Below are 143,463 nucleotides of genomic sequence, written 5' to 3' on the forward strand. Positions count from 1 at the left end.
CAGTATGGGTTGGGCAGAGAAGGGGGAGGGGTTTAGCATTTGTTGATCTCTTCCTGCCATGCTACATGAACTTGCTTCAACAGATGAACGAATAATTATCAAGACTTGCCTGTTTTTCATTCAGACGGTCTAAAGAAATGGAAAAAATATGAGGCTGAATGGCTCTGAAATCCAAAAGAGCAGTCTCTGACCATTTCAAGTAGAGCATTAAGAGCAAACTGGCAATAGCAGCAGATTTTGAGAACAATCAGGACACCGTTATCTCTCTTTAGGCCACAGTGTACAACTCAAACTTACATGTCTTCCTTTGTAGCAGGGCGTTCCTGGTATTTAATAGCACAGAGATGAGCAGGTGAATGTAGCAGGTGATGTTTGGTCCTGCATTCATTTTGCCTGAGTGTATTGGGGGATAACATTGGCTTCCAGATTTGTTGAGTGAAGAGCTGTTTCAGCTTTAGGAGGTGTCTATAAGCAAGGACTGGTCTACTATACAAGACAATGAAAATATGTATTAACAAAACAACAGTGATGCTTGAAATAATTAAATGGAGAGGACCAGGACTGTGGAAGCTGTACTGAGATCCTTGAAAAAACAGAGGAGGAATATGAATTGGATGGTGATGATGAATCCCAATTTCCAAGTGCAATTTATTTGTTTTGCTTCCAGGAAGGATCATTCCTATTGATTTCCATTTCCATTTCTTTTACCCTTTGCCATAGTTGAGCACATCAATCTAAATGACCATCCTTCTAGACATCTATAGTGCGAGACTATTTTTGTGAAGTGACCCATGGAGCACAGAAAGTCCACAGGCAAAAGATCAGAAGAAGGATCGGAAGGGGCAGAAGAAGAACCCAATGAAACTCAGGCAAGAATGTTTTCAGCAATGGGTTATCAGTTGACATGTTGTTGGTGTTATCACCAAGACATTGAGCTAATGGCTGGTTATTTGTAATGTGAAATGATAGTGACCACAGTGGCCAGTTCTAACCACAAGCTATAAACTGAGATTGGGCCTAGTTGCGAGTGGATAATTGGTTGGATGAATGGAGTGTGCAAGTTTTTGAATGGTTGAGGTTATGTTTGAGACGTGAGTGGGAACTGAGAGTGTGTGGACCATTCTGGTGTTGTAAGGATGTACTTGAAAAACTCTGACGCTGCAATCCATGGAGATGGTACCTCCATTCCAGTGACTTGTGCAAGAAGGAGATATAACAGGAGGATGCGGTTTGGGGTTTGGGCATCAGAGTAGAATGGGTTACGTATGTTTATATACACTTCCAACATTGCTTGCTGTGAAATTTGAGCAAATGCCAGAATTCTTTTCTGCAGTTGAACAAGTAAAAGAAGATGTTAGTGTAGAATTATCACTACAAATCAATCTGACGGATTTTTTTTTCTAAACTGAAGCTTTAGTATTATAGAAAACTTTGAAAGGTCCAAAATTGTCAAAGCTTGAGCTTTAATAGTGATTTGAGCCTGCTCTCAGGCCTGACACGTAGTTGACAGGGATGGTGGTGAAGTTGGTGGACAATGATCTAAACCAGGAGAAGTGGTGGAGTAGGAGTGACCCAAGGAAAAGCCAGGTTTTAAAATGTGGGGGAAGAGGCAAGAAGGTGGACTTGGGCCTGACGAGAATGTCGTTCGCTGGCGATAGGTGTGAGAAAGAAAGCACCGAAAGCCCTCCATTGCATTGAAGGAAAGTAACCTCCATATGGCTTCTGCAGGACTGACAAAGCGGGAATCAAAGAACCATAGGTGTGCACACTTGGTGTGCCAGGTGTGCCCAGGAACACCCTAATGTCCTCGGGTACGCCTGCAATTTCCTGCACATTGGAGGAGGAAGCAAATGTGCTTTCCAGTAGGGGTGTGCACGGACCCCCCGCTCCGCTTCACTTGCAGATCTGCCATTTTCCGGATCGGGCCGCTCCGCCCCGCCCCCGCTCCGCCCACTTCCGCTCCGCTCCGCCCGGAGCTCCGGATCCGGAGCTCCGTTTCCCCCCCCCCCCATAGGCTTGCATTGAAAGCTAAAAAATTATACAACTTTTTTTCTGTTCAAGTTAGAAACCTCATGTTTGGCACCATGACACCTCATGGGGATATACACACGCATGCCAAGTTTCAAAGCAATCCCATCATCCCCTGATTTTTGGTGAATTTTTGAAAATCGGGCACCCCACACACAACATCCCTGCGAGGTGGGCAGGGGAGGAGGGAGGGAAGGCAGGCAGGCATGCAGCTGGCATTTCTGGGGGCATAAGGAAGTGAGCCAAGGATAAGCCAGTAATGCATATAAAATGGAATAAATCAATCAATAAACAAAGGAGGGGTGGAATTAAAAGCAGCAGTGTTGCTCAATAAACAGCAAGAAGAATTTTTTAAAAAAGGCTATATTTGTCTTTTACCAGCAATAGGGGGACGTGCCCGGGGGAGGGGGAAGTAGCTGCCAGTTCAAGACAGCCACCAACAGCTCTGAGAAGAAGTAAAACGCTCACTTCAACTCATAACAGGCATTGCTCCACCACTGAGAAGTAAACGCTCACTTCAACTCATAATAGGCATCGCTCCACCACTGAGAAGTAAACGCTCACTTCGACTCATGATAGGCCTTGCTCCACCGTTTTACTCTCTTTGGAAGGCTCTAATGGCCTTCCAGTGCAGGAGAGAGTGGGGGCACGTCCACGATGAGATGCCCTAGGGGAGCTCATCCCCTTGCACCACATCTATTCAGTTGTTCACCAAGGTTAGGGTGGGGAGCAGTGCTGTGTTTCTATCTCTTATTCTTGGCTTAGTATATGATTTCAGGTTGTGTTTGTGCATTTGGTAGGGCTACTGTTTTAAAAAACACTGGGAAAAGCCCGTTCAGATGAAGAAAGAGAAGTTTCCCAGAATCCCAAGTTACCTGTTTTGCCTATCCCCTCCTCTAACTTTGGGTTCATGTGCTCATGACCGGGAGCTGACTCTGCCCCTCAGCCCTTTGAAAAAGGTATTTTTCCCGACGATTTTTAAAAAACTTCTAGCGCGCGACCCGGACAACGCAGAAAGTTGAGAGTAGTCTCAAAATGACCCCCATCCACGACTCTCTGTGCACAAGAATTTTCAGAACGATAGCTTAAAAACCAACCCAGTTATGTCCGAGTCTTTCCCTCAATGCAATCCTATGGGCGAAAAGCCGAAAACGCCGTTTGAGCCGCGCGGTTGACCCGATTTTCACAAAAATATAGCACGCGACCCAGACAACGCAGAGAGGTGAGAGTGGTCTCAAAATGACCCCCATCCACGACTCTCTGAGCACAAGAATTTCTAGAACGATAGCTTCAAAAAGAACGTAGTTATGCGCGATTATTTGCCGCAATGCAATCCTATGGTGAAATGTTTTCAAGATGGTGACCGGAGCACTCCGCCTGAACTAGGAGCTCCGAAAAATGGCCGCTTCTCTTCGCCTTGCTTCTAGGGGGTCCGCGGTCCGCTCCTACTCCGCCTCTGGGTAAGGCGGAGCAGGCCAATCCGCTACTGCTTCTACGCTCCTAATCGGAGCGGATCACACCCCTACTTTCCAGACCCTCCTGAAAGTTTGGAACTCGCCCGGGCTCGCTAATGGGGGAGGCCATTACCATGCCAGGGGGAATTACACATTTTCTGGAGGTCCCTTTAATGCCCTGATTGGTGTGTGATCCCCCCCCCCACCATGCCAATGGCAACCGCCTTTGGTGTGGTTGGGTAGAATTACACACTTTCTTGAGGACCTGGAAAGAGTGATTTCTCACACCCCTTTTTGGGGGGGAGAGAAAGAGTGTTTTTCCCTCCTCTGCTCTTATCTGGCCCTTTAAGGGTGCACACCCTAATGAAATGTGCTGTACATTCCTATGCCAAGAACAGTATGTTTTGTGCTCTGACTACTAGCACTCGGTGACATAGGCTTTACAATAGTATATATAACTATAAATTAGCATATGCAGATTAGGCCTTATATCATCAGGCACTATCACCCTAATCTGTAAGGGCTACTCTCTTTGGTTTCAGGGAGAATTTGAAGAGGTGGCTGAGAGGTCTTCCATTTCAAGCCAGACTATGTCTGATGATGAGCAGAGTGCATGGCAGACAGAATCAGAGGAGGAAGATGAAGATGCTGAGGCTGGACCATCAGGTAAGGGGGTGATTGGTATGCCTTCTTGTGCCTAGGTTCTGGGTTGCCCAGAGCCTCCCTTATGGGCTGGATTCAGCTCTAGTGCTTTCTCTCCCTTCAGGAAGCTCTGGGATAGTTAGTTTAAGATTATTTATTTCCCAGCCTTTGATCTCCAGACCATAAGAGGCCTCTCTGACCACTCATAAATGTTTTGCTCCACTCCTTTTGAGTTGGACCCTTCCTATGCATCATCATCATCATCATCATCATCATCATCATTTTTATTTATTTATTCCCCGCCTATCCCTCCGGATCGAGGCAGGGTACAACATAAATGCAAATGCCATGTAGCACATATAATAAAAATATTAATAAGCAATACATTATTAAAAGCAGCACATTATTAAAAGGCATCTTCAAATTCAACTGGATAGGCCTGCCAGAAGAGATCAGACTTTATAGCATTCTTAAAATCCAAAAGACTGTTAAATTGACGAATCTCTCCCGGCACGTCATTCCATAATCTAGGAGCAGTGGAGGAAAAGGTCCTCTGAATACTAGTTGTCAGCCTTGTTTTTGTTGACTAGAGTAAAGAGGACCTGAGTGTGCGGGGTGGATTGTATGGGTGAAGGCGATCCCGCATGTAGCCTGGACCCAAACCATGTAGGGCTTTAAAGGTGATAACCAACACTTTATACTTTGCCTGGAAAATAATTGGCAGCCAGTGAAGAGTTTTTAAAACTGGCGTAATGTTGTCACCCCTAGCTGTACCAGTGACCATGCCATTTACAGTCCAGTTGGGCACAAACAGGACAGGGAGGGACTAGGCTGGGGCTTACAGTACATAGTTGTGCAATAAGTGGCTGAGTCCTGGGTAGAGTAATCTGTATAGGCAACAAATAGATGACCAGAGATGACTGGGAGAAAAATGGTCCAGAATATACAGAAACTTCGAGATCAAATGAATACTTTGCATTTCCCATGCAGACAGCAGGAAACAACCAAAGCAAATTGAGGGGGGAAAGACTGTCAGAAGGAAACCCACCCAGCAAAGGAAGCAGAAGAAGAACCTGTTCCTTGTGGGGAAGTACACAAGGCATCCAGTGAACACCATCAGACCTGCACATTGGAGGAAGAAGATTTTATTCCACATGAAGATGCAGGGTCATTCTCTGAAGATTGATCCCCAAGAGAGATCAGGTAAAGCTACCCAAGTTGACTTCTGTTGACTTTTTCTTAACATATAATGGAGCAACTAAAATTCTCTCTTTCTTAATTTAAAAAACTGCCAAGTTGATCTGTACTGCTGTGGTTTACTTTCTTCTCCATCAAAAGAAGATGGGTGATGGGGAGAAATACAGGGCAAAAGGAGAAAAGCTTGTGAGATCATATTAGTCATCAGTAAGGAAACTAGATGACAGAAGGAAACGGATGTTCCCATTCCTTGTATAGAGGTTGTTCAGAGCTTCAGATTTAGCCACAATGTGCTGTAATCCAATCTACTTAAGACTCTGGACCTGATGATAGATTCAGAAAGCCAAATTGTTCAGAATTTAAATTTTTCCTATTGATTTGTGTTGGAAATAAGAAAGTATTTTTATCATCATTATTTATTACCTTTCTATTCCACCCCATAGTCAAAGCTATCTGGATGGTTTACAAAGGAGATAACTTCTTCAGTTTTTATGATATGAAATTTGGGGACCTTGGCAACCATCTGCCCTTTCTCTCCTTTGCAGTTTTGTACTAGCCACAGGAAAAAAAAGTCTGTCCCCCCAAGGAAATCTATCAAAGTGAAGAGCTATAATTTTTTTTGTGTTTCCACAAAATTTGTGGACCTCAGCAACCACTTGATATTCTCCACACTTTTGTATTAGCCACAAGTGATGTTTGTTTTGGGGTTTTTATAAGAAAATGTGTCAAGCAAAGAGCTATATATTTTTTTGTGCTTCCACAGAAATGCATGAAATTTGGGGATATATCAGCCCCTGTGACTGAATCTCCCAAATTTCAGTCAGTTAAGTCAAGTGGCTTTTGTGCTAGCCATATATAAATTATCCTTTCTTCAAAACTAAAACAAAGGGTAAAAAATCTGTCATGCCTCATAGGTAATTAGAGATCTTAATCAGAAGATATTTTCACCACTATTCAGCTTCAATTGATGCATTTTGGCAGCAATTCCCCCCCCACCCATTTGTAAATGAAGGAAAAGATTAATCATTTAATAAATGCATATAACCTGGCCTGATCATATTCTTCTTATGATCATTTGATGTACACCAAGCCATATTAGAGAGCCAGTGTGGTGTAGTGGCTAAGGGGTTGGGCTGGGAGTCAGGAGATTCAGGTTCTAGTCCCCACCCCACCATGGAAACCCAGTGGGTGACTTTGGGCCAGTCACAGACTCTCAACCCAACCTACCCCAGAATGAAGTCCCACCATATGTGGTGTAGTGGTTAGAGTGTCAGACTGGGAGTAAGGAGATCTGGGCTCTACTCCCCACTTGGCCATGGAAATCCACTAGGTGACTTTGGGCCACTCACAGACTCTCAGTCCAACCCACCTCACAGGGTTGTTGTTGTGAGGATAACATGGGGAGGAGAAGGATTATGTATGATGCTCTGCGTTCCTTGGAGGAAAAAAGGCTGGATATAAATGTAATAAAAAAATAAACACTCGACAAGTAAAAACGAGCATCAGGCTTTTGCCACAGGTACAAGTTTCCCTTTTTTAAAAAAATAAAATAAAATAAAATAAAATTAAGGGCCCTCTTACAGGGAGCTAAGTCAACAGCACTACCAGTCAGCTACCATTCAGCTGGGCACTGTCAAGGCTGGCGCAGTCCTGCTAGCAATGGAGGAACTATGCATCACAGCATGGGTGGTAGAGGATGGAGGAGGAGGAGGGCAGCAACAGCAAGGAGGGCACCATGTGGGCCTGGGGTGGGCAGGCTGGCTGGCAGAGAGGCAGCTATTATGGTATCAGCCCATGGCATTGAAGTCACCAAGCCCAACTTCATTAACCACTCCTCCTGCCAGGATGCTGCTGATCCCACCACTGACCTAGCCTATGCCCACCTCTTCCTCTACCAAGAGCAACACCGTGGGTGGTGTTACCTGTAAGATGCTCCATATGTGTACTGTGTAGTGCTTTGTCCCACAGTATATACTGGACTGTGTCTGTACTCTGTTGGCCACACACTCTTTGCTTGTGCACAGTGATGCGTGTGCTGCCCTCACAAAGCTCAACCGCAAGACCAAAACAAAGCAGATACAGAAACAAAGGCCAGATCTACGCCACACAGGATATGATGCTTTGAAAATGGTTTGGAAACCGTATCTGGAGCATGACCTCTGCACCAGTGGTTATTACTACTGTTATAAACTGTTTTAAAGCAGTAGTGTAGATCCTGCCAAAGAGGGGGGGAAGCTTACATAAACAACTATAGGACTGGTGTTCTGGGAATTGACACTGACACTATTTATCAAAAGTCTAACAGAAGAGTTTTTTTAAAAAAAAATATTAATTAGAATATAGATGAAGTATTGAAATATTGGAAGCGAAGGAATATTAATTCAGAAGTGCGGGGGCAGGGGTGCCAAAGTACAAGCATTAAACCAAGCAAGGAATCTTGAAGAAGAATTTAAGGGAAGAACAAAACAATACATTTGAGAAGGGTTGGGTAGATACTCACGAAGAACAAGTCAAGCTGCATGAGCACAATCCAATAATATAGAACTCTCCTCCTCCTTCCAACTCTTGCTCACACTGGGAAACAAAAGCAGAATCTCCTGTTACAGACAACCCCTCCTCCACCACTGTGATTGGAGACTGCTGGGTTAAACATTCAGCCCTATGGGCCCCTAGAGATGTCTCTGGCCAAGACTCAGTTCCCCCTTCCCAACTCCTCCTCTTGCTCTGCCTAATCTTAAACAAACCATCATTACATTTCCCAAACAGGCCGCCTGGCCTTCAGATTCAGATTTCCTAGACAGGCTGTCAGACCTTGAGTGATTCAGATTGGTTTGACACATTTAAGAATGCTTTGCACGAATCCAGATCTCTTTCAGATCCAGACCGCTTCGGTTTTGAGATTCGGATTCAGAACTGGAGCAGTACGCAGCCCTAATGTTTTCTCTTATTTTTTTCCCATCAGATGCTGTGCAGGAGACTGTTGACAAAGGAGAAGAACCTAGCACATCAGAAGGAGGACCAAGGGAGGAAGAGGTGGAAGAGGTTTTGAGCAATCAGGATAGATCCAGAAGGAAGAAGGGAAATTATACGAAAGAGAAGGACAAACCCATTTCATCTCAGAGTGGAGTCCACCTTGAGCAAGAAGAACAAACAGGAGAGAGACACCTTGATGCTCATTTGAGAATCCACACAGAGGAGAAAACCAGTCAAAGCTCAGAGACAGTGAAAAGTGACTGTCTGAGCAAACCAAATGTGAAGGATCCAATGCTCGGCACAGAGGGGAAAAGTCACACATGTTTGGAGTGTGGAAAGAGCTTCACACAGAGCTCACAACTTACAAGACATCATCAACAAATTCACTCTGGGGAGGAACTTTATATCTGTCCAGAATGTGGAAAGAGCTTCCAAAAACAAGAAAATCTCATAGCACATCAAAAATGCCATACGAGGGGGAAACCCTTTAAATGTTCAAGCTGTGAAAAATGCTTCAGGAATAGATCAACCCTTACCATTCATGAAAGAATTCACACAGGGGAGAAACCCTTTAAATGCTCAAGCTGTGGAAAATGCTTCAGGGATAAATCAACCCTTACTCAACATGAACGAACTCACACAGGAGAAAAACCCTTTAAATGCTCAAGCTGTGAAAAATGCTTCAGGGATAGGTCAGCCCTTGCCAGTCATGAAAGAATTCACACAGGGGAGAAACCCTTTAAATGCTCAAGCTGTGAAAAATGCTACAGTGATAGATCAGCCCTCGCCAAACATGAAAAAATGCACGCAGGAGAGAAACCCTTTAAATGCTCAAACTGTGAAAAATGCTTTAGTGAGAGATCAGACCTTACCAAACATGAAAGAATTCACACAGGACAGAAACCCTTTAAATGCTCCAACTGTGAAAAATGCTTCACTGATAAATCAGCCCTTACCAAACATGAAAGAATTCACAAAAGAGAGAAAACCTATAAGTGTAATGAATGTGGAAAGAGCTTCACTGTTAGCTCCGACCTCAAGTTACATCAACAAATTCACTCAGGAGTGAAACCATTTACATGTGAAGTATGTGAAAAGAAGTTCAACGAGAGAGCAGCCCTCATCAAACATCAAAAGTGCCATTCACGGGAGAAACCCTATCAATGCAACGAATGTGGAAAATGTTATGCTAACATCTCATCTCTTACTGTACATGGTAGAATTCACAAAGGAGAGAAACGTTATCAATGTTCTGTGTGCAGTGAAACATTCCGTTACAAGTATCAGCTTGTTACACATCAAAGAACTCATACACAGGAGGAGACTCATACACAGGAGACTTCCTAGAAATGTTCAGTGTGTGAGGAAATGTTCAGATGCCAACCAAACCTTGAAATACTTTTTAATGATGTCCATAAACTAGAGTTACCTTACAAATCTCCTCATTGTATGGCATGTTTTGATGATGGATTGAGCCTTCATGGAGTCTGCAGACAGTAGAAACAGAAGCTCCATCACAGCCTAGAATCATGGTCAAACATTCAGTCTCTGCCCACGCTTCACATTAAAGGAGCTACATCTTCTCCCATTTGAGCCTCACCATATCAGGAGGCTTTCAGTTGGGCTCCCTGCAGGGCCTTTTGAGGGGATTTGATATTTGGGACCCTTTACCTCTGCTTCTATGTTTCATTCGCTGTATTAATCATCCATTTTCATGCGATGTTTTTATTGCTTAACTGTACTTTATCATTTTATGAAATTACTATAACCAGATGTGTCACATGAATGCTCAGTGGATCGAGATGATTTCAGAGTTCTGAATTTACTGGAGAGCAAAGAATGTGCACATGGGGGATTCCTTACATATGCTTATTACGTGGGGAAACAGTCACTTGTATAGCCAACCTTACGATACATCTCAGTGTCCATACAGGGGAAAGACCACAAAAAGTAAATACACCATAAGTGATTATTTGGATCACAAATCAAGCCTCCATGAATTTGAGAGTAGACGTAGCAGGGAAATCTCTTCACTGTTCAGAATGCGGTAAGAAGGGATGTCTCAGGTGCCTGACTGGTTCTGAGGGTCCAATGGACACCTCCCGCATCCCCCCATGGACCTGCACGGGTGGCCGCAGTATGTTTCAAGGCCCACAAGTCAAGCACCTGCGTGGCCAGATGACCACAGACGAGTTTGCCTATCCTTAGTAGGATTCAGTTATGGCCCATATATTACTTCTCATCAAAGGATCCACATTTTAGTGGCTTCAATATGTGGCATTCCCTGCCTCGCATTCTGTGGCTGTATTCGATATTTTAACGGGATGTTATTAATTACTTAATTATGCTAAGCTGTCTATGTGCTTCACTGATGTTATTCCTTGCTTGTTTTATCTAGATGGTTTTAAGGGCATAGTTGTACTGTACGATTTTATGAAAACATCTTTTGGGAGAAACTGGAGAAATAGAGCTTTCCCCCTCTGCCAGAGGGAAGCAACTTTGCCTTCTTTTTTGACAAGAGGGCATTTCCAAGGCAGGAGCCCTATCAAGAAAAGCTCAGGTTGGATTGAGGGCTCTTCTGACTCTTTGGCCAAGTTATTAAGGTTGGAAAGGTCAATGTGTGGAATCCTGAATCCACCCGCAGGAGATAGTAAGATGTGAAATGTTCTGTTGAAATGGGAAACTGGTACAGTCGCTGTGGATGATATTTAGATGGTTTCTGTATCTTTTAATGTGTTTGAATACTAATAAAGTTGTGTGTGCATTTTCTCTGTTTCATAGTCTTGATTCTATTTTGCCTCCTTAAACAAGAATGGTCCCGGGTTGCATTTTTAGGCTGACATTTTGTACAGAGTTCCGAGCTCCTTAACCTGAAGGAACATGGTGGGATTTCATTCTGGGGAAAGAACAGTTGGGCTGCATCTTCAATGCATTGAAGCCAAGGGTCATTTAGGACTTTTCCAACTTGGAATGAGTGATGTCACAGACTGGCAGTGCCCTGTCTGCGCAAGGAAGGGGAAACAGGGAAAATAATGTCCCCTCACTCCTTTTAGCTCTTTCCATTTGTTGGAAGACTTTGGCAATTGCAAGGAGAAGGGTCCATGGTGGGACTTCATTCTGGGGAAAGAACAGTTGAATAAGTGTTTTTGAATAGGGAAGGGGTTTTACATCTGAACAGAATGAACACAGATACTCACTCTTCAAACCTGTAAGAGGTGTAAGGTAAATATAATAACCAGGTTAAAAGCAAACAGCTACACTGAGCACTGATGCTATCCAAGTTTCTTCCCAGTAAGATCTTTTTCCAAGGAGCCCAAAGTAGGTTATATGAGTGCCCTGCTCCAGTTTGTCCTCACAACAACCCTGTGAGGTGGGTCAGGCTGAGAGTCAGTGACTTGGCCAAAGCCACCCAGCAAGCTTCACGGCCAACTAAGCACTTGAACGTGGATCTTCTCCTTTTCAGCTACTACTCTAACTGTTACACCACAATGATTCCTCGGGTGTGATTGTAAATTGAACCTCGATGTCAATGGATCATACATCTCTGAAGACAAGCAATTGGGAGAAACCATTGTTGGTGGTGATCATAGGAGTAGATGCGGGGAGGACTTCATGCTTTCTATTTGGGCTCTGGAGAGGCACAGGATTAGCCACTGTAGGTAGTGAGATGTTGATCTATTTCTTCATGTCTTCATTTATTGCTTGTCGAGACCACCTTTCTAAAGTAACAATGACATGAAACTACCATTGGGCAGGGGGTTGGACTCGATGGCCTTATAGGCCCCTTCCAACTCTACTATTCCATGATACTATGTTTAATACCATAAGAAATTGGGGAAAGACATTACAAAAGCATGTGTCAAACCCTCCTTCCTGAATGCAGAGAGAGTGGCATGAGCGATGCAAAGGGAGTTTGTTTCAGGGATTGGGACCGATGTAGGAGAAATCCCTTGTGCTACGTGGACCTTGGTCTGATCCAGATTGATGTTCTCAATCTTCTTACAGTATAAGAGAAAAATAAATGAATGCTGAGCAAGAACGTCAATGGAATTCAAAAGAATGGAAATAAAACCCTCAGCTATTGTAGATCATACATTGTCCTCCAATGTGGGGTTGTTGTTTTTCTTGCACTGAACTCCATTTCCCAGTAGCCCTTGCAAATCCCACGTGCATGTCCCACAGCTGGCCCCATTTAACTTGAGCCTGGTGCTCAGCTTGGAGTGAGGAGCAGAAGGGAAGGACTAAATCCCCACCTCTGAAGGCCAAGCAAGCAGTGCAGGGAGCTTGCTGCTCTCTGCATTCACTTTCCAGAGGAGGAAGGTTGTGTTTTCTTGATGTTCTACGGTCAGTGATGCCTCCAGGTTTTTGAGGAGCTTTACAGAAGAACACCCTTCCCCTGTGAGTCTGTGTTCTTATTGCCAATGTCACCAGCAGCTCTTTCTCCCCCTCCTCTCTTTCTCCTATTTGTTGTGAATCTACGTTCTTATTGTCTACATACTTATCTCTGAGTATATGTTCTTATTGCCAGTGTTACCTGCAGTTGTTTCTCCTCCTCATCACAATCTCTTGCTTGGTTGGCAGGCAGGACATCAGTGGGCGAGAAGGCTGTGGTGTCTTCTGCTCCTCCTTCTCAAAAGGCAGGTGAACAAGGAGGTTGCCACGGTGAGGAGCAGGAGAAGGCCCAGGGGTCTCTTGCCAGTGGGAACCTGGTCTTGGTGGGCCCTTGGCTGGTGCTGGACCATGTCTCCCCTTGACACCACCCCTGTCTAAGGTCTTGCTTTGTGGAAATGGCTGCTTGCAGTCCTCCAAACAGAAAGGAAATAGTATCCAAGGTGTATGTTGGGGCTTCGAAATGAACTGGTGTGATGTTTTAATGGATATTGTTGTGTTTATGCTTTTGATGGTTTAAAATGTTTATATTTGTTTTTAATATTCACTTTTTTAACCTTTGTATACTGCCCAAAGTGCTTCAGTTATGGGGTGGTATATAAATGTAATTAATAGAATAAATCAATAAAATAAAATCTGTCAGAGTAAAAAGAAGGAAGATGTGCCACCCTAAAGATTTGAACTTGCTTCTAGGTTCAGTATGGGTGGGGCGGGGCAGGGGGAGAGGGATTAGAGTATCTTCACATGCTATATGAACATGCTGCAACAGATACAGGAATTGTTACCAGCACTTGGCAGCTTTTAATTCGCACAGTCTTATCAATAGAAAAATAAGGCTAAATGGACATGAAATCCAATAGGACAGTCTGTGACAATTTCAAATAGAGCATATCAGAATTAAGAGAAAACTGACAATTGCAGTACATTTTGAGAACAATCAAGAGACTATTATCTCCCTTTAAGCCACACTGCTAAAATAAAACTTACTGATCCGGAATTTCATTCTAGGGTTTCTGTTTGACATTTATTTATTTATTTATTTATTTATTTATTTATTTATTGCAATTGTATTCTGCCTTTCTTCCTCCAAGGAACCCAAGGTGGCATACATAATCCACCCCCTCTCCATTTTATCACCACACCAACAACCCTGCACGGTACATTGGACTGAGAGTCTGTGACTGGCCCAAAGTCACCCTGTGAGCTTCCTTGGCCAAGTGGGGACTAGAACCCAGAACTTTCAATTCTCAGTCCAACATTGTAAACACTACACCACACTGGATCTCTAATTTGGCTTTCTGGTCAGTAGAAGGCTTTCTGGAAAATGTAGAATGATTTCTAAATGTTGCCAATTCTGAGGCAACGTTTGTGTCCATGTCTTAATTCGTAGCAGGACGTTTCTCGCATTAGAGAGAAGAAATTATGTTAGAAGATGAGCAGGTGAATGCAGCTGATGATGCTTCATCCTGCAGTCATTTTGCTGGAGTGGATTTTGGGACAATAAGAGCTTCTAGCTCTGTTGCAGGATCTCGTCTCTATATTTATGTCTCTCTTCCATGGCCTGCCCTTTTGGGTAAGGCACTGTTTGTGATTAAGGAGTTGTCTATAAGCAAGGACAGACCTACTATCCAAGTCATTATTAGAATATGAAAATATATTTTGACAAAACAAAAGGTGATGATGGAAAAAATAAAATGGAGAGGAGCAGGACTGCTCTGAGTTCCTTGAAAGAGGGACAAAGGAGGAATATAAATGGTAGAATGTTATGATCATATTGATGATGAATCACGATTCACATAAATGTTTATTTGCTTCAAGGTAGGGATCATTCTTATTCCTGCTCATTCCGATTTCTGTCGCTTTTTCTCTAGGCAGTTGGTGAGCAGAGCAAGCTGAATGACTGATCTTCTAGTCAACTATAACCTAAGACTGTTTTTGAGAAGTGACCCATGGAGCACCACCAAGAGTCCACAGGCCCAAGGTCAGAGGAGACAGGAGAACTACCCCATATCCCTCAGGTGAAAATGATTTCATTAATGGGATAGCAGTTAAAATTCTGTTTGTCTTACCATTATTATTATTATTATTATTATTATTATTATTATTATTATTATTTATTTATTTATATAGCACCATTAATGTACATGGTGCTATACAGATAACACAGTAAATAGCAAGACCCTGCCGCATAGGCTTACAATCTAATAAGTTGTAGTAAACAATAAAGAGGGAAGGAGAATGCAAACAGGCACAGGGAAGTGTAAACAGGCACCGGGTAGGGTGAAGCTAACAGTATAGAGTCAGAACAAACTCAATATTTGAAGGCTATAGGGAAAAGAAAAGTTTTTAGCTGAGTTTTAAAAGCAGTGATTGAGTTTGTAGTTCTCAAGTGTTCTGGAAGAGCGTTCCAGGCGTAAGGGGCAGCAGAAGAAAAAGGACGAAGCCGAGTAAGGGAAGTGGAGGTCCTTGGGCAGGCGAGAAGCATGGCATCAGAGGAGCGGAGAGCACGAGCGGGGCAAGGCTGGTTATTTGTAATGTGAAATGATAGCGACCAGTGTGGCGGATTATAAGCACAAGCTATAATCGGTGATTGTGCTGGTTTGGCTGTGGGTGATTGGTTGGATGAATGAATGGAGCGTGTGAGTTTCTGAATGGCTGAGGGTGTGTTTGCATTGTGAGTGGGTGCTGAGAGGGTGAGGGAAGTTCTAGTGACATAAGGATGTTCTTGGAACGCTCTGACACTGCAATCCATGGAGGAGATACCTCTGTTCCAGTGACTTGAGGCAGAAGGAGATATGGCAGGAGTAGGGGGGTTGGGATCAGAGTAGAATAGCTTTCAATAAAGCATACAATCAAGGACAGGATTAGGCCTTACATCATCTGGCAGACTCACTCTAACCTGAAAGTGTTCTTCTCTCTGGTTTCAGGGAGAAGTTGTAGAGGGGGCTGAGAGTTCTTCTGTGTCAAGCCAGACTGTGCCTGATGTTGAGCGGAGGTCATGGAGTCCAGAAACAAAGCAGAAAGATGAAGATGCTAAGGCTGGACCATCAGGTAAAGGGGTGCATGCGTGATATGGATATGCCTTTTTGTGCCTGGGTTCTGGGTTTCCCTGAAGCTCCCTTCTGGGCTGGATTCACCTCTAGTTCCTTTTCTCCCATCAGGAACCTCAGGGGTCATTAGCTTCAGAGTATTTCTTTCCCAGCCTTTGATCTACAGACTGTAAAAGGTCTCTGACCATTCCATTTACGGCCCAAAGGGGCACAAACACTACAGAAAGAGACTAGGCTGAGGTTATAGGCCTTGGTCATGCAATAAGTGGCTGAGTTCAGGGGAGGGGAATCTCAACAGACAAGGATTAGAGGACTAGAGGTGATGGGGAGAAATATGGGCCAGAATAAACAGAAATCATGGAACCACATGAGTCCTTTGCAATGATGGAGAACCATTCCCATGAAGAGGATAGGAAACGACCCCAGCAAGTTGGGAAAAAGCAGAACATCAGAAGGAAACCCACCCAGCAGAGGAAGAACCCACTCCTTGGGAGTAAGTATGTAAGGCATCCAGGGAACACCTTCAGACGTACTCAGTGGAGGAAGAAGATTTTATCCCGCAGGAAGATGCAGCATCATTCTCTGAAGATAGATCCCCAAGAGCGATCAGGTAAAGCTACCCAATTTGACTTCTATTGACTTTTTCTTAATACACAATATGGCATCTAAAGTCATCACTAGCTTTCTTAATGTAAATACAGCCAAGTTAATCTGTGCTGCTATGATTTACTTCTCCGGAAGAACAAAAGGTGGTTGATGGGGAGAAATAGAATGTGAAAGAAGAAAAATTGCTTGGAACACAGAAGTCGTCAGTAAGGGAACTAGATGAGAGAAGGAATTGGATGATCCTTGTGGGGAAGGCAATGGGCATCTCAATCAACTCCCTACTCAAAGTAGGTATTGATCCAAATAAGAATTGAGAAATGAACAATGTGTATGAAAAGAGAGCTGGAAGAAGAACTCCACCATGAATAAGAGAACAAGCAGGAACTGTACCCAGTGGACATTGTGCGTGAGCCCATTCTTTTCGGATTGGTCAGACAAAGCCTTTGTTATGCATGCTGGTAATGAATGAGACGTGTATATTGGATCTATACCTCAAGGCTTCTGAATTTCCTCTTGGCTTGTCTATTCTCTCATTTGCTATACAAGTTCATTGGAATCGGGATTCAAAGATTTTGCTTCATCCTTCTGGCAGATGAACAGACTCAGTAAGCATGGCTGGGTAGCTGCACTGGTAAACTTGAGATGGAGACTGGAAAAATTCCTCCTCAAAATACTATTTTTTCTACTTATAGGATCTTTCCTGTGAAATTCACAAAATGACTGCTGAATTTTCCGCAGGCAGGTTTAAAACAAAGCTCAATTGTGAATGCAGCTTATTGCCATCAGGAAAGAAAAGAAGCAAGAGCAAATTTACAAACGGCTATCCCTTCAATCCTAATCTGTATTCAACTGATTCCCACCTGATAAGACCAGCTTTGGTCTCCAGATTCAGAAATCAGAATTGTTTAGATTTTTACATTTTCCCTTAGATCTGCATTGGAAAACAGAATTGTCCATAACTTTTCTTTCTTTTTTTTAGTTTTTATAGTAAATACATGAAATTTGGAGACCAATCAGCCCCTATGACTGATTCAACCTGCCAAATTTCAGACATTAAGGTACAGTGGCTTTTTTGTGCTAGCCACAGGTAAAATTTGCTTTTGTCAAGGAAATTTGTCAAAGCAAAGAGCTATTTTTTGTGCTTCCACCAAAGTGCATGGAATTTAATGACCTAGCAGCCTCTATGGCTGTGACAAAATCTGCCAAATTGAGATAGTTAGGTCCAGTGGCCTTTGTGCTAGCCATGCCTAAAGTTTCCTTTCCTCAAAAGCTAAAGCAAAATGTAAAAAGAAACCTGTCAAGCCACATAGGAGAACTGTTGACTATAAACTATTTAAAGCTATTTTGGCAGTGGGATTAAACATGGTTATTGGAACTATAATCCATCCAGACCAGTATGGCTTCATGCCAAAGAGGTATATAGCAGATCCTGTCAGACGATTATTTAGCATTATTAACCATTGTAAATTACATAAATCCCCTTTAGCTATTGTCGCTTCAGACCTCTATGAAGACCAAAAAAATACAGTTGACAGGGGTCGGGTTCTTCTCAGGAAGATCAAGTCAAGCTGCACTAGCACAATATAGTAATATAGAACTCTCCTCCTCCTCCCAACTCTCGCTCACACTGGGAGACAAAAGCAGAATCTCCTGTTACAGACAACCCCTCCCCCACCACTGTGATTAAAGACTGCTGGGTTAAATGTTCAGCCCTATGGGCCCCTAGAGATGTCTTTGGCCAATGCTCAGTTCTCTGCTCCCAACTCAGCTCTCCTCTCCCCCTTCCTAATCTTAATCTTAAACAAATAATTAAATTTCCCAAACTGGTTGTCTGGCTTTCTGATTCAGATTTCCTGACAGGCTGTCTGGCCTTCAGCAATTTGGATTGATCTGAACTGCTTCAGAGTGCTTTGGACGGATCCAGATCCTATTCAGATCCAGACTGCTTTGGTCTGAACCAGCCCACTTTGGTTCTGGGATTCAGAACTGGAACTGGAGCAGTTCACCGCTCTAATTGTTTTCTCTTATTTTTCCCCCCATTAGATGTGGTGCAGGAGACTGACAACGAAGGCGAACAACTTAGCAGATCACAAGGTGGAGTGAGGGACAAAGAGGTGAAAGAGGACTTGAGCAATCAGGATAGACCCAGAAGGAAGAAGGGAAACCTTATAAAAGAGAAGGGCAAATCCATTTCATCTCGGAGCGGGTTCCGCCTTGAACAAGAAGAACAAACAGGAAGGAGACACCAAAAGCACCTTGATGCTCATTTGAGAATCCACACAGCGGAGAAACACAATCAAAGCTCAGAGTCTGTGAAAAGCGGCTGTCTGAGCAAACCAACTTTAAAAGGTCCCGTGCTCGCCACAGGCGGAGAAAGTCATACATGTTTGGAGCATGGAATGAGCTCCACACAGAGCTCACAACTTACAAAACATGAACAACAAATTCATTCTGGGGAGGAACTGTATATCTGTTCAGAATGTGGAAAGAGCTTCCAATATCAAGATCTCATAGCCCATCAAAGATGGCATATGAGGGGGAAACCCTTTAAGATCTCATTGATCCTTACCAAACATGGAAGAGTTAACACAGGGGGAAATCTTTATAAATGTGCAGAATGTGGAAAGAGCTTCAAGCATAATTCTCATCTTAAGGAACATCAACGAATTCACACAGGGGAGAAACCATATACATGTAAAGAATGTGGAAAGAGCTTTTCTCAGACGTCATGCCTTACTACTCATGAAAGAATTCACACAGGAGAAAAACCCTTTCAATGCTTGACATGTGGGAAATGTTTCACTGATAGATCAACCCTTTACAAACATAAAAGAATTCACACAGGGGAGAAACCCTATAAATGTTCACACTGTGAAAAATGCTTCAGGAATAGCTCTACCCTTTCCCAACATAAAAGGATTCACACAGGGGAGAAACCATATACATGTGTAGAATGTGGAAAGAAGTTCAACCAGAAACCAGCAGTTACTGTTCATGCAAGAATTCACACAGGAGAGAAGCCTTATCAATGTTCTGTGTGCAGTGAAACATTCCGTTACAAAAGGCAGCTTGTTAGACATCAAAGAATTCATACACGGGAGACTCCCTAGAAATGTTCAGCATGTGAGGAAATGTTCGCATGCCAAGCAAACCTTGCAATACTTTAGAATGATGTCCATAAACTGGAGAGACCGTACAAATCTCCTCATTGCATGGTGTGTTCTGATTATGGAGTGAGCCTTCATGGAGACTGAAAGAAGTGGAAACAGAGACCCCATCACAGCCTGGAATCATGGTCAAATGTTTAGTCTCCACCCACGCTTCATATTATAGGAGCCACATCTTCTCCCATTTGATCCTCACCATATAAGAAGGTTTAAGCAAGGCATTTGCAGGGACTTCTGAGGAGATGTGATATTTGGGAAACCTCACCTCTGCTTCTGTGTTTCTTTAGCTGTATTCTACATTTTCATGAGATGTTTTTATTGCTGAACTGTATTTTATCATTTTAGGAAAGTACCATAACCAGATATGTCATATGAATGCTCAGTGGGTAGACATGATTTCAGACTTCCGAATTTACTGGAGAGGGAAGAACGTGAATGTGTGGGATTCCTTAAATATGCTTAATACATGGGGAAATATTCACTTGTATAGCCAACCTGATGATACATCTCAGTTTCCAGACAGGGGAGTACAGATAGCAGGGAAATTACTTCACTGTTCGGAATGTGGTAAGACTGGATGTTTCAGGCACCTGACTAGATCTGAGGGTCCAATGGACTCCTCCTACGTCCCCCCATGGACCTGGATTGATGGCTACAGTGTGTTTGCGGGGCCCCAGGTCGAACATCTGTGTGGCCAGATGAGCACCCGGACCCAGACAAGTTCGCCCATCCCTAGTAGGATTCAGTTTCGGCCCATATATTATTTCTCATCAAAGGATCCACATTTTATTGGATGCGATATGTGGGATTCCCTGCCTTGCTTTCTGTAGCTGCATTAGATGTTTTAGTGGGAGGGTTTGAAGTCCTCAATGATGTTAGTCCTTGTATGTTTTATCTGGATGGTTTTAAGAGTGTAATTGTAATGTACAGTTTTATGAAAAAAATTCCTTTGGGAGAAACTGGAGAAATAGAACTTTCTGCTTCTGACAGAGAAATGACAAACAGATTTCCTTTTTGACAAGAGGCTATTTCCAAGGCAGGAGCTGTACCAAGAAAAGCTCAGGTTGGGTTGGGAGTTCTTCTGATTACTTGGTCAAGTTACAAAGGTTAGAAAGGTCAATGTGGGGAATCCAGAATCCACCCAGAGGAGTTAGTAAGAAGTGAAATGTTTTAAAGGCTATTGAAATGGAAAACTGAGATGGTCGCTGTGGCTGTTTGTTTTTTAGATTACTCATGTATCTTTTAATATGTTTGAATACTATTAAAGTTCTCTGTGTTTTTTCCCTGTTTCATAGTCTTGATTCCATTTTGCCTCCTTAAACAAGAATGGTCCCAGGTTGGACATTTAGGCTGCCATTTTGTACAGGGTTCCGAGCCCCTTAATCACAGGGACCATGGTGGGAGTTCATTCTGTGGAAAGAACTGTTGGAGTGCATCTTCAATGCATTGAAGCCAAGCGTCATTTAGCAACTTTCAAACTTGGAATGTGTGATGTCATGGACTGGCAATGCCCTGTCTGCGCATGGAAGGGGAACCAGGCAAAATATTATTCCCTCACTCCTTTTGGCTCTTCCATTTGTTGGAAGACATTGGAAAACCCAAAACAGAAGGTCCAATGAAGCATTCACTTTCCACTCCTCTGACTGCATCCAAGTGCACCTGCCTGCAGTTCCTCCACACATCCAACTTGGGCAGGAGGGAGTGGGGCTGCATTTCTCCTGCAATCTTCATTTCTCCGGCTGCTTCCATGAAACCACATCTTTATTTCCATGAAACTGAATCCTTATTTTTATTTCTTTTTTTTTAAAAAAACCCTCTGGGTCTCCTGCAATGATTTTCAGGTAGTTGGAGTGGGTGGGTTAACATTAGATGTAGATATCTAAAGAAGAAAAACTATAAATCAAACAGGAAAATGGAAAAGTTTAGTGGGTTTGATAGGGAAGGGGGTTTAAATCTGAACTCACCCTTCAAAACTGGAAGAGCTGTTAGGTACATATAATAACCAGACAGCTACACTGCCTACGCAGAGCCCTAATTCTATCCTAGTTTCTACCCAGGAACATCTTTTTCCAAGCAGCCCAAAGTAGCATATATGATCAGCCGCCTCCATTCTATCCTCACAACAACCCTGTGAGGTGGGTCAGGCTGAGAGTCAATGACTCAGCGAAAGACATCCAGTGAGCTTCACGGCCAACTAAGTACTTGAGTCTTCTCCTTTTCAGCTACTACTCTAACCATTACACCACAATGGTTCCTGAGGTGTGTCTGAAAATAGAACCTCCATGTTCAGGGATCTTATATCTCTAAGCACAAGGAACTGGGAGCAACCAATGGTGGTGATGGCATTGGTGGTGGTTTGGAGAGGCACAGGATTAGCCGATGTGGGGTGCTGGCCTATTTCTTCATCCCTTTGTTTATTGCATGTCCAGACCATCTTTATAAAGCAACAACAACAACATGATTAGCCACATTAAATGCCGTAAGATATCGGGAAAGGGTGTGTGTCAAGACCTCCTTCCTAAATGCAGAGAGAGTGGTGGGAGCAGTGCAAAGGGAGTTTGTTGCAGAGATTGGGAGGGATGCAGGAGGAAGCCGTTGTGCTACTCAGACCTCAGGCTGATCCAAATTGATGTTCTCAATCTTCTTACAGAATGTGAGAAAAATCAGTGAATGTTGTGCAACAAAGTTAATAGATATCAAAAGAGTGGAAATAAAACCCTCAGCTATTGTAGATCACACTTTGTCCCCCACTGTGGCGGTTTTCCCTGCACTGAACTCCATTTCCCAGTAGGCCTTGCAAATCCCATACCAATGTCCCACAGCTGGCTCCATTTATCTCAGCCAGGTGCTCAGCTTGGAGTGAGAAGATGAATGAGAAGCAGGAGGGAAGGAATAAGTCCTCCCTCTGAAGGCCAAGCTAGCAGTGTGTGGAGCTTCCCTGCTCTCTGCATTCACTTTTCTGAGAACGAGGGGTGCTTTCTTGATGTTCTACAGTCAGTGATGCCTTTAGGTTTTGGAGGAGCAGAAGAACCCTCCCTCTGTAAGTCTACGTTCTTATTAACAGTGTTACCTGCAGCTCTTTCTCATCCTCCTCATTACAACCACTTGCTTGGTTAGCAGGCAGAAAGTCAGTGGGTGAGAAGGCCGTGGCATCTCCTGCTCCTCCTTCTCAAGAGGCAGGTGAACAAGGAGGTTGCCAAGGTGAGGAGGAGGAGGAGGTCCAGGGGGGCTCTTGCCAGTGGGCACCTGGTCTTGGTGGGCCCTTGGCTGGTGCTGGACCATGTTTCCCCTTGACACCACCCCTGTCTAAGGTCATGCTTTGTGGAAGTCCTCCAAACAGAAAGGAAAGTGCATCCAAGGTGTATGTGGGGGCTTTGAAATGGTGTGTTGTTTTAAATGAATATTGTTGTTTTTATGCTTTGGATGGTTTAAAATTTTATTTATTTATTTATTACGTGTCCAATTGTTTTATTGTTTCGCAAACATACATAACATAAAAGCATTACATAACATTTCATCCAAGGGGAAAGAGGGGGGGGGGAGAAAAAGGGAATGGAAAGGGAAAAAAATCACACACAAAGGTTAAGATATATTTTTGGCTCTCTACATATCAAAATGTGAATTATTTCTTCTCCTTGTTTGATACATTTAACAATAATAATATTCTTTTCTTTCTTTTAAGTTAACTATATCTCATCCACTGAATCCACAGACAAATGCATCATTCTTCCCTGTTTCCTGCACAAATCCTATCAGAGGTTTCTATTCAGCTATAAATGTGGCTGTTGAATTCTCTCTCATTATCGCTGTAAGTTTTGCCATCTCTGCCAAGTCCTATATCTTCAATCGACATTCTCCCATTGTTGGCGTTGCTTCATTTTTCCACTTCTGTGCGTACAGTAGTCTCGCTGCCATTGTCAAATATAAAAACAAAGTTCCAATGTAAACTTTGCTTCCTTGTAGGGATCATTCTTATTCCTGCGCATTCCAATTTCCATTGCCTTTTCTCTAGTTATTAGGAGAGCAGAGCAAACTAAATGACAGTTCTTCTACTCAACTATAACGTAAGTCTGTTTTTAAGAAGTGAAAACCCTATTTCACTCCTAAATATTGACTATAAACTAATTTCCCCACTAAGAGGCACAGAGACAAAGTTGTTCACGCAGCTTTATTTCTGAGTTCATTCAGTTGAATGGGTGGGTTTCTCAGTGCTCATACTTTCTGAGAACCACACTAAGAAAAGGCAACTTACCAGTTTATATATTCTGAGCATACAAAGAACATTCTTATCAAACTGATAGCAGACATCCCAAGCAGGAAATAGAACTGGCTCAGGCTTATTTCAGACAGAACAATGGACTCTTACCATAAGCAACAGACTTCCTCCTAAGATACAATAGGATAAACATCTGGTGGTTAAATAGTGACATCTAGCAAGCGAAACAGGATAGAGAAACCAGGCTGCAATTGTCTCAAAGAGAGGAAGCAAACAGAGGTCAGCCTAAAGTTTTCTGCTGATCACATCAATCTTTTAGCCAGCATTGCAGTTTTACAAATCAAAATTGTATTTTAGCTATCACTATCGCCCTATTTCACTCCTAAAGGTTGACTATAAACGATTTAAAGCTATTTTGGCAGCAGGATTAAACATGATAATTGGAACTATAATCCATTCAGACCACTGTGGCTTTATGCCAAAGAGGTATATAGCAGATCCTGTCAGACAATTATTTCAAGTTATTAACCATTGTAATATACATAAATCCCCTTTAGCTATTGTCGCTTTAGACCTCTATGAAGAAAAAAAAAATGGAATTGAGAAGGGCTGAGATCTTCTCAGAAAGATCAAGTCAAGCTGAACTAGCAAATACAATAATATAGGACTCGCCTTCTCTTTCCAACTCTAGCTCACACTGGTAAATGAAAGCAGAATGTCCTGTTATAGACAACCCCTCCTCCACCACTGTGATTGCAGACTGCTGGGTTAAACATTCAGCCCCATGGGCCCCTAGAGTTGTCTCTGGCCAAGGCTCAGTTCTCCGCTCCCAACTCAGCTCTCCCCTCCTCCTTCCTAATCTTAATCTCAAACAAATCGTTACATTTCCCAGACAGGTTGTCTGGCCTTCAGATTCAGAATATCTGACAGGCTGTCTGGTCTTCAGCAATTTGGATAGATTTGACCTGCTTCAGAGTGCTTTGGACTGATTTGGGTTCAATTGAGATCCAGACTGCTTTAGTCTGAACCAGCCCACTTTGGTGCTGGGATTCAGAACAGGAACTGGAGCAGTACACATCTCTAATTGTTTTCTCTTATTTTTTCCATTAGATGTGGTGCAGGAGACTGACAACAAAGGAGAACAACTTAGCAGATCACAAGGTGGAGTGAGGGACAAAGAGGTGAAAGAGGACTTGAGCAATCAGGATAGACCCAGAAGGAAGAAGGGAAACCTTACAAAAGAGAAGGGCAAATCCATTTAATCTCAGAGCGGGTGCCGCTTGAACAAGAAGAACAAACAGGAAGGAGACACCAAAAGCACCTTGATGCTCATTTGCGAATCCATACAGCGGAGGAACACAGTCAAAGCTCAGAGTCTGTGAAAAGCGGCTGTCTGAGCAAACCAACTTTAAAAGGTCCCATGCTCGCCACAGGCGGAGAAAGTCATACATGTTTGGAGCATGGAATGAGCTCCACACAGAGCTCACAACTTACAAAACATGAACAACAAATTGATTCTGGGGAGGAACTGTATATCTGTTCAGAATGTGGAAAGAGCTTCCAACATCAAGATCTCATAGCCCATCAAAGATGGCATCTCAGGGTGAAACCCTTTAAATGCTCATTGGCCCTTGCCAAACATGGAAGAGTTCACACAGGGGAAGATCCTTATAAATGTGCAGAATGTGGAAAGAGCTTCAGGTGTAAATCTCATCTAAAGGAACATCAACGAATTCACACAGGGGAGAAGCCATATAAATGTGCAGAATGTGGAAAGAGCTTCAGGTGTAAATCTCATCTAAAGGAACATCAACGAATTCACACAGGGGAGAAACCATATAAATGTGCAGAATGTGGAAAGAGCTTCAGGTGTAAATCTCATCTAAAGGAACATCAACGAATTCACACAGGGGAGAAACCATATACATGTAAAGAATGTGGAAAGAGCTTTTCTCAGAAGCCATCCCTTACTACGCATGAAAGAATTCACACAGGAGAAAAACCCTTTCACTGCTTGACATGTGGGAAATGCTTCATTGATAGATCATCCTTTTCCCAACATAAAAGGATTCACACAGGGGAGAAACCCTATAAATGTTCACAGTGTGAAAAATGCTACAGGAATAGCTCAGACCTTTCCAAACATAAAAGGATTCACACAGGGGAGAAACCCTATAAATGTTCACACTGTGAAAAATGCTACAGGAATAGCTCAGACCTTTCCAAACATAAAAGAATTCACACAGGTTAGAAACCTTATAAACGTAATGAATGTGGAAAGAGGTTCACTGATAGCTCTAAGCTTATTTTACATCAATGAATTCACACAGGAGAGAAACCCTTTCAATGGTCAACATGTAGAAAACGCTTCACTGATCGCTCAGCCCTTTCCCAACATAAAAGGATTCACACAGGGGAGAAACCTTATAAATGTTTACGCTGTGAAAAATGCTTCAGGAATAGCTCAGATGTTTCCAAACATAAAAGAATTCACACAGGAGAGAAACCCTATAAGTGTAATGAATGTGGAAAGAATTATACTGATAGCTCTAAGTTTAAGTTACATCAACAAGTTCACACAGGGGAGAAACCACATACATGTGAAGAATGTGGAAAGAAGTTCAACCGGAGAGCATCACTTACTGTTCATGAAAGAATTCATGATCTCCATAATAATGAACTCCATAAACTGGAATGACTATACAAATATCATTGTATGGCATGTTTTGATGATGGATTGAGCCTTCATGGAGACTGAAAGCAGTAGAAACAGAAAGGCCATCACAGCCTGGAATCGTGGTCAAACGTTCAGTCTCTGCCCACGCTTCATATCATAGGAGCCACGTCTTCTCCCGTTTGAGCCTCACCATATAAGAAGGTTTAAGGGGAGCATTTGCAGGGCCATCTGAGGGGATGTGATATTTGGGACACCTCACCTCTGCTTCTGTATGTCATTACCTGTATTAATTCTATGTTTTAATGAGATGTTTTTATTGCTGAACTGTATTTTATCATTTTAGGAAAGTACCATAACCAGATATGTCATATGAATGCTCAGTGGATCAAGATGATTTCTGAGTTCTGAATTTACTGGAGAGCAAAGAATGTGCATGTGGGGGATTCCCTACATATGCTTATAATGTGAGGAAATATTCACTTGTATAGCCAACCTTATGATACATTTAATTGTCCATACCGGGAAAAGACCACACAAGTGTACACATCATAGGGATTGTTTCGATCACAAATCAAGCCTCCATGTGTTTCAGTGTACAGATAGCAGGGAAATTTCTTCACTGGTCAGAATGTGGTAAGAAGGAATGTTTCAGGCACCCGACTGGATCTGAGGGTCCAATGGACTCCTTCTGTGTCCCCCCATGGACCTAGATGGATGGCTACAGTGTGTTTGCGGGGTCCCGGGTCGAATACCTGTGTGGCCAGATGAGCACCCGGACCCAGACAAGTTCGCCCATCCCTAGTAGGATTCAGTTTCGGCCCATATATTATTTCTCATCTAAGTATCCACATTTTATTGGATGTGATATGTGGGATTCCCTACCTCATGTTCTGTGGCTGCATTAGATGTTTTCGTGGGAGGGTTTGAAGTCCTTAATGATGCAATGCTGTCTATCTGATTCCCTGATGTTATTCCTTGTATGTTTTATCTGGATAGTTTTAAGAGTGTAATTGTAAAGTACAGTTTTATGGAAAAAAATTCCTTTGGGAGAAAGTGGAGAAATAGAACTTTCCACTTCTGACAGAGAAATGACAAACATATTTCCTTTTTGTCAAGAGGGTATTTCCAAGCCAGGAGATGTAGCAAGAAATGCTCAGGTTTTAAAGGCTATTGAAATGGAAAACTGATACAGTTGCTGTGGCTGATTTTTAGATTTGTCACTTTTAATGTGTTTGAGTACTAATAAAGTTCTGTGTGTATTTTCTCTTTTCATCTTGATTCCATTTTGCCTTCTTAAACAAGAATGGTCCTGTGTTGAATCTTCAGGCTGACATTTTGTACAGAGTTCTGAGCCCCTTAAGCAGAGGGACTGTGTTGGGACTTTGCTCTGGGGAAAGAACGGTTGGAGTGCATCTTCAATGCATTGAAGCCAATGTTCATTTAGCACCTTTCAAACTTGGAATGAGTGATGTCAATGACTGGCAATGCCCTGTCTGTGCATTTAAGGGGAAACAGGCAAAAAAATGTCCCCTCACTCCTTTTGGCTCTACTATTTTTTGGAAGACATTGGAAGTCACAAGAAAGAAGGTCTGTTGAAGCGTTCACTTTCCACTCCTCTGACTGCACCCAATTGCTCCTGCCTGCAGTTCCTCTGGACATCCAATTGGGGCAGGATGGAGAGGGGCTGCATTTGTCCTGCAATCTTCATTTCCCTGATTGCCTTCTTATTCAAAAAAAACAACACCCCTCTGTATCAGTGATTTTTAGGTAGTCGGGGTGGGTGGGTTAGCATTGGACATAGGTATCTAAACAAGAAAAGAACTATAAATGTTCAAACAGAAAAATTGAAAAGTTTAGTGGACACTTATTTTTAATAGGGAAGGGGTTTTAAATCTGAACTCACCCTTCAAAACTGGAAGAGCTGTTAGGTAAATATAATCAGGTTAAATGCAGACTGCTACACTGCCTACTATTTTTCTTGGATAGAATCTGAGCCCCGATTCTATCCAAGTTTCTTCCCAGTAAGATCTTTTTCCAAGGAGCCCAAAGAGCATATATGATCACCCTCCTCCATTTGATCCTCACAACAACCCTGTGAGGTGGGTCAGGCTGAGAGTCAGTGACTCAGCCAAAGTCATGTACTGAGCTTCATGGTCAAGTAAGTACTTGAACCTGGATCTTCTCCTTTTCTGCTACTACTCTAACCATTACACCACAATGGTTCCCAAGGTGTGATTGCAAATAGAACCTCCATGTTCAGGGATCATATATCTCTAAGCACAAGGAACTGGGAGCAACCAACAGTGGGGATGGCATTGGTGGTGGTTTTGAGAGGCACAGGATTAGCCACTGTGGGAAGTGGGGTGCTGGCCTATTTCTTCATCTCTTTACTTATTGCCTTTCCGTACCACCTTTATAAAGTAACAACAACAACATGATTTGCCACATTTAATGCCGTAAGATATTGGGAAAGGGTGTGTGTCAAGACCTCCTTCCTGAATGCAGAGAGAGAGTAGCGGGAGCGGTGCAAAGGGTGTTTGCTCCAGAGATTGGGAGTAGCACAGGAGAAAGCCCTTGAGCTACATGGACCTCGATCTGATCCAGATTGATGTTCTCAATCTTTTAAAGAATAAAAATCAATGAATGCCGAGCAAGGAAGTCAATGGAAATCAAAAGAATGGAAATAAAACCCTCAGCTCTTTCCCCAATCTGGAGGGGGAGGGTCTTGCACTGAACTCCATTTCCCAGTGCCCCTTGCAAATCCCATACCAATGTCCCGCAGCTGGCCCCATTTATCTCAGCCAGGTGCTCAGCTTGGAGTGAGAAGATGAGTGAGAAGCAGAAGGGAAGGAATAAATCCCCCCTCTGAAAGCCAAGCCAGCAGTGTGAGGAGCTTTCTGCATGTGCTTTTCTGAGGATGAGGGCTGTTTTCTTGATGTTCTCAGGTAAGTGATGCTTCCAGGTTTTTGAGGAGGTTTACAGAAGAACCCTCCTTCTGTGAGTCTACGTTCTTATTGCTAGTTTTACCAGCAGCTCTTTTTGCTCCTCCTTTTCCTCATTACAATCACTTGTTTGGTTGGCAGGTGGGGTATCAGTGGGCAAGAAGGCCATGGTGTGTTCTGCTCCTCCTTCTCACCACCACCATTGTCTGGGCCAAAAAGAGAAGCAGGTGAACAAGGTCGTTGCTGAGGTGAAGAGGAGGAGAAGGTTAGGTTGGGCTGAGATTTAGTGACTGGCCAAAAGTCACCCCGTGAGCTTCCATGGCCGAGTGGGTGCTAGAACCCAGATCTTCTGATTCTCAGTCCAATGCTCTAGCCACTACACCACACTGGCTCTGGTTTCCAAATGCTGCCAATTCTGATGCAGTGTTTGTCTCTATGTCTTCATTTGTAGCAGGGCATTGCTGGCATTTGATAGAATATGAGAAGATGTGTTAACAAAACAACAGTGATGATGGAAAAAATAAAATGAAGAGGAGCAGGACTGTGAAGCTGCTCTGAGTTCCTTGAAAGAGAAACAAATGACGAATATGAATGGAATAATATGATCGTACTGACAATGAGAATTTTTTTAAAAAATTATTTATTACATTTATATACCTCCTCATAGCCAAAGTTCTGTGGGCTGTTTGCAAAGATTGTGAAAGGTGTGCTTCCTTTGCTTCTGCCTTAATAGCAAGAGAGAAAAATGAACCTGACTCTTGCTTGGTTTTCTGTTATGTTAAAAAAAATGTTAAAAAAATAAGCTGGTGAATACAGCTGATGATGTTTGGTCCTGCAGCAATTTCATAAAATCATAGAATAGTAGAGTTGGAAGGGGCCTCTAAGGCCATTGAGAAGAGAAGTTGGAAGGGGCCTCTAAGACCATCGAGAAGAGAAGAAAGCCCAGAGAAGAGAAGATTGAGGGGAGACATGATAGCACTCTTCAAATACTTGAAAGGTTGTCACACAGAGGAGGGCCAGGATCTCTTCTCGATCCTCCCAGAGTGCAGGACACGGAATAACAGGCTCAAGTTAAAGGAAGCCAGATTCCAGCTGGACATCAGGAAAAACTTCCTGACTGTTAGAGCAGTGCGACAATGGAATCAGTGACCTAGGGAGGTTGTGGGCTCTCCCACACTAGAGGCATTCAAGAGGCAGCTGGACAACCATCTGTCAGGGATGCTTTAGGGTGGATTCCAGCATTGAGCAGGGGGTTGGACTCGCTGGCCTTATAGGCCCCTTCCAACTCTACTATTATATGATTCTATGAGTTCAACCCCCTTCTCAGTGCAGGAATCCACCTTAAAGCATCCCTGACAGATGGTTGTCCAGCTGCCTCTTGAGCACCCGAGTGGATTTAGAGATAATGTTGGCTTCTAGATTTGTCATAGGATCTCATCTCTACATTTATGTCTCTCTTCTGTGACCTGTTCATTTGGGTGAGGAGCTGTTTGTGATTAAGGAGTTGTCTGTAAGCAAGGACAGATCTACTATCCAAGTCATTATTAGAATATGAGAAGATGTTTTAAAAACAACAACAGTGAAGATGGAAAAAATAAAATGGAGAGGAGCAGGACTGTGGAAGCTGCTCTAAGTTCCTTGAAAGAGGGACAAAGGAGGAATATAAATGGTATAGGGTTCTGATCATATTGATGATAATAATCACAAATCACTCGTGCAAATGTTTATTTGCTTCCAGGTAGGAATCATTCTTATTCCTGCTAATTCCGATTTCAGTCACTGTTTCTCTAGGCATTAGGTGAGCACAGCAGTCTAAATGAATGAACTTCTAGTCAACCATAACATAAGTCTATTTTATGAAGTGACCCATGGAGCACCAAAAGTCCGCAGACCCAAGATCAGAGGAGGGAACAGAAGAGTCAGGAGAAGAACCCTGTGAACCTCGGGTAGGAATGATTTCATTAAAGGAGTAGATTTTTTTATTTATTTATTACGTTTGTATACCATGGTGTAGCCGAATCTCTCTGGGTGGTTTCCATAAGATTAAGACATTTAAACGCGATATACAAAAATTTAAAACTACAAAAACATACAATATAAATGTACATTTAAAACAACTTTTTAAAAAGTTAATGAGCCTAACAAACTGGATGTAGCCTCATCACATATTGTTAAATGCCTGGGAGAAGAGAAAAGTCTTGACCTGGTACCAAAAAGATAACAATGTGGGCGGCAGGCAGGCCTTGTCAGGCAGATCATTCCACAGTTGGGGGGCCACCACAGAGAAGGCCCTCTCTCTCTCTCTCTCTTGTTGCCACCCTCCAAGCTTCCCTCGGAATAGGCACCCAGAGGAGGACCTTAGATGTTGGAAGTAGTGTTCCGGTAGGTCATGTTGGGAAAGGCGTTCCTTCAGGCATTGTGGTCTCAAACTGTGTAAGGCTTTATAGGTTAAAACCAGCACCTTGAATCAGGCTTGGAAACATAGAGGCAGCCAATGCAAGCATGCTCAAACCTTCTGGTCCCAGTTATCACTCTGGCCGCTACATTTTGCACAAGCTGCAGCTTCCGAACCATCTTCAAAGGCAGCCCCACATAGTGTGCATTGCAGTAATCTAGCTTGGAGGTTACCAGAGCATAGACAACTGAAGCTAGGTTATCCCTGTCCAGATAGGGGCATAGCTTGCTTGCTTATTTATTTATTTATTACATTTTTATACCGCCCAATAGCAGAAGCTCTCTGGGCGGTTCACAAAAATTAAAACCATAATAAAACAACCAACAGGTTAAAAGCACAAATACAAAATACAGTATAAAAGGCGCAACCAGGATAAAAACCACACAGCAAAATTGATATAAGATTAAAATACAGTAAAATTTAAATTTAAGTTAAAATTAAGTGTAAAATACTGAGAGAATAAAAAGGTCTTCAGCTGGTGACGAAAGGAGTACAGTGTAGGCGCCAGGCGGACCTCTCTGGGGAGCTCGTTCCACAACCGGGGTGCCACAGCGGAGAAAGCCCTCCTCTTAGTAGCCACCTGCCTCACTTCCTTTGGCAGGGGCTCATGGAGAAGGGCCCCCCTAGATGATCTTAAGGTCCGGGCAGGTACATATGGAAGGAGGCGTATGCTGAGCCACCAACCGAAGCTGGTAGAAGGCACATCATGCCACTGAGGCCACCTGAGCTTCAAGTGACAGAGATGGTTCTAGGAGAACCCCCAAGCTATGAACCTGCTCCTTCAGGGAGAATGCAACCCCATCCAGAACAGGTTGAACACCCTCCATCCGGTCAGCAGAACCACCCAATAACAGCATCTCAGTCTTGTCTGGATTGAGTATCAGTTTATTAGCCCTCATCCAGTCCATTGTTGTGGCCAGGCACCGGTTCAGTACATCCACAGCCTCACCTGATGAAGATGAAAAAGAGAAATAGAACTGTGTGAAATGCTGTCTTATCACGAAGACGAAAGGCTGGTTATTGTCATGTGGAATGATAGTGTCCAGGGTGGCTGATTATAACAACAAGCTGTAATCTGCGCTAGGTTGGCTGTGGGTGATTGGCTGGATGAATGGAGTGTGTGAGTTTCTGAATGGTTGAGGGTAGGTTTGTGTTGTGAGTGGATGCTGAGAGGGTGAGGGAAGTCCTGGTGATGTAAAGATGTGCTTGGGGCAGAAGGAGATATGGCAGGAGTAGGGGGTTCAGGCATCAGAGGAGACTAGCTTTCATAAATTACACAATCGAGGACAGGATTAGGCCTTACATCATCAGTCACGACACTGTAACCTGAAAGTGTTCTTCTCCCCAGTTTCATGAAGAACTTGTAGAGTTGGCTGAGAGTTCTTCTGTGTCGAGCCAGACTGTGTCTGATGTTGAGCCGAGGTCGTGGAGTACAGAAACAAAGCAGAAAGATGAAGATGATGAGGCCGGACCATCAGGTAAAGGGGTGCATGCGTGATATAGATATGCCTTTTTGTGCCTGGGTTCTGGGTTTCCCTGAAGCTCCCTTCTGAGCTGGATTCAGCTCTAGCTCCTTCTCTCCCTTCAGGAAGCTCAGGGGTACTTAGCTTTGGAATATTTCTTTCCCAGGCTTTGGTCTCCAGACTGTATCAGGGACTCTGACCATTCCATTTATGGCCCAGTGGGGACACAAACAGTACAGGAAGGGACTAGGTTGGAGTTACAGGACTAGGGCATGCAATAAGTGGCTGAGTCCTAGGGAGGGGAATCTCCACAGACAAGGAGGAGATGACTAGAAGTGTTGGGGAGAAATATGGGTCAGAATAAAAAGAAAACATGGGTCCACATGAGTCCTTTGCATTGATGGAGAACCTTTCCCATGCAGAGGGCAAGAAACGACCCCAGCAAGTGGGGGGAAAGCAGAATGTCAGTACGAAACCCACCCAGCAGAAGAAGAACCCATTCCTTGTGAGGAAGGGCACAATGCATCCTGTGAACACCTTCAGACCTATTCAGTGGAGGAAGAAGATGTTATCTCGCTGGAAGATGCAGCATCCTTCTCTGAAAATTGCTGTTCAGTCAGGTAAAGCTACCCAATTTGACTTCTATTGGCTTTTTCTTAATACACAATACAGCAACTAAATCATCTCTAACTTTCTTAATGTAAAACCTGCCAAGTTGGTCTGTGCTGCTGTAGTTTACTTCTCCAGAAGAAGAAAAGGTGGATGATGGGGGAGAAATATAGGGTGAAAGTATTGCTTGTACCATAGAAGTCATCAGTAAGGGAACTAGATGAGAGAAGGAATTAGATGATCCCATCCCTTGTGGGGAAAGGAATGGGCCTCCCAATCAACCCCCTACTCCAAGTAGTTACTGATCCAAATGAGGGACATACATAGTGTATGAAAAGAGCTTGAGGCAAAATCCCCCCATGAATAAGAAGTCAAGCAGGAACTATACCCAGTGGACAAAGTGTGTGAGCCCATTCCTTGTGGAAAAGGCTGAGGCCACAGTGTTAACAGTTGCACATGCCGATAATAAGTGAGACACGTGTATTGGATCTAGAAATCAAACTTCTGAATTTCTCTTGGTTTGGCTATTCTCTCATGAGATATTGAAGTTCCTTTGAGTCAGGGTTTAAAGATTTTGCTTTATCCATCTGGCAGATGAAAAGACTCAGGGAACATGGCTGGGTAGCTGCATTGGTCAACTTGAGATGGAGACTGGGAAAATACCTGCATTTAGGTCCTACTGGAACCACAGCATTACACTGCTCTCATTGTTTTCTCTTGTTTTTTTTTCCAACAGATGCTGTGCAGGAGAGTGAGGATAAGAGAGAACATCCTAGCACATCACAAGGAGGAGCGAGGGGTGGAGTGTCGAAAAAGGTCTTGAGCAATCCAGATAGATCCAGAAAGAAGAAGGGAAACTATGCAAAAGAGAAGGACAAACACATTTCAACTCAGAGTGGCTTCCACCTTGAACAAGAAAAGCAAACAGGAAAGAGACAATTGAGAAGCCACACAGAGGAGAAGCCCAGTCAAAGCCCACAGTCTGTGAAAAGTGGCTCTCTGAGCAAACCAACTGTAAAAGGTTCAGCGCTTGACACAAAGGGGAAAAGTCATAAATGCTTGGAGTGCGAAATGACGTTCACACGGAGCTCGCAACTTACAAAACATCAACAAATTCATTCTGCGGAGGAACAGTATATCTGTACAGAATGTGGAAAGAGCTTCCAAAAACAACAAAATTTCATAGCACATCAAAAATGCCATATGAGGGGGAAACCCTTTAAATGCCCATGGTGTGAAAAATGCTTCGGGTGTAGCGCAAACCTTACCAGGCATAAAAGAGTTCATACGGGGGAGAAACCCTATACATGTAAAGAATGTGGAGAGAGCTTTTCTCATCGTTCATCCCTTACTAACCATGAAAGAATTCACACAGGTGAGAAACCCTTTCAATGCTCAACATGTGGGAAATGCTTCAATACGAGCTCAGACCTTTCTAAACATGAAAGAATTCACACAGGGGAGAAACCACATACATGTAAAGAATGTGGAAAGAGCTTTTCTCAGAGTTCATCCCTTATTAAGCATGAAAGAATTCACACAGGAGAAAAACCCTTTCAATGCCCGACGTGTGGAAGATGCTTCACTACAAAGTCAGCGCTTTCCAGACATAAAATAATCCATGCAGGGAAGAAACCCTATAAGTGTAATGAATGTGGGAAGCAATTCAACCAGAAGGCAGCCCTCGTCCATCATCAAAGGTGTCATTCAGGGGAGAAACCCTATAAATGCAAGGAGTGTGGAAGGTGCTATGCTCAGAGATCATCCCTCACTGTACATGAGAGAATTCACACAGGAGAGAAACGTTATCAATGTTCTGTGTGCAGTGAAACATTCCATTTCAGTTATCAGCTTCTTAGACACAAAAGAATTCATACACGGGAGACTCATACACAGGAGACTCCCTAGAAATGTTCACTGTGTGAGGAAATGTTCACATGCCAAGCAAACCTTGCAATACTTTAGAACGATGCCACAAACTGGAGTGACTATACAAATTGCCTCATTTTGATGATGGGTTGAGCCTTCATGGACATGAGACTGCTGACAGTAGAAACAGAAAGCCTATCACAGCCTGGAATCATGGTCAAATGTTCAGTCTCTGCCCACGCTTCACATTATAGGTGCCACATCTGCTCCCATTTGATCCTGACCATATAAGGAGGGCTTTCAGTTGGGATCCATGCGTCAGGGGGCATTTTGAAGAGCCTTTTGTGAGGATTTCATATTTGGGACACCTCACCTCCGCTTCTGTGTTTCATTGGCTGCATTAATTCTACGTTTTTATGAGATGTTTTTATTGCTGAACTGTATTTTATCGTTTTAGGAAAGTACTGTAACTGGATATGTCGCATGAATGCTCAGTGGATCGAGATGACTTCAGAGTTCAGAATTTACTGGAGAGCAAGTAAAGGGAAAGACCACACAAGTGCACACACCATAGGGATTGTTTGAGAATAGTCATAGCAGGGAAATCTCTTCATTGTTCATAATGAGATAAGAAGGGATGTTTCAGGCACCCGAATGGATCCAAGGGTCCGTTGGCTTCTCCCATGTCCCCCTCATGGATCCAGATGGGTAGATGCAGTGTGTTTGTGAACCCACAGGTCAAGCACCTGCATGACCCAACAAACATCTGGACCCAGATGAGTTTGCCTTATGATTCATTTTCGGCTCGTATCTTATTTCTCACCAAAGGATCCACATTTTAGTGGATGTGATACGTGGAATTCCCTGCCTCGTGTTCTGTGGCTGTATTAGATGTTTTAGAGGGATGGTTTTAATTCCTTAATGGTGAAACGCTGTCTATCTGGTTCACTGATGTTATGTCTTGCAAGTCTTTCTTTTTTGACAAGAAGGTCTTTCCAAGACAGGAGCCCTGACAAGAAATGTTCAGGTTGGATTGAGGGCTCTTCTGATTATTCGGCCAAGTTATAAAAGCTCAAAAGGTCAATGTTGGGAATCTTGAATCCACCCAGTGGAGATATGAAGATGTGAAAGGATTTAGAGGCTATTGAAATAAAAAAACTGCTACAGTCGCTGCACTGTGTTGTTGTTTTTTAGATTACTCAAGTACCTTTTAAAGTGTTTGAATACTAATAAAGTTCTGTGTGTATTTTCTCATAACCTTGATTCAATTTTGCCTCCTTAAACAAGAATGGTCCTGGGTTGGACATTCAGGCTGCAGTTTTGGACAGAGTTCCTCACCCCTTAAACAGAGGGTCCATGGTGGGATTTCATTCCAGGAAAAGTTGGGCTGCATCATCAATGCATTGAAGCAAAGTGTCACATAGCACTTTTCGGACTTGGAATGAGTGATGTCATGGACTGGCAATGCTCTGTCTGCGCATGGAAGGGGAAAACAAGCAAAATAACGTCCCCTCACTCCTTTTGGCTCATCCATTTCTTAGAATACATTGGAAATCACAAGTAAGCAGCTCCATTACAGCCTTCACTTTCCACTCCTCTGACTGCATCCAATTCGGAAACTCTGGGACTCCTGCAATCACTTTTAGATAGTGGAAGGTCAATGGGTTGGCTATTAGACATAGGTATCTAAACAAGAAAAGAACTATAAAAGTAGAAACAAAGACATTGAAAAATTTCGAGGACAAGTATTTTTTAATAGGAAAGGGGGTTCTACACAGAACCTACACAGATACTCTTCAAAACTGTAAGAGCTGTAAGGTATATATAATTTCCAGGTTAAATGCAAACAGCTAGACTGCCTACACTGAGCCCTTATTCTATGCAAGTTTCTTCCCAGTAAGATCTTTTTCCAAGGAGCCCAAGTAGCATATATTATCACCCTCATCCAGTTTGTCCTCACAGCAACCCTGTGAGGTAGGTCAGGCTGAGAGTCAGTGACTCAGCAAAGGTCACCCATAGAGCTTCATGGTCAAGTAAGAAATTGAACCTGGATCTCCTCCTTTTCAGCTACTACTCTAACCATTACACCACAATGGTTCCCGAGGTGTGATTGCAAACAGAACTTCCATCTTCAGGGATCATATATCTCTAAATACAAGGAATTGGGAGCAACCAACGGTGGTGATGGCATTGGTGGTGTTTTGGAGAGGCACAGGATTAGCCACGGTGGGAAGTGGGGTGCCGGCCTATTCCTTCATCTCTGTATTTGTAGCATGTCCAGTACCACATTTAATGCCATGAGATATTGGAAAAGGGTGTTACAAAAGTGTGTGTGTTATGACCTCCTTCCTGAATGAAGAGAGAGTGATGGGAATCCGGAGCAAAGGGAGTTTGTTCCATAGATTGGGAGAAACACAGGAGGAAGCCCTTGTGCTAAACGGACCTCAATCTAATCCCGATTAATATTTATTTATTTATTTATTTAAAACATTTATATGCCGACCTATATCATTAAGGTCTCAGGGCAGTGTACAGATGAAAGCAAACAGTATAAAACAGTAAATATACAGTAATGTTCTCATGGTCTTCAAAAATCCTTATTACAAGTATATCAATGAAAGCAGAGGAACACAATGAATGGACATGAAAAAGACTGGAAATACTATCCTAAGATTCAGCAGTTTTAGATCACACTTCCCCTACCCCACAGCTGTAGGGTTTTGCTTGCACAGAACTCCATTTCCCAGTAGCCCTTGCAAAACCCATAGGAATGATCTACAGCTGGCCCAATTTATCTGAGCCTGGTGCTCAGCTTGGAGTGAGAAGGCAAGTTAAAAGGAGGGGGAAGGGATAGATCCTGCTTCTGAAGGCCAAGCAAGCAGTGAGGGGTTCATGCTGCTCTCTGCATTCACTTTTCTGAGGATGAGGGTTATTTTCTTGATGTTCTACAGTCAGTGATGCCTCCAGGATTTTGAGGAGTTTTACAGAAGAACCCCTGTGTGAGTATTTGTACTTATTGCCTGTTTTACCAGCAGCTCTTCCTCCTGCTCCTCCTCCTCATTACAACCACTTGCTTGGTTGGCAGGCAGGGCGTCACTCGGTGAGAAGGCCGTGGCATCTCCTGCTCCTCCTTCTCAAGAGGCAGGTGAACAAAGAGGTTGCCAAAGTGAAGAGGAGGAGCAGGTCTAGGGAGGCTCTTGCCAGTGGGTCTTGGTGGTCCCTTGGCTGGTGCTGGACTGTTCACCCCCTTACACTGCCCCTGTCTAAGGTCATGCTTTGTGGAAATGGCTGCTTGGAGTCCTCTAAACAGAAAGGAAAGTGTATCGAAGGTGTATGTTGAGGTTTCAAAATGAACTGGTGTGTTAAATCTTTCAGAGTGAAAGAAACAAAGACGTGCAAAGCTAAATATTGAAACTGGCCTCTAGATTCTATATGGGTAAGGTGGGGTGGGGTGGGGGGAGTGGGTTTAGAGTATGTTAATTTCTTACTGACATGCTGTATGAACATGCTGCAACTTTGTACTCTGATAGGATTTAGGTAGAGCTTTAGCCACACCAAATTTGAAACAGATCTGTTCATCCATTGATTTTTTTAGGAATTTTTTTAAAATGAGGTTTTAAAATTATTGTTTTAACTGTCATTTTTAAAGATAAAGGGCTGAAAGTTGGCACCATGATAGCTTTTAGGTAGAGCTTTAGCCATACCAAATTTGAAACAGATCTGGGGCCAGTAGCAAACCTTGTTAACAATAACAGCAGCTTGCAATGAGTAAAGATTCAGTCAGAAAAGATATTTGAGGGAAGGGGAGACTGTATCACACAAAGCATAGCAAAAGCTTCAAAGTACAGCAAAACCTACAAAAGTAGGAGTGAGTGAAGTTAATTTCAGATACATTGAATCTCTCACTTGTTCTTTATTTCAGTGATTTTAACATTAAGATGCTATGTAGAACAGATTTGTCTTAAATGTGTGCTGTAAAATCAGACATGTGACCAAGGCTATGTTTGGGTGGGCATGCCCCCTTGGTACTGGACACGCCCCCTTGGGGGCGACCATGTTGTACTCCTTTTTGGTTTCCAAAATATGGTCACCCTACTGTACATTTTGAGAACAATCAAGACACCATTATCTCCCTTTACTATTAAAATCACACTTACTGATTAGCAATTTCATACTTGGGTTTCTGGTTGACATCATTTTGTTTAAGTTTTTATTTATTTGTTACATTTACATTATGTCTGTTTTCCTCCAAGGAACTCGAGGCAGCACATATAATCCTCCTCTCCATTTTATTTTCACAACAATCAATCAATCAATCAATCAATGTACCTTTATTGGCATAAAAAACCACAAACTATACAAGAACATCATAACAACAACAACCACACCAGTAGGTTGGACTGAGAGTCTAGTCAAACTGTGAGCTTCCATGGCTCAGCAGGGATTAGAACCCAGATCTCCCGATTCTCAGTCCAACATTGCAGCCACTACAACACACTGGCTCTCTAATTTGGCTTTCTGGTCAGTTGAAGACTGTCCGGAAAATGTAGAATGATCTCCCACTAGTTTCTAAATGTTGCCAATTCAGATGCAATGTTTGCATCTATGTCTTCATTTGTAGGAGGGCATTGCTGGCATTTGATTGAATAGATTCTGTTAGAAGTTCAGCAGGTGAATATAGCTGGTGATGTTTGGATCTGCAGTAATTTTGCCAGAGTGGATTTAGGGATAATGTTGGCTTCTAGATTTGTCACAGGACCTCGTCTCCATGTTGATGTGTCCCTTCTGTGGCTGTCTCATTTGGGTGAAGAGCTGTTTGTGATTTAGGAGGTTTCTCTAACCAAGTCATTATTAGAATATGAGAAGATTTGTTAACAAAACAACAATGAAGATGGAAAAAATAAAATGGAGAGGAGCAGGACTGGGAAAGATGTTCTGAGTTCCTTGAAAGAGAAACAAAGGAGGAATAGAAATAGAATCATGTTATGATCATACTGATAATAAGAATCACAATTTACACCTGCTTCGGACTGATCTGAATCCAATTCAGATCCAGACTGCTTTTGTCCGAACCAGCCCACTTTGGTTCTGGGATTCAAAACTGGAACCCAGCAGTACACTGCTCTAATTGTTTTCTCTCCTTTTTTTCCATTCGATGCGGTGCAGGACGCTGACGACGAAGGAGAACAACGTAGCACATCGCAAGGAGAAGTGAAGGACAAAGAGGTGACAGAGGTCTTGAGCAATCTGGATAGATCCAGAAGGAATAAGGGAAACTCTACAAAAGAGAGGAAGGACAAACCCATTTAATCTCAGAGCAGGTCCTGCCTTGAGCAAGAAGAACAAACAGGAAAGAGACACCGTAAGCACCTTGATCCTCATTTGAGAATCCACACAGTGGAGAAACCCAGTCAAAGCTCAAAGTTAGTGAAAAGCGGTTGATTGAGCAAACCAACTGTTAAAGGGCCGATGCGCGACACAGAGTGGAAAGTCACAAATCTTTGGAGTGCAAAATGACCTTTAAATGAAGTTCACAACTTACAAGACGTCATCAACAAAATCATTCTGGGGAGGAACAATATATGTGTACAGCATGTGGGAAGTGCTTCCAAAAACAACAAAGTCTAATGGCACACCAAAGGTGCCATACAAGGGGGGAACCCTTTACATGCTCGTGCTGTGACAAAAGCTTCAGGCATAGCTCAGCCCTGATCACACACGAAAGAGTTCACACAGGAGAAAAACCATATACATGTGAAGAATGCAGAAAGAGTTTTTCTCAGAAGTCATCCCTTACTACGCATTCAAGAATCCACACAGGAGAAAAACCCTTTCAATGCTTGGCATGTGGAAAATGCTTTGCTAATAGCTCAGCACTTTCCAGTCATAAAAGGATTCACACAGGGGAGAAACCCTATAAATGTGTAGAATGTGGAAAGGTCTTCACCAAAAGCTCAGCTCTTATTAAACACCGAACAATTCACACAGGAGAGAAACCCTATACATGTCAAGAATGTGGAATGAGCTTTTCTCGGAAGGGATCACTTATTAAGCATTTAAGAGTTCACACAGGAGAGAAACCATATACATGTGAAGAATGTGGAAAGAGCTTTTCTCGGAAGGAAAACCTTATTACGCATTCAAGAATCCACACAGGAGAAAAACCCTTTCAATGCTTGGCATGTGGAAAATGCTTTGCTAATAGCTCAGCACTTTCCAGCCATAAAAGGATTCACACAGGGGAGAAACCCTATAAATGTGTAGAATGTGGAAAGGGCTTCACCGAAAGCTCAGCTCTTATTAAACACCGAACAATTCACACAGGAGAGAAACCCTATACATGTCAAGAATGTGGAATGAGCTTTTCTCGGAAGGGATCACTTATTAAGCATTTAAGAGTTCACACAGGAGAGAAACCATATACATGTGAAGAATGTGGAAAGAGCTTTTCTCGGAAGGAAAACCTTATTACGCATTCAAGAATCCACACAGGAGAAAAACCATATACATGTCAAGAATGTGGAAAGAGCTTTTCTCTGAAAACATCACTTACTAAACATGAAAGAATTCACACAGGAGAGAAACCATATACATGTCAAGAATGTGGAAAGAGCTTTTCTCTGAAAACATCACTTACTAAACATGAAAGAATTCACACAGGAGAGAAACCATATACATGTCAAGAATGTGGAAAGAGCTTTTCTCGGAAGGAATCCCTTACTATGCATGAAAGAATTCACACAGGAGAGAAACCCTTTCAATGCTCAACATGTGGAAAATGCTTCAGGGGTAGCTCCGCTCTTTCCACACATGAAAGAATTCACACAGGGTAGAAACGCTATGAGTGTAACGAATGTGGAAAGCAAACCAACGAGAGTTCAACCCTCATCCATCATCAAAGGTGCCATTCAGGGGAGAAACCCAATAAATGCAAAGAATGTGGAAAGCGTTATACTCGGAGCTCAAACCTTACTGACCATGGAGGAATTCACACCGGAGAGAAATCTTATCAATGTTCTGTATGCAGTGAAACATTCCGTTGCAAAAAACAGCTTGTGAGACATCAAAGAATTCATACGCAGGAGACTCCCTAGAAATGTTCAGTGTGTGAGGAAATGTTCACTTGCCTAGCAAACCTTGCAATACTTTAGAATGATGTCCATAAACTGGAGTGACCACACAAATCTCCTCATTGTATGGACATATTTTGATGAGTTGAGCCTTCATGGACATGAGACTGCAGACAGTAGAAACAGAAGCCCCATCACAGCCTGGAATCACTCTCAATTGTTCAGTCTCTGCCCAGTGCTTCAGATGAAAGGAGTCACATCTGCTCCCATTGGGTCCTCTCATTATAATTAGGCTTTCAGTTGGGATCCATGCGTGAGGGGGGGCTTTGGCATGGCCTTTTGAGGGGTTGTGATACATGGGACACCCTACCTCAGCTTTTGTGTTTCCTTAGCTGTATTCTACGTTTTCATGAGATGTTTTTATTGCTGAACAGTATTTTATCATTTTAGGAAAGGACCATTACCAGATAAGTCATGACTGCCAGTGGGTAGAGATGTTTTCAGAGTTCTGAATTTACTGGAGAGCAAAGAATGCGCACACGGGGGATTCCTGACATATGCTTATCATGTGGGAAAACATTCACTTGTAAAGCCAACTTTATGATACATCTCATTGTCCATACAGGGAAGGACCAAACAAGTGTACAAACACCATAGGGATTATTTGGATCACAAATCAAGCCTCCATTAATTTGAGAGTAGAGATAAGAGGGAAATCTCTTCACTGTTCGGAATGTGGCAAGGAACGATTCTTCAGGCACCTGACTGGATCCGGGGGTCCAATGGACTCCCCTCATGGAACCGGACGGGTGGCCGCAGTGTGTTTGTGAGCCCACAGGTCAAACACTTGCATGGCCTGATGAGCATCCAGACGAGTTCTCCGATCCCTAGTATGGTTCCGTGTCTGCCCATATATTATCTCTTATCAAAGGATCTCATTTTAGTGGATGCTATATGTGGAATTCCCTGCCTCACATTCTGTGGCTGCATTAAATGTTTTAGTGGGATGCTTTTAGTAATTTAGTTGTGCAATGCTATCTGTGTGGACCACTGATCTTATTCCATGCATGTTTTATCTGGATGGTTTTAAGAGCGTAATTGTACTGTACCATTTTATGAAAAATTTCCTTTAAGAGAACTTTCCCCCTCTGCCAGAGAAATGACAAGAGGGCATTTCCAAGGCAGGAGCCGTACCAAGACATGCTCAGGTTGGATTGAGGGCTCTTCTGACTATTTGGCCACATTTTAAAGGTTCAAGAGGTCAATGTGGGGAATCCTGAATCCACCCACAGAAGATATTAAGATGTGAAATGTTTTAAAGCTATTGAAATGGAAAACTGGTACAGTCACTGCAGCTGCTTTTAAGATGGCTTCTGTTACTTTTAATGTGTTTGAATACTAATAAAGTTCTGTGCGTATTTTCTCTGTTTCATAGTTTTGATTCCATTTTGCCTCCTTAAAAAAGAATGGCCCCGGTTGGATGTTGAGGCTGCCATTTTGTACAGAGTTCCGAGCACCTTAAGCAGAGGGAACGTGGTAGGACTTCGTTCTGCGGTAAGAACGGTTTGAGTGCATCTTCAACACATTGAAGCCGAGGGTCATTTTGCACCTTTCCAACTTGGAATGAGTGATGTCATAGATTGGCAATGCCCTGTCTGCGCATGGAAGGGGAAATAGGGAAAATAATGTCCTCCTCACTCATTTTGGCTCTTTCCATTGGTTGGAAGATATTGGAAGTTTCAAAAAAGAGGCTCCATTGAAGCGTTCACTTTCCACTCCTCGTACTGCATCCAATTGCTCCTGCCTGCACTTCCTCCAGACTTCCAATTGGGGCAGGATGGAGAGGGGCTGAATTTATCCTGAAATCATCATTTCTCTATCTGCCTCCATGAAAACATATTTTGTTTTTTATTTTATTTGGGGGGACGGGTCTCTGGGACTCCTGCAATCACTTTTAGATAGTGGGGGTGGGTGGGCTGGCTATTAGACATAGGTATCTAAACAAGAAAAGAACTGTAACAGTTAAAACAAAGAAATTGAAACGTTTTGTGGACAAGTATTTTTAATAGGGAAATGATTTTACATCTGAACAGAATCTACACAGATACTCATTCTTCAAAACTGTAAGAGCTGAAAGGTAGACATGATAACCAGGTTAATTTCAGAAAGCTGGACTACCTACACTGAGCCCTAATTCTATCCCTAGTTTCTTCCCAGTAAGATCTTTTCCCAAGGAGCCCAAAGAAGCATATAGAATCGCCCTCCTCCAGTTTGACCTCACAACAACCCTGTGAGGTGGGTCAGGCGGAGAGTCAGTGACTTGGCCAAGGTCACCCAGTGAGCTTCATGGTCAAGTATCCACTTGAACCTGGATCTCCTCCTTTTCAGCTACTATTCTAACCATTACACCACAAGGGTTCCCAAGGTGTGATTGCAAATAGAACCTCCATGTTCAGGGATCATGTATCTCTAAGCACAAGGAACTGGGAGCAACCAACGGTGGTGATGGCATTGGCGGTGCTTTGGAGAGGCACAGAATTAGCCACTGTGGGAAGTGGGGTTCAAGCCTATTGCTTCTTTATTTGTTGCAAGTCGAGACCACTTTTCTAAAGTAACAATGACAACAACAAACAACAACAAACAACATGATTAGCCACAATTCATGACATAAGATATTGGAAAAGGATGTTACAGAAGTAGGGTGACCCTATGAAAAGGAGGAAAGGGCTCCTGTATCTTTAACAGTTGTACTGAAAAGACAATTTCAGCATGTTCGTTTGTATATATGGACAGCCTGGTGAAATTTCTCTTCATCACAACAGTTAAAGATGCAGGTGCCCTGCCCTCTTTTGTATGTGGTCACTCTAGTATAGCTCCTGCAGTTTTAACTGTGGTGATGCAGAGGGAATTTCCCCAGGTTCCCCATATATGCAAATGACACCTGCTGAAATTCCCTTTTCTATGTAGCTGTATCAATACAGGAGCCCTGTCCTCCTTTTCATATGGTCACCCTAACAAAAGTGTGTGTCAAGACCTCCTTCCTCAATGCAGAGACAATGGTTTGACCGGGGCAAAGGCAGTTTGTACCAGTGATTGAGAGTGATACAGGAGGAAGCCCTTGTGCTAAATGGACCTGAATCTAATCCCGATTAATGTTCTCATAGTATTCAAAAATCCTTATTACAAGTATATCAAGGAAAGCTGAACAACAAAATGAATAGACATTAAAAAGACTGGAAATACTATCGTCAGACTCAGCAGTTTTAGATCACACTTCCCTCCCCCCCCAGGGGTGGGTTTCTCTTGCACAGAACTCCATTTCCCAGTAGCCCTTGCAAAACCTATACAAATGATCTACAGCTGGACCCATTTATCTGAGCCTGGTGCTCAGCTTGGAGTGAGAAGACAAGTTAAAAGGAGGGGGAAGGGATAGATCTTGCTTCTGAAGGCCAAGCAAGCAGTGAGGGGTTCATGCTGCTCTCTGCATTCACTTTTCTGAGGGTGAGGGTTGTTTTCTTGATGTTCTGCAGTCAGTGATGCCTCCAGGTTCTTGAAGAGCTTTACAGAAGAACCCCTCTGTGAGTCTATGTTCTTATTGCCAGGGTCAACAGCAGCTTTTTCTCCTACTCCCTCTCATTTTAACCACTTGCTTTGTTGGCAGGCAGGGTGTCACTTGGTGAGAAGGCCACGGCATCTCCTACTCCTCCTTCTCAAATGGCAGGTGAACAATGAGGTTGCCAAGGTGAAGAGGAGGAGCAGGACTAGGGAGGCTCTTGCCAGTGGGTCTTGGTGGTCCCTTGGCTGGTGCTAGACCATTCACCCCCTTACACTGCCCTGTCTAAGGTCATGCTTTGTGGAAACAACTGCTTGGAGTCCTCCAAACAGAAAGGAAATGTATCGAAGGTGTATGTTGAGGTTTTGAAATGAACTGGTGTGTTAAATCTTTCAGAGTGAAAGGAACAAAGATCTGCAAAGCTAAATATTTAAACTGGCTTCTAGATTCTATATGGGTGGGGTGGGGTGGGGTGGAGTGGGTTTAGAGTATGTTAATTTCTTACTGACATGCTATAGGAACATGCCGCAACAGATGCATGAATTATCTGCGCTTGGCAGCTAAGTGGACATGAAATCCAAGAGGGCAGTCTGTGACAATTTCAAGTAGAGCATATCAGAATTAAGAGAATACTGACAGTTGCTTTATATTTGAGAACAATCAGGACACCATTATCTCCCTTTAGGCCACACTACTAAAAACAAACTTACTGATTAGCAATTTTATGCTTGAATCTCACTTTGACATCATTATGTTTAAGTTCTTACTTATCTGTTACATTTAAATTCTGTCTGTTTTCCTCCAAGGAACCCAAGGCAGCATGTATAATTTTCTGCCTCCTCTCCATTTTATTGTCACAAGCACAACAATGCCCGGTAGATTAGGTTGAGAGTTTGTGACTGGCCCATAGGCTGTGAGCTTCCATGGCTAAGTGTGGACTACAACCCGGATCTCTTGATTCTCAATCGAACATTCTAGCCCCTACACCACACTGGCTCTTTAATTTGGCTTTCTGGTCAGTGGAAAACAGTCTGCAAAATGTAGAATAATCACCCACTGATTGATAAATGTTGCCAATTCTGATGCAACGTTTGCGTCTATGTCTTCATTTGTAGCAGGGCATTGCTGACATTTGATAGAATAGATTCTGTTAGATGATGAGCAGGTGAATATAGCTGATGATGATTGGTCCTGCAGTGATTTTGCAAGAGTGGATTTAGGGATATTATTGTCTTCTAGATTTGTCACAGGACCTCAACTCTATGTTGATATGTCCCTTCTGGGGTCATCTGTTTTGGATGAGGAGCTGATTGTGACTTAGGAGATGTCTGTAAGTAAGGACAATCCTACTACCCAAGTCAGTATTAGAATATGAGAACATGTGTTAACAATGTACACCTGCTTCGGACCGATCCAGATCCGATTAAGATCCAGACTGCTTTGGTCTGAACCAGCCCACTTTGGTTCTGGGATTCAGAACTGGAACCAAGCAGTACACTGCTCTAATTGTTTTCTCTCCTTTTTTCCATTAGATGCAGTGCAGGACGTTGACGACGAAGGAGAACAACGTAGCACATCGCAAGGAGAAGTGAAGGATGAATAGGTGAAAGAGGCCTTGAGCAATTGGGATAGATCCAGAAGGAAGAAGGGAAACTCTACAAAAGAGAGGAAGGACAAACCCATTTAATCTCAGAGCGGGTTCTGCCTTGAGCAAGAAGTACAAATAGGAAAGAGAAACCAAAAGCACCTTGATCCTCATTTGAGAATCCACACAGTGGAGAAACCCAGTCAAAGCTCAAAGTCAGTGAAAAGGGTTGACTGAGCAAAACAACTGTTAAGGGTCCGATGGTCGACCCAGAGTGGAAAAGTCACAAATCTTTGGTGTGCGAAATGACCTTTCAATGAAGTTCACAACTTACAAGATGTCATCGACAAATTCATTCTAGGGAGGAACAATATATGTGTACAGCACGTGGGAAGTGCTTCCAAAAACAACAAAATCTCATGGCACATCAAAGGTGCCATACAAGGGGGGAACCCTTTATATGCTCATGGTGTGACAAAAGCTTCAGGCATAGCTCAGTCCTTACCACACATGAAAGAGTCCACACAGGAGAAAAACCATATACATGTGAAGAATGTGGAAAGAGCTTTTCTTGGAAGTCATCCCTTACTACACATTCAAGAATCCACACAGGAGAAAAACCCTTTCAATGCTTGACATGTGGAAAATACTTCGCTGATAGCTCAGCACTTTCCAGCCATAAAAGAATTCACACAGGGGAGAAACCCTATAAATGTGAAGAATGTGGAAACAGCTTTTCTTGGAAGGCATCCTTTATTACGCATTCAAGACTCCACACAGGAGAAAAACCCTTTCAATGCATGACATGTGGAAAATGCTTCATTGATAGATCAGCACTTTCCAGCCATAAAAGACTCCACACAGGAGAAAAACCCTTTCAATGCATGACATGTGGAAAATGCTTCACTGATAGATCAGCACTTTCAAGACATGAAAGAATTCACACAGGGGAGAAACCTTATACATGTGCAGGATGTGGAAGGAGCTTTTCTTGGAAGTCATCCCTTTTTTCGCACAAAAGAATTCACACAGGGGAGAAAACCTATAAATGTTCTATGTGCAGTGAAACATTCCGTTACAGTTATCAGCTTGTGAGACATCAAAGAGCTCATACACGGGAGACTCCCTAAAAATGTTCAGTGTGTGAGGAAATGTTCACTTACCTAGCAAACCTTGCAATACTTTAGAATGATGTCCATAAACTGGAGTGACCATACAAATCTCCTCATTGTATGGACATATTTTGATGATGAGTTCAGCCTTCTTGGACATGAGACTGCAGACAGTAGAAGCAGAAGCCCCATCCCAACCTCGAATCACTGTCAAATATTCGGTCTCTATCCCAATGCTTCAGATTAAATGAGCCCCATCTTCTCCCATTTGATCCTCACATTATAAGTAAGTTTTCAGTTGAGATCCATGCTTAAGGGGGCCTTTTGCATGGCCTTTTGAGGGGTTGTGATACATGGGAGAACCGACCTCAGCTTCAGTGATTCATTGGCTGTATTAATCGTACCTTTTAATGAACTGTTTTTATTAACTGTGTTTTATCATTTTAGGAAAGTACTGTAACCGGATATGTCACATGAATGCTCAGTGCGTAAAGATGATTTCAGAGTTCAGAAATTACTGGAGAACAAAAAATGTGCACATGTGGGATTCCTTACTTATGTTTATTATGTGGGGGGAAATACAGTTGTATAGCCAACCTTATGATACATCTCAGTGTCCATACAGGAGAAAGACCACACAACTGTAGGCACACCACAGGGATTGTTTGGATCACAAATCAAACCTCCATCCATTTGAGAGCAGATAGAAGGGAAATCTCTTAACTGTTCAGAATTTTGTAAGAAGGGATGTCTCAGGCGCTCACTGGATCCAAGGTTCCAAGGGACACCTCCTGCATCCAACAACGGACCTAGATGGGCAGCCACAGTGTGTTTGCGGTCACATGGGTCAAGCACCTGCATGGCCAGACAAGCACCCAGACCCAGATGTGTTCGCCCATCCCTAGTAGGAGCCCTACGAAGAAATGCCCTAATTGTGTTGAGGGTTCTTTTGATTATTTGCCCATGTTTTAAAGGTTCAAAAGGTCAACGTGGGGAATCCTGAATCCACTGACAGAAGATATTAAGGTGTGAAATGTTTTAAAGCTATTAAAATGGAAAACTGGTACAGTCACTCTGGCTGCTTTTTATATGGCTTCTGTTAACTTTTAATGTGTTTGAATACTAATAAAGTTGTGTGTGTGTTTTCTCTGTTTCATAGTTTTGATTCCATTTTGCCTCCTTCAACAAGAATGGTCCCGGGTTGGACGTTTAAGCTGCCATTTTGTACAGAGTTCCGAGCCCCTTAATGACAGGGAACATGGTGGGATTTTATTCTGGGGAAAGAACGGTTGGAGTGCATCGTCAATACATTGAAGCCGAGGGTCATTTCGCACCTTTCAGACTTGGAAGGAATGATATCTTGGACTGGCAATGCCCTGTGTGCGCAGGGAAGGGGAAACAGGCAAAATAATGTCCTCGTACTTCTTTTGGTCCTTTCCATTGGTTGGAAGACATTGGAAGTTGCAAGAAAGAGGCTCCATTAAATTCACGCTTTCCACTCCTCTGACTGCATCCAATTGCTCCTGCCTGCAGTTCCTCCGGACATCTAATTGCGGCAGGATGGAGAGGGTCTGCGTTTGCCCTGCAATCTTTATTTTCCTGGCTGCCTCCATGAAAACATATTTTATTTTATTTTTAGGGGTGGAAAGTCTGGGACACCTGCAATCACTTTTAGATAGTGGGGGTGGGAGGGCTGCTATTAGACATAGGTATTTAAACAAGAAAAGAACTATAAAAGTTGAAACAAAGAAATTGAAATGTTTCATGGACAAGTATTTTTAATAGCGAAAGGATTTTACATCTGAACTGAATCTACACAGATACTCATTCTTCAAAACTGTAAGAGCTGAAAGGCAGACATAATAACCAGGTAATTTCAGACAGCTGGACTACCTACACTGAGCCCTAATTCTATCCCTAGTTTCTTCCCAGTAAGATCTTTTTCCAAGGAGCCTAAAGAAGCATATATAAAGAAGCCCTCCTCCAGTTTGTCCTCACAACAACCCTGTGAGGTGGATCAGGCTGAGAGTCAGTAACTTGGCCAAGGTCACCCAGGGAATTGAATGATCAACTAAGTACTTGAACCTGGAACTTCTCCTTTTCAGCTACTACTCTAACCATTACACCACAATGGTTCCTGAGGTGTGACTGCCAATAGAACCTCCATGTTCAGGGATCATATATCTCTAAGCGCAAGGAACTGGGAGCAACCAACGGTGGTGATGGCATTGGTGGTGTTTTGGAGAGGCACTGGATTAGCCACGGTGGGAAGTGGGGTGCTGGCCTATTGCTTTGTGTCTTTATTTATTGCCTTTCCATTCCACCTTTATAAAGTAACAACACAAACTTGAAATAAGCACATTTAATGCCATGAGGTATTGGAAAAGGATGTTACAAGAGTGTGTGTCGAGACCTCCTTCCTGAATGCAGAGAGAGTGGTGGGATCGGTGGAAAGAGAGTTCGTTCCAGAGATTGGGAGTAAAGAAGGAGAAAGTCCTTGTGCTACATGGACCACAATCTGATCCCGATTAATGTTTAATTATTTAAAACATTTATATCCCACCCTATATAATTAAGATCTCAGGGCGGTGTACAGATAAAAGCATACAGTATAAAACAGTAAATATACAGTAATGTTCTCATTGCCTTCAAAAATCCTTATTACAAGTATATCAATGAAAGAAGAGCAACACAATGAATAGACATGAAAAAGACTGGAAATACTATCCTCAGATTCAACAGTTTTAGATCACACTTCCCACCCCCCCAGCAGTTGGTTTTTCCTTGCACTGAACTCCATTTCCCAGTAGCCCTTGCAAACTCTATAGGAATGTTCTACAGCTGGACCCATTTATCTGAGCCTGGTACTCAGCTTGGAGTGAGAAGGCAAGTTAAAAGGAGGGTGGAAGGGATAGATCCTGCTTCTGAAGGCCAAGCAAGCAGTCCATGCTGCTATCTGCATTCATTTTTCTGAGGATGAGGGTTATTTTCTTGATGTTCTAAGGTCAGTGATGCCTCCAGGTTTTTGAGGAGCTTTACAGAAGAACCCCTCTGTGAGTCTATGTTCTTACTGGCTGTTTTACCAGCAGCTCCTCCTCCTGCTCCTCCTCATTAAAACCACTTGCTTGGCAGGCAGGGCATCACTCGGTGAGAAGGCCGTGGCATCTCCTGCTCCTCCTTCTCAAGAGGCAGGTGAACAAAGAGGTTGCCAAGGAGAAGAGGAGGAGCAGGTCTAGGGAGGCTCTTGCCAGTGGGTCTTGGTGGCCCCTTGGCTGGTGCTAGACCGTGCCCCCCCCCTTTACACTGCCCCTGTCTAAGGTCATGCTTTGTGGAAACAGCTGCTTGGAGTCCTCCAAACAGAAAGGAAAGTGTAGCAAAGGTGTACGTTGAGGTTTTGAAATGAACTGGTGTGTTAAATCTTTCAGAGTGAAAGGAACAAAGATGTGCAAAGCTAAATATTGAAACTGGCTTCTAAATTCTATATCGGTGGGGTGGGGTGGGGTGGGGGGAGTGCTTTTAGAGTATGTTAATTTCTTACTGACGTGCTATATGAACATGCTGCAGCAGATGCATGAATTATCAGCGCTTGGCAGCTAAGTGGACATGAAATCCAAAAGGATGTTCTGTTACAATTACAAGTAGAGCATATCAATATGAAGAGAAAACTGACAGTTGTTTTACATTTGAGAACAATCAGGACACCATTATCTCCCTCTAGGCCACACTATTAAAATTATACTTACTGATTAGCAATTTCATGCTTGGCTTTCTGGCTGACATCATTTTGTTTAAGTATTTATTTATTACATTTACGTTATGTCTGTTTTCCTCCAAGCAACCCAAGGCAGCATATATAATCCTCTTCTCCATTTTATTTTCACAACAACAATCACACCAGGTAGGTTGGACTGAGAGTCTAGTCAACCTGTGAGCTTCCATGGCTGAGTGGGTACTAGAACCCAGATCTCCCGATTCTCAGTCCAACATTGTAGCCACTACAACTCACTGGCTCTCTAATTTGGCTTTCTGGTCAGTTGAAGACTGTCCGGAAAATGTAGAATGATCTCCCACTAGTTTCTAAATGTTGCCAATTCTGATGCAATGTTTGCGTCTATGTCTTCATTTGTAGGAGGGCATTGCTGGCATTTGATTGAAAGATTCTGTTAGAAGATGAGCAGGTGAATATGGCTGGTGATTTTTGGACCTGCAGTCATTTTGCCAGAGTAGATTTAGGGATAATGTTGGCTTCTAGATTTGTCACAGGACCTCGTCTCCATGTTGATGTGTCCCTTCTGTGGCTGTCTCATTTGGGTGAAGAGCTGTTTGTGATTTAGGAGGTTTCTCTAAGCAAGGACAGACCTACTATCCAAGTCAGTATTAGAATATGAGAAGATGTGTTAACAAAACAACAGTGAAGATGGAAAAAATAAAATGGAGAGGAGCAGGACTGTGGAAGATGTTCTGAGTTCCTTGAAAGAGAAACAAAGGAGGGATTGAAATAGAATCATGGTATGATCATACGGATAATAAGAATCACAATTTACACCTGCTTCAGACCGATCCGGATCCGATTCAGATCCAGAGTGCTTTGGTCCGAACCAGCGCACTTTCGTTCTGGGATTCAGAACTGGAACCCAGCAGTACACAGCTCTAATTGTTTTCTCCTTTTTTCCATTAGATGCAGTCCAGGAGGTTGACGACGAAGGAGAACAACGTAGCACATCGCAAGGAGAAGTGAGGGACAAAGAGGTGAAAGAGGTCTTGAGCAATCTGGATAGATCCAGAAGGAATAAGGGAAACTACAAAAGAGAGGAAGGACAAACCCATTTAATCTCAGAACAGGTTGTGCCTTGAGCAAGAAGAACAAACAGGAAAAAGTCACCAAAAGCACCTTGATCCTCATTTGAGAATCCACACAGTGGAGAAACCCAGTCAAAGCTCAAAGTCAGTGATAAGCTGTTGTCTGAGCAAACCAACTGTTAAAGGGCCGATGCTTGACACAGAGGGGAAAAGTCACAAATCTTTGGAGTGCGAAATAACCTTTAAATGAAGTTCACAACTTACAAGACATCATAAACAAATTCATTCTGGGGAGGAACAACATACGTGTACATGATGTGGGAAGTGCTTCCAAAAACAACAAAGTCTCATGGCACACCAAAGGTGCCATACAAGGGGGGAACCCTTAATATGCTCATGGTGTGACAAAAGCTTCAGGCATAGCTCAGTCCTTACAGCACATGAAAGAGTTCACACAGGAGAAAAACCATATACATGTGAAGAATGTGGAAAGCGTTTTTCTCAGAAGTCAAACCTTACTACACATTCAAGAATCCACACAGGAGAAAAACCCTTTCAATGCTTGACCTGTGGAAAATGTTTCAATACGAGTTCAAACTTTTCCAACCATAGCAGAATTCACACATGGGAGAAACTCTATAAATGTGTAGAATGTGGAAAGGGCTTCACCGAAAGCTCATCTCTTATTACACACCGACGAATTCACACAGGAGAGAAACCCTATACATGTCAAGAATGTGGAAAGAGCTTTTCTCAGAAAACATCACTTATTAATCATGAAAGAATTCACACAGGAGAGAAACCCTATACATGTCAAGAATGTGGAAAGAGCTTTTCTCGGATGGAATCCCTTACTACGCATGAAAGAATTCACACAGGAGAGAAACCCTATACATGTCAAGAATGTGGAAAGAGCTTTTCTCAGAAGCCATCCCTTATTAATCATGAAAGAATTCACTCAGGAGAGAAACCGTTTCAATGCTCAACATGTGGAAAATGCTTCAGGGGTAATACAGCTCTTACCAGACATGAAAGAATTCACACAGGAGAGAAACCCTATCAATGTTCTGGGTGCAGTGAAACATTCCGTTACAGTTATCAGCTTGTGAGACATCAAAGAACTCATACACGGGAGACTCCTTAGAAATGTTCAGTATGTGAGGAAATGTTCACTTGCCTAGCAAACCTTGCAATACTTTAGAATGATGTCCATAAACTGCAGTGACCATACAAATTGTCTCATTGTATGGCATATTTTGATGATGCATTGAGCCTGCATGGAGTCTGCAGACAGTAGAAATAGAAGCGCCATCACAGCCTGGAATCGTGGTCAAACATTCAATCTCTGCCCACGCTTCACATTAAAGGCGCCCCATCTTCTCCAATTTGATCCTCATAATATAAGCAGGTTTTCTGTTGGGCTCCCTTTGTAAGGGTGGCTTTTGCAGGGCCTTTTGAGGGGTTGTGATACATGGGAGAACCTACCTCAGCTTCAGTGATTCGTTGACTGTATTAATCATACATTTTAATGAACCATTTTTATTAACTGTGTTTTATCATTCCAGGAAAGTACTATAACTGGATATGTCACATGAATGCTCAGTGTGTAAAGATGATTTAAGAGTTCTGAATTTACTAGAGAGCCAAGAATGTGCACACGGGGGATGCCTTACATATGCTTCTAATGTGGGACAACATTCACTTGTAAAGCCAACCTTATGATACTTCTCAGTGTCCAGACAGGGAAGGACCACACAAGTGGACACACACCATAGGGATTATTTAGATCACATATCAAACCTCCATGAATTTGAAAGTAGAGATAGCAGGGAAATCTCTTCACTGTTCGGAATGTGACATCACTTCAAGCACCTGACTGGATCTGGGGGTCCAATGGACTCCCCTCATGGACCCGGACTGGTGGCAGCAGTGTTTTTGTGAGCCCACAGTTCAAACACCTGCATGGCCTGACGAGCATCCAGACCCAAACAAATTCTCACATCCCTAGTATGATCCTGTATGCCCATACATTTTCTCTAATCAAAGGATCCACATTTTAGTGGATGCTATATGTGGAATTCCCTGCCTCACGTTCTGTGGCTGCATTAAATGTTTTAGTGGGATGGTTTTAGTAATTGAGTGGTGCAATGCTGTCTATGTGGTCCACTGATGTTATTCCATGCCTGTTTTATCTGGACGGTTTTAAGAGCGTAATTGTACAGTACCATTTTATGAAAAATTTCCTTTAAGAGAACTTTCCCCCTCTGCCAGAGAAATGACAGGAGGGCATTTCCAAGGCAGGAGCCGTACCAAGACATGCTCAGGTTGGATTGAGGGCTCTTCTGACTATTTGGCCACATTTTAAAGGTTCAAGAGGTCAATGTGGGGAATCCTGAATCCACCAACAGAAGATATTAAGATGTGAAATGTTTTAAAGCTATTGAAATGGAAAACTGGTACAGTCACTGCAGCTGCTTTTAAGATGGCTTCTGTTACTATTAATGTGTTTGAATACTTATAAAGTTGTGTGTGTGTTTTCTCTGTTTCATAATCTTGATTCCATTTTGCCTCCTTAAACAAGAAGATTCCCGGGTTGGATGTTTAGGCTGCCATTTTGTACAGAGTTCCAAGCCCCTTAATGGCAGGGAACATGGTGGGATTTCATTCCGGGTAATAATCAGTTGGAGTGCAACTTCAATGCATTGAAGTCAAGTGTCATTTCGCACCTTTCAGACTTGGAAGGAATGATATCTTGGACTGGCAATGCCCTGTCTGCGCAGGGAAGGGGAAACAGGCAAAATAATGTCCCTGTACTTCTTTTGGTCCTTTCCATTGGTTGGAAGACATTGGAAGTTGCAAGAAAGAGGCTCTATTGAATTGTTCCCTTTCCACTCCTCATACTGCATCCGCTTGCTCCTGCCTGCAGTTCCTCCGGGCATCTAATTGGGGCAGGATGGAGAGGGTCTGCGTTTGTCCTGCAATCTTTATTTTCCTGGCTGCCTCCAAGAAAACATATTTTATTTTATTTTTAGGGGTGGAAAGTCTGGGACTCCTGCGATCACTTTTAGATAGTGGGGGTGGGAGGGCTGCTATTAGACATAGGTATCTAAACAAGAAAGGAACTTTAAAAGTTGAAACAAAGAAATTGAAATGTTTCGTGGACAAGTATTTTTAATAGCGAAAGGATTTTACATCTGAACTGAATCTACACAGATACTCATTCTTCAAAACTGTAAGAGCTGAAAGGCAGACATAATAACCAGGTAATTTCAGACACCTGGACTACCTACACTGAGCCCTAATTCTATCCCTAGTTTCTTCCCAGTAAGATCTTTTTTCCAAGGAGCCTAAAGAAGCATATATAACGAAGCCCTCCTCCAGTTTGTCCTCACAACAACCCTGTGAGGTGGATCTGGCTGAGAGTCAGTAACTTGGCCAAGGTCACCCAGTGAACTGAATGATCAACTAAGTACTTGAACCTGGAACTTTTCCTTTTCAGCTATTACTCTAACCATTACACCACAATGGGTCCTGAAGTGTGACTGCAAATAGAACTTCCATGTTCAGGGATCATATATCTCTAAGCACAAGGAACTGGGAGCAACCAACGGTGGTGATGGCATTGGTGGTGTTTTGGAGAGGCACTGGATTAGCCTCGGTGGGAAGTGGGGTGCTGGCCTATTGCTTTGTGTCTTTATTTATTGCCTTTCCATTCCACCTTTATAAAGTAACAACATCAACTTGAAATAGGCACATTTAATGCCATGAGGTATTGGAAAAGGATGTTACAAGAGTGTGTGTCGAGACCTCCTTCCTGAATGCAGAGAGAGTGGTGGGATCAGTGGAAAGAGAGTTCGTTCCAGAGATTGGGAATGAAGCAGGAGAAAGTCCTTGTGCTACATGGACCACAATCTGATCCCGATTAATGTTTATTTATTTAAAACATTTATATCCCACCCTATATCATTAAGATCTCAGGGCGGTGTACAGATAAAAACATACAGCATTAAACAGTAAATATACAGTAATGTTCTCATTGTCTTCAAAAATCCTTATTACAAGTATATCAATGAAAGCAGAGCAACACAATGAATAGACATGAAAAAGACTGGAAATACTATCCTCAGATTCAGCAGTTTTAGATCACACTTCCCGCCCCCCCAGCTGTGGGTTTTACCTTGCACTGAACTCCATTTCCCAGTAGCCCTTGCAAACTCCATAGGAATGTTCTACAGCTGGACCTATTTATCTGAGCCTGGTGCTCAGCTTGGAGTGAGAAGGCAAGTTAAAAGGAGGGGGGAAGGGATAGATCCTGCTTCTGAAGGCCAAGCAAGCAGTGAGGGGTTCATGCTGCTCTCGGCATTCAATTTTCTGAGGATGAGGGTTATTTTCTTGATGTTCTAAGGTCAGTGATGCCTCCAGGTTTTTGAGGAGCTTTACAGAAGAACCCCTCTGTGAGTCTGTGTTCTTATTGGCTGTTTTACCAGCAGCTCTTCCTCCTGCTCCTCCTCATTACAACCACTTGCTTGGTTGGCAGGCAGGGCGTCACTCGGTGAGAAGGCCATGGCATCTCCTGCTCCTCCTTCTCAAGAAGCAGGTGAACAAAGAGGTTGCCAAGGTGAAGAGGAGGAGCAGGTCTAGGGAGGCTCTTGCCAGTGGGTCTTGGTGGGCCCTTGGCTGGTGCTGGACTGTGCCCCCCTTACATTGCCCCTGTCTAAGGTCATGCTTTGTGGAAACAGCTGCTTGGGGTCCTCCAAACAGAAAGGAAAGTGTATCGAAGGTGTATGTTGAGGTTTCGAAATGAACTGGTGTGTTAAATCTGAGTGAAAGGAGAAAGCTGTGCAAAGGTAAATATTGAAACTGGCTGCTAGATTCTATATGGGTGGGGTGGGGTTGGTGGGTGGAGTTTGTTTAGAGTATGTTAATTTCTTACTGACATGCTATATGAACATGCTGCAACAGATGCATGAATTATCAGCACTTGGCAGCTAAGTGGACCTGAAACCCAAAAGGATGTTCTGTGACCATTTCAAGTAGAGCATATCAGAATTAAGAGAAAACTGACAGTTGTTTAACATTTGAGAACAATCAGGACACCATTATCTCCCTTTAGGCCACACTATTAAAATCATACTTACTGATTAGCAATTTCATGCTTGGGTTTCTGATTGACATCATTTTGTTTAAGTATTTATTCATTTGTTATATTTCTGGTCAGTGGAAAACTGTCTGCAAAATGTAGAATGATCTCCCACTAGTTTCTAAATGTTGCCAATTCTGATGCAATGTTTATGTCTATGTCTTCATTTGTAGGAGGGCATTGCTGGCATTTGATTGAATAGATTCTGTTAGAAGATGAGCAGGTGAATATGGCTGGTGATGTTTGGACCTGCAGTCATTTTGTCAGAGTGGATTTAGGGATAATGTTGGCTTCTAGGTTTGTCACAGGACCTCGTCTCCATATTGCTGTGTCACTTCTGTGGCTGTCTCATTTGGGTGAAGAGCTGTTTGTGATTTAGGAGGTGTCTCTAAGCAAGGACAGACCTACTATCCAAGTTACTATTTGAATTTGAGAAGATGTATTAACAAAACAACAGTGAAGGTGGAAATAATAAAATGGAGAGGAGCAGGACTGTGGAGGATGTTCTGAGTTCCTTGAAAGAGAAACAAAGGAGGGATTGAAGTAGAATCATGGTATGATCATACTGATAATAAGAATTACAGTTTACACCTGCTTCAGACCGATCTGGATCCGATTCAGATGCAGACTGCTTTGGTCTGAACCAGCCCGCTTTGGTTCTGGGACTCAGAACTGGAACCCAGCAGTACACAGCTCTAATTGTTTTCTCTCCTTTGTTTCCATTAGATGTGGTGCAGGAGGCTTACGATGAAGGAGAACAACGTAGCACATCGCAAGGAGAAGTGAGGGATGAAGAGGTGAAAGAGGTCTTGAGCAATCGGGATAGATCCAGAAGAAAGAAGGGAAACTCTACATAAGAAAGGAAGGACAAACCCATTTAATCTCAGAGCAGGTCCTGCCTTGAGCAAGAAGAACAAACAGGAAAGAGACACCAAAAGCACCTTGATCCTCATTTGAGAATCCACACAGTGGAGAAACCCAGTCAAAGCCCAAAGTCAGTGAAAAGCGGTTGTCTGAGCAAACCAACGGTTAAAGGGCCGATGCGCGACACAGAGTGGAAAGTCACAAATCTTTGGAGTGCGAAATGACCTTTAAATGAAGTTCACAACTTACAAGACGTCATCAACAAAATCATTCTGGGGAGGAACAATATATGTGTACAGCGTGTGGGAAGTGCTTCCAAAAACAACAAAATCTCATGCCACATCAAAGGTGCCATAAGAGGGGGGAACCCTTTACATGCTCATGGTGTGACAAAAGCTTCAGCCGTAGGTCAGTCCTTACCACACATGAAAGAGTTCACACAGGAGAAAAACCATATACGTGTGAAGAATGTGGAAAGAGCTTTTCTCAGAAGCCATCCCTTCTTATGCATTCAAGAATCCACACAGGAGAAAAACCCTTTCAATGCTTGCCTTGTGGACAATACTTCACTTATAGCTCAGCACTTTCCAGACATGAAAGAATTCACAAAGGGGAGAAACCACATAAATGTCAAGAATGTGGAAAGAGCTTTTCTCAGAAGCCATCCCTTATTAGGCATGAAAGAATTCACACAGGAGAGAAACCATATACATGTCAAGAATGTGGAAATAGCTTTTCTCGGAAGGAATCCCTTAATACGCATGAAAGAATCCACACAGGAGAGAAACCCTTTCAATGCTTGACATGTGGAAAATGCTTCGCTGACAGATCAGTACTTTTCAGCCATAAAATAATTCACACAGGAGAAAAACCACATAAATGTCACGAATGTGGAAAGAGCTTTTCTCAGAAGCTATCCCTTATTAAGCATGAAAGAATTCACACAGGAGAGAAACCATATACATGTCAAGAATGTGGAAAGAGCTTTTCTCGGAAGGAATCCCTTACTACACATGAAAGAATTCACGCAGGAGAGAAACCCTTTCAATGCTCAACATGTGGAAAATGCTTCAGTGTTAGCTCCGTTCTTACCAGACATGAAAGAATTCACACAGGAGAGAAACCCTATAAGTGTAACGAATGTGGAAAGCAATTCAACCAAAGTTCAAACCTCATCCAACATCAAAGGTGCCATTCAGGGAAGAAACCCTATAAATGCAAGGAACGTGGAAAGTGTTATGCTCATAGCACGTCCCTTACTGGCCATGGAAGAATTCATACAGGAGAGAAACCCTATACATGTCAAGAATGTGGAAAGAGCTTTTCTCAGAAGCCATCCCTTATTAAGCATGAAAGAATTCACACAGGAGAGAAACCATATACATGTCAAGAATGTGGAAAGAGCTTTTCTCGGAAGCCATCCCTTATTAAGCATGAAAGAATTCACACAGGAGAGAAACCATATACATGTCAAGAATGTGGAAAGAGCTTTTCTCAGAAGCCATCCCTTATTAAGCATGAAAGAATTCACACAGGAGAGAAACCATATACATGTCAAGAATGTGGAAAGAGCTTTTCTCGGAAGGAATCCCTTACTACACATGGAAGAATTCACACAGGAGAGAAACCTTATCAATGTTCTGTGTGCAGTGAAACATTCCGTTGCAAAAAACAGCTTGTGAGACATCAAAGAACTCATACGCGGGAGACTCCCTAGAAATGTTCAGTGTGTGAGGAAATGTTCACTTTCCTAGCAAATCTTGCAATACTTTTCAATGATGTCCATAAACTGCAGTGACCATACAAATCTCCTCATTGTATGGAAACATTATGATGATGAGTTGAGCCTTCATGGACATGATACTGCAGACAGTAGAAACAGAAGCCCCATCACAGCCTGGAATCACTCTCAATTGTTCAGTCTCTGCCCAGTGCTTCAGATTAAAGGAGTCACATCTGCTCCCAATGGATCCTCTCATTATAATTAGACTTTCAGTTGGGATCAATGCGTAACGGGAGCTTTTGCATGGCCTTTTGAGGGGTTGTGATACATGGGACACCCGACCTCAGCTTCTGTGTTTCCTTAGCTGTATTCTACGTTTTTATGAGATGTTTTTATTGCTGAACTGTATTTTATCATTTTAGGAAAGGACCATTACCAGATAAGTCATGACCGCCAATGGATGGAGATGCTTTCAGAGTTCTGAATTTACTGGAGAGCAAAGAATGTGCACACGGGGGATTCCTGACATATGCTTATCATGTGGGAAAACATTCACTTGTAAAGCCAACTTTATGATACATCTCATTGTCCATACAGGGAAGGACCAAACAAGTGTACAAACACCATAGGGATTATTTGGATCACAAATCAAGCCTCCATGTAGAGTAGAGATAGCAGGGAAATCCCTTCACTGTTCGGAATGTGGCAAGGATCGATGCTTCAGGCACCTGACTGGATCCGGGGGTCCAATGGACTCCCCTCATGCACCCGGACGGGCGGCCGCAATGTGTTTGTGAGCCCACAGGTCAAACACCTGAACGGCCTGACGAGCACCCACATGAGTTCTCCCATCCCTAGTACGATTCCATGTCTGCCCATATATTATGTCTTATCAAAGGATCCACATTTTAGTGGATATGATATGTGGAATTCCCTGCCTCATGTTCTATGGCTGCATTAAATGTTTTAGTGGGATGGTTTTAGTAATTTAGTGGTGCAATGCTGTCTATGTGGTCCACTGATGTTTTTCCATGCATGTTTTATCTGGATGGTTTTAAGAGTGTAATTGTACTGTACCATTTTATGTCAAAATTCCTTTAAGAGAACTTTCCCCCTCTGCCAGAGAAATGACAAATGGGCATTTCCAAGGCAGGAGCCCTACCAATAAATGCTCGGGTTGGATTGAGGACTCTTCTGACTATTTGACCATGTTATAGAGGTTCAGAAGGTCAATGTGGGAAATCCTGAATCCACTGACAGAAGATATTAAGATGTGAAATGTTTTAAAGCTATTGAAATGGAGAACTGGTACAGTCACTGCAGCTGCTCTTAAGATGCCTTCTGTTACTTTTAATGTGTTTGAATACTAATAAAGTTCTGTGTGTGATTTCATAGGTTTGATTCCATTTTGCCTCCTTAAAAAAGAGTGGTCCCCAGTTGGATGTTGAGGCTGTCATTTTGTACAGAGTTCTGAGCCCCTTAAGCAGAGGTACCATGGTAGGACTTCGTTCTGGGGAAAGAACGGTTGGGCTGCATCTTTAATGCGTTGAAGCCAAGGGTCATTTAGAACCTTTCCAAATTGGACTGCATGATGTCATGGACTGGCAATGCCCTGTCTGCGCATGGAAGGGGAAATAGGGGAAATAATGTCCTCCTCACTCCTGTTGGTTCTTTCCATTGGTTCTAAGACATTGGAAGTCGCAAGAAAGAGGCTCCATTGAAGTGTTCACTTTCCACTTCTCTGACTGCATCCAATTGCACCTGCCTGCAGTTCCTCCAGACATCCAATTGGGGCAGGATGGAGAGGGGCTGAATTTATCCTGAAATCTTCATTTCCCTGTCTGCCTCCATGAAAACATATTTTATTTTATATTGGGGGGTCGGGACACTGGGACTCCTGAAATCACTTTTAGATAGTGGGTGGGTGGACTGGCTATTAGACATAGGTATCTAAACCAGAAAACTATAAAAGCTGAAACAAAGAAATTGACATGTTTTGTGGACAAGTATTTTTAAGTGGGATAGGATTTTACATCTGAACAGAATCTACACAGATACTCATTCTTCAAAACTGTAAGAGCTGAAAGGTAGACATGATAACCAGGTTAATTTCAGAAAGCTGGACTACCTACACTGAGCCCTAATTCTATCCCTAGTTTCTTCCCATAAGATCTTTTTCCAAGGAGCCCAAAGAAGCATATAGGATCGCCCTCCTCCAGTTTGTCCTCACAACAACCCTGTGAGGTGGGTCAGGCTGAGAGTCAGTGACTTGGCCAAGGTCACCCAGTGAGCTTCATGTTCAAGTACGCACTTGAAACTGGATCTTCTCCTTTTCAGCTACTATTCTAACCATTACACCACAAGGGTTCCCAAGGTGTGATTGCAAATAGAACCTCCATGTTCAGGGATCATATATCTCTAAGCACAAGGAACTGGGAGCAACCAATGGTGGTGATGGCATTGGTGATGCTTTGGAGAGGCACAGGATTAGCCACTGTTGGAAGTTGAGTTCTAGCCTATTGCTTCTTTATTTGTTGCAAGTTGAGACCACTTTTATAAAGTAACAACAACAACAAACAACATGATTAGAAATATTTAATGCCATAAGATATTTGAAAACGATGTTACAGTGTGTGTCAAGATCTCCTTCCTGAATGCAGATATAGTGATAGGACCCTGGTGCAAAGGGAGTTCGTTCCAGAGATTGGGAATGAAGCAGGAGAAAGTCCTTGTGCTACATGGACCACAATCTGATCCTGATTAATGTTTATTTATTTAAAACATTTATATCCCACCCTATATCATTAAGATCTCAGGGCGGTGTACAGATAAAAACATACAGCATTAAACAGTAAATATACAGTAATGTTCTCATTGTCTTCAAAAATCCTTATTACAAGTATATCAATGAAAGCAGAGCAACACAATGAATAGACATGAAAAAGACTGGAAATACTATCCTCAGATTCAGCAGTTTTAGATCACACTTTCCCCCCCCACCCAGCTGTGGGTTTTACCTTGCACTGAACTCCATTTCCCAGTAGCCCTTGCAAACTCCATAGGAATGTTCTACAGCTGGACCCATTTATCTGAGCCTGGTGCTCAGCTTGGAGTGAGAAGACAAGTTAAAAGGAGGGGGGAAGGGATAGATCCTGCTTCTGAAGGCCAAGCAAGCAGTGAGGGGTTCATGCTGCTCTCGGCATTCAATTTTCTGAGGATGAGGGTTATTTTCTTGATGTTCTGCAGTCAGTGATGCCTCCAGGTTTTTGAGGACCTTTACAGAAGAACCTGTCTGTGAGTCTATGTTCTTATTGCCTGTTTTACCAGCGGCTCTTCCTCCTGCTCCTCCTCATTACAACCACTTGCTTGGTTGGCAGGCAGGGCGTCACTCGGTGAGAAGGCCGTGGCATCTCCTGCTCCTCCTTCTCAAGAGGCAGGTGAACAAAGAGGTTGCCCAGGTGAAGAGGAGGAGCAGGTCTAGGGAGGCTCTTGCCAGTGGGTCTTGGTGGGCCCTTGGCTGGTGCTAGACTGTGCCCCCCCTTGACACTGCCCCTGTCTAAGGTCATGCTTTGTGGAAACAGCTGCTTGGAGTCCTCCAAACAGAAAGGAAAGTGTATCAAAGGTGTATGTTGAGGTTTCAAAATGAGCTGGTGTGTTAAATCTTTCAGAGTGAAAGGAATAAAGATCTGCAAAGCTAAGTATTTAAACTGGCTTCTAGATTCTATATGGGTGGGGTGGGGTGGAGTGGGTTTAGAGTATGTTAATTTCTTACTGACATGCTATAGGAACATGCCGCAACAGATGCATGAATTATCTGCGCTTGGCAGCTAAGTGGACATGAAATCCAAGAGGGCAGTCTGTGACAATTTCAAGTAGAGCATATCAGAATTAAGAGAATACTGACAGTTGCTTTACATTTGAGAACAATCAGGACACCATTATCTCCCTTTAGGCCACACTACTAAAAACAAACTTACTGATTAGCAATTTCATGCTTGGATCTCACTTTGACATCATTTTGTTTAAGTTCTTATTTATTTGTTACATTTAAATTCTGTCTGTTTTCCTCCAAGGAAGCCAAGGCAGCATGTATAATTTTCTTCCTCTTCTCCACTTTATTGTCACAAGCACAACAATGCCCAGTAGGTTAGGTAGAGAGTGTGTGACTGGCCCATAGTCAACCTGTGAGCTTCCATGGCTGAGCGGGGACTAGAACCCAAATCTCGCGATTCTCATTCCAACATTCCGGCCACTACACCACACTGGCTCTCTAATTTGGCTTTCTGGTCAGTGGAAAACTGTCTGCAAAATGTATAATCATCACCCAATGGTTGCTAAATGTTGCCAATTCTGATGCAATGTTTGCATCTAAGTCTTCATTTGTAGCAGGGCATTGCTGACATTTGATAGAATAGATTCTGTTAAATGATGAGCAGGTGAATATAGCTGATGATGTTTGGTCCTGCAGTCATTTTGCCAGAGTGGATTTAGGGATATTATTGGCTTCTAGATTTGTCACAGGATCTCAACTCTGTGTTGATATGTCCCTTCTGGGGTCATCTGTTTTGGATGAGGAGCTGTTTGTGATTTAGGAGATGTCTGTAAGCAAGGATAGACCTGCTATACAAGTCATTATTAGAATATGAGAAGATGTGTGAACAAAACAACAGTGAAGATGGAAAAAATAAAATGGAGAGGAGCAGGACTGTGGAAGATGTTCTGAGTTCCTTGATAGAGAAACAAAGAAGGGATAGAAATAGAATCATGGTATGATCATATGGATAATAAGAATCACAATTTACACCTGCTTCATACCGATCCTGATCCGATTCAGATCCAGACTGCTTTGGTCCGAACCAGCGCACTTTGGTTTGTGGATTCAGAACTGGAACCCAGAATTACACCACTCTAATTGTTTTCTCTCCTTTTTTCCATTAGATGCGGTGCAGGATGCTGACCACGAAGGGGAACAACATAGCACATCGCAAGGAGACGTGAGGGACGAAGAGGAGAAAGAGGTCTTGAACAATCGGGATAGATCCAGAAGGAAGAAGGGAAACTCTACAAAAGATGGAAGGACAAACCCATTTAATCTCAGAGCGGCTTCTTCTTTGAGCAAGAAGAACAAATAGGAAAGAGACACCAAAAGCACCTTGATCCTCATTTGAGAATCCACAGAGTGGAGAAACCCAGTCAAAGCTCAAAGTCAGTGAATAGGGCTGACTGAGCAAACCGTTAAAGGTCCGATGCTCGACACAGAGTGGAAAAGTCAGAAATCTTTGGAGTGCGAAATGACCTTTAAATGAAGTTCACAACTTGCAAGACGTCATCAACAAATTCATTCAGGGGAGGAACAATATATGTGTACAGCATGTGGGAAGTGCTTCCAAAAACAACAAAATCTCATGGCACATCAAAGGTGCCATAAGAGGGGGGAACCCTTTACATGCTCATGGTGTGACAAAAGCTTCATCCATAGCTCAGTCCTTACCACACATGAAAGAGTTCACACAGGAGAAAAACCATATACATGTGAAGAATGTGGAAAGAGCTTTTCTCGGAAGCCATACCTTATTACGCATTCAAGAATCCACACAGGAGAAAAACCCTTTCAATGCTTGACATGTGGAAAATGCTTCGCTGATAGCTCAGCACTTTCCAACCATAAAAGAATTCACACAGGGGAGAAACCATATATATGTCAAGAATGTGGAAAGAGCTTTACTCGGAAGGAATCTCTTATTAAGCATGAAAGAAGTCACACAGGAGAGAAACCGTTTCAATGCTCAACATGTGGAAAATGCTTCAGGGGTAACTCAGCTCTTACCAGACATGAAAGAATTCACACAGGAGAGAAACCCTATCAATGTTCTGGGTGCAGTGAAACATTCTGTTACAGGTATCAGCTTGTGAGACATCAAAGAATTCATACACGGGAGACTCCCTAGAAATGTTCAGTGTGTGAGGAAATGTTCACTTGCCTAGCAAACCTTGCAATACTTTTTAATGATGTCCATAAACTGGAGTGACCACACAAATTGCCTCATTATATGGCATGTTTTGATGATGCATTGAGCCTGCATGGAGTCTGCAGACAGTAGAAACAGAAGCCCCATCACAGCCTGGAATCGTGGTCAAACATTCTGTCTCTGCCCACGTTTCACATTAAAGAAGCCCCATCTTCCCCCATTTGATCCTCATGATATAAGTAGGTTTTCTGTTGGGCTCCCTGTGTAAGGGTGGCTTTTGCAGGGCCTTTTGAGGCATTGTGGTACATGGGAGAACCTACCTCAGCTTCAGTGATTCATTGGCTATATTAATCATACATTTTAATGAACTGGTTTTTATTAACTGTGTTTTATCATTTTAGGAAAGTACTATAACCGGATATGTCACATGAATGCTCAGTGTGTAAAGATGATTTCAGAGTTCTGAATGTTCTGGAGAGCAAAGAATGTGCACACGGGGATGCCTTACATATGCTTCTAATGTGGGAAAACATTCACTTGTAAAGCCAACCTTATGATACATCTCAATGTCCAGACAGGGAAGGACCACACAAGTGGACACACACCATAGGGATTATTTAGATCACATATCAAACCTCCATGAATTTGAAAGCAGAGATAGCAGGGAAATCTCTTCACTGTTCTGAAAGTGGCATCACTTCAGGCACCTGACTGGATCCAGGGGTCCAATGGACTCCCCTCATGGACCAGGACTGGTCGCTGCAGTGTTTTTGTGAGCCCACGGGTCAAACACCTGCATGGCCTGAAGAGCATCCAGACCCAGACGAGTTCTCCCATCCCTAGTATGATTCCCTGTATGCCCATATGTTATCTATTATCAATGGATCCACATTTTAGTGGATGTGATATGTGGAATTCCCTGCCTCCTGTTCCGTGCTGCATTAAATGTTTTAGTGGGATGGTTTTAGTAATTGAGTGGTGGTCCACTGATTTTATTCCATGCATGTTTTATCTGGATGGTTTAAGAGCGTAATTGTACTGTACCATTTTATGAAAAGATTCCTTTAAGAGAACTTTCCCCCTCTGCCAGAGAAATGACAAGAGGGCATTTCCAAGGCAGGAGCCGTACCAAGAAATGCTCAGGTTGGATTGAGGGCTCTTCTGACTATTTGGCCACGTTGTAGAGGTTATATGTGGGGAATCCTGAATCCAGTGACAGAAGATAGTAAGATGTGAAATGTTTTAAAGCTACTGAAATGGAAAACTGGAACAGTCACTGCAGCTGCTTTAAGATGGCTTCTGTTACTTTTAATGTGTTTGAATACTAATAAAGTTCTGTGTGTATTTTCTCTGTTTCATAGCTTTGATTCCTTTGCCTACTTAAAAAAGAATGGTCCCTGGTTGGACATTTAAGCTGCCATTTTGTAGAGAGTCCTGAGCCCCTTAAGCAGAGGGACCATGGTGGGATTTCGTTCTGGGGAAAAACAGTTGGGCTGCATCTTTAATGCATTGAATCCAAGGGTCGTTTAGTGCACTTCCAACTTGGAATGCGTGATGTCATGGACTGGCAATGCCCTGTCTGCGCATGGAAAGGGAAATAGGGAAAATAATGTCCTCCTCACTCCTTTTGGCTCTTTCCATTGGTTGGAAGACATTGGAAGTTGCAAGAAAGAGGCTCCATTGAAGCGTTCACTTTCCACTCCTCTGACTGCATTCAAGTGCTCCTACCTGCACTTCCTCCAGACTTCCAATTGTGGCAGGATTGGGAGGGGCTGAATTTATCCTTTTTATTATTATTATTATTATTATTATTATTATTATTATTATTATTTATTAAACTCTATTTAACAAAGCGGTAAAAAAAGTTAAAATATATATAAAAACATACAAGTCAGACAGCATTTCTAATAAATACACAAACACGATTTCTGTAGATGCTGAACCGAGCTAGTTTCTTTCAATTTACTGAGGTCAGAGGAAGATTTGTTAAACAAGAGTTGGATGCCACATCTGTACCATTGATGTAATCGAGAAAAGGGGACCATATTTCATTGAATGGGTCATAGCTAAGTTGGCCTGATGAAACTCTGCAGTGGTAGGTTAATTTTTCAGAGCAGGCTATATCGCATACTTTCCCTCATTTCTCTGTCTGCCTCCATGAAATCATATTTTATTTTTTTTTATTTTATTTGGGTCGGGGGGACTCGGGGACTCCTGCAATCACTTTTAGATAGTGGGGGTGGGTGGGCCGGCTATTAGACATGGGTAACTAAACAAGAAAAGAACTATAAAAGTTGAAACAAAGAAATTAACATGTTTTGTGGAAAAGTATTTTTAATAGGGAAAGGATTTTACATTTGAACAGAATTCATCACAGATACTCATTCTTCAAAACTGTAAGAGCTGAAAGGTAGACATAATAACCAGGTTAATTTCAGACAGCCAGACTGCCTACACTGAGCCCTAAGTCTATGCAAGTTTCTTCCCAGTAAGATCTTTTCCCAAGGAGCCCAAAGAAGCATATAGGATCGCCCTCCTCCAGTTTTCCCTCACAACTACCCTGTGAGGTGGGTCAGGCTGAGAGTCAGTGACTTGGCCAAGGTCACCCAGTGAGCTTCATGGTCAAGTATGCACTTGAAACTGGATCTTCTCCTTTTCAGCTACTACTCTAACCATTACACCACAAGGGTTCCCAAGGTGTGATTGCAAATAGAACCTCCATGTTCAGGGATCATATATCTCTAAGCACAAGGAACTGGGAGCAACCAACGGTGGTGATGGCATTGGTGGTGCTTTGGAGAGGCACAGAATTAGCCACTGTGGGAAGTGGGGTTCCAGCCTATTGCTTCTTTATTTGTTGCAAGTCGAGACCAATTTTCTAAAGTAACTACTACAACAACAAACAACAAAAACAACAACAAACAACATGATTAGCCACAATTCATGCCGTAAGATATTGGGAAAGGATGTTGCAAAAGTGGGGTGACCATATGAAAAGGAGGACAGGGTTCCAGTATCTTTAACAGTTGTACTGAAAAGGGAATTTCAGCAGGTGTCATTTGTATATATGGAGAGCCTGGTGAAGTTTCTCTACATCACAAAAGTTAAAGCTGCATGAGCCCTGCCCTCTTTTAAATCTAGTCACTCTAGTATAGCTCCTGCAGCTTTAACTGTGGTGATGAAGAGGGAATTTCCCCAGCACCATGTACATTGATGGTGCTATATAAATAATAATAATAATAATAATAATAATAATAATAATAATAATAATAATACCTGTTAAAATCCCTTATCTATGCAACTGTTAAAGATACAGGAGCCCTGTCCTCCTTTTCATATGGTCATCCTAACAAAAACATGTGTCAAGACCTCCTTCCTGAAGGCAGAGAGAGAGTAGCGGGAGCAGTACAAAGGGAGTTTGTTGCAGAGATTGAGAGTGATACAGGAGGAAGCCCTTTTCCTACATGGAACACAATCTGATCCCGATTAATGTTCTCGTTGTCGTCAAAAATCCTTATTACAAGTATATCAGTGAAAGTAGAACAACACAATGAATGGACATGAAAAAGACTGGAAATACTATCCACAGACTCAGCAGTTTTAGATCACACTTCCCTCCCCCCTGCCCCCAGCTGTGGGTTTTTGCTTGCACTGAACTCCATTTCCCAGTAGCCCTTGCAAAACCCTGCATTGAGCAGGGAGTTGGACTCGATGGCCTTGTAGGCCCCTTCCAACTCTGCTATTCTATGATTCTATGATATGAACATTCTACAGCTGGGCCCATTTATCTGAGCCTAGTGCTCAGCTTGGAGTGAGAAGGCAAGTTAAAAGGAGGGGGGAAGGGATACATCCTGCTTCTGAAGGCCAAGCAAGTAGTGAGGGGTTCATGCTGCTCTCTGCATTCACTTTTCTGAGGATGAGGGTTATTTTCTTGATGTTCTACAGTTTGTGATGCCTCCAGGTTTTTGAGGAACTTTACAGAAGAACCCCTCTGTGAGTCTATATTCCTATTTGTTTTTTTCCCAGCAGCTCTTCCTCCTGCTCCTCCTCATTAAAACCACTTGCTTGGTTGGCAGGCAGGGCGTCACTCGGTGAGAAAGCCATGGCATCTCCTGCTCCTTCTTCTCAAGAGGCAGGTGAACAAAGAGGTTGCCCAGGTGAAGAGGAGGAGCAGGTCTAGGGAGGCTCTTGCCAGTGGGTCTTGGTGGTCCTTTGGCTGGTGCTAGACCATTCCCCACCCCCTTACACTGCCCCTGTCTAAGGTCATGCTTTGTGGAAACGGCTGCTTGGAGTCCTCCAAACAGAAAGGAAAGTGTATCAAAGGTGTATATTGAGGTTTCGAAATGAACTGGTGTGTTAAATCTGTCAGAGTGAAAGGAAAAAAGATGTGCAAAGCTAAATATTGAAACTGGCTTCTAGATTTTATATGGGTGGGGTGGGGTGAGTGGGTTTACAGTATGTTAATTTCTTACTGACATGCTTTATGAACGTGCTGTAACAGATGCATGAATTATCAGCACTTGGCAGCTAAGTGGACATGAAATGCAATAGGACAGTCTGTGACAATTTCAAGTAGAGCATATCAGAATTAAGAGAAAACTGACAGTTGCTTTACATTTTATTTATTTATTTTTTTTTTATTTATTTAAGTATTTTTATGCCGCCATTCAGCCAAAAAAGGCTCTCATGGCGGCTTACAAAAGTATTTCTTGACAGTCCCTGCCCACAGGCTTACAATCTAAAAGACATGACACAAAAGGAAAGGGGATTGGGAGGGAGGAGGAGGAGGGGGGAAAGGAAAGCAAACTCAGGCACTACAATCTTAGTTGGAAAGTTCAGCAGTTGCAGTTGACAGCAGGAGGGAGGGGGCTCTCAGCTGGAGCTGGACCCAGGCACGGTGGAGAGGTGCCTGGCTGCTGCTTCCTCCCTCACTGGTGGCCTCTGCAGAGACAGTTGGTAGCAGGAGGGAGGGGGCTCTCAGCTGGAGCTGGACCCAGGCACGGTGGAGAGACGCCTGGCTGCTGCTTCCTCCCTCACTGGTGGCCTCTGCAGAGACAGTTGGTAGCAGGAGGGAGGGGGCTCTCAGCTGGAGCTGGACCCAGGCACGGTGGAGAGACGCCTGGCTGCTGCTTCCTCCCTCACTGGTGGCCTCTGCAGAGACAGTTGGTAGCAGGAGGGAGGGGGCTCTCAGCTGGAGCTGGACCCAGGCACGGTGGAGAGACGCCTGGCTGCTGCTTCCTCCCTCACTGGTGGCCTCTGCAGAGAACTATCAGGACACCATTATCTCCCTCTAGGCCACACTATTAAAATCATACTTACTGATAAGCAATTTCATGCTTGGGTTTCTGATAGACTGTCCGGGAAAGCCGCCAAATGGCTTGACAAAGAAGGATAAGACCAGCCGGTAGATAGGCAACAAAGGTGTTTATTTACAGAAGCTAAACAGTGCAGGGAAAGGAGGGGAAAACGGGGGTTTGACTGCAAAAGTCAAGGAACAGGAACAGTTCAAGGAGCAGGCTTGTAGAGTAGTCAATGTCCAGTCCAAAGTCAAGGGAGCATGGCAAAGAGGAGATTCGATAATGCAGTCCAAGTTCAAACACAGCTAACAGTCAGCGACAAACCAGTAACACAGTCCAGAGTCAGGGGCAACAACAGGCAAGGCGTAGTCACAAACCGGTCCAAGGTCGAAGCAGGAATCCAGAGTAGGCAGATGTGGTCACGGGGTCTGGGAATCAAGACAGGAATCAGAATCCAGGCATTCAGGAACAAGGCATGAGGTCACAAGAGCAAAGGCTTCCGCCAGAATGCTCAGATAATCTCTGACAACCTTGCATGGCTCACAGCTGCGCTTTTATCCTTAGTCAGAGTGCTGAGTCATGGCCTCTCAGCTGATCCCTAATTGCCTGGTGTTTCTGGTAGAGGCGGCGAGACCGGCGTCTGGTTGCCTTCTCCGCCCGCAACTGGCTGAAACCAGGCTTCTCCGCCTCCTCCTCAGACCTCTGCGGCTCTTCCGTAGTCTTTGCTGGCATCAAGCCCTCAGAGCTGGCAGAGGTCCCAGCTGGCCTTGGCTCTTCTCCCTGAGGCTCTGCCACAGTTTCTGCCAGTCCAGCCTCCTCACTACCTGAGCTGGGCTTCTCGGTACTAGGTCCAGCCTCTGCCACCTCCTCCTCATCTCCTGACTCCATCTCTGTGCAGGGCATGACATTGACATCATTTTTTTTAAGTTTTCATTTATTTGTTACATTTACATTATGTTTGTTTTCCTCCAAGGAACAAAAGGCAGCATATATAATCCTCCTCTCCATTTTATTTTCAGAACAACAACCATGCCAGGTAGGTTGGACTGAGAGCTTCTATGAGAGCTTCTATGGCCAAGTGCAGACTAGAACCCAGTTCTCCTGATTCTCAGTCCAACATTCTAGCTACAAAGACACACTGGCTCTCTGATTTGGCTTTCTGCTCAGATGAAGACTGTCCAGAAAATGTAGAATGATATCCCACTTGTTTCTAAATGTTGCCAATTCTGATGCAATGTTTGCGTCTATGTCTTCATTTGTAGGAGGGCATTGCTGACTTTTGATTGAATAGATTCTGTTAGAAGATGAGCAGGTGAATATAGCTGGTGATTTTTGGACCTGCAGTCATTTTACCAGGGTGGATTTAGGGATAATGTTGGCTTCTAGATTTGTCACAGGACCTCGTCTTTTAGATTCCCCCCCCCCAGCGCTCATTTGGGTGAAGAGCTGTTTGTGATTTAGGAGGTGTCTTGAAGCAAGGACAGACCTACTATCCAAGTCATTATTAGAATATAAGAAGATGTGTTAACAAAACAAAAATGAAGATGGAAAAAATAAAATGGAGAGGAGCAGGACTGTGGAAGATGTTCTGAGTTCCTTGAAAGAGAAACAAAGGAAGAATAGAAATAGAATCATGGTATGATCATACAGATAATAAGAATCACAATTTACACCTGTTTCGGACTGATCCGGATCCGTTTCAGGTCCAGACTGCTTTGGTCCGAACCAGCCCACTTTGGTTCTGGGATTCAGAACTGGAACCACAGCAGTACGCAGCTCTAATTGTTTTCTCTCCTTTTTTCCATTAGATGTTTTGCAGGAGGCTGACGACGAAGAAGAACAACATAGCACATCGCAAGGAGAAGTGAAGGACGAAGAGGTGAAAGAGGTCTTGAGCAATCAGGATAGATCAAGGAGGAAGAAGGGAAACTCTACAAAAGAGAGGAAGGACAAACCCATTTAATCTCAGAGCTGGTCCTCCCTTGAGCAAGAAGAACAAACAGGAAAAAGACACCGAAAGCACCTTGATCCTCATTTGAGAATAAACAGAGTGGAGAAACCCAGTCAAAGTTCAAAGTCTGTGAAAAGTGGTTGTCTGAGCAACCCAACTGTTAAAGGTCTGATGCTCGATACAGAGTGGATTAGACACAAATCTTTGGAGTGCGAAATGACCTTTCAATGAAGTTCACAACTTACAAGATGTCACTGACAAATTAATTCTAGGGAGGAACAATACATGTGTACAGCATATGGGAAGTGCTTCCAAAAACAACAAAATCTCATGGCACATCAAAGGTGCCATACAAGGGGGGAACCCTTTATATGCTCATGGTGTGACAAAAGCTTCAGGCATAGCTCAGTCCTTACCACACATGAAAGAGTCCACACAGGAGAAAAACCATATACATGTGAAGAATGTGGAAAGAGCTTTCCTTGGAAGTCATCCCTTATTACGCATTCAAGAATTCACACAGGAGAAAAACCCTTTCAATGCTTGACATGTGGAAAATACTTCGCTGATAGCTCAGCACTTTCCAGCCATAAAAGACTCCACACAGGAGAAAAACCCTTTCAATGCATGGCATGTGCAAAATGCTTCACTGATAGCTCAGCACTTTCCAACCATGAAAGAATTCACATAGGGGAGAAACCCCATAAATCTCTTCACTGTTCAGAATTTTGTAAGAATTTTGTAAGAAGGGATGTCTCAGGCACCTGGTTCCAAGGGACACCTCCTGCATCCAAGAACAGACCTAGATGGGTGGCCACAGTGTGTTTGCGGTCACATGGGTCAAGCACCTGCATGGCCAGACAAGCACCCAGACCCAGATGTGTTCGCCCATCCCTAGTAGGAGCCCTACGAAGAAATGCCCTAGTTGTGTGGAGGGTTCTTTTGATTATTTGCCCACGTTTTAAAGGTTCAAAAGGTCAATGTGGGGAATCCTGAATCCACTGACAGAAGATATTAAGGTGTGAAATGTTTTAAAGCTATTAAAATGGAAAACTGGTACAGTCACTACTCTGTACAGCACCATGTACATTGATGGTGCTATATAAATAAATAAATAATAATAATAATAATAATAATAATAATAATAATAATAATAATAATATGGCTTCTGTTAACTTTTAATGTGTTTGAATACTAATAAAGTTCTTTGTGTGTTTTCTCAGTTTCATAGTTTTGATTCCATTTTGCCTCCTTCAACAAGAATGGTCCCGGGTTGGACGTTTAAGCTGCCATTTTGTACAGAGTTCCGAGCCCCTTAATGACAGGGAACATGGTGGGATTTCATTCTGGGGTAAGAACGGTTGGAGTGCATCGTCAATACATTGAAGCCGAGGGTCATTTAGCGCCCTTCCAACTTGGAATGTGTGATGTCATCGACTGGCAATGCCCTGTCTGCGCATGGAAGGGGAAATAGGGAAAATAATGCCCTCACTTCTTTTGGCTCTTTCCATTGGTTGGAAGACATTGGAAGTTGCAAGAAAGAGGGCCCCTTGAAGCGTTCACTTTCCACTCCTCGGACTGCATCCAATTGCTCCTTCCTGCAGTTTCTCCAGACATCCAATTGGGGCAGGATGGAGAGGGGCTGCATTTATCCTGCAATCTTTTTTCCCCCTGGCTGCCCCCATGAAAACATATTTTATTTTATTTTTAGGGGTGGAAAGTCTGGGACGCCTGCAATCACTTTTAGATAGTGGGGTGGATGGGCTGGCTATTAGACATAGGTATCTAAACCAGAAAAAAACTGTAAAAGTTGAAGAAAAGAAATTGCAAAGTTTTGTGGACAAGTATTTTTAATAGGAAATGGATTTTACATCTGAACAGAATCTACTCAGATACTGATTCTTCAAATCTAACAGATCTGAAAGGTATATATAGTAATCAGGTTAAATTGAGATAGCTAGACTGCCTACACTGAGCCCTAATTCTATGCAAGTTTCTTCCCAGTAAAATCTTTTTCCAAAGAGCCCAAAGAAGAATATCGGATCGCCCTCCTCCACTTTGTCCTCACAACAACCCTGTGAGGTGGGTCAGGCTGAGGGTCAGTGACTCGGTGAAGGTCACGTAGTGAGCTTCATGGTCAAGTATGCACTTGAAACTGGATCTTCTCCTTTTCAGCTACTGCTCTAACCATTACACCACAAGGGTTCCCAAGGTGTGATTGCAAATAGAACCTCCATGTTCAGGGATCATATATCTCTAAGCACAAGGAACTGGGAGCAACCAACGGTGGTGATGGCATTGGTGGTGCTTTGGAGAGGCACAGGATTAGCCACTGTGGGAAGTGGGGTGCTGGCCTATTGCTTCATGTCTTTATCTGTTGCATGTCAAGAACAAAAACATGAAATAGCCACATTTAATGCAATGAGGTATTGGAAAAGGATGTTACAAAAGTGTGTGTCAAGACCTCCTTCCTGAATGCAGGAAGAGAGTGAAGGGACCCCAGTGCAAAGGGAGTTTGTTCCAGAGATTGGGAGCAACACAGGAGGAAGCCCTTTTCCTACATGGACCGCAATCTAATCCCGATTAATGTTCTCATCATCTTCAAAAATCCTTATTACAAGTATATCCATGAAAGTTGAGCAATAGAATGAATAAATATGAAAAAGTCTGGAAATAATATCCTCAGACTCAGCAGTTTTAGATCACACTCCTCCCTGCCCCCCAGCTGTGGGTTTTTGCTTGCACAGAATTTCATTTCCCAGAAGCCCTTGCAAAACCCATATGACTGCCCCACACCTGGCCCCATTTAACTGACGGGTGCTCAGCTTGGAGTGAGAAGATGAGTGAGAAGCAGAAGGGAAGGAATAAATCCCCCACCTGCAGGCCAAGCAAGCAGTGTAGGGAGGTTGCTGCTCTCTGCATTCCCATTTCTATGGGGTGGAGGTTGTTTTCTTGATGTTCTAAGGTCAGTGATGCCTCCAGGTTTTTGAAAAGCTTTACAGAAGAACCCTCTGTCTGTGAGTCTACGTTCTTATTAGCTGTTTTACTAGTAGCTCTTTCTCCTCATTAAAACCACTTGCTTGGTTTGCAGGCATGGCATCAGTGGGTGAGAAGGCCGTGGCGTCTCCTGCTCCTCCTTCTCAAGAGGCAGGTGAACAAGGTCCAGGGAGGCTCTTGCCAGTGGGCACCTGGTCTTGGTGGGCCCTTGGCTGGTGCTGGACCATGTCTCCCCTTGACGCTGCCCCTGTAAGGTCGTGCTTTGAGGAAATGGCTGTTTGGAGAGATCCAGGAAGAAAGGAACATATATCCAGGGTCTCTGTTGGGGCTTTCAAATTGATTGGTGTTTTAAACCTTTCACAGTAAAAAGAACCAACATGTGCCAACCTAAAGATTTAAACTTGTTTCTAGATTCAGTATGGGTGGGGTGTGGTGGGGTGTGGGAGGGGACTGTTAGAGCAGTCTGACTGTTAGAGCAGTACGACAATGGAATCAGTTACCTAGGGAGGTTGTGGGCTCTCCCACACTAGAGGCCTTCAAGAGGCAGCTGGACAACCATCTGTCAGGGATGCTTTAGGGTGGATTCCTGCATTGAGCAGGAGGTTGGGCTCGATGGCCTTGTAGGCCCCTTCCAACTCAGCTATTCTATGATTCTATGATTTAGAGTATGTTGATCTCTTCCTGCCCTGCTATATCAACACGCTTCAACAGTTGCATGAATTATCATCACTTGGCAGCTTTTCATATGCATGGTCGATAGGAATGGAAAAATAAGGCTGAATGGCTATGAAATCCAGTAGGGCAGTCTGTGACAATTTCAAGTAGAGCATATCAGAATTAAGAGAAAAGTAACCATTGCTGTACATTGTCACAACAAGGACCATGCCAAGTAGGTTGGGCTGAGAGTTTGTGACTGGCTGAAAGTCACCCCGTGAGCTACTATAGCCAAGTGCAGACTAGAACCCAGATCTCCTGATTCTCAGTCCAACACTCTAGCCACTACACCACACTGGCTCTCTAATATGGCTTTCTGGTCAGTGGAAGGCTGTAAGGAAAATGTAGACTGATCTGCCACTGGTTTCTCAGTGTTGCCAATTCTGATGCAATGTTTGTATCTATGTCTTCATTTGTAGTAGCCTCTTCCAGGTACTTGAGCCTCCAGTTTGCTGGAGGCGCGAGCCAAAGGCGAGAGCCAAAGGGCTCTCGGCCTGAGGCTCTCAGCCGTGGGCGCGAAGCCGGTCAAGCTGATCTGTTACTTCGGAGGAAGAACCCCCAACCTCAGACCGGTCCTCGCTACTTCCTGTTCCAGGACATGATCTCCTACAGTGTTGGGTTATTATTTGACGCTGTGATTGCTTTCATATATCCTATCTGTTTGCTTTTTTCTGTGTCTGCCTTCTTGCTTGCTTACTACTGGTCTTGGCCGGGCCTGTTCTGGTTAATGCTATCCTGCGCTTGTTTTACTTCTCTGGCTTCCTGCTGTCTCTCTCCTCATTTCTTCTCTCAATTCTTTTCTCCTCCTATCTGTTCCTTATGGCTCGCTCCAATCTCATCTCTCCCAACTTAGTTCCTATTCGGTGTCTCCCCTCTACTCAGCTGCCTTTTTCGCGTTCCTTATGGAACTGTCGCTCTGTTGCTTCTAAGGCCCCTGTCATTCAGGACTTGTTTATCTCTAGGTCTCTTCACCTCCTTGCTCTTACTGAAGCCTGGCTTCCTGCCCATGATACTGCCATCTCTGCTGCCCTCTCTCTTGGAGGACTCTCTTTCTCTCACTCTAGTCGCCCAGAGGGTCGGGGTGGTGGTGTGGGTCTTTTATTATCTAGTTTGTGCCAGTTCCAGCCTCTTTCCATTCCACCTTCACATTGTTTTTCCTCCTTTGAGGTACATGTGGTGAGGCTTTTCACTCCACTGCGATTGCGGATTGCAGTTTTGTACCGCCCCCCAGGCTCGTCCTCAAAATTTCTCTCTGATTTTGATTCGTGGCTATCCTTTTTCCTCTCTAATAACTGTCCTACCCTTATCTTGGGTGATTTCAATATCTATGTGGATGACCCTCAAGACGCTGCAGCTCTACGATTTCGCTCCTTATCTTCCTCTTATGATCTTAAGCTTTGGTCTGATGTACCCACACATTCCCTTGGACACTGTCTGGATCTTGTTCTCACTCGGAATTGCTCTGTTTTGGACTTTTCCACCGCTGACTTTCCTCTGTCAGATCATCATCTAGTTTCCTTCAATCTTACTCATTCTCGTCCTGCTTCTCACTCTTGTCGTGACTTGCAATATATCAATTATGAGGCTTTTTCTCAGTCTCTAGCCTCCTCTCTTCCCTCTGTCTTTTCAGCTGTCTCCTTGGACTCTGCTGTCTCCTTCTTTAATTCCTCCTTATCTTCAACTCTTGATAATCTTGCTCCATCTACAACTCGGATAGTTCGCCCTTCTCAACCCCAACCGTGGCTCACCTCTTTCCTCCGCTACCTTCGCTCTTGTTCCCGGGCAGCTGAGCGTCTTTGGCGTAAGACCAGGGACTGGGCGGACTTTGTCCATTACAAATTTGTACTCTCCTCTTTCTCTTCTGCCATTTCACTGGCCGAACAGCAGTATTACTCAACGTTGATCCAGTCAAATGCTATGCATCCTCAGCGGCTCTTTGCATCCTTCAATTCTGTTCTGAAGCCTAATCCACCATCTCTTCCTGCCTCTCTGTCTGCTAATAACTTTGCCTCTTTTTTCAAAGCTAAAATCCAAACTATTCGCTCTGATCTGGCCAGCTCTGCTCCTCTTCCAGTTCCTGTTCCTCATCTGTCAGTTCCTCCTGCAAATTTCTCTACGTTTCCTTCGGTCTCAGCTGATGAACTGTCTACTATACTGCGCTCCTCGAAGCCTTTCACTTGTTCTCGTGATCCGATTCCTTCCCGCGTCTTTATTAATCTTATTCCCGCTATCCTCCCTTCCTTGCTTCATATTATTAATCTTTCTCTGTCCTCTGGTTCATTTCCTTCTGCTTTTAAAAATGCTACAGTCTCTCCCATTCTCAAGAAACCTACTCTTGATAGGCTATCTCTGTCTAACTACCGACCTGTCTCTTTGTTGCCGTTTGTTTCAAAGATCCTGGAGCGTGTGGTCTACTCTCGCTGTCTTGACTTTCTTTCTAGTAACTCTGCTCTGGATCCTTATCAATCTGGATTCCGTCCTTTGCATTCCACTGAAACAGCCCTTACTAAGATCACCAATGATCTCCTTACTGCCAAGTCTAAAGGCCATTATTCCGTTCTTATTCTCCTTGATCTAACTGCAGCCTTTGACACGGTTGATCATGATCTTCTCTTAGATTCCCTTCATGACCTTGGACTTTGCGGCTCTGTCTATAACTGGTTTGCCTCCTATCTAGCGGGTCGCTCTTTCAGCGTGTTGGCTAATGGCAGCTCATCTTCCTCTTTTCCCCTTTCAGTAGGGGTTCCGCAAGGCTCGGTGCTTGGCCCGTTGTTGTTTTCTTTATACATGTTGCTCTTGGGTAATCTTATTCAATCTCATGGCCTCCAATATCATCTGTATGCCGATGATACACAATTATATCTTTCATCTCCGGAACTTTCTCCTGATGTTCATGATCGTATCTCGGCATGTCTTTCAGATATCTCAGCTTGGCTGCTGCATCGTCGTTTGAAACTTAATATGGCAAAGACTGAATTGCTTGTTTTCCCTCCTAAACCTTCTCCTCATCTCTCATTCTCTCTTACTGTCAATGATGTTACGCTTACTCCAGTCAAGGAAGCTCATAGTCTTGGCTTTATATTTGATTCCTCGCTCTCCTTTATTCCTCATATTGAGACAGTAGCTAAATCTTGTCGTTTTTTCCTGTATAATATTGCCAGGATTCGATCATTTTTGTCTGTCTCTTCTGCCAAGACGCTTGTTCATGCACTGGTTATTTCTCGGCTGGACTACTGCAACCTTCTTCTCTCTGGCCTTCCTTCTTCTCACATCAGTCCATTGGTTTCTGTCCACCACTCTGCCGCTAAGATCATCTTCCTGGCTCGCCGCTCTGACCATGTTACTCCACTTCTGAAATTTCTTCATTGGCTTCCAATTCACTTCAGAATCCAATATAAACTTCTCCTGTTAACCTTCAAAGCTGTTCACGGTCTAGCTCCTTCCTATCTCTCCTCTCTCATCTCACACTATTGCCCCGCTTGTGCTCTTCGCTCCTCTGATGCCATGTTTCTCGCCTGCCCAAGGGTCTCTACTTTCCTTGCTTGGCTTCGTCCATTTTCTTCTGCTGCCCCTTACGCCTGGAACGCTCTTCCAGAACATTTGAGATCTACAAGTTCAATCGCAGCTTTTAAAGCCCAGCTAAAAACCTTTCTCCTTCCTAAAGCTTTTAAAACTTGATGTTGTGCAGACTTTATACTGTTAGTTTTACCGTACCCTGTGCCTGTTTACCCTACCCTGTGCCTGTTTGCATTCTCTTCCCCTCCTTATTGTTTTACCATGATTTAATTAGAATGTAAGCCTATGCGGCAGGGTCTTGCTATTTACTGTTTTACTGTTTTACTCTGTACAGCACCATGTACATTGATGGTGCTATATAAATAATAATAATAATAATAATAATAATAATAATAATAATTGATAGAATAGATTCTGTTAGAAGTTGAGCAGGTGAATATAGCCGGTGGTGTTTGGTCCTGTAGTCAGTTTGCCGGAGTGGATTTTGGGATAATGTTGGCTTTCAGATTTTCGCAGTTTCTCATCTCCATGTTTATGTCTCTCTTCTGTGACCTGCTCTTTTGGGTGAGGAGCTGTTTGTGATTTAGGAGGTGTCTCTAAGCAAGGACAGACCTGCTATCCAAGTCATTATTAGAATATGAGAAGATGTGTTGACGAAAAAACGGTGATGATGGGGAAAAATAAAAAGGAGAGGAGCGGGACTGTGGAAGTTGCTCTAAGTTCCTTGAAAGAGGGACAAAGGAGGGATAGAAACTGAATCATGGTATGATCATACTGATAATAAGAATGGCAATTTACATGTGTAAATGGTTTTTCGCTTCCAGGTAGGGATCTTTCTTATTCCTGTTCGTTCTGATTTCCATCGCTTTTCCTCTAGGCAGTTGGTGAGCACAGCGAGCTGAATGACTGATGTTCTATTACTTAAGACTGTTTTTATGAAGTGATCCATGGAGCACCAAAAGCCCACAAGCCCAAGATCAGAGGAGGAATCAGAAGAGACAGGAGAAGAACCCCATATCCCTCAGGTGAGAATGATTTCATTAATGGGGTAGTTGTTATTATTATTACTATTATTATTATTATTATTATTATTATTATTATTATTATTATTTATTGCATTTGTATACCACACCATACTAAAGTTCCCTGGACCTTTTACATAACATTTAGACACTTAAAAACTGTAAGGAAGGGGTTAAGCGTACTCAGAATTACTGTTTTTAGCAATTCATTCTTGTTCATTGTCTGTTATAGAATTGCAGAAGTACCGCTTATCTCTCCACCTGGCCGTAGGTGGGAAGCCATCTCCTGGCTCCGTTGAGGCGAGAGAAGTGACCTTGGGGCAATTTGCAACTGTGAAAGAGGAACTGGCCGTTCCGGAGGGAGGGGGAGGAGTAGAATAACGAGGGGCCTTAAAAAGTCTACCAAATCTGAGGCCAGTGCCTGAGCTGATGGACACCTGGCTGCGGGGAAGTATATTCTGTAACAAATGTTTTAGTGTGGGGTTCGGGGTTTATGTATTCATTTTAGTAGCTAATCTGATGTAAATGCTTGCCTCTTACCCTTCCTATTTCAATAAAGGATTGGGCTTAACCCTTTCAAATTGAGAGCTGTGTGTTTTATTCCAAGATCTGTGCAAAATCCAGTGGGCAGCCGGTTGGGCTGAGTGTGGTTTTCCTTTACAAAAACAATATACAAAAAAATTGAAACCACAAAAACATACAATGTGCATGTTGTGCGGACTTTATACTGTTAGTTTTACCCTACCCTGTGCCTGTTTGCATTCTCTTCCCCTCATTGTTTTACTATGATTTTATTAGATTGTAAGCCTATGCGGCAGGGTATTGCTATTTACTGTTTTACTCTGTACAGCACCATGTACATTGATGGTGCTATATAAATAAATAATAATAATAATTTTTAAAAATCTATGAGCTTAACAAACCAGACCCATTCTCATTACGTATTGTTAAATGCCAGGGAGAAGAGAAAAGTCTTGACCTGGCACCAAAATGATAACAATGTGGGATCCAGGTGGGCCTCGTCAGGGAGATCGTTCCACAGTTGGGGGCCACCACAGAGAAGGCCCTCTCTCTTGTTGCCATCCTCCAAGCTCCCCTCGGAGCAGGCACCCAGAGGAGGACCTTAGATGTCAAACTTAGTGTTTGGGTAGGTTCATGTTGGGAAAGGTGTTCCATCAGGTATTATGGTCCCAAACCATGTAAGGCTTTATAGGTTAAAACCAGGACCTTCAATTGGGCTTGCAAACATACAGGCAACTAATGCAAGCAGGCTAGAGTGGGTCTTATATGGTCGAACCTTCTGGTCCCTGTTATCACTCTGGCTGCTGCATTTTGCACAAGCTACAGCTTCCGAACCATCTTCAAAGGCAGCCCCACATAGAGTGCATTGCAGTAATCTAACTTCGAGGTTACTAGAGCACAGAAGACTGAAGCCAGGTTATCCCTGTCCAGATAGGGGTGTAGCTGATTGTAGGGGGGAAACGGAAAGGTCGTTTTCCCTCTCTCAGGATCTTTTATTGGGGGTCAAGTAGTCTCAAGACAAAGTCTCCAGCCCTCTAAGGAAAGGTTTTATTGCAAGCAATAAATGTCAGCACTCAGTACTCAGACTGAGTCCAAGTGTGACCAACCATAATACAGGATCATAGCATTCAGGTGGGAAGATCACGTGTCAGCAATACACCAATCACAGCACACATGGAGTTCAAAATACATTTGAATTATCTAATCCAATACAGGCTGATGCAATAGGTTGTTTTCATTACATACTGAAAGTAAACATTTTATATAACTCCTTATCACTGGAAAAGACTTGCTTCTGGCAGGGTAGGGTCTCGAGGTACCTAATAGAGTAAACAGGGGAGTTAGCTAAAATATGTGTAGAACACGCAAAGTCATTACGTTTTGACAGCTTGGAATACAGGTTGTTTTTCTCTCTGTCCTGACCTTTGACAGGCCAGGTTCACACTCTTGCTTACTCTGGTTCACTGGCCTTTACCTACTTATAAGGACAGGTTCAGGCTCACAAACTAATCCAGGTGGAGCCCATTTCCCCCACAGTCGGCCACTAACCGAATCTGGTAGAAGTCACTCCATGCCACCGAGGCCACCTGAGCCTCAAGTGAAAGAGATGGTTCTAAGAGAACTCTCAAGCTATAAACCTGCTCCTTCAGAGGGAGTGTGACCCCATCCAGAACAGGTTGAACACCCTCCATCCGGTCAGCAGAACCACCCACTAACAGCATCTCAGGCCTTAACTAGACCTAAGGTTTATCCCGGGATTGTCCCAGGGTCATCCTTGTGCATCTAAATGACACACAGGGGATCCAGGGATCAGGCAGGGACGACCCCGGATGATCCCCAGATAAACCCTAGGTCTAGCTAAGGCCTAAGTCTTGTCTGGATTGAGTTTCAGTTTATTAGCCCTCATCCAGTCCAAGGAGAAATAGAGCTGCATGAATTTCTGTCTTATCACCAAGACAAAAGGCTGGTTCTTTGTTAGAATAGAACAGCTTTCATAAAGTACACAGTCAAGGACAGGATTCAGCCTTACTTCATCAGGCACACTCACGCTAGCCTGAAAGTGCTCTTCTCTGTGGTTTCAGGGAGAACTTGTAGAGGAGGCTGGGAGCTCTTCTGTGCCTGATGTTGAGCCGAGGTTGTGGTGTCCAGAAACGAAGCAGAAATATGAAGATGCTGAGGCCAGACCATCAGGTAAAGGGGTGTGTGTGTGATATAGATATGTCTTTTTGTGCCTGGGTTCTGTGTTGCCCTGAAGCTCCTTTCTGGGCTGGATTCGGCTGTAGCTCCTTCTCTCCCTTCAGGAAGCTCAGAGGTACTTCGCTTCGGATTTACTGCCCAATGGGGGCACAAACAGTACAGGAAGGGACTAAGATGGGGCTTTCAATCCACGGCCATTCAATTACTGGCTGTGTCCTGGGCAGGGGAATCTCCACAGGCAAGGAATAGATGACTACATGTGACAGGGAAAAATATGGCCCAAAATGGGGCCACATGAGCCCTTTGCATTGATGCAGAACCTTTCCCATGCAGAGGGCAGGAAACGACCACAACAAGTTGGGAAAAAGCAGAACATCAGAAGGAAACCCACCCAGCAGGGGAAGCAGAGGAAGAACCCCTTCCTTGTGAGGCATCCAGTGAACACCTTCAGATGGATTCAGAGGAGGAAGACATTTTTATCCCGCAGGAAGACGCAGCATCATTCTCTGAAGGTTGGTCCGCAAAAGCAACCAGGTAAAGCTACCCAATTTGACATCTATTGGCTGTTTCTTAATTATACATAATACAGCAACAAGAATTGTCTCTAGCTTTTTTAATGTAAATACGCCCAAGTTGATCACTGCTGCTGTGGTTTACTTACTTCTCCAGAAGAACAAAAGGTGGGGGATGGGGAGAAATATAGGGCAAAAGAAGTAAAAATTGCTTGGATCACAGAAGTCATCAGTAAGGGAACTATATAGAATCATAAGACTCATAGAATAGCAGAGCCGGAAGGGGCCTACAAGGCCATCGAGTCCAACCTCCTGCTCAATGCAGGAATCCACCCTAAAGCATCCCTGACAGATGGCTGTCCAGCTGCCTCTTGAATGCCTCTAGTGTGGGAGAGCCCACAACCTCCCTAGGTCACTGGTTCCATTGTCACACTGCTCTAACAGTCAGGAAGCTAGAGAGAATGAAATAGATGATCCTTTTCCTTGTGGAGAAGGCAATGGGCCTCCCAATCAAGTCCGGACTCCAAGTAATTATTTATCCTAATAAGAAAGGAGAGATGTACATAGTGTATGTAAAGAGCTTGAAGCAAAACTCCCCCATGATTAAGAAAACAAGCAGGAACTGTACCCAGTGGACAACATGCATGAGCCCATTCTTTGTGGAGAAGTCAGCCAAGGCCTTGGTTACACCTGCTGATGATAAATGAGACACGTAGATTGGATCTATAAGTCAAGGCTTCTTTTCTCTTGGCTTCGCTATTCTCTCATGTGCTATACAAGTATATTTAAATCAGAATTTGAAAATTTTGATTTATCCATCTGGCAGATGAACAGACTAAGAGAACATGGTTGGGTAGCTGTAATGGTAAACCTGAGATGTTTACTGGAAAAATACCTGCTCAAGGTACTAGGTTTTCTACTTGTAGGATCTTTCCTGTGAAATTCACAAAATGACTGCTGAATTTTCAGCAGGCAGGGTTGAAAAGAAGCTCAATTGTGAATGCAGCATATTGCCCATCAGGAAAGGAAAGAAGCAAGAACAAATTTACAAACGGCTATGCATTTTCCTACGATTTCTCCCACAACTCAAAGATACCTATGTTTTCTAGGGTTGTGCATGGACACCTGCCCCAATCCACTTTGGAAGGCTATTCAGAGCTTTGGATTCAATCCTGATCTGCTTTCAACTGACTCCCACATAATCCAACCTCCAGAATTGTTTAGATTTCTATATTTTACTATTCATCTGCATTCAAAAACAGAATTGGCAGTTACTTTTTTAGTTTTCATAATGAATACATGAAAGTTGAAGACCTGGCAGCCCCTATGATTGATTCAACCTGCAAAATCTCAGACATTTAGGTCCAGTGGCTCTTGTGCTAGCCACAGGTAACATTTGCTTTTGTGAAGAAATTTGTCAAAGCAAAGAGCTAATTTTTTTGTGCTTCCACAGAACTCCATAGAATTGGGTGACCTAGCAGTCCCTATGGCTGTGACTAAATCTGCCAAAATTTCAGATAGTTAGATCCAGTGGAATTTTGTGGTAGCCATGCCTAAAGTTTCCTTCTCTCAAATACTAAAGTAAAAGGTAAAAAGAAACTTGTCAAGCCACATAGGGGATTAGAGATCCTTATCAGAAGGTGTTTAATGTGATGATTAGAAGGTCACTCTTCCTATTCTCTAGGGGTTTTTTTTTGAAGTGCAAAACAACCCTTCTCACCTAGTACTTTCTTTTTGTCTGCCCTAAATCTGACACTATTCTGCTTCAAGGTATAACCTGTGGCTCATCCCATTGAAGGAGATGCCTGTTGAATTGGAGACAGCAAGGCAAGCTACACCAGCCAGGTCAGAAGGAGGAGGAGCCGTTCCTCCTGTCTGGCTGCTGCTGCTGCTGCCTCCAAAGAACAGGAGGCACTGTCCTGACTGGGAGAGGTCCAGCCTGGTAACTGAGGCATCTGGTCCCATCAGCAGTTCATCCATGCCCACATCTCTCCTTACCAAGAGGAGAAAAAGGGGTGCTCCGTGTGTGTATTGAATATGATGCTTTGTCCCACAGTATATATTGGACTGTGTATGTACTGCTTTGAAAAATCACTCTTTCCTTGAGCACAACAATGTGTAAGCTGAAATAACACATCATGTACACACACAGAGAGAGACACAAAACCAAAAGAAAAGCAGTTACAGAAACACAACAACAACTTACCAAAACAACTATACAATGGGAAAGTAACTCTAACACTAACTATTAAAAGCCTAGAAGTAGAGAAGAGAAATCTTTATTTTAAAATTAGAATATAGATTAAGTATTGAAATTGGAAGGGAAGGAATAGTAATTGAGAAGGGAGGGGACCTGGGTGCCGAAGAAGAAGCAGTAAACCAAGCAAGGAATGAAGAGAGACGGAGACAGAGAAAAGGATTTAAGTGAATGGAAAGACCAAAAAGAATGGAATTGAGAAGGGCTGTCTAGATACTCAGGAAGATCAAGTCAAGCTGCACTAGCACAATCCAATAATATAGAACCCTCCTCCTTTGGACCCTCGCTCACACTAAGAAACAAAAGAAGAACCTCCTGTTACAGACAACCCCTCCACCACCACCACTGTGATTAGAGACTTCTGGATTAAACGTTCAACTTTATGGGCACCTAGAGATTTCTCTGGACAAGGCTCAGTTCCCCCTTCCCAACTCCTCCTCTCCTCCTGCCTAATCATTATATTTCCCAGAGAGGCTGCCTGGCCTTTGGTTTTCCTGATAGGCTGTTTGGCATTCAGCAGTTTGGATTGATTTCACCTGCTTTGGACCGATCCGAATCCGATTCAGGTCCAGACTGCTTTGGTTCTCGGATTCAGAACTGGAACAATAGCAGTACACCGCTCTAATTGTTTTCTCTAATTTTCCCCATTAGATGCAATGCAGGAGACTGACGATGAAGGAGAACAATGTAGCACATCACAAGGAGGCATGAGGGACAAAGAGGTGAAAGAGGTTTTGAGCAAACACGATAGATCCAGAAGGAAGAAGGGAAACTATGCAAAAGAGAGGAAGGGCAAACCTATTTCATCTCAGAGCGGGCTTCACCTTGAGCAAGAAGAACAAAAAGGAAAGAAACACAGAAAGGACCTCGATGCTCATATGAGAATCCACGCAGAGCAGAAACCCAGTCAAAGCTCAAAAATGGTAAAAAGTGGCTGTCTGAGCAAAACAACTGCAAAAGATCCGATGCTTGACACAGAGGGGGAAAGACACACTTGTTTGGAGTGCAAAATGACCTTCAAACGAAGCTCACAACTTACAAGACACCTTCAACAAAATCATTCTGGGGAAGAACTGTATATGTGTACGGAATGCGGAAAGAGCTTCCAAAAACAACAAAATCTCATAGAACATCAAAGGTACCATACGAGGGGGGAACCCTTTAAATGCTCATGGTGTGAAAAAAGCTTCAGGTGTAGCTCAGCCTTTACCATGCATGAAAGAGTTCACACAGGAGAGAAACCATATACATGTGATGAATGTGGAAAGAGCTTTTCTTGGAAGGCATCACTTATTAAACATTTAAGAATCCACACAGGAGAAAAACCCTTTCAATGCTCAAGATGTGCAAAATGCTTCAATACGAGCTCAGGCCTTTCCGACCATGAAATAATTCACAGTGGGGAGAAACCCCATAAATGTGCAGAATGTGCAAAGGGCTTCACTACTAGAGGCAACCTTAAGAAACATCAACTAATTCACACAGGAGAAAAACCATTTACATGTGATGAATGTGGAAAGAGCTTTTCTTGGAAGGCATCCCTTATTATGCATTTAAGAATCCACACAGGAGAAAAACCCTTTCAATGCTCAACATGTGCAAAATGCTTCAATACGAGCTCAGGCCTTTCTGGCCATGAAATAATTCACAGTGGGGAGAAACCCCATAAATGTGCAGAATGTGGAAAGGGCTTCACTACTAGAGGCAACCTTAAGAAACATCAACTAATTCACACAGGAGAAAAACCATATACATGTGACGAATGTGGAAAGAACTTTTCTTGGAAGGCATCACTTATTATGCATTTAAGAATCCACGGAGGAGCAAAACCCTTTCAATGCTCAACATGTGGAAAATGCTTCAATACGAGCTCAGGCCTTTCTGACCATGAAATAATTCACAGTGGGGAGAAACCCCATAAATGTGCAGAATGTGGAAAGGGCTTCACTACTAGAGGCAACCTTAAGAAACATCAACTAATTCACACAGGAGAAAAACCATTTACATGTCAAGAATGTGGAAAGAGTTTTCCTGAGAAGCAATCCCTTATTCAGCATGAAAGAATTCACACAGGAGAGAAACCATTTACATGTGAAGAATGTGGAGAGAGCTTTCCTTGGAAGGCATCACTTACTATTCATTTAAGAATTCACACAAGAGAGAAACCATATACATGTGAAGAATGTGGAGAGAGCTTTTCTTGGAAGGCATCACTTATTAAGCATTTAAGAATTCACACAGGAAAGAAACCCTTGCAATGCTCAACATGTGGGAAATGCTTCAGGGATAGTTCCAGTCTTACCATACATGAAAGAATTCACACAGGGGAGAAACCCTATAAGTGTAACGAATGTGGAAAGCAATTCAACCAGAGTTCGGCCCTCATCAGACATCAAAGGTGCCATTCAGGAGAGAAACCCTATGAATGCAAGGAATGTGGAAAGTCTTATACTCAAAGCTCATCCCTTACTGTCCATGGAAGAATTCACACAAGAGAGAAACCTTATCAATGTTCTGTGTGCAGTGAAACATTCTGGGGCAAGAAACAGCTTGTTAGACACCAAAGAATTCATCTATCGGAGAATGCCTAAAAATGTTCAGTGTGTGAGGAAATGTTCACTTGCCTAGCAAACCTTGCAATACTTTACAATGATGTCCAGAAACTGGAGTGACCATACAAATCTCCTTGTTATATGAACATATTTTGATGATGAATTGAGCCTTCATGGATATTAGACTGCAGACAGTAGAAACAGAAGCCCCATCACAGCCTGGAATCTCTATCAAATGTTCAGTCTCTCCCCAATGCTTCACATTATAGAAGAAACATCTGCTCCCATTTGATCCTCACATTATAATTAAGTTTTCAGTTGGGACCCATGGGTAAGGGGGCCTTTTGCAGGGCCTTTTGAGGGATTGTGATACATGGGATACCCTACCTCAGCTTCAAAGGTTCATTAGCTGTATTTTATCATTTTCGGAAAGTACTATAACTGGATCGTACTTTAACCAGATATGTCACATGAGTGCTCAGTGGGTGGAGATGACTTCAGAGTTCAGAATTTACTAGAGAGCAAAGAATGTACATACTGGAGATTCCTTGCATATGATTACTATGTGGGAAAACATTCACTTGTATAGCCAACCTTACGATACAGGGGAAAGACCACACAAGTGTGCACACCATAGGGATTGTTTGGATCACAAATCAAGCCTCCATAAATTTGCGAGTGCAGATAGCACGGAAATCTCTTCACAGTTCTGAATTTGGTAAGGAGCGATGCTTCAGGCACCTAACTGGATCTGGGGGTCCAATAGACTCCTCCCACATCCCCCCATGGATCCAGATTGGCGGCTGCAGTGTTTTTGTGGGCCCACGGGTCAAACACCTGCATGGCCTGATGAGCATCCAGATCCATAGGAGTTCTCCTATCCCTAGTATGATTCCATTTCTGCCCATATATCATTTCTCATCAAAGGATCCACGTTTTAGTGGATTCAATATGAGGAATTCCCTACCTCGCGTTCTGTGGCTGCATTAGATGTTGTAGTGCGATGGTTTTAATAATTTAATGGTGCAATGCTGTCTATGTGGTCCACTGATGTTATTCCTTGCATGTTTTATCTGGATGGTTTTAAGAGCGTAATTGTACTGTACCCTTTTATGAAAAATTTCCTATGTGGGGAATCCTGAATCCACCAACAGAAGATATTAAGATGTGAAATGTTTTAAAGGCTGTTGAAATTGAAAACTGGTACAGTCGCTGTGGCTACCTTTTAGATTACTTATGTAACTTTTAATGAGTTTGAATACTAATAAAGTTGTGTGTGTGTTTTCTTTGTTTCATAGTCTTGATTCCATTTTGCCTCTTTAAACAAGGATGGTCCCGGGTTGGATGTTGAGGCTGCCACTTTCTACAGAGTTCCGAGCCCCTTAACCATGGTGGAACATGATGGGATTTCAGTCTGGGTAATGATGAGTTGGACTGCATTTTCAATGCATTGAAGCCAAGGGCTATTTAGCACCTTTCCAACTTGGAATGAGTGATGACATGGACTGGCAATGCCCTGTCTGCACATGGAAGGGGAAACAGGCAAAATAATGTCCTCCTCACTCCCCCCCCCCCGATTCTGGACATGTCCTGGCAAAACCGGACTTATGGTCACTGTAGGCCTGCCAGAAGAGCTCAGTCTTTATAGCTTTTTTTTATGTTCAGAAAGACTGCTAAGTTGGTGGATCACTTCCAGCAGACCATTCCACAGTTCGGGAGCAGCAGAAGAGAAGGTCCTCTGGGCAACAGTTGGCAATCTAGTTTTAGCTGTCTGAAGTAAATTCTTCCCAGAGGATATGAGTGTGCATGGCGGATTGCATGGGAAAAGGCAATCCCGCAGGTAGCCTGGTCCCAAACCATAAGCTTTATCACACTAGCGTTATACTGTACAATCACTGCGAATTGCATGCAAAGGACTCTGAACTTTTCCATCTTATAATCTGCTATTATTGTGAAGTACTCTGAAGTTTTCCAGTTTATAATCTGCTTTGACTGTGAAGTACTCCCATGCGTTCTGCTTTAATTGTGCTATAAAGGCAAAAGACACGAGCTATTTTGCTGCTAGGTTTGGAGCAAATCATTTGTTGTTTTCCAAGTGGCCACTGGAGGCGCAGGAGCAGGATTTGATACTTTTAAGCATTAAAATTAAACAAATGCTTACATCTGCATAAGTTTTAAAGATAAAGACATCAAAATTGGCACAGTAATAGATATTAGGCTTCATCCCATGTATTTGTTTCCCTCAAATTATCCCCCTACAGTGTTTAGCTGTCATTGTTGTTGTAGTCGTAGTACCCCGGGTGGAAGCACTTTACCAGGAAAAGGGTTTAAGGGGGGAAATGTAAAAAATCATAAAAAGTCAATGGATGACCCAATCTGATTCAAATTTGCTATGCTTAAAACTCTCCTTAATATCTATTACTGTGCCAATTTTGATGTTTTTATCTTTAAAACTTACGCAGATGTAAGCATTTGTTTGATTTGTACTAAATTCTCCTCCTGTGCCCACAATGGCCGCACGGAAAACAACAAATGATCCGCTCCAAAACTAGTAGCAAAATACATCGAGGCTTTTCCCTTTGAAGCACAATTAAAGCAGGATGCGTGGGAGTACTTCACAGTCAAAGTAGATTACAAGGTGGAAAACTTCTGAGTCCTTTGCACGCAATTAGCAGTGATTGCACAATATAACCCTGGTGTGATAAAGCTCATTAAGGAGAGCTTTAAGCATACCAAATTTGAATCAGATTGGGTCATCCGTCGATTTTTTAATGATTTTTTTTTACATTTCCCCCCTTAAACCCATTTCCTGGTATGCAAAGGATCTTAGGAGCGACGCCACCCGGGGTGTGATTTAGCTAACAATAACTACTACTACTATGAGAGCTAAACGCTGTATGGGGATAATTCGTGGGAAACAGGTACGTGGGATGAGGCTACATGTAGGGCTTTAAAGGTGATAACCAACACTTTATACTTTGCCCGGAAACTAATCGGCAGCCAGTGAAGAGATTTTAAAACTGGTGTGATGTGGTCACCCCTAGGTGTACCGGTGACCAACCTGGCTGCCAAATTTTGAACTTGTTGAAGTTTCCAGACTAGGCACAAAGGTAGCCCTATGTAGAGCGCATTGCAGAAGTCGAGCCTTGAAGTTACCGGCACGTGCGCTACCGTCTTTAGGCCTTCCAGCTCCAGGAAGGGGCGCAGCTGGTGTTTCAGCCAAAGTTGATAGTAGGCACTCCTGGCTGTCACATCTGTCTGGGCTGTCATTTGGAGAGATGGATCCAGAAGCACCCCAACGCTGCGAATGCAGTCTTTCAGGGGGAGTGTAGCCCTGTCCAGAACTGGTTAACACACCTCCAGACCCAAGTCAAGGTCTTTGAGAGTAAGCACCTTTGTCTTGTCTGGATTCAGCTTCAGACTGTTTTTCCTCATCCAGACCTTTACCGTCTCCAAGCATTCATTCAGATGAGACACACTATCCTTAGCTGACGTTGTTGTCTAAAGCATAGAAAAGTATATTTGGGTGTCATCGGCATCTTGATAGCACCTTGCCCCATGCCTCCAGCTGATTTCTCCCACCGGTTTCATGTAGATGTTAAACAGCATTGGGGATAGGATAGCACCTTGTGGTATGCCATACAACAGCTCTTTCTTTGAGGAGCAGCTATCCCCAAGCAGCACTACCTGGAACCTCCCAGAGAGATAGGACTGGTCCCACTGAAGCCCAGTCCCCTCAGGCGATCCAGAAGGATACCATGGTCGATGTTATCGAAAGCTGCTGAGAGGTCCAAAAGCACCAGTAGGCACACACTCCCCCTGTCCTTACTCAAGCATAGATCATCCACTAAGGTGACCATAGCGGTCCCAACTCTGTATCTTGCCCTGAAGCCAGTTTGAGATGGGTCTAGAAAATCTGTATCATCCAAAACTGCTTGGAGAAGGATTCAGACAAACCTGAAGGGGTTCAGAGGAGGGGAGTCAGGATGATCAGGGGTCTGGGAATAAAGCCCTATGAGGAGAGACTGAGAGAACCGGGCATGTCGAGCCTGGAGAAAAGAAGGCTGAGGAGAGACATGATTGTACTCTTCAAGTACTGGAAAGGTGGTCACAGGGAGGAGGGCCAGGATCTCTTCTCGATCAGAATAAGAGAACAATCAATGTAAGAATGGAAATAAAATCCTCAGCTGTTTGAGATCACAAGTCACCTCCCACTCTGGGGGGTTTCTTGCACAAACTACAGCTCCCAGTAGCCCTTTCAAATCCCACAGCTGGGCCCATTTAACTGAGCCAGGTGCTCAGCTTGGAGTGAGAAGCAGAAGGAAAGGAATAAATCCCCCTCCAGCAGGTCAAGCAACTAGTGCGGTGATCATGTTGCTCTCTGCATTCACATTACTGGGGGCGAAGACTTTTTTCTAGATGTTCTAAGGTCAGTGATCCCTCTAGGTTTTTGAGGTGCTTTACAGAAGAACTGGCTCCCTCTGTGAGTCTACGTTCTTGTTGCCGGTGTCACCAGCAGCTCTTTCTCCTCCTCCTCTTTCTCGTCATTACAAACTCTTGCTTGGTTGGGAGGCAGGGCGTCAGTGGGCGAGTAAGCCATGGCGACTCCTGCTCCTCCTTCTCAAGATGCAGGTGAACAAGGAGGTTGCCAAGGTGAGGAGGAGGAGGAGGTCCAGGGGGGCTCTTGCCAGTGGGCCCTTGGTCTTGGTGGGGCCTTGGCTGGTGCTGGACCATGTCTCCCCTTGACACCACCCCTGTCTAAGGTCATGCTTTGTGGAAATGGCAGCTTGGAGACGTCCATACAGGAAGGAAAGAGTATCCAAGGTGTATGCTGGGGCTTTGAAATGAACTGGTGTGTTAAATCTCTCAGAGTAAAAAGAACAAAAGTTTGCCAATCAAAAGGATTAAAATTGCTTCTAGGTTGTGTATGTTTGTGCTTGGGGAAAGCGTGGTTGGAGTATGTCAATCTCTTCCTCTCATGCTATATGAACATTCTTCAGCAGATGCATGAATGGTTATCCACGCTTTGCAGCTTTTCACATGCATGGTCTATAGCGATGAAAACATAAGGCAAAATGGCTAGGGTTACCCCAGGAAAAGGAGGACAGGGCCCCTGTATCGTTAACAGTTGCATAGAAAGGGGAATTTCAGTAGGTGTCATTTGTATGCATCACACCACTTAAAGCTATTGGAGTATAGGTGAAGTGACCAGATACAGAAGAGGGCAGGGCTCCTGCAGCTTTAACTATTATGATGAAGTTGGAATTTCACCAGGTGCGGCATGCATAAAAACATCCATGCATACATACAAACATCTTCCTCCTTTCCCCTTTCAGTAGGGGTTCCGCAAGGCTCGGTGCTTGGCCCGTTGTTGTTTTCTCTATACATGCTGCCCTTGGGTAAGCTTATTCAATCTCATGGCCTCCAATATCATCTGTATGCCGATGATACACAATTATATCTCTCATCTCCGGAACTTTCTCCTGATGTTCACGATCGTATCTCGGCATGTCTTTCAGATATCTCAGCCTGGCTGCTTCATCGTCGTCTGAAACTAAATATGGCAAAGACTGAATTGCTTGTTTTTCCGCCTAAACCTTCTCCTCATCTTTCATTCTCTCTCACTGTCAATGACGTTACGCTTACTCCAGTCAAGGAAGCTCTCAGTCTTGGCTTCATATTTGACTCCTCGCTCTCCTTTATTCCTCATATTGAGGCAGTAGCTAAATCCTGTTGTTTCTTCCTGTATAATATTGCCAGGATTCGACCATCTCTGTCTGTCTCTTCTGCCAAGACGCTTGTTCATGCACTGGTTATTTCTCGGTTGGACTACTGCAACCTTCTTCTCTCTGGCCTTCCTTCTTCTCACATCAGTCCATTGGTTTCTGTTCACCACTCTGCCGCAAAGATCATCTTCTTGGCTCGCCGCTCTGACCATGTTACTCCACTTCTGAAATCTCTTCATTGGCTTCCAATTCACTTCAGAATCCAATATAAACTTCTCCTGTCGACCTTCAAAGCTTTTCATGGTCTAGCTCCTTCCTATCTCATCTCACACTATTGCCCCGCTCGTGCTCTTCGCTCCTCTGATACCATGTTTCTCGCCTGCCCAAGGGTCTCTACTTCCCTTGCTCGGCTTCGTCCATTTTCCTCTGCTGCCCCTTACGCCTGGAACGCTCTTCCAGAACATCTGAGATCCACAAGTTCAATCGCAGCTTTTAAAGCTCAGCTAAAAACTTTTCTTTTTCCTAAAGCCTTTAAAACTTGATGTTGCTTGGACTTTATACTGTTAGTTTTACCCTACCCTGTGCCTGTTTACCCTACCCAGTGCTTGTTTGCATTCTCTTCCCCTCCTTATTGCTTTACTATGATTTTATTAGACTGTAAGCCTATGCGGCAGGGTCTTGCGATTTACTGTTTTACTCTGTACAGCACCATGTACATTGATGGTGCTATATAAATAAATAAATAACAATAACAATAACAATAATAATAATAATCACCTGCTGAAATTCCTTTTTGTAATACAACTGTTAAAGATACAGGAGCCCTGTCCTCCTTTTCCTGTGGTCACCCTACAAATGGACATGAAATCCAAAAGGACAGCCTGTGACAATTTCAAGTACAAACTGACAATTGCAGTACATTTTGAGAACAACAAGGACACCATTATCTCTCTTTAGGCCAAACTGCTAAAATCAAACTTACTGATGAGCAATTTCATGCTATGGCTTGTTTGACATTCTTTCATTTAACTCTTAATTTATTAAGTTTATATCCTGCCTTTTGTATACGTGGTTTTTTTAAATTGAATTTATATCCTGTCTTTTTTCCTCCAAGGAACCCAAGGTGGCATACATAATCTTCATCCTCTCCATTTTATTGCCACAACAACAACAACAACAACCCTGTAAGTACATTAGACTGAGAGTCTGTGACAGGCCGAAAGTCACCCGGTGAGCTTCCATGGCTGAGCGGGAACTATTTATTTAAAACATTTGTATCCCGCTCTATATCATTAAGGTCTCAAAGCGGTGTACAGATAAAACATACAGTAGAAAATAATAAATATGCACAGATAAAAACAAATTAAACCATGACTAGAACCCGGATCTCCCATTGGTTTCTAAATGTTGCCAATTCTGATGCAGTCTTTGTGTCTATGTCTTCAGTTGTAGCAGAGCATTGCTGGCTTTTGATAGAATATGAAAATATGTGTTAACGATACAACAGTGATGACGGAAAACATAAAATGGAGAGGAGGACAATTGTAGAAGCTGTTCTGAGTTCCTTGAAAGAAGGACAAAGGAGAAACATGAATGGAATAATGATATGATCATACAGATAATGAGACACACAATTTACAGGTGCAAATGTGTTATCTCCAGTATTCGAGGCAATAAGCCTGAGTGCACCAGTTGCTGGTGAACATGGAAGGGAAGGAGCTGTTGTACCATGTCCTGCTTGTTCATCCCTGCCTGATGGTTGGCCACTGTGTGAACAGAGTGCTGGACTAGATGGACCCTTGCTCTGATCCAGCAGGGCACTTCTAATATGCTTAAATGCTTTTGGTTTTGTGTGTGTGTGTGTGTGTGTGTGTGTGTGTGTGTGTGTGTGTGTGTGTTTTGGCTTCCAGGTAAGGAACATTCTTGTTCTTGCATGTTCCGATTTCCATCGCTTTCTCTCTAGGCTGTAGGAGAGCACAGCAAGCTAAATGACTGATCTTCTAGTCAACTATAACAAAAGACCGTTTTTATGAAGTGACCCATGGAGCACCACCAAGAGTCCACAGGCCCAAGGTCAGAGGAAGGATCAGAAGAGACAGGAGAAGAACCCCATATCCCTCAGGTAAGAACGATTTCATTAATGGGGTAGAAGTAGCAGTACAACTTCTGCCTGCGGCAGAAGGGGAAATGGCAGGCGTAGGGAGTCTGGGCATCAGAGTAGAACAGCTTTCATAAAGTAATCAAGGACAGGATTAGGCCTCTTATCATCAGGCACACTCCCTCTAATCTGATAATGCTCTTCTTTCCGATTTCAGGGAAAACATGTAGAGGAGGCTGGGAGCTCTTCTGTGCCTGACGTTGAGCCGAGGTTGTGTTGTCCAAAAATGAAGCAGAAAGATGAAGATGCTGAGTCTGGACCATCAGGTATGGGGCTGAGGGATTTGATATGGAAATGCCTTTTTGTGCCTGGGTTCTTCGCTGGATTCAGCTCTAGCTCCTTCTCTCCCTTCAGGAAGCTCAGGGGTTTTGATGGATTCCCATGTGATCCAATCTGCTTTGGTCACTCAGAAACCAGAATTGTTTATATTTTTACAATTAACCATTGATTTACATTGGAAAACAGAATTGGCCATTATCTTTTCTGAGTTTTTATAATAAATGCATGAAATTTGGAGACCTGGCAGCCCCTATGATTGATTTTACTGCCAAATTTATACCATTTATGTACAATGGCTTTTTTGTGCTAGCCACAGGTAAAATTTGCTTTTGTCAAGACAATTTGTCTAAACAAAGAGCTATTCTTTTGTGCTTCCACAGAAGTGCATGGAATCTGGTGACCTAGCAGACCTTATGACTGTGACTAAATTTGCCCAATTTCAGACAGTTTGTTCCAGTGCCTTTTGTGTTATGTATGCCTTAAGTTTCGTTTCCTCAAAATCTAAACCAAAAGGTAAAAAGAAACCTGTCAAGCCACACAGGGGATTAGAGTTCCTTATTAGAAGGTGTTTCATGTTATGATTAGGAGGTCACTTGCGCTAATCTCCAGTACTTTGAATTGCAAAACACACACACACCACCTAGTACTTTCCTTTTCTTTGTCCTAAAACTGCCATAGTTTAGCTTCAAGGGATTATTTGAGGCTCATCTCATTAGAGGAAGAAAAAAGAGAAAGCTCTCTTTGGCTGCAAAAGCTCATTACAAGGGAAGGAAGTCATGCTTATTTATTGCACTGCTCCATTTTCTCCTTTCCATATCATTATATAAAATTCTCCCTTATTAGCATTTCTTCTAAATTAAATAGCCGTACAGTGAAGCCCTTCCTTATAGAGGTGTTGTACCAGCCCCCTGCTCATTTGCAGCCTTTTCCCCCCATTTGTAAAAGAAAGGGCAAGATTTATTTACTGTTTTTTTACATGCATATAGACTAATCTGAGCATATTCTTCTTAGGGTCAATGGATGTACACATCATCAAATATGCAACAGGCTGTTGCCACAGGTAAAAGCAAGCAACTGGACCTGTTCAGAACAACCACTGCTTTAACCATGGTGAATAAGGCTTTTTCCCTTAGTCAATGTAGTTACAGCCATGGTTTAAGGTGTCTTCTGAACAGGGCCACAGTGTTTTGCCATGGGGACAAAGTTCCCAGCATTTCCTCAAAAAATAAAAAATAAGGGACATCTTACAGGGAGCCAAGTCATAGCCACCAGTAGCACCACCCAGCCAGCACCAAGGTGGGCATATTCAAGGCTGGTACAGTCCTGCTGACAGTGGAAGAAGCATGCAGGACGGCCTGGGTGACATAAGATGGCAGAGGGGTAGGACCTCACCATATATACAGTATTGGACTGTGTATGTACTGGTTTGCCAACACACACTTTACTTGTACACAGTGTGTATGCTGCACTCACACAGCAGACACACAGACACACACACACAAATACACACACACAAGAGCAAAAGAAAGCAGATGCAGAAACACAACAATAAGAACAACCACAACTTCCCTAAACTACTATAGGATGGGAATGTAGCACTAACAATTTAAGATTTTTTAAAAAAATTAGAATATAGATAAAGAATTGAAAAATTGGAAGGGAAAAAATATTAACTCAGAAGGGCGAGGACAGGGGGGGTGCAAAGAATAAGCAGTAAACCAAGCAAGGAATCTTAAAGAAGGGTTTAAGGGAAAGAGAAGACCAAAAAATGGAATTGAGAAGGGCTGGGAAATTCAAGTCAAGCTGTACTAGCACAATCCAATAATATAGAACTCTCATCCTCCTTCCAACTCTAGCTCACACTGGGAAAGAAAAGCAGAATGTCCTGTTATAGACAACCCCTCCTCCACCACTGTGATTGCAGACTGCTGGGTTAAACATTCAGCCCGATGGGCCCCTAGAGTTGTCTCTGGCCAAGGCTCAGTTCCCCCTTCCCAATTCCTCCTCTCCTCCTTCCTATTCTCAAACAAATCATTCCATTTCCCAGACAGGCTTTCTGGCCTTCAGGAATAAGGATTGACTTGACCTGCTTCAGACCGCTTTGGACCGATATGGATCCAATTCAGATCCAGACTGCTTTGGTCTGAACCAACCCACTTTGGTTTTGGGATTCAGACCTGGAACTACAGGAGGACACTGCTCTAATTGTTTTCTCTTATTTTTTCCATCAGATGCTGTGCAGGAGAGTGAGGATAAGAGAGAACATCCTAGCACATCACAAGGAGGAGCGAGGGGTGGAATGTTGAAAGAGGTCTTGAGCAACCCAGATAGATCCAGAAGGAAGAAGGTAAAATATACAAAAGAGAAGGACAAATCCATTTCAACTCAGAGCAGGGTCCACCTTGAACAAGAAGAACAAACAGGAAAGGGACACAGAAAGCACCTGGATGCTCACTTGAGAATCCACACGGCAGAGAAACCCAGTCAAAGCTCAAAGTCTGTGATAAAAGTCTGTCTGAGCCAACCAACTGTAAAAGGTTCAGCGTTTGACACTGAGGGGAAAAGTCATACTGGTATGGAGTGTACAATGAGCTTCACAAGGAGCTCACAACTTACAAGACACCATCAACAAATTCATTCTGCGGAGGAACTGTATATCTGTACAGAATGTGGAGAGAGCTTCCAACAACAAAATCTCAAAGCACATCAAAGATGCCATACGAAAGGGAAACCGTTTAAATGCCCATGGTGCGAAAAAAGCTTCAGGTATAGCTCAAACCTTACCATACATAAAAGAGTTCATACGGGGGAGAAACCCCATAAATGTGCAGAATGTGGAAAGGTCTTCAGCCATGGCTCATCTCTTATTATACACCGACGTATTCACACAGGAGAGAAACCCTATAGGTGTAAAGAATGTGGAAAGAGCTTTTATCAGAGTTCATCCCTTATTAAGCATGAAAGAATTCACACAGGGGAGAAACCCTATATGTGTAAAGAATGTGGAAAGAGCTTTTCTCAGAGTTCATCCCTTATTAAGCATGAAAGAATTCACACTGGTGAGAAACCCTTTCCATGCTCGTCATGTGCAAAATGCTTCAAAACGAGCTCAGCCCTTTCCAAACATAAAAGAATCCACACAGGGGAGAAACCTTATCAATGTTCTATCTGCAGTGAAACATTCCGTTACAGGTATCAGCTTGTGAATCATCAAAGAACTCATACACGGGAGACTCCCTAGAAATGGTCAGTGTGTCAGGAAATGTTCACATGCCAACAAACCTTGCAATACTTTAGAATGATGTTAATAAACTGGGATGTCTGTACAAATCTCCTCATTGGAGGGTATGTTTTGATGATGGATTGAGCTTTCATGGACGTGGAATTGCAGAAATAGAAACAGAAACCCCATCGCAGCCTGCAATCGTGAGTCAAGGACCTGCGTTGCCAGATGGACACCCGGACACCGAAGAATTCGCCTCTTTCTAGTATGAGTCTGTTTCTGCCCATATATTATTTCTCATCTAAGGATCCACATTTTAGTGGATGTGATATATGGAACTCTCTGCCTCATGTTCTGTGGCTGCGTTAGATGTTTTAGTTAGATGGTTTTCATTACTTCATGGAGCAATCCTCTCTATGTGGTTCTCTGCTCTTATTCATTATATGTTTTATCCGGATGGTTTTAAGGACATAATTGTACTGTACTGTTTTATGAAAATGTCTCTGGGAGAAACTGGAGAAATAGAACTTTCCCCCTCTGCCACAGAAATGACAAGTAACTTTTCTTTTCTTGTCTTTTTTGACAAGAGGGAATTTCCAAGGCAGGAGCCGTACCCAGAAATGCTCAGGTTGGGTTGAGGGCTTTTCTGACTGTTTGGTCAAGTTATAAAGGTTCGAAAGGTCAACGTGGGGAATCCTGAGAACACCCACAGTAGATACTAAGATGTGAAACGTTTTAGAGGCTATTGAAATGGAAAACTGGTACAGTCACTGCGGCTGCCTTTTAGATGGCTTCTGTTAACTTTTAACATGTTTGAATACTAATAAAGTTGTGCGTGTGTTTTCTCAGTTTCATAGTCTTGATTCCATTTTGCCTCTGTAAACAAGAATGGTCCTGGGTTGGATGGTCAGGCTGCCATTCTGTAGAGAGTTTTGAGCCCTTTGAGCAGAGGGAACGTGGTGGGACATCACTCTGGGGAAAGAATGGTTGGATTGCATCTTCAATGCATTGAAGCCAAGGGTCATTTAGCACCTTTCGAACTTGGAATGAGACTAGCAATGCCCTGTCTGCGCATGAAAGGGGATATAGGCAAAATATTATTCCCTCACTCCTTTTGGCTCTTCCATTTGTTGGAAGACGTTGGAAGACCCAAGAAAGAGGCTCCATTGAAGCGTTCACTTTCCACTCCTCTAACGGCATCCAAATGCTCCTGCCTGCACTTCTTCCAGATGTAAAACTGGGGCAGGATGGAGAGGGTCTGATTTTGTCAATCTTCATTTCCCAGGGGGCATCCATGAAAACATATATTTCCGTGAAACCGATTCCTTATTTTTATTTCTTTACAAAAAATCCTCTGGGTCTCCTGCAATGATTTTTCGACAGTCGGAGTGGATGCGTTAACATTAGATGTAACTATCTAAAGAAGAAAAGAAACTATAAAGTTTCATTCCAAAAAACTGAAATGTTTAGAGGACAATTTTTTTTAATATGAAAGGAGTTTTAAATTAGGGGTGTGCACGGACCCCCCGCTCCGCTTCACTTGCAGATCCGCCATTTTCCGGATCGGGCCACTCCACCCCGCCCCCGCCACGCCCACTTCCGCTCCGCTCGTAGCTCCGGATCCGGATCCGGATCCGGATCTCTGTTTCCCCCCCCCCCATAGGCTTGCATTGAAAGCTAAAAAATTATACAACTTTTTTTCTGTTCAAGTTAGAAACCTCACGTTTGGCACCATGACACCTCATGGGGTACACACACGCACGCCAAGTTTCAAAGCAATCCCATCATCCCCTGATTTTTGGGGAATTTTTGAAAATCGGGCACCCCATTCACACCCCTTTCCATAGCTCCGTCAATTTGCACGTTAGAAACCTCAAACACGCCACCATGAAAGCTTATCCAGGGATACATACGCACGCTGAGACTCAAGGCAGTCCCATCATCCCCTGATTTTTGGGGAATTTATGAAAATTCAACACCCCTTTCCATAGCTCCGTCAATTTTGCACGTTAAAAAAAAACCTCAAACCCACCACCATGACAGCTTATCCAGGGATACATATGCACGCCGAGACTCAAGGCAGTCCCATCATCCCCTGTTTTTTGGCGGGGCTTAAACCTGCAAAATTTGGAACTTCCAAAACTCCAAGTGAGAGCAGGAAGGACTTCTCCCCTGAGTCAAAGCCACACACACACAACATCCCTGCGAGGTGGGCAGGGGAGGAGGGAGGGAAGGCAGGCAGGCATGCAGCTGGCATTTCTGGGGGCATAAGGAAGTGAGCCAAGGATAAGCCAGTAATGCATATAAAATGGAATAAATCAATAAATAAACAAAGGAGGGGTGGAATTGCTCAATAAACAGCAAGAAGAATTTTTTTAAAAAGGCTATATCTGTCTTTTACCAGCAATAGGGGGACGTGCCCAGGGGAGGGGGAAGTAGCTGCCAGTTCAACTCAAGACAGCCATTGCTTCACCACGAGAGCTCTAAGAAGCAAACGCTCACTTCAACTCATAACAGGCATCGCTCCACCACTAAGAAATGAATGCTCACTTCAACACATGATAGGCATTGCTCCACCGTTTTACTCTCTTTGGAAGGCTCTAATGGCATTCCAGTGCAGGAGAGAGTGGGGGCACGTCCACGATGAGATGCCCTAGGGGAGCTCATCCCCTTGCACCACATCTTTTCAGTTGTTCCCCAAAGTTAGGGTGGGTAGCAGTGCTGTGTTTCTATCTCTTATTCTTGGCTTAGTATATGATTTCAAGTTGTGTTTGTGCATTTGGTGGGGCTACTGTTTTAAAAAACACGGGGAAAAGCCCGTTCAGATGAAGAAAGAGAAGTTTCCCAGAATCCCAAGTTACCTGTTTTGCCTATGCCCTCCTCTAACTTTGGGATCATCATGACCGGGAGCTGACTCTGCCCCTCAGCCCTTTGAAAAAGGTATTTTTCCCGCCGATTTTTTAAAAACTTCTAGTGCGCGACCCGCACGACGCAGAAAGTTGAGAGTAGTCTCAAAATAACCCACATCCACGACTCTCTGTGCACAAGAATTTTCGGAACGATAGCTTAAAAACCAACCCAGTTATGCCCGTGTCTTTCCCTCAATGCAATCCTATGGGCGAAAAGCCGAAAACGCCGTTTGAGCCGCGCGGTTGACCCAATTTATAAACAAATATAGCACGCGACCCGCACGACGCAGAGAGGTGAGAGTGGTCTCAAAATGACCCCCATCCACGACTCTCTGAGCACAAGAATTTCCAGAACGATAGCTTCAAAAAGAACGTAGTTATCCGCGATTATTTGCCGCAATGCAATCCTATGGCGAAATGTTTTCAAGATGGCGACCGGAGCGCTCCGCCTGAACTAGGAGCTCCGAAAAATGGTCGCTTCTCTTCGCCTTGCTTCTAGGGGTCTGCGGTCCGCTCCTACTCCGCCTCTGGGTAAGGCGGAGCAGGCCAATCCGCTACTGCTTCTACGCTCCTAATCGGAGCGGATCACACCCCTATTTTAAATCAGAACAGAATCTACACAGATACTCACTCTTGAAAACTGTAAGACCAGTAAGGTAAAAGTAATAACCAGGTTAAATGCACACAGCTAGACTGCCTACACTGAGCCCTGATTCTGTCCACATTTGTTCCAGTTAGATCTTTTTTAGGCTGACCTACCTCACAGGGTTGTTGTAAGGAGAAAAAATGGGGGGGGCATTTCTGCTTCCTTGACCTCCTTAGAAAAATACTAACAACAATAACTATTATTATTATTATTATTTTGCACAAAGCACAAAGACCACCCCCTATCTTCGTGGGGCTATGTAACAAATATTCGCCCCTTCCCCAGCATAGCAGCTGTGGCCGGGGCAGGCTCCTTCCCTCCATTCCCCCACACAGGGTAGAAAAACTACCCCAACAACAAAGCAGCTCTTTCTTTCTTTCTTTCTTTCTTTCTTTCTTTCTTTCTTTCTTTCTTTCTTTCTTTCTTTCTTTCTTTCTTTCCTTCTCTCCTTCCATCTCTCTAGCTCCCTCTTCTCTTTCTTTCTCCCTCTGGTTCCTGTTCTCTGTGTGTGCCCTTTCTTTAAGTCTCTTATCTTCCCCAGTCTATCCCTCCTTCCTTGGCTGCTCTTTCCTTCCTCTCTCTCTCTCTTTCTCGCTAATCCACCACTCTCCCTCTGGCTGCTCTTTCTTTTTCCTTTCTTCTCTCTCTGGTCCCTCCTTCTCCCCCTCCCCTTTCTTTCTTTCTCTCTGATCCTTCTTCATTTCTTTCCCCTCTCTCAGGAAAGGCAGCAGAGGTGTCAGTCCGATTACGCTGCAGCCCCGGGCATGACCCAAGCCATGTGTGCCACATGGCTGAGGATAGGGTGGAGAGGCATAGGATGGCTGCACTGCCAGCCATGTACCTTCCCGCTGGCTGGCCTGATCCTGTTGCCACCGCCATCCAACTGCTGCTGCACACGGCTTGTCCCATCATGCTGCTCAAATCTGTCGCGTTGCTCCAATCCACCTCCCTCTGCGCCACCTTGCCCATGTAAGCTGGATGCCACTGCTTCTACGCAGATCAGCCAGCAGCCGGGGGCTTATTGCTGCACTCTATCATGCAAGATCTCAGCTGGGCCAGTAGTCTCGCGAGACGTCCTGGGCTGGGAAAGATGGCCACCCTGCTGGGGAAAAAGCCTACCGGTGCAACCGCAGGCCGGGCACCCCCATTATCCTGGTAAAGGGCCCCCCAACTCCAGTTGGCCTAATTTCCCCAGTGGTGTCCAGACTTCCCTGGATAGGATGGTCACCCTATCTTTTTTCAAGGACCCCAAAGAAAACTAGCGAGGTTGTGGCCTCTCCCACACTACAGGCATTCAAGAGGCAGCTGGACTACCATCTGTCAGGGATGCTTTAGGGTGGATTCCTACATTGAGCAGGGGGCTGGACTCAATGGCCTTGTAGGCCCCTTCTAACTCTGCTATTCTATGATTCTATGAACATTTATGATCGCCCTCCTCCAGTTTGTCCTCATAACAACCCTGTGAGATGGGTCAGGCTGAGAGACAGAGACTCTGCCAAAGTCACCCAGTGAGCTTCACGGCCAACTAAGTACTTGCACCTAAATCTTCTCATTTTCACCTACTATTTTAGCCGTTACACCACAATGATGGCAAATAGAGCCTCCATGTTCATAGAGAAAGCCCTTGTGCTACATGGACCTCGGTCTAATCCACACTGATGTTCTAAATCTTCTTAAAAGATAAGAGAAAAATCAATGAAATGTGAGCAAGAAACTGAATAGAAATCAAAGCAATGGAAATAAAATTCTCAGTTGTTTTAGATCACAAGATGTCCCCCACTCTGGGGTGTTTCTTCCACTGAACTACAGTTCCCAACAGCCCTTGCAAATCCCATACCAATGTCCCACAGCTGGCCCTATTTAGCTACGCCAGGTGCTCTGCTTGCAGTGAGAAGCAGAAGGGAAGAAATAAACCCCCTCCAGCAGGCCAAGGAAGCAGTACAAGAAGGTTGCTGCTCTCTGCATTCCCATTTCTGTGGGTTGGAGGCTGTTTTGTTGATGTTCCACAGCCAGTGATGCCTCCAGGTTTTTGAGGAGTTTTACAGAAGAACCATCTCCCTCTGTGAGTCTACGTTCTTATTGCCGGTGTCACCAGCAGCTCTTCCTCATCCTCCTCTTCCTCTTCATTACAACCACTTGCTTGGTTGGCAGGCAGGGCGTCTCCTGCTCCTCCTTCTGAAGAGGTCAGTGAACAAGAAGGTTTCCAAGGTGAAGAGGAGGAGCACGTCTAGGCGGGGCTTTGCCAGTGGGCCCTTGGTTTTGTTGGGCCCTTGGCTCGTGCTGGACCATGTCTCTGCTTGATGCCAGCCCTGACTAAGGTCATGCTTTGTGGAAATGGGTCCTTGGAGAAATCCAGAGAGAAAGGAACATGTATCCAGGGTCTCTGCTGGGGCTTCCCAATGAATTGGCGTGTTAAATCTTTCACAGTGCAAACAACAAGGATGTGCCAACCTAAAGATTTAAACTTGCTTCTAGATTCTGTATGGGAGGGGAGTGGAGAGAGGGATTAGAGTATCCTGACCTGCTATATGAACGTGCTGCAACAGATACATGAATTGTTATCAGCACTGGGCATTTTTCATGGTCATAGCAATGAACAAATAAGGCTAAATGGACATGAAATCCCACAGGAGAGTCTGTGACAATTTCAAGTAGAGCATATCAGAATTAAGAGAAAACTGACCATTGTAGTACGTTTTGAGAACTATCGGAAAACCATTATCTCTCTTTAGGCCACACTGCTAAAATCAAACTTACTGATTAGTCATTCCATGCTAGGGCTTTTGTTTCATGTTCTTTGATGTAAGTATTTATTAAGTTTATATCCTGTCTCATGTAGAAATTTTTTTTTATTGAATATGTATCCACCAATTTTATTGAATTTTTCCACCAAGGAACCCAAGGCAGCATACAGAATCCTCCTCCTCTCCATTTTATCACAACAACAACAACCCTGCCAAGTACTTCGCACTGAGAGTCTCCTAAAGGCCCAAAGTCACCCAGTGAGCTTCCTTGGCCGAGCAGGAACTAGAACCCAGATCTACCACTGGTTTCTAAATGTTGCCAATTCTGATACAATCTTTGTGTCTATGTCTACATTTATAGCAGGGCATTGCTGGCATTTGATAGAATATGAAAATATGTGTTAATGAAACAACAGTGACGATGGAAAAAAATAAAATGGAGAGGACCAGGACTGTAAATCTGCTCTGAGTTCCTTGAAAGAGAAAAAAAGGACAAAAATGAATGAAATAATGATATGTTCATATTGATAATAAGGATTGCAATTTACAGGTGCAAATGTTTTGGGGGGGTTGTATGTGTGTTTTTGCTTCCAGGTAGGGAACATTCTTCTTCCTGCACATTCCAATTTCCATCGCTTTTTTCTCTAGGCAGTAGGTGAGCACAGCGATCTAAGTGACTGATCTTCTACTAACTATAACATAGGGCTGTTTCTTATGAAATGACCCATGAAGCACCACCAAAAGTCCACAGGCCCAAGGTCAGAGGAGGGCTCAGAAGAGACAAGAGAAGAACCCCATAATCCTCAGGTAATAACTATTTCATTAATGGAGTAGCAGTTGAAATTCTGCCTGTCTTATCACCAAGACAATGGCTGGTTATCTGAATTGTGAAATGATAGTGACCAGGGTGACTGGGTGCTGGGTGGCTGTGGGAGATTGGTTGGATGAACCAAGAGTGTGAGTTTCTGAATGGCTGAGGCTGTTTGCATTGTGAGTGGGTGCTGAGAGAATCAGTGAAGTTCTGGTGTTCTAAGAATGAGTTTGGAAAACTCTGACACTGCAATCCACCGAGGAGATACCTCTATTCCAGAGACTTGGGCAGAAGGAGACGTTGCAGGCATAGGGGGTTCAGGCATCAGAGTAGATCAGCTTTCATAAAATACACAATAAAGGACAGGATTAGACCTTATATCATCAGTCATAATCATTGTAAAATGAAAGTGCTCTTCTCTGTAGTTTCAGGGAGAATTTGCACAGGTAGCTGAGAACTCTTCCATTCCTGATGTTGAGCCGTGGTATACAGAAACAATGCAGAAAGATGAAGATGCTGAGACCAATACAACCTTCAGACATACACATTGGAGAAAGTGGATTTTATTCCGCAAGAAGATGCAGCATCATTCTCTGAAGATTGATCCCCAAAAGCGGTCAGGTAAAGCCACCTCAATTCTATTGATTTATTCTTAATACATAATACAGCATTTTAACTTTCTTAATGTAAAAACTGCCAAGTTGATCTGTGCTGCTGTGGTTTACTTCTCCAGAAGAAGAAAGTGGATGATGGGGAGAAATATAGGGTGAAGGAATTGCTTGGACCACATATGTCACCAGGAAGGGAACTAGTTGAGAGAAGGAATTAGATGATCCCATTCTTTGTGGGGAAAGCAATGGGCCTCCCAATCAACCCCCTACTCCAAGTAGTTATTGATCCAAATAAGAAATGAGAGACATACATAGTGTACAAAAAGAGGATTCAAAGATTTTGCTTCATCCATCTGGCAGATGAACACACTCAGGGAGCATGGTTGGGTAGCTGCATTGGCAAACTTGAGATGGAGACAGGAAAAACACTTCCTCAAAATGCTAGGTTTTCTACTTGCACGATCTTTCCAGTGAAAATCACAAAATGACTGTTGAATTTTTGTCAGGCAGGGTGGAAACAAATCTCAATTGTAAATGCAACAAATTGCCCATCAGGAAAGAAAAGAAGCAAGAGGAAATTTACAAATGGCTATGCACTCGACCTTGAGGGAGCTGGGGGTGGCGACGGCCGACAGAAAGCTCTGGCCTGGGCTGGTCCATGAAGTCACGAAGAGTCAGAAGCGACTGAACAAATAAACAACAAAATGCATTTTCCTACAATTTCTCCCCCTACTTTGCAACTCTCAAAGATACCAATGTTTTCTAGGTCTTCACATGGACACCTTTCCCAATGTACTTTGGAGGGTTATTTGGAGCTTCCAATTCAATCTTCATCTGCTTTTGATGGATTCCCATGTGATCCAACCTGCTTTTGTTTCTCAGAAAACAGAATTGTTTATATTTTTACAATTAACAATTCATTTACATCAGACAACAGAATTGTCCATTACCTTTTCTGAGTTTTTATAATAAATGCATGAAATTTGGAGACCTGGCAGTCCCTAGGATTGATTTTACTGCCAGATTTCAGCCATTTATGTACAATGGGGTTTTTTTGTGCTAGCCACAGGTAAAATTTGCTTTTGTCAAGACAATTTGTCTAAACAAAGAGCTATTCTTTTGTGCTCCACAGAAGTGCATGGAATCTGGTGACCTAGTAGCCCCTATGACTGTGACTAAATTTGCTCAATTTCAGACAGTTTGTTCCAGTGCCTTTTGTGTTATGTATGCCTTAAATTTCCTTTCCTCAAAATCTAAACCAAAAGGTAAAAAGAAACCTGTCAAGCCACACTGGGGATTAGAGATCCTTATTAGAAGGTGTTTAATGTGATGGTTAGGAGGTCACTTGCGCTAATCTCCAGTACTTTGAATTGCAAAACACACACACACCACCTAGTACTTTCCTTTTCTCTGTCCTAAAACTGCCATAGTTTAGCTTCAAAGGATTATTTGAGGCTCATCTCATTAAAGGAAGAAAAAAGAGAAAGCTCTCTTTGGCTGCAAAAGCTCATTACAAGGGAAGGAAGTTGTGCTTATTTATTGCACTGATCCATTTTTTCCATTCCATATCATTATATAAAATTCTCCCTTATTAGCATTTCTTCTAAATTAAATAGCCAAACAGTGAAGCCCTTCCTCATAGAGGTGTTGTACCAGCCCCCTGCTCGTTTGCAGCCTTTCCCGCCCCATTTGTAAAAGAAAAGGTAAGATTTATTTACTGTTCTTTTAAATGCATATAGACTAATCTGAGTATATTCTTCTTATGGTCAATGGATGTACACATCATCAAACATGCAACAGGCTGTTGCCACAGGTAAAAGTACGCAACTGGACCTGTTCAGAAGAACAACCACTGCTTTAACCATGGTGAATAAGGCTTTTCCCCTTAGTCAATGTAGTTGCAGCCATGGTTTAAGGTGTCTTCTGAACAGGGCCACAGTGTTTTGCTTTGGGGACAAAGTTCCCAGCATTTCCTTAAAAAATAAAAAATAAGGGACATCTTACAGGGAGCCAAGTCATAGCCACCAGTGGCATCAGCCAGCCAGCACCAAAGTGGGCATATTCAAGGCTGGTACAGTCCTGCTGACAGAGGAGGAAGCATGCAGAATGGCCTGGGTGACATAAGATGGCGGAGTGGTAGAGTAGGGGTTAAACCACAAAGAGCATACACACAGACACGCAAAAGACCAAAAGAAAGCAGATACAGAAAAAAAACAACTAATTACCTAAACAACTATAGGATGCGAATGTAACCTTAACACTAACTATTTATCTGGAGCCTAACAAAGGAGAAAAGCTTTTTTAAAAAAAATTAGAATATATATAAACAAAAGAAGTATGACAATGGAAACAGTTACCTAGGGAAGTTGTGGTCTCTCCCACACTAGAGGCATTCAAGAGGCAGCTGGACAACCATCTGTCAGGGATGCTTTAGGGATTCATTAATCAGGGATTCATTAATTGAGTAGGGGGTTGGACTCGATGGCCTTATAGGCCCCTTCCAACTCTATTATTCTATGATTCTATGAATATTGGAAGCGAAGGAATATTAATTCAGAAGGGCAGGAACAGGGGTGTGTGAAGAACAAACAGTAAACACTGCAAGGAATCTTAAAGAAGGGTTTAAGAGAAAGAAAAGACCAAAAGAATGGAATTGAAAAGGGCTGGGAAATTCAAGTCAAGCTGCACTAGCACAATCCTATAATATAGAACTCTCATCCTCCATCCAACTCTAGCTCACACTGGGAAAGAAAAGCAGAATGTCCTGTTATAGACAACCCCTCCTCCACTACTGTGATTGGAGACTGCTGGGTTAAGCCTTCAGCCCTACGGCGGGCCCTAGAGATGTCTCTGGCCAAGGCTCAGTTCCCTCTTCTCAACTCCTCCTCTCCTCCTTCCTATTCTCAAACAAATCCTTACATTACCCAGACAGGCTGTCCGGCCTTCAGCAATACAGATTGATTCAACCTGCTTTGGACCGATACTAGGGTGACCATATTTTGGAAACCAAAAAGGAGGACAACATGGTCGGCCCCAAGGGGCCGTGTCCGGTACCAAGGGGGCGTGCCCACCCAAACATAGCCTTGGTCACATGTCTGATTTTACAGCACACATTTAAGACAAATCTGTTCTATATAACATCTTAATGTTAAAATCACTGAAATAAAGAACATGTGAGAGATTCAATGTATCTGAAATTAACTTCACTCACTCCTACTTTTGTAGGTTTTGCTGTACTTTGAAGCTTTTGCTATACTCTGTGTGTTACATTCTCCCCTTCCCTCAAATATCTTTTATGACTGTATCTTCACTCATTGCAAGCTGCTGTTGTTGTTAACAGGGTTTGCCACTGGCCGGCCGGATGGCTGGCTTTTGTTAATTTCAATTTTTTTAAAAAACTTGTGTATAATTGTCACAAGTTTCTCTACCCTAACATTAGGGTGGGTGTTGTGGCACTGAACACTACTTTGCCCATCCACCCTTCTCACTTATATACATTAGCTTCTCAAGGCTTGTGTGTTGGAACCACTTCACACATCCAGACTTTGAACTCCTGTCTACTTCCTGCACAAACATGCGACTCTGAGACCCTCTTCCTAACGCCCTGCGTTTCATGCCATGGGGCTAAGTTACATATGTCTCTGGGTTGTCTGTGCAGCCTCTGTTGTCTCTCACTTTGGTTTGCAGACAAACCAAAGCCTCCAGCCTCAAACAATCTCTCTCTCTCTCTCCCAAAGTCTCCCAATGGTCCAGCTAGGCTGCAAACTTCTGGCTTGGGATATTGCTTATTGCAGGTTATTGCTTGGTCATGACTGATGACTCTTACATTATTATTATTATTATTATTATTATTATTATTATTATTATTATTATTATTATTATTATATCCCACCTTTTGCCCAATACTTTAAGAACCTCTGCCACCAGCTGCCTCCACGTCCTCTCCTCTTGCACAACTTTGATGCACTCTTAAAACACTCTGCGTGGCAAGCCAGCCTCAGGTTTGGTATGGCTAACGCTCTACCTAAAAGCTATCAAGGTGCTAACTTTAAAATCTTTATCTTTAAAAATGATGTTTTTAAAAATTATAATTTTAAAACCTCAATTTTAAAAAAAATCCTAAAAAATCAATGGATGAACGGATCTGTTTCAAATTTGGTGTGGATAAAGCTCTAACTAAATCCTATTACGGTGTGAAGTTTCATCCCTTTATCTTTAAAAATGACAATTTTAAAAATAATAATTTAAAAACCACAATTTTTAAAAAAAATACCTAAAAAATCAATGGATGAATGGATCTGACTCAAATTTGACACAACCAAAGCCCTTCCTAATAGCTACTACTGTGCCAAGTTTCATGTCTTTATCTTAAAAAATGACAGAGTTATAAGCATTTTTGTTAATTCCCATTAGAGCTGCCCTTTGAGGAAAAATCTGGATTTCCCCTCCCGGATTTGTCATCAAAAACCCAGACAAATCTGGGCAAATCCGGGCATATGGTCACCCTAACCGATATGGATCCGGTTCAGATCCAGACTGCTTTGGTCTGAACCAGCCCACTTTAGATTTGGGATTCAAACCCGGAACTACAGCACTACACCGCTCTCGTTATCTCTTGTTTTTTCCACCAGATGCTGTGCAGGAGAGTGAGGATAAGAGAGAACATCCTAGCACATCACAAGGAGGAACGAAGGGTGGAGTGTTGGAAGAGGTCTTGAGTGATCATGATAGATCCAGAAGGAAGAGGGGAAACTATACAAAAGAGAAGGACAAATCCATTTCAACTCAGAGCGGGGTCCACCTTGAACAAGAAGAACAAACAGGAAAGAGATGCAGAAAGCACCTTGATGCTCACTTGAGAATCCACACGGCAGAGAAACCCAGTCAAAGTTCAGAGTCTGTGAAAAGAGGCTGTTTGAGCAAACCAACTCTAAAAGGTCCAGTACTTGACACAGAGGGGGAAAGTCATACTGGTTTGGAGTGTACAATGAGCTTCACACAGAGCTCACAACTTACAAGACACCATCAACAAATTCATTCTGCAGAAGAACTGTATATCTGTACAGAATGTGGAAAGAGCTTCCAAAAACAACACAATTTCATAGCACATCAAAAATGCCATATGAGGGGAAAACCCTTTAAATGCCCGTGGTGTGAACAACGCTTTGGGCATAGCGCAAACCTTACCAGACATGAAAGAGTTCATACGGGGGAGAAACCCTATAGATGTGCAGAATGTGGAAAGAGCTTTTCATATAGTTCATCCCTTATTACACATGAAAGAATTCACACAGGAGAAAAACCCTTTAAATGCTCAATATGTGCAAAATGCTTCAAAACGAGCTCACAGCTTTCCACCCATAAAAGAATCCACACAGGGGAGAAACCCTATACGTGTAAAGAATGTGGAAAGAGCTTTTCTCAGACGACATCCCTTATTATGCATGAAAGAATTCACACAGGAGAGAAACCCTATACATGTAAAGAATGTGGAAAGAGCTTTCCTCGGAGAACATCCCTTATTATGCATGAAAGAATTCACACAGGAGAGAAACCCTATACATGTAAAGAATGTGGAAAAAGCTTTACTCAGAAGGTATCCCTTATTACACATGAAATAATTCACACAGGAGAGAAACCCCATACATGTAAAGAATGTGGAAAGAGCTTTACTCAGAGGGTATCCCTTATTACGCATGAAAGAATTCACACAGGGGAGAAACCTTATAAATGTTCTATGTGCAGTGAAACGTTCCGTTACAGTAATCAGCTTGCAAGACATCAAAGAACTCATGCACAGGAGACTCCCTAGAAACGTTCAGTGTGTGAGGAAATGTTCACATGCCAAGCAGACCTTGCAATACTTTAGAATGATGTCCATAAACTGGATTGGCTGTAGAAATCTCCTCATTGTAGGGCATGTTTAGATGATGGATTGAGCCTTCATGGACATGAGATTGCAGACAGTAGAAACAGGAGCCCCATTGCCCCCTGGAATCCTGTGTCAAGCACCTGCTTTGCCAGATGGGCACCCGGACACAGATAAATTCACCTATCCCCAGTATGATTCGATGTCTGCCCTTATGTTATTTCTCATTTTAGTGGATGCGATATGTGGAATTCTCTGCCTCACATTCTGTGGCTATATTAGATGTTTTAGTGGGATGGTTTTAATTACTTAGTGTAGCAATGTTCTCTTTGTGGTTCTCTCATGTTATTCATTATATGTTTTATGTGGATGGTTTTAAGAACGTAATTGTACTGTACATTTTAATGAATATTTCCTTTGGGAGAAACTGGAGAAATAGAACTTTCGCCCTCTGCCAGAGAAATGACAAGTAACTTCTCTTTTCTTTTTGGACAAGAGGGCATTTCCAAGGCAGGAGCCCAACCAAGGAATGCTCAAGTTGGATTGAGGTCTTTTCTGACTATTTGGCCAACTTATAAAGGTTCAAAAGGTTAATGTGGGGAACCCTGAATCCACAGACAGAAGATATTGAGATGGGAAATGTTTTAGAGGCTATTGAAATGGAAAACTGGTACAGTTGCTGCGGCTGCTTTTTAGATGGCTCATGTAACTTTTATTGTGTTTGAATACTAATAAAGTTCTGAGTGTATTTTCTCTGTTTCATAGTCTTGATTCCATTTTGCCTCAATAAACAAGAATGGTCCCGGGTTGGATGATCAGGCTGCCATTTTGTGCAGAGTTCCAAGCCCCTTAAGCAGAGGGAACATGGTGGGATTTCGTTCTGGGGTAAGAATGGTTGGAGTGCATCTTCAACACATTGAAGCCAAGGGTCATTTTGCACCTTTCCAACTTGGAATGAGTGATGGCATAGACTGGCAATGCCCTGTCTGCGCACGGAAGGGGAAATAGGCAAAATAATATTCCCTCACTCCTTTTGGCTCTTTCCAGTTGTTGGAAGACATTGGAAGACCCAAGAAAGAGGGTCCCTTGAAGCGTTCACTTTCCACTCTTCTGACTGCATCCAAGTTCTCCTGCCTGCAGTTCCTCCGGACATCCAACTGGGGCAGGATGGAGAGGAGCTGCATTTATCCTGCAGTCTTCATTTCTCTGGGTGCCTCGATGAAACTGAGCCCTGATTCTATCCAAGTTTGTTCCAGTTAGATCTTTTTTAGGCTGACCATATTTTGGAAACCAAAAAGGAGGACAATATGGCTGCCTGTAAGGAGGCGTGGCGACCCCAACTTGCCTACCCCCATGGTGGGTCAAACTTGACATGTATGGCCCCCAAGGGGGCGTGGCCTTGATCACATGTCAGCATCAGCATCCATTATCACACCCATTATCATCATTATGTTGGCATTAGGCTCAAGGGGTGGCCTTGGGCTAGTCACCATCTCTCAGCCTACCTCACAGGGTTGTTGTAAGGAGAAAAAATGAGAGGCATTTGTGCTTCCTTGACCTCCTTAGAAAAATACTAACGATCACCACCATTATTATTATTATTATTATTATTATTATTATTATTATTATTTTGCTTGGCTTTGGTGATCACGGTGCGACTGAACATCACAAAGACATCTCCCCCATCTCCGTGGGGCTATGTAACAAATACTCCCCCCTTCCCCAGCATAGCAGCTGTGGCCAGGGCAGGCTCCTTCCCTCCTTTCCCCCACACAGGGTAGAAAACCTACCCCAACAACAAAGCAGCTCTCTTTCTTTCTTTCTTTCTTTCTTTCTTTCTTTCTTTCTTTCTTTCCCTTCTCTCCTTCCATCCCTCTAGCTCCCTCTTGTCTTTCTTTCTCCCTCTGGTTCCTCTTCTCTGTGTGTGCCCTTTCTTTATGTCTCTTATCTTCCCCTATCTATCCCTCCTTCCTTGGCTGCTCTTTCCTTCCTCTCTCTCTCTCTCTCTCTCTCCTCCACCACTCTCCCTCTGGCTACTCTTTCTTCTTCCTTTCTTCTCTCTCTGGTCCCTCCTTCTCCCCCTCCCCTTTCTTTCTTTCTTTCTCTCTGATCCCTCCAAGGAGCCCAAAGAAGCATATAGGATCGCCCTCCTCCAGTTTGTCCTCATAACAACCCTGTGAGGTGGGTCAGGCTGAGAGTCAGCAACTCTGCCAAAGTCACCCAGAGAGCTTCACGGCCAACTATGTACTTGCACCTGAATCTTCTCGTTTTCACCTACTATTTTCGCCGTTACACCACAATGATGGCAAATAGAGCCTCCATGTTCATGGAGAAAGCCCTTGTGCTACATGGACCTCGGTTTGATCCAGACTGATGTTCTCAATCTTCTTAAAGAATAAGAGAAAAATCAATGAATCCCGAGCAAAAAAGTGAATAGAAATCAAGGTAATGGAAATAAAAATCCTCAGCTGTTCTAGATCACAACTCTTTCCCTACTCTGGCTTTTGTTTTGTTTTGTTTTTGCACTGAACTCCATTTCCCAGTAACCCTTGCAAATCTCATACCAATGTCTCACAGCTGGCCCCATTTAACTGAGCCAGGTGAGAGGCAGGTGACCAAGAAGGTTGCCAAGGTAAGGAGGAGGAGAAGGTCCAGGGGTGCTCTTGCCAGGGGGCTCTTGGTCTTGTTGGGCCCTCAGTTGGTGCTAGACCATCTCTCCCTTTGACACCACCCCTCTCTATGGTCATGCTTTGTGGAAATGGCCATTTGGAAAGATCCAGAGACATGTATCCAGGGTCTCTGTTGGGGCTTCCAAATGAATTGGTGTGTTAAATCTTTCGAAGCAAAAAAGAACAACGATGTACCAACCAAAAGATTTAAAATTGCTCCTAGATTCTGCGTTGAAGGGGAGAGGAGAGAGGGATTAGAGTATCCTGACATGCTATATGAACATGCTGCAACAGATACATGAATTCTTATCAGCACTTGGTAACTTTTCATACACATGATCATAGCAATAAAAAAAATAAGGCCAAATGGCTATGAAATCCAAAAGGGCAGTCTGTGGCAATTTCAAGTAGAGCATATCAGTATTAAGAGAAAACTGACAATTGCAGTCCATTTGAGAACAATAAGGACACCATTATCTCTCTTTAGGCCACACTGCTAAAATCAAACTTACTGATTAGAAATAATCAATAAGTTTTTAGACTGTGCAGTATGTAAATTATCTAAGTCTCATGTAGCCAATATTCCACGTGTCCAAGAGTAAAGAGATAAGGACATTCTTGGCTTGATTCACATAGACTTAGTTGGACCATTTCCAGAAAGCACAGAGAAAGTGAAATATGCTTTAATTCTTCTGGATGACAAAACTCGATATTCGTGAGTTTACATGTTAAAACAAAATCTGATTGTTTAGTAACTGTGAAAAATTGAGTTAATTAGATTGAAAGATTTTTCCAAAAACAAGTCCAGGAATTTCAGACAGATCGTGGAGGGGAGTTCCAATCCCTGGAATTTAAGCGTTACTGCACAAAAACAGGTATAACACATACATTGATTGAGCCCAAAAGTCCCTAACAAAACGGCTTGGTTGAGCGACAGATTAGAATGTTGAAATCCAAGATAACGTGCCTGATGCAAAATGCCAAAGCCGAACAACCGCTGTGGAGAGAAGCGTTTGCCACAGCTAATTATTTAGGCAACAGGACTTGGTCAAGCGCTGCTAATAATACTCCTTATTCCTGAATGTATGAGAGAAGCCCTAATCTAAAGCATTTGAAGACTTAAAGAAGTTATGCAATTGTTAACATTCCTTTATCCCAGAGAAAGCAAGGGGGGCAAAGGGGGTTAGGCTGCAGTTTGTCGGCTGTCAGAACAGAAGCTAGAGGTTTTTGTTGCCAAATAGAAAAATTATTGTTTCAAAGTCAGCTCAGTTCGAAGAACAAAATTGGACAAAAATTCACAGTAACCCAGAGGTTCTTATTGAGCTGAGTGGCAGGCCTGTAGAAGTGCCGGTGCCACAAGAGTCAACTCAACAGGAACAGTCAGAAACAGAAGAAGTTCAAGAGAAGGAAGAGGAGGTGTCTATCCCCCGTCGCTCTCAGAGGGCAAACAAAAGAATTCCTCCTAAACGATGTGCCTCTGATGTCTTTAATGTTAATTTTGAACCTGAATCATCTGCAGATGTTCAGAAGTTAAGCCCCTTAGAAAGACAGAAGTAGAAAGCAGCCATAGACAGTGAGATGCAGAGCTTGAAGGACAATAGTGTGTTTCAGGAAACAGTTTTGCCTGCAGGGCAAAAGACTATAACCTGCCGCTGGGTCTTTAAGCAAAAGCAGTTAGAGACTGAAAGAGAAAAATTCAAAGCCAGACTTATAGCAAGGAAGTTTAATCAGGTTAAGGACGTCAACTGTGACCTGACTTTCGCACCAACTTATAAAGCAGAAACCCTAAGGTTGCTTTTAACTATTGCTGCAAAAGAAAAATTAATAATCAAGCAATATGACTTCCAAACGGCCTACCTGAACGCTCCAATAAGTGAGTCAGTCTACATGAGAAAGCCTGAAGGTTATGAGTCAAAAGATCATAAGGTATGGTTTCTGAAGAAAGCGATCAATGGCCTTAAGCAGAGTGCCAAGTGTTGGAATTCCGTCCGAAACACCACTTTAGTAATTGAAATGAGATTTGATAAGAGCCTGGCAGACCCTTGTCTGTACACAAAGAGAAGTAGTAAGAATTATAAAGCCATTATTGTTTATGTTGACAACGTTTTGATTGCATGTACAAACGATGCAGAGGTCCAGAAAGTTGCAAATCAGCTTGAGAATAAGTACAATTTATTTATTTATTTATTTATTTATTACATTTTTATACCGCCCAATAGCCGAAGCTCTCTGGGCGGTTCACAAAAATTAAAACCACAGTAAAACACCCAAGAGTTTAAAACACAATTACGAAATACAGTATAAAAAGCGCAACCAGGATAAAACCACACAGCAAAGTTGATATAGGATTAAAATACAGAGTTAAAACAGTATAATTTAAATTTAAGTTAAAATTAAGTGTTAAAATACTGAGTGAATAAAAAGGTCTTCAGCTGGCGATGAAAGCAGTACAGTGTAGGCGCCAAGCGGACCTCTCTAGGGAGCTCGTTCCACAACCGGGGTGCCACAGCGGAGAAAGCCCTCCTCCTAGTAGCCACCTGCCTCACTTCCTTTGGCAGGGGCTCACGGAGAAGGCCCCCTGTAGATGATCTTAAGGTCCGGGTAGGTACATATGGGAGGAGGCGTTCCTTCAGATAACCTGGCCCCAAACCGTTTAGGGCTTTAAATGTTAATACCAGCACTTTGAATTGGGCCCGGACCTGGACTGGCAGCCAATGAAGTTGTAAAAGGACTGGCGTAATGTGATCTCGCCGGCCAGTCCTTGTTAATAACCTTGCTGCCCTGTTTTGCACCAGTTGAAGTTTCCGGACCGTTTTCAAAGGCAGCCCCACGTATAACGCATTGCAGTAATCCAAACGAGAGGTTATCAGAGCATGGATAACTGTAGCTAAGCTATCTATGTCCAGATAAGGGCGCAGCTGGTATATCAGCCTGAGCTGATAAAAGGTGCTCTTAAAATGTCTAAGTCCTATAAAAAATTACCTAAGTGTAGAAGTAAAAATAACAGAAGGCAGAAGTTTTTTGCTTAGCCAAAAGCAAAAGATCTTAAATCTGCTAGAAGCTAGTAGAATGCAGGACTGTAAAAGTGTCAAAAGCCCTGTAGAAATAGATGTGCGTAAGAACCTGCAAAGAGAAAGTTTCAGTGATCCAAGCCTGTATCACTCAGTGGTAAGCATGTTACTGTATTAAGTTTCTTAGTCAAGGCCAGATCTCGCAGCCGCAGTGGCTATTTTGAGCAGGTTCCTTGCCAAGGCAACAGTGCCAGCTTGGCAAGCAACAAAAAAAGTGTTGAGATATCTAAAAGAAATGTTACATTTCTGTTTAAAATTGTCTCCAGAGTCAGATAATAAGTTCTTAGGCTACGTTGACTCAGATTGAGCAGGCTGCCTAGAAGACCGGAAGTCAACATCAGAGATTGTGCTAATGTTTGGCAAAGCACTAATCTCCTGGAAATCCAGAAAACAAGCTTACGTCTCCGTATCGTCCTGCAAAGCAGAATATAGGGCGTTGTCAGAGCTATGCAGAGAAGTCACATGGTTTGTGCAAGTGCTGGAGGATTTCAAAGTCCAATTTGAAATGCCAATCACTGTGTTCTGTGACGCTCAGTCATGTATTGCGTTAGCCAAAACAGAGAGTTTTAAATCAAAGTCAAAACACATTGCAATCAAGTACCAAAATGTGAAAGAACATATAAATAATAAAACTCTAACGCTTGTTTTTTGTGAATCAAAAGAAAACATTGCTGACCTATTCACAAAGCCGTTAAGAACTACAAGACACAGAGAGATTTGTGAAATGTTAAGTTTCAAGCAGGAACAAATGTAAATATCTGTACAAATGTTGTTTTGCATAAAACTATTATGTAAAAAGAAAAAGAAGTGTTGGATCCTGGATTGGATCTAGTTTTTCTTTTTCCACTGTTTTACAAGTGCCTGGTGGCACGAAGAAAAGAGAAGCAACCAGAAAGAGTGTGTTTTCTAAATGCTAAAGTTACAGCTGGACAATTATTGTATTATTGGCATGAGATGCTTTGCAATTAATCAATTAGTGATTTCATCATTGTACAAATTTACCCTATATAAGTAGCTGTGTTTTTTATGCTCTTCATTACCCCATCTTCATTCCACTCATCTGTATTGCTGCTGTAAAATTATTATGATCGTCTGTGAGTATTTTGCTGTAACTTTTCCTCTGTGCAAGTAAAGAGTTTGTTTTTAACTTAAACAAAGATTGTTTGAGCCATTTTGAGTCTTTGCAGTGTTCTGGCTGGGAGACGTTTCCCACTCTGCTATAAACTCTAAAAGAAACATTTAGAACTTCCAACAAATGGTTTGCGTGGAAAGAGCCAAAAGGTGAGCGGGGACATTCTTTTGCCCGTTTCCCCTTCCATGCGGTGACCAGGGTGTTGCCAGCCCATGGCATCACTCGTTCCAGGTTGGGAAGGCGCTTCTTATGGAGGCTTAGCTTTAACACACAGACAATCCAGGCCAAGTGTCTCACAATGTTTGATGTGGCCAACTCACTCAGAGGAAAACGGTAGTTGAAATTTTCAAGCTGTGACCATTTTTGTTTAAAAGGGGCAATAAAGACTATAGCAGATAAAATACAAACACACCTTTATTACTAATCAAACAAATTAGAAGTTACATAATCTGTCTAAAAAACAGCAACAGGTACTCTACCAGGTTTCCAGTTCAACTCTATAATGGAGAAAAAACAGAAGCCGTTCCAACATTTCGCTTTTTCCTCTCTCTGGGTGACTTCAAAATCCCCCAACGTTTCCACTTAAACCTCTATAGCTTGGCCCAATTCTCAGAATTCTCACCACCATCTCAGCATTCCTTGGTGTGGCTGCTACAACGGGAATGCTGCCATGTCAAAACAAGATGGCTGGCATTTCTCCAGCTGGGAGCGGGGTTGGGGAGTTATTTTCTCAAGTTTCTCCCAAAGCCAAATTTCATAAAATTATACAGTACTATTAATATACTAAAAACATTCAGATAAATCATGCAATCAATACCATCAATGAACACGTACATAGAATATTAAGCTTTAAAAACCATCCCCCATAAAATGCCTAAAATAGTCAATGAGCCATTTAGCCTGAGGGAGGGAATCCTACATGCCACCACCACTAAAAAGGCCCTGCTTCATGCAGATACCTTCCAAGATTTAAAGCAACAACACCCAATTCAAAATCCCAGCTGATCAACTCTTTATATTTGAAAGTTCTAACGCATCTCTACACATTAATAAGGCATATCCTTCCATGAAATTTTCTTAAGAATATGGAAGTACAATTAAGGTATTAAAAGCTTAATCTCACTAAAATGTACTATAAATAAAGCACATGAAATGGAGTTTAGGTGATCCATGTATCACATCCACTCAAAAGACCTTGTTACATGGAATTCCTTCCGAGATGCAAAAGAACTCCAGTTTATGAAAGCCTTTGTTATGTATGGTAAGGTTTGCTATACAAGTCAACCTTTTCTCAGATCCTGAGCAATTCTAGAGAGTCTCCTGTTTATGAATGCTCTGATGATAAATAAGTTGGGACTTGTGACGGAATGCTTTTGTGCACGAAGAGCATAGAAAAGGTTTCTCTCCAGTATGGATTCTTTTGTGCACATTAAGGTTGTTGCTTTGACTGATGCCCTTTCCACAGTCTTTGCATTGAAAGGGTTTCTCGCCTGTGTGAATTTGTCAATGTCTCTTAAGGGATGAGATCAGACTGTAGTTCGTTCCACATTCTTTACACTAAAAATCTTTCTTCCCCGAGTGAGTTTTTTGATGTCTCTTAAGGTTTGAGCTCTGATTGAAGCCTTTTCCACACTCTTCACATTTATAGGGTTTCTCCCCTGTATGGCACATGCGATGTTGTTTAAGGTGTGATTTACGGTTGAAGCTTCTTTCGCATTGTTCACATTTATAGGGTTCCTCCCCTGTATGGCATAAGCGATGTTCCTTAAGGGCTGATATTTGACTGAAACACTTTCCACATTGTTCACATTTATAGGGTTTCTCCCCTGTATGGCACCTGTAATGATGTTTAAGGCTTGATTTTTGGTTGAAGCTTTTTTCACACACTTCACATTTATACGGTTTCTCCCCTGTATGGCACCTGCGATGTTCCTTAAGGTTTGATCTTTGACTGAAACACATTCCACATTCTTCACATTTATAGGGTTTCTCCCCTGTGTGAATTAGTTTATGTCTTCTAAGGTTTGCATTTTGACTGAAGCTGTCCCCACATTCCTTACACATGTAGGGCTTCTCTCCTGTGTGAATTCATTGATGTCTGGTAAGGCCTACTTTCTGACTGAAGCTTTTCCCATTCTTTGCATTTAAAGGGTTTCTCCATTCTATGGTACAGTTTATGTATAATAAGGTTTAATTTTTGAGTGAACCTCTTTCCACATTCTGTACAATTATGCAGTTTCCCCCCTAAGTGAATTCGCTGATGTATTTTAAGGACTGAATCCAATTTGAAACTCTTTCCACACACCAAACATTTATGCGTCTTTCCCCTGGCATCGAGCCTTGGAGTTTCATTGATTTTTTGCTCAGAGGGTCACTTTTCACAGGCTCTGACCTTTGGCTGGGTTTCTTTCCCATGTGGATTCCCAAATGAGCATCAAGGCCCTTTCTGGATCTCTTTGTTTTCTGTTTTCCTGGTTCCAGGCGGACCCCACTCACAGGGGGAATGGATTTATCCCTACTTCCCTGCGTACTGTTTCCTGACTGCTTCCTTTTTTGAGGCTGATTGCAGACCTCCTCACTTCTAGTTCTTCTTGATGGTGGTCCTCTATGCTGTTTTCCCTCATCCTCACTCTCCTGTACATCCTCTGATGGAATCAATAAGAGAAAACAAAATTGAGAAGCTGAGGGATGGATTATAGGGTAAATGCACTTCATTTTTTAAGTTATCTGTTGGCAGTAATGAGATTTTTGTTAGTTTTGGTAAATTTACCCAAGCAAACACGAACAAAAAATCCTAACCAATTTCCTGAATTTCTGGGGAAAGCCCCCAACTCAGATTGCAAATAGATGCACAGCGGATGTGCGGGGGCCATGGATGTGTGAAGGCCAGATTTCCCCACAACGGCCCACCCCATTCACCCTTAGCTTTTCTTTCAATGCTGCCTCCCAATCTGTTTCCATTTGCAATTAGCCAAACAGGATCTCCGAAGTCGGTGTCTGCTCATCTGCCAGAAGCACCGTCTTTGTTTCCTGATTCAATCAATCTCTTACAGCACAGAATCAGAATCCACACATTAAAGTAAATTCCGAAGCCTTAGGGTTTAGATACAGCATTGTTCTCGGACCATTAGTGCAGATGGGGAATTGTGCACTTTCCGGAGGTCCCGGAAAGCACGCTTTGCCTCCTCTCCACACTATGCTGATCAGAGCCTTAAAGGTCCTCTTAATCATGCATGAAAATGGCCTTTAAAGCAGCAAATCATGATTTCCAATTGTGCCAGAAGAATTGCGCACTTTCTGGAGGCCCTGAAAAGCAGGCATTGCCTTTCCCTCATACCTTAATCGGTTCTTTGCGGCCCTCACTGGAGCAGGGGAGCATAAATGTGATTTCCCCAAGGCTAAGAACATAAGAAGAGCCATGCTGGATCAGACTGAGGGTCCATCTAGTTCAGCACTCTGTTTACACAGTGGCCAACCAGCCATTGGCCAGTTACCAAAAAGACAGGACATGGTACAACAGCACCCTCCCACCCATGTTCCCCAGCAACTGGTTGGGGACATAGCGGATTTTTCCCTCCACTCTAGTGGTGGCCACAACAACTACACTACAGCCAGTGTGGTGTAGTGGCTAAAGTGTTGGACTGAGAGTCCAGAGATCCTACTGGGTGATTTGGGGCAAGTCACAGACACTCAGCCCAACCAACCTCGCAGGGTTGTTGTTGTGATGATAAAATGGAGGAGTATTATGTATGCCGCCTTGGGTTCCTTAAAGGGGAAAAGGCGCAATATAAATTAAAAAATAATATCAGATTTCCTCATTCGTGGAAAAATTGAATTTCTCCCCATCCCCTACCAATGGGGAGCTTAAAGGACCATTTAATAAAGCCTTTAAGGGCTCCATTGGTGCAGGGGGAGGGACAGAAAAAGGCAATTTCACCAAGGCTGGATTAATTGCATATTTTCTCCCTCCACTCAGGAACAGAGAGCTGGGGTATGGTGCAGTATATAAATGTAATAAATAATAATAATAATAATAGCAGCATACTTTCCCCCTCTGTGTGAATGGTGGCTGCCATTAATGCAGCTGGGAGTGGGGGAAGGGGAAAGGTCAAGGTCAGTGCAGATTGGTGCCCGACTGCTCTCGGAAGGCTCCAGAGCACTCAGGCAGGGGTCAGTCCCAGCACCGGATGCATCTGCCTGGGCCCATGAAGGCCCATGGTTTGTCGCCCTGTCCAAGGGTTGTCTGGTAGACAACTGAACAAATCCTGGTTTGTGCTCTCAATCCTGGCTTGTTTGTTTCCCTCTTCATTTGCCCACTTCGTCCCTGTGTCCCAAATGCTCCTGCAAGACTGTAGTCCTGGCATGTAGAGTGGCTGGGGATTTTGTTTGTTTTTATGATGAACTACTTAACGTTGTGTGTTCTCATCACTAATTCTTTCATCTAAACCAGTGGTCCATAACTGGTCCAGCTCCAAGACCCAGTTTGGACTCCCAACCTGCAATATGGAACCCATTTTCACAAGTTCCTCCATGCCCAACATGGCGACAACGCCTTTGCTATGACTCATCTGGACTGACCTCATAACCCACTTTTGGGTCACGACCCACCAGTTGAAGACCACCCCCGTGATGTGGGGCCTCCTCCTCCTTCTCCTTCTCCGCCTCTTCTTGGAACGATTAAGGTAGGGTCTACATCATCGATTTCGGGACGCCCTAAAGTGCCTTCAGGGCGTCCCGAAGCCTGTGTGTGGATCTGCCCTATCACTATCAAATCCAAATCGCTAATTACTCTTTTAACATTTTCTACATTACTAGTTGAACCCATTTGGATTTCATTTCCATTTGTAGGGTGATCAAATGAAAAGGAGGACCAGGCTCCTGTCAGGTTTTCGTGTTAACCTTAACAGTAATTAAGGTTAAATTATTGGCTGAGACTTGCAAGCTCAGCACACCTGCTGGTGTTTGAATGAAGGGAGTAAAAAGCTCACTCTTTCACAGCAATATGCAGTCTGCCAGTGGAGGTTTGAGGGTATGGCTTAAGCTGCTGCTGCCGCTGCCAGAGAAAGGTGTATGCTGTATTGATGCAAAGCCAACTTTTGTCAAGGAGAACCATAAAGCTGTTATGCTTACTTTGATTTATGGTGAGACAATTGCTTTGTTATAATTTGCTGCTACAAGCCTGGTTGTTTTGTTTTGAAGAACTTCTCTAAATAAACTGCATTGAAGATTCAAAACTCACGCTTGCATTTATCTGCTGTGGAGGAATTTGTACAAACTACTTATTTCCCCCAACATCTGGTTATGGGCCCAGGAGAAGAATTTTGAACTTTAATGCAGTCCCAGGAGAAGATTTCTGGAACCTTGGATGCAATACCAGAGAGGCTTCGGGATGGCAGAGTGAGTTTGTTTAAACAACGTGAGTGCTGGACATTTGGCTGCTCTTCTGGCTACTGTTTAATTGCTGGCTGTTAATGCAAGGCTCAATGGCGGAACGTAAAGACAGCGGCTTTTATTTCCCTCAGCTTGATGACTCCAATTTTTCTATTTGGTGTTACCAGATGGAGGCATATCTGGTTAAAGAAAAAGTTTGGAGAGTCATAGCAGAAGATCCTCCCGCACCAGTTACGCAGGCATGGAGTAATGATGATGCCAAAGCAAAGGCTCTAATTAATTTGGCTGTCTCAGACCAACAATTGGTTAATATCCGTGGAAAACAAACTGCAAAACTAATGTGGACAGCATTAGAGACAATTCATCTTCGTCGTGGAACTGGGTCAACCATTGTGTATTTCAAACAAATGTATCAAGCTGAACTTGCTCCAGATGGTGACCTAGCTAAACATCTGAGGAATTTAAGGTCGCTCCGAGATGAGTTATTACGACATGAAGTAGAAATTCCCGACTTGCAATTCTGCTACGTTGTATTGAGCAGTTTAAATGAAAGTTATGAAAGTATCGCTGCTCAGTTAGCTGCTTTGCCCCCAGCACAGCTGACTCTTGAACTTATTCAAGCGAGGCTCATGGCTGAAGTAGATAGGCGTGAGGCTTCCAGGTGTAATGATGCAGTTGCAACTTCACAAAAGCACATATCAAACAGCAGGGGTAATTTAACTGCTGAGAGTGAGAAGATAGCAGCACTAAAAGTACGTCGTTGTTTTTCTTGTGGAGAGATGGGGCATCTACGTAGAGATTGTAAAAAGAAGAAGAAACAAGGACAACAGAAAGGGGTGTTTAAGCGACAAGTTAAAGTGCTTGTTGCTGTGTCCACTTCAAAGAAAAGGTGGGACCATTTTGTGATAGACAGTGGTGCTACCCGCAATATGTGCATAGATAAGAGTCTGTTTACAGGTTTAACTAAACAAAAGGGGAATGTCCATCTTGCCAATGGGGAAGTAATTGAGAGTAAAGGGCTTGGAACTGTGTTCCTTAAAAGCCTAAATGCCTCAATTAAGAATGTACTATATGCTCCGGAGTTATCTGAAAATTTATTGAGCGTATCACAATTAACTGAGCAGAATGTTGTTGTTAAATTCTCCAAGTTCAAATGTGAATTGATAAAAAACAACAAAGTGATTTTGTATGCTAAAAAGAGAAATGGGCTGTTTCTATTATCATACTGGAAAGAAAAAGAGGAGGATGATAGTCAGTGCTGTGAGGTTAAAACTTTTAAATCAAAGTCAAATGCTCAATTACATGATAATTGTATTCACTCTTATCATAGGCTGTTTGGTCATTTAAATTTTAAAGCGTTATCCAAAATGCAGCCTATAGTAGAAGGGATGAAACTGAAAAGTTGTAAGTACCATATGAAATGTGTATCTTGTGCAAAGCATAAGGTTAAGCAAGTCCCTAAGGGAAAAATGACAAATAGAAAAGCTGAAAAACCATTTCAGATTGTTCATGGAGATCTTGTTGGACCTCTTAAGGTTTCCAGAGGTGGAGCAAATTACTTTATGGTACTCATAGATCAATATACGAGATATTCTTTTGTATATATGCTTCAAAAGAAAAATGAGGCCTTTGAAAAGTTTAAATCATTTTGTGCTTGGGTTAATAATAAGCATAATACCCAAGTCACCTGTTTTTTCACTGATAGAGGTGGAGAATTCTGCTTGCAGAATTTGAAAGTTTTCTTTCACAGCAGGAGATAGAGCATATGATTGCCACACCACGTTCTCCATGGAAAAACGGTTTGTGTGAGAGAATGAACCAAACCCTGTTGCAGGGGTTAAAAACACTTCTGCATGATGCCAACTTAGGAGATGAGTTCTGGGCGGAGGCACTGAACTGTTTTAACTATGTGCATAATAGAAGCATAAGTTCAGTAATAGAGTGCACTCCTTATCAAAAATTGTACAAAAAAAAACCTTCTGTGAGTCATTTTTAGATTTTTTGATCTGACATGTGGGTGCATACACCACAAAGTCAGAAGTTACAAGAAAAAGGTCAACATGGAATATTTCTTGGTTATGAAAAAGGGTCATATAGAGTGCTAATGACAAATACTCAAAATATAAGATTAACAAGAAGTGTTGAGTATAATGTTAATTGGGAACAAGTTGGAATCTTCCAATCCACTCCTGTTGACGAAAGTGAAACAGAAAGTAATGATAGTGGTGATAGTGATGAAAGTGAGGATAGCAGTAATGAAAGGGACAGTTTAAAACAATCAGAAGAATCAGGGAGTGATGCAGAAGATAAAAAACCATTGCATACTATGGACACAGTGGAAAAGGATAGTGATGCTGATAGTTCTAAGGATGAGCATGTTGTAGTGCGTAAGACAGAACGTTCTTCCAAAGGTATACCTCCTGTGAGATACTCTGATGAATTTGCTGGTAGAGCCATTTATGAACCTCAAAGTTATAAAGATGTACAGAAACTGTCTGAAGAAAATGCTAAACCTTGGCTTCAAGCCATACAAACTGAATTAAATTCACTAGATAAGAATAAAACCTGGAGGTTGGTTAAAAAACAACCTTTCATGGAACTTCTTGACAGCAGGTTTGTACAGAATTTAAAAGAACAATTTGAGTTAAAAGACTTAGGTAATGTAACTAATTATCTTTCTTTAGAAGTAGAAAAAGACCAAGAGGGCAATATTTATTTGCATCAATCAAAGAAAATAAGGGATGTAATTGACAAACTTAATTTGCAGAATGCTAATTCTGTCGATACTCCAATGGTGCAGAATTTCCAAGCAGATGGTCAAAGTAAACATTTTGAAAATGCTACCTTGTACAGAAGTATACTAGGGCAACTAAGTTTTATTGCCAATGCTACCCGACCAGATATTTCTGTGAGTGTAAATTTATTGAGTAGGCAAACTGCTAAACCCACAGAACATACTTGGAAAGCTATGAAGCGAATAGCACGTTATTTAAAAGGTACTTTGAACTACAAACTGAAGTTTACAAAGGAATGCACTGGAGGTTTAGAAATTCATGCTGATGCTAGTTTTGGAGATGATGTAAATGATAGAAAAAGTACATCTGGAGTTTGTTACATGTTAAATAACAGTTTATTTGATTGGTCCTGTAAAAAACAGTCTACAGTTTCGTTAAGTTCTTGTGTATGAGTATACAAAATTTAAAATTCTAAAACACAGAACATACACACATAAAACATTAAAAGCTGTTTAAAACTAAACATGTGGGTAATTATGATGTGCCGCTATATGCCTGGGCAAAGAGGAAAGTCTTAACCTGGCACCAGAAAGATAGCAGCATTGGTGCCATGCGAGCCTCGTCAGGGAGATCGTTCCATAGTCTCGGGGCCACCACCGAAAAGGCCGTCCCTCATTGCCACACTCCAAGCCTCTCTCGGAGTAAGCACCCAGAGGAGGACCTTAGATGTTGTACGTAGTGACCGGGTATATTCACGTCAGGAGAGGCGTTCCATCAGGTGTTGTGGTCCCAAGCCATGTAAGGTTTTATAGGTCAAAACACGTATCTTGAATTGGGCTTGGAAACATACAGGCAGCCAGTGCAAGAGGACCAGAGCAGGTGTTATATGATCGAACCTTCTGGTTCCCGAAATCAATCTGGTCGCTGCATTTTGCACGAGCTGCAGCTTCCGAACTGTCTTCGAAGACAGCCCTACGTAGAGTGCATTGCAGTAATCTAACTTAGAGGTTACCAGAGCATAGACAACTGAAGCCACCAACCCGAGTTTGTAAAAGGAACTCCATGCCACTGAGGTCACCTGAGCGTCAAGTGACAATGATGGATCTAAAAGATGATGGAACCTGCTCCTTCAGAGTGAGTGCAATCCCATCCAGAACCGGTAGAACACAAACACACACACACACACACAATCTTTTTAGTAGAATACATCATGTTTTTGTTAGCTCAAAACGCTTGACCACTGTTGCTTAATGTGTCATCTGAACAGAGTCAAAGTCTAGTTAGGTTAGCAAGATTCTTTTATCCCTGTTTGTTCCATTACTCCACTGCTCAGTACGGGTGTGCGTGGAAAGAGCCTGCCCTATGTCCCCTAAGCAAGCCTGCTGCCTTCAGGTTCAATGGAGGATCTCTTCTCGATCCTCCCAGAGTGCAGGACATGGAATAACGGGCTCAAGTAAAAGGAAGCCAGATTCCGGCTGGACATCAGGAAAAACTTCCTGACTATTAGAGCAGTGCGACAATGGAATCAGTTACCTAGGGAGGTTGTGGGCTCTCCTACACTAGAGGCCTTTGAGCCAGCTGGACAACCATCTGTCAGGGATGCTTTAGGGTGGATTTGTGCATTGAGCAGGGGGTTGGACTCAATAGCCTTGTAGGCCCCTTCCATCTCTGCTATTCTATGATTCTATGAACCTGCTCCTTCAGATTCTGCTCATCCAGAACCGGTAGAACACACACATACACACACACATCTTTTTAGTAGAATACATTATGTTTTTGTTGGTTCAAAATGCCTAACCACTGTGGCTTAATGAGTCATCTGAATGGAGTCAAAGTTTAGTTAGGTTAGCAAGATGCATTTATCCGTGGTTGTTCGATTAGCTCACTGCTCATTCAGGGTGTGTGTGGAAAGAGCCAAAAGGCAAGCAGGGACATTATTTTGCCCGTTTGCCCTTTCATGCAGTGCCATCACTCATTCCAATTTGGGAAGGCGTTTCTTATTGAGGCTTAGCTTTAACACACGGACAATCTTGTCCAAGTATCTTGCAATGTTTGATGTGGCCAACTCACTCTGCTGGGACCATTTTCATTTAAAAGGAGCAAATAGAATAAAGACTATAACAGATAAAATACACACACAGTTTTATTACTAATCAAACAAATTAAAAGTTACATAAGTTGTCTAAAAAATTGCAACAGGTGCTCTCTACCAGTTTTCCAGTTCAACTCCATAATGGAGAAAAAACAGAAGCCATTCCAACATTTCGATTCTTCCTCTCTCCTCTGGGCGAGTTCAAAATCCCCCAATGTTTCCATTTAAACCACTATAGCTTGGCCAAATTCTCAGAATTCTCACCACCATCTCAGCATTCCTTGGTGTGGCTGCTGCCATGGGAACGCTGCAATGTCAAAACAAGATGGCTGGCATTTTTTCAGCTTGGGAGGGGGGCATTTTCTCAAGTTTCTCCCAAAGCCAAATTTCATAAAATGATACAGTACTATTAATATACTAAAGACATTCAGATAAAACATGCAATTAATACCATCAATGAACCACATAAAAATAATATTAATCTTTAAAAACCATTCCCCATAAAATGCCTAAAACAGCCAGTGAGCCATTTAGCCTGATAGAGGGAATCCTATATGCTACCACCACTAAAAAGGCCCAGTTTCATGCAGATACCTTCCAAGAGTTAAAGCAACAACACCCAAATCAAAATCCTAGCTGATCAACTCTTTGTATTTGAACGTTCTAAAAGGGATGTGTCCTCTTTGATGAGAAATAATTTGTTTGCAGAGACTGAAACTTACCACATTCCACATATGGGATGTCTCTCCTGTGCACAATCTCAAGTTCACGGGGGCTTGATTCATCATCCAAACAACCCCTACAGTGTGATCATTTATGTGAGTTTTCCTCTGTACGGATACCAAGATGTTCCGTAAAGTTTTCTGTACAAGTGAATATATATATTTACGTGTTTATATGGAGACTTCCCTGTGTGCATTCTCTAAACTGCAGTAAGTTCCAAACTCTGAGAGCATCTCTACACATTCATAAGGCATATCAATCCATGAAATTTTCTTAAGAATATGGAAGTACAATTAAGGTATTAAAAGCTTAATCTCACTAAAATGTACTATTAATAAAGAACATGAAATGGAGGTTGGGTGATTCATGTATCACATCCACTCAAAAGACCCTGTTTCATGGAATTCTTTCCGAGATGCAAAAGACCACCATAAACATGGTTGATAACGAACAAATATTGAGAAGATCAGATGAGAAAGCATTTGGATTCTTTCATGTAAAGTGTGTGGAAGATCTGAACATTCTACCACGTTCCAAGGAGATAGTGTGTGTGTGCATTCTCATGTTCATGAAGGCTGGACTCAACAACAAAATTAGAAGTACAGTGGGTGCCTTTTTATGGTCTCCTGTTTATGAAAATCTTTGTTATGTACGGTAAGGTTTCCTATACAAGTCAACCTTTTCTCACACCCTGAGCAATTCTAGAGAGTCTCCTGTTTATGAATGCTCTGATGACGGAATGCTTTTGTGCATGAAGAGCATTGAAAAGGTTTCTCCCCAGTATGGATTATTTTGTGCACATTAAGGTTGTTGCTTTGACTGACGCCCTTTCCACAGTCTTTGCATTGAAAGGGTTTCTCGCCTGCATGAATTCGTCAATGTCTCTTAAGGGATGAGATCAGACTGTAGGTCTTTCCGCATTCTTTACACTAAAAATGTTTCTTCCCTGAGTGAGTTTTTTGATGTCTGTTAAGGGATGAGCTCCGATTGAAGTCTTTTCCACACTCTTCACATTTATAGGGTTTCTCCCCTGTATGGCAGATGCGATGTTGCTTAAGGTGTGATTTTTTCTGGAAGCCTTTTCCACACACTTCACATTTATAGGGTTTCTCCCCTGTATGGCACATGCGATGTTGCTTAAGGGTTGATCTATGACTGAAACTCTTCCCACATTCTTCACATTTATAGGGTTTCTCCCCTGAATGGCACCTGCGATGGTCCTTAAGGGTTGATCTTTGACTGAAACACTTTCCACATTGTTCACATTTATAGGGTTTCTCCCCTGTGTGAATTCGTTTATGTCTTCTAAGGCTTGCATTTTGACTGAAGCAGCCCCCACATTCCTTACACATGTAGGGTTTCTCTCCTGTGTGAATTCGTTGATGTATGGTAAGGTATCTTCTCTGACTGAAGCTTTTCCAACATTCTTTGCATTTAAAGGGTTTCTCCATTCTATGGTACAGTTTATGTATGATAAGGTTTAATTTTTGAGTGAACCTCTTTCCACATTCTGTACAATTATGCAGTTTCCCCCCTAAGTGAATTCGCTGATGTATTTTAAGGCCTGAATCCAATCTGAAACACTTTCCACACACCAAACATTTATGTGTCTTTCCCCTGGAATCAAGCCTAGGATGTTTCATCGATTTTTTGCTCAGAGGGTCACTTTTCACAGGCTCTGATCTTTGGCTGGGTTCCTTCCCCGTGTGGATTCTCAAATGAGCATCAAGGCACTTTCTGCGTCTCTTTGTTTTCTGTTTTCCTGGTTCAAGGGAGACCCCACTCCCAGAGGGAACAGATTTATCCTTCCTTCCCTGCGTACTGTTTCCTGACTGCTTCCTTTTTTGAGGCTGATTGCAGACCTCCTCACTTCTAGTTCTTCTTGGTGGTAGTCCTCTCTGTTGTTTTCCCTCATCCTCACTCACCTGGACATCCTCTGATGGAATCAATAAGAGAAAACAGAGTTGAGAAGCTGGGGGATAAATTATAGGGAAAACACATCTCAATTTTTAAGTAATCTGTTGGCAGGAATGAGGTTTTTTTGTTTAGGTAAATTTACACAAGCAAACATGAACAAAAAATCCTAACCAATTTCCTGAATTTCTGGGGAAAGCCCCCAACTCAGATTGCAAATGGAAGCCCCACAGATGTGCGAGGGCCAGGGAGGTGCGAAGGCCAGATTTCCCCACAATGGCCCACCCCATTCACCGTTAGCTTTTCTATCAATGCTGCCTCCCAATCCATTTCCATTTGAAGCTGGCCAAACAGGGTCTCTGGAGCCGGTGTCTGCTCATCTCCCAGACGTGTAAAGCAACATCTTTGTTTCCTGATTCAAACAATCTTTTACAGCACAAAACGGCAATCCACACATTAAAGAAAATTCCAAAGCCTTAGGATTTAGATACTACTGGGGCCATTAGTGCGGATGGGGTATTGCGCACTTTCTGGAGGCCCCGGAAAGAGACTTTTGCCTCCAAGTACCCACCCACTATGCTGATCAGGACCTTAAAATTCCTCTTTATTTCGCATGAAGACAGCCTTTAAGGCAGCAAAACGTGATTTCCGGATGTGCCAGGAGAATTGCGCACTTTATGGAGGTCCTGGAAAGCAGGCACTGCCTGTCCCTGACACATTAACCAGGACTTTGAGGCCCTGATTGGAGCAGGGGAGCATAAATGCCATGTTCCCAACGGTAAGAACATCAGAAGAGCCCTGCTGGATCAGACCGAGAGTCCATTTAGTCCAGCACTTTGTTCACGCAGTGGACAACCAGCAATCAGCCAGGGATGAACAAGCAGGACAAGGTGCAACATCACCCTCCCACCCATGTTCCCCAGCAACTGGTTGGGGACATAGTGAACTTTTTCCTCTACTCTAGTGGAGGCCACCACCACTACACTACAGCCAGTGTGGTGTAGTTGCTAAAACGTTGGACTGGGAGTCTGGTGATCCTACTAGGTGATTTTGGGCCAGTCACAGACTCTCAGCCCAACCTACCTCACAGGGTCGTTGTTGTGAGGATAAAATGGAGAGGAGGAGGATTATGTATGCCGCCTTGGGTTCCTTGGAGGGAAAAAGGCATGATACAAATGAAAAAATAATATGAGACCTCCCCAGTCTTGAGGAAATTGCATTTCTCCCCCCCCCTCCACCAATGGGGAGCTAAAAGTACCATTTAATAAAGCCTTTAAGGGCTCCATTGGTGCAGGTTGATGGAAGGAAAAAGGCAATTAAACCAAGGCTGGATTAATTGCATATTTTTTCCCTACACTCTGGACCAGAGAGCTTGGACTATGGGCAGTATATAAATGTAATAAATAAATAAATAAATAAATAAATAAAAGCATATTTCCTCCCACTGTGTGAATAGTGGCTGCCATTAATGCAGCTGGGAGGAGGGAAGGGGAAAGGTCAAGGTCAGGGCAGACTAGCGCCCGACTGCTCTCGGAAGGCTCCAGAGCACTCAGGCAGGGGTCAGTCCCAGCACCGGATGCATCTGCCTGGGCCCATGAAGGCCCATGGTTTGTAGCCCTATCCAAGGGTTGTCTGGTAGACAACTGAACAAACCCTGGTTTGTGCTCTCAATCCTGGCTTGTTTGTTTCCCTCTTCCTTTGCCCACTTCGTCCCTGTGTCCCAAACGCTCCTGCAAGACTGTAGTCCTGGCATGTAGAGTGGCTGGGGATTTTGTTTGTTTTTATGACTCTTGCCCACCACTTTGTAGCCTGGTAAAATAGTCCATGAAGAACTCCTCAACGTTGTGTGTTCTCATCACTAATTCTTTCATCTAAAACACTGTTCTAAAACACAGGCGCAAGCGCTTGGAAGGCGAGACCTGCGTTTGAGGACCTTTGCTGAGGAGAGAAAGATGGCGGTGCAGAAAGCTGTTTGCGTCCTGGTCGCCGACCCGGCCTCCACAGGCAATGTTAAGGGCGTCATTCACTTTGAGCAGGAGGGTAGTGGGGAGGTAGTTCTTTCAGGACGTATTGAAGGGTTGGCTCCAGGGAAACATGGATTCCATGTCCATGAATTTGGAGACAATACAAATGGATGTACCAGTGCAGGCCCTCACTTCAATCCTGAGCACAAAAACCATGGTGGACCAGAGGATAAAGAGAGGCATGTTGGTGATCTTGGAAATGTGACTGCAAATAATTCAGGTGTGGCAGAAGTGTCAATACGGGACCATATTATTTCTCTGTCAGAACCACATTCAATTATTGGACGTACTATGGTGATTCATGAAAAAGTAGATGATCTGGGGAAAGGTGGAAATGAAGAGAGCTTGAAGACTGGAAATGCTGGTGCACGTCTAGCTTGTGGTGTGATTGGACTAGCTAAGGTGTAGATACTTCAAGATTGGCACTTCAAGATTGTACCAAAAGCAACCTGTGGAATGTAAATGTACCTGTGCAGTTATCAATGATCTGGCTTTGTTGTGTAAAGAGCAACCATCTAATCTTATGGCTCTGTTAGATGGAATTTATTATTATTATTATTATTATTATTATTATTATTATTATTATTTATATAGCACCATCAATATACATGGTGCTGTACAGAGTAAAACAGTAAATAGCAAGACCCTGCCGCATAGGCTTACAATCTAATAAAATCATAGTAAAACAATAAGGAGTGGAAGAGACATTTAAGCTGACAAGTCTTATTTTGTATTCCTGTAATTAAAGAGGCTGTGAAAAATAAAAAATAAAATAAAATAAAACACTGTTCCTGAACTGATCCAGCTCCAAGACCCACCTTGGTCTCCCAACCTGCAACATGGAACCAACTTTCACAATTTCCTCCATGCCCAACATGGTGGCAACGCCTTTGCTATGACCCATCTGGACTGACCTCATAAACCACATTTGGGTCATGACCCACAAGTTGAAGATCACTCATCTAAACTACTTTTTTCCTCACATGGAGATCCTGGGGACTACTTGTTCCTGGAAACCAACTCCTAAGGAATGAGCAGCATACTCTGACTCCCTGTGATGGTTCATCCAGGATCGCTGGAGGATGACCTACTCTAGGAGACCTCATTGCAGCTATTTCACACCGCCGTTCACACTCAATGGATGCAGTTGTGCTTCCAATAGAATTCTAGATGTGATACCCTATATTTCTTTCCATCTTCTCTTATCATCAACTATTTACTGGAGAAGTAAGAGAACCCCAGCAGCAGAGATAAAGCTGGTAGTAGTATAATAGGTCATATTATATTATATCTGGAGACAATTTGGGGTGCTCTGTTATGTATTTGAAAAAGTCAGTAGAAGTCAAATTAGGCAACTTTACCTAACTGCTCTTGGGGATTAATCCTCTGAGAATGATGTTGCAGCTCCACACGGGATAACTTCTTCTTCCTCGTCCAAATAGCTTTGACTGGGGATTGACCGTGACCTTCTGCTTCCTCCGCTCGGCGGGTTTCCTGCAGACCTTCTGCGCTTTCCAAACTTGCTGAGGCAGCTTCCAGTCCCCCACATGGGGAAAGGTTCTCTCGTACTCCCGACACCAATGACTCTCGTGGCCCCTCCTGTCCTTGTTCTTCTGCCTTATTTTCCTCCCCATCATCTCTGTTCATCTACTCTTCGTCAGCTGGAGAAACAAGAGAATCCCAAGGAACTGATACCATGGACTAGAAAAATGTGGGAGATGAAAACAGGGAAGGGAGTCAATTAACTAGGGTGACCATATGGAAAAGAGGACAGGGCTCCTTTTAAAAAAAAACTTTTTTATTGTTTCCAAACACCACTATATGAAAGACACCACAGAGCAAAATATAATACGTATAAGCAGACACACAAACACACAGAGAAACCAAACAAAGCAAAGCTAAAAAAACACACACAGAAAAAACCACAAAAACAAAATGTTCTTCCAGTATTCTCCTCAGCAAAAGTATGTAACAATATTGTGTGTTTTCTTACTCTATCACTATCAATTCCAAATCTCTGGATCCAAATTGAATACATGTGGATTTCATGTCCATTTGTAGGGTGATTACATGAAAAGGAGGACAGGGCTCCTGTAACTTTAACAGATGTATACAAAAGGGAATTACAGCAGGTGTCATTTCAATGCATGCAGCTCCTGGTGAAATTCCCTCTTCATCACAACCGTTAAAGCTGCTGGAGCCCTGCCTAGTATGACCAGATACAAAAGAGGGAAGGGCTACTGCAGTTTTCACTATTGTGATGAAGAGGGAATTTCAGCAGGTGCTGCAGGCATACAAATGACACCTGCTGAATTACCCTTTTCTATACAACTGTTAAAAATATGGTCACCCGAAATTAACTCAAGAAGGATATTTTCTTCTCAGAGACCTTATGAGAATGGAGTTCTGTGGAGAAAACTGCTCCTGCCTTTGACCTGGGGGCACTAAGAGAAGCCAAGTATCTATGTGAGATTACTGAAAATCCTTAGACAAACACAGAAGAGAAAAATCTCACTTAATGCGAACAACTTAAAAAAAAAAATTCCAGAGACTGCCCTGATGGGTCACCCTGAGCGTGCATGTGCCGGCCTAGATGCTGGCACCAGGCCTACTTCCCTCTGTCCTGACCCCCTGCTCCTCCTGGTGTGATTCAGGGGCGCTGGGGTTGCAGAGCCCTGGATTTCATCCCTAGATGAACCACTGGTCAAAAGCTTTTTAAATAGTCTGAAGGCTAGAGCAGGTATTGAAGTGCACTGATGTTTACTGTATTTATTTATTTATTTATTTATTTATTTATTTATTTATTTAATTTATATACTGCCCCATAGCCAAAGCTCTCTGGGCGGTTTACAAAAGTTAAAAACAGTGAACATTAAAAAGTATACAAAATTTTAAAAAATCAAAAATATAAAACCAACTGTATAAAACAGTATCCATTTTAGACAACAACAGTTCTGCGGTCCTTTAGAAAGCAAACAAACTTAGCATATGTAGTTAAATGTTGTTAAATGCTTGGGAGAAGAGAAAGGTCTTGACCTGGTGCCGAAAAGATAAACAATGTTGGCACCAGGCGAGCCTCATCTGGGAGATCATTCCATAATTGGGGGGCCACCACTGAAAAGGCTCTCTCCCTTGTTGCCATCCTCCGAGCTTCCCTCGGAGTAGGCACTTGCAGGAGGACCATAGATGTTGAGCGCAGTGTACGGGTAGGTTCATGATAAATGTTGGAGTGCAATACACATTCCATATACCACTTCCATACTGTTATTTACAGATTTTTATTCTACATTCGAAATGATTTGACATAAGCCGTAGATCAGATAGCAACCCTATGCACTTTTAGACAGAAAAAAAGTCCTCCCAGCATTCCTCAGCCAGCCATGCACAGGATTGAACCCTTAATGATTAATCAATTAAAGGTTGCATTCCCTAGTATAAAATCCAGCAAGTCTTTTCCTTTCTCTTCTCAGGAAACAGGATAAAGCTCCACTTTAGGGCCAAGCCAGATGTTCCCTGTGGTGACTACCTGACCTCCCTGTAAGCACTCCCAGCCCCAATTCAATCAGAGATGTGTTCTTTATTTTTATAATAACCATCATTCCAATGCAAGGGGAATAAATTTTGGTAAAATAAGAAGTGAAGGGGAAGCTTAAATCCCACCCCTTCCTAAACAGCCATGTTTCTAACCCAACTTAGGGCTGCATGGGCTTACAAAGGGGTAGGTAAAATACTTAGGAGATTGTTTCAGTTTGTTTTTAAAGAACCTGGGGAAAGGAACAGCCCTAACACATCTGCAAACGTGGGCCAGACCTCTACCAAGCAGGACACGACACTTTGAAAACGGTTGGAAAACTGTATATGGAGTGTTTCCTGGGCCCCAACAGTTGCCACTACTGTTTTAAAGCAGTACTGTAGATCCTGCCATGGGAAAAAATCAGCTCCTTTCACCTCTCATGCTGCCATGGGAGTGGTGACTCCTCCTGTAGTTCCTTGCCTTGCTGGTCATCTTCCTCCCTTCTAACCGGGGAGTTCCCTAACCCTGCTTTGTTTTACTTAAGAGAGGCACAATCTTCCTTGAACTCACCAATATCTCCCCAAAAGCCAAGGAAGGTCTACAGCCAAGGACGGAGCCACAACCAGGAACAAAGCAGCAACCACCCCAGGTGAGGAAGAACATCTGCAACAGAGCAGCCAGTGAGTGAAAATTCCAAATAAACAAACCTGGGTGGAAAGGCCCAACCCTGAAGTTCTCTTCTGGATATTCAGACTGTGTTGTTGGCTGAGTTCTTGCTGGAAACCAAGAGGGATTTATAGTTTTCCTCCTTCCTTCCAATCCTCACTTCTCACTTCAATGTCTTTGCTCATTTAAATGGGTCCAGGTGTTGGTCATTTCTGCAGTGAAATGGAAGGGTCTACTCTACCTGGGACTAACTTTGGCTGCTATCCATAAGAAGTGCCCTGCTGGATCAGACCAAATGTCCATCTACTCCAGCACTATGTTCACACAGTGGCCAACCAGCCATCGGCCAGGGATGAACAAGCAGGACATGGTGCAACAGCACCCTCCCGCCCATGTTCCCCATCAACTGGTGCACACAAGGTTATTGCCTCCAATACTGGAGATAGCACACAACCTGTTGGAAGTACTCCTCAAGAGCAAGCAGAGTTTTAGAAGCTTCCCAGCAGAAAGAGTAGAGACCAAGAAAGCTCACAAACTGTTTAAGTTTCAAACAGAGCTTTACTGAAATATAGGTTGGTTTAAATAAATATGTATTTACAGCACACACGTAGCATCTAATATTATACAGCACATACACATACTCACAATGGTCACAGGAGAGAGAGAGAGAAGACACATAATCAGGAGCATTTATATACATGACAAACTGTACAATCAGGCCAGCCAATAATTGGCAATTAGACCCACCCCGCTACTAATTAATTATTACAGTGTCCAGATAGTGGCCCTGACATTTCCAGTATGTCTTCAAGTCAGAGGGCATACTAAAGCTGAGGAATAAAGAAAAACTGATCCATCCCAGGATCCAACACAACCATCAGGGCTACTAGCCATGGATAGCCTTTGCCTCCAGGAATTTATCCAACTCCCTTTTGAAGCCATCCAGATTGGTGGCCATCGCGACATCTTGTGGTACTGAGGTCCATAATTTAACTATGTGCTGCCTCCATCTTCATGAGGAACAGGAAACCTGGGAGAGTGAACTAGAAAGGAAGCCTGCGGGGGGTCCGGAAATGCTCCTCTGTTTTTAGTTTTTTTAAGAACACAATTTCTTGCCAGCCATTTGAGATGCTTCGAAACAAAGGGGTGTTCAATTCGCAGCTGTTTCCTGCTCTTCTGCCTCCTGTGGGCACTTCCCCCACCCCCTACTTCTGCTGGGGCCGCTGTGGGCTTGAGATAGGAGGAGAGAGCGGCTGAGTGAGTGAGAAAGTCCTTCCCGAGCAGGAGCGTTTTTAGGACCTTCTGGAGAGACCACCTGGACCGCCCCCTGCCGCCCCTTTACCTGTTAGTGCCCCCTGCCATCCCTTTGCCTCTTAACGCCCCCCCCTATGCAATGCCACTGCCCTCAAGGGGGCGGTACCGCCCACATTGGGAACCACTGATTCAATCCAACTCCCTTTTAAAACC

The 143,463-nt window shown here is 43.1% G+C and overlaps 9 protein-coding genes across 9 annotated transcripts; 8 read left to right on the forward strand and 1 right to left on the reverse strand.

The window, feature by feature from the left end:
• The first annotated feature begins 791 nt into the window (after positions 1-791).
• LOC134395698 (zinc finger protein 135-like) lies at positions 792-9,641 on the forward strand. Its single transcript, XM_063121861.1, has 5 exons — positions 792-869; positions 4,025-4,148; positions 5,115-5,327; positions 8,284-8,623; positions 8,897-9,641. The coding sequence occupies exons 1-5, from the start codon at positions 792-794 to the stop codon at positions 9,639-9,641; spliced, it is 1,500 nt and encodes a 499-aa protein (XP_062977931.1).
• A 4,991-nt stretch (positions 9,642-14,632) lies between these two features.
• On the forward strand, positions 14,633-26,420 carry LOC134395699 (zinc finger protein ZFP2-like). Its single transcript, XM_063121862.1, has 6 exons — positions 14,633-14,701; positions 15,611-15,734; positions 18,383-18,724; positions 24,833-24,970; positions 25,072-25,968; positions 26,137-26,420. The coding sequence occupies exons 1-6, from the start codon at positions 14,633-14,635 to the stop codon at positions 26,418-26,420; spliced, it is 1,854 nt and encodes a 617-aa protein (XP_062977932.1).
• Positions 26,421-31,209: 4,789 nt separating this feature from the next.
• On the forward strand, positions 31,210-53,911 carry LOC134395700 (zinc finger protein 493-like). Its single transcript, XM_063121863.1, is given in 9 exon segments — positions 31,210-31,287; positions 33,145-33,274; positions 33,682-33,879; positions 34,605-35,641; positions 40,904-40,963; positions 41,311-42,792; positions 47,893-47,948; positions 48,547-48,668; positions 53,736-53,911. Coding segments are annotated over 9 exon segments (3,339 nt in total).
• A 295-nt stretch (positions 53,912-54,206) lies between these two features.
• LOC134395701 (gastrula zinc finger protein XlCGF7.1-like) lies at positions 54,207-55,058 on the forward strand. The gene is given in 1 exon segment (XM_063121864.1): positions 54,207-55,058. A coding segment is annotated over 1 exon segment (852 nt).
• A 5,137-nt stretch (positions 55,059-60,195) lies between these two features.
• Positions 60,196-61,578, forward strand: LOC134395702 (zinc finger protein 271-like). The gene is made up of 2 exons (XM_063121865.1): positions 60,196-61,049; positions 61,134-61,578. Exons 1-2 carry the CDS (start codon positions 60,196-60,198, stop codon positions 61,576-61,578), a joined length of 1,299 nt encoding a protein of 432 aa, XP_062977935.1.
• Positions 61,579-82,975: 21,397 nt separating this feature from the next.
• LOC134395703 (gastrula zinc finger protein XlCGF26.1-like) lies at positions 82,976-91,128 on the forward strand. Its single transcript, XM_063121866.1, has 4 exons — positions 82,976-83,053; positions 85,654-85,762; positions 89,189-89,675; positions 89,880-91,128. The coding sequence occupies exons 1-4, from the start codon at positions 82,976-82,978 to the stop codon at positions 91,126-91,128; spliced, it is 1,923 nt and encodes a 640-aa protein (XP_062977936.1).
• A 7,728-nt stretch (positions 91,129-98,856) lies between these two features.
• LOC134395704 (zinc finger protein 883-like) lies at positions 98,857-116,008 on the forward strand. The gene is made up of 4 exons (XM_063121867.1): positions 98,857-98,937; positions 99,131-99,239; positions 101,484-102,444; positions 115,372-116,008. Exons 1-4 carry the CDS (start codon positions 98,857-98,859, stop codon positions 116,006-116,008), a joined length of 1,788 nt encoding a protein of 595 aa, XP_062977937.1.
• Positions 116,009-134,579: 18,571 nt separating this feature from the next.
• LOC134395705 (zinc finger protein 723-like) lies at positions 134,580-135,329 on the reverse strand. The gene is made up of 2 exons (XM_063121869.1): positions 134,816-135,329; positions 134,580-134,731 (listed from the first exon to the last, which is right to left on the reverse strand). Exons 1-2 carry the CDS (start codon positions 135,327-135,329, stop codon positions 134,580-134,582), a joined length of 666 nt encoding a protein of 221 aa, XP_062977939.1.
• A 2,371-nt stretch (positions 135,330-137,700) lies between these two features.
• On the forward strand, positions 137,701-138,356 carry LOC134396936 (superoxide dismutase [Cu-Zn]-like). The gene has a single exon (XM_063123547.1). The coding sequence runs from the start codon at positions 137,745-137,747 to the stop codon at positions 138,222-138,224; it is 480 nt and encodes a 159-aa protein (XP_062979617.1). The 5' UTR covers positions 137,701-137,744; the 3' UTR covers positions 138,225-138,356.
• Positions 138,357-143,463: the final 5,107 nt, after the last annotated feature.

The sequence above is a fragment of the Elgaria multicarinata genome, chromosome 3, assembly GCF_023053635.1.
Source record: "Elgaria multicarinata webbii isolate HBS135686 ecotype San Diego chromosome 3, rElgMul1.1.pri, whole genome shotgun sequence".
NCBI classification, from domain to species: Eukaryota; Metazoa; Chordata; class Lepidosauria; order Squamata; family Anguidae; genus Elgaria; species Elgaria multicarinata.

Coding starts and splice junctions, on each gene's coding strand:
- LOC134395698 (XM_063121861.1), top strand. CDS start 792: ATGGAGCACAGAAAGTCCACAGGCAAAAGATCAGAAGAAGGATCGGAA. Junction 4,149..5,114: donor TGCTGAGGCTGGACCATCAG/GTAAGGGGGTGA, acceptor TTTCCCATGCAG/ACAGCAGGAAACAACCAAAG. Junction 8,624..8,896: donor AAAAGTCACACATGTTTGGA/GTGTGGAAAGAG, acceptor AAAATGCTTCAG/GGATAAATCAACCCTTACTC.
- LOC134395699 (XM_063121862.1), top strand. CDS start 14,633: ATGGAGCACCACCAAGAGTCCACAGGCCCAAGGTCAGAGGAGACAGGA. Junction 24,971..25,071: donor AAACCTTACAAAAGAGAAGG/GCAAATCCATTT, acceptor GAATCCATACAG/CGGAGGAACACAGTCAAAGC. Junction 25,969..26,136: donor ACATAAAAGAATTCACACAG/GTTAGAAACCTT, acceptor GGATTCACACAG/GGGAGAAACCTTATAAATGT.
- LOC134395702 (XM_063121865.1), top strand. CDS start 60,196: ATGCCACATCAAAGGTGCCATAAGAGGGGGGAACCCTTTACATGCTCA. Junction 61,050..61,133: donor AACCTCATCCAACATCAAAG/GTGCCATTCAGG, acceptor TGGCCATGGAAG/AATTCATACAGGAGAGAAAC.
- LOC134395703 (XM_063121866.1), top strand. CDS start 82,976: ATGGAGCACCAAAAGCCCACAAGCCCAAGATCAGAGGAGGAATCAGAA. Junction 85,763..89,188: donor TGCTGAGGCCAGACCATCAG/GTAAAGGGGTGT, acceptor TTTCCCCATTAG/ATGCAATGCAGGAGACTGAC. Junction 89,676..89,879: donor AATCTCATAGAACATCAAAG/GTACCATACGAG, acceptor TCAATGCTCAAG/ATGTGCAAAATGCTTCAATA.
- LOC134395704 (XM_063121867.1), top strand. CDS start 98,857: ATGGAGCACCACCAAGAGTCCACAGGCCCAAGGTCAGAGGAAGGATCA. Junction 98,938..99,130: donor AAGAACCCCATATCCCTCAG/GTAAGAACGATT, acceptor TTCCGATTTCAG/GGAAAACATGTAGAGGAGGC. Junction 102,445..115,371: donor AGTGAAACATTCCGTTACAG/GTATCAGCTTGT, acceptor CTTTGGGCATAG/CGCAAACCTTACCAGACATG.
- LOC134395705 (XM_063121869.1), bottom strand. CDS start 135,329: ATGGAGAAACCCTTTAAATGCAAAGAATGTTGGAAAAGCTTCAGTCAG. Junction 134,732..134,815: donor AACTCACTCAGGGAAGAAAC/ATTTTTAGTGTA, acceptor CAGGCGAGAAAC/CCTTTCAATGCAAAGACTGT.
- LOC134396936 (XM_063123547.1), top strand. CDS start 137,745: ATGGCGGTGCAGAAAGCTGTTTGCGTCCTGGTCGCCGACCCGGCCTCC.